Source organism: Oryza sativa, chromosome 2 (assembly GCF_034140825.1).
Source record: "Oryza sativa Japonica Group chromosome 2, ASM3414082v1".
Taxonomy (NCBI): Eukaryota; Viridiplantae; Streptophyta; class Magnoliopsida; order Poales; family Poaceae; genus Oryza; species Oryza sativa.
In genome coordinates, this window is record NC_089036.1 from 25,812,339 (window position 1) to 25,949,319 (window position 136,981).

The following is a 136,981-nucleotide window of genomic DNA, read 5'->3' on the forward strand; positions in this document are numbered from 1 at the left end:
GTTTCTGAGAGGAAAAGCCGAAAAAGGTTGTCGCAGAAGAAAGGAGAAGGAAAAAAGGCCGCTTGGAATTTTATTCACATCCCTCGAAGAAGACAGCTCCAAAGCAGGAGCTCCTCTTGTTACAGAAATATAAGGTCTGTCTGAAGCTCCAAATATTCATCATTATCATCAACCTATATTTCTATCTGATGACAGACGGTGGCCGAAGCAATTCGAATAGATGACTTCATCAATGAGCTAGGACATTGGACCCTAAGGCCTGCATTTTACAAAATAAATAACATTCTGTAGGGTCAACATATGCAAATCAAATCAAATGGATTCCTAGAGAAATGAACAAGGTTGCTGATGGTCCTGCGAGAGCAACTAGACAAACTTCAGAGCAAAATCAGATGGCCTTTGACTGTAGTAATAGTACTCATATTTGCCAACAAAGTGTATGTCCGATCAAGAAAAGGAGATGTAAGAATCACTCTTGCCTTGTGTTTTTAAAACTTTCAAACAAATAAAGTGCATGAGTTCTAAAAGAAAAACTAGAAAACAATGTTCCCAACTATCAAAATGTTATCGGATTCTTTAGGCTATGTTCGGTAGCTAGGTTTGGGAACTCTCTTCCCGTGCACGTAAAATGGAGCAACTTATTACCACATAGTTAATTAGGTTTTAGCTTTTTTTAAAAAAAATATAATTTTTAAAGCAACTTTTATATATATATATTTTAAAAACACATCGTTTAACCGCTCGAACAAGGTACGCACGGAGAATGAGGGGTAGACAATGAGTAGTTGCACGTTCATACACAGCCTACAAGTATGGCCCAATTAGTTTCGGGTTTGTTAGAGCAATAACTACACTTTGACTCCCTTAACTAGGGGCCAAATCTGATTCGTATCCCTAAACCACAATTCCGGATATCTCAACCCCCTAACTATTAAAACCGGTGGAATTTGACTCCCACGATGGTTTTGAAGGGTAGTTTCGCTAACATGGCGCTTACGTGGCGGTGTTGACTCGGTCTTCATTCCACGTGGCATTGATGTGGCAGTATAATTAAAATTATATGTGGGACCAATTTGTCATCCACACAAAAATATATGGTTAATTGGATCTATGCCACTGGAAATGTGATAAATTAGAAAAATGTCACTACTATTCGCGATAACGGCTAGGTGCCACTGGAATTTTGAGAAATTAGATCCATGCCACTCCATCACATTTTTCGTCCTTCCCGTCACTCTTTCCATCCTTCCCATCACTTTTTCGAGTACGGAGGCCAGCATCGTGGGCGGAAGGAAAACGAAATGCCGATGAAAAATGGGGAGCGGCGGAGCGGATGAAAAACGGGGAGCGGTGTCGTGGGCGGAAGGGAAGGGAAGTAGGCGGAGCGGCGGAGTTGCCGGAGCCGCTGCTTTCTCCGAGCCCCTGGTGTGGCAGGCGCGCCACTCCTCGGCGCAGCCTCCTCCCCGGCCTCTCTCCCTTTTCATCTTAGATCTGCCCGAAGGGAGGCCGTCGACAGCAATGGCGCCCCTCCCTGAAGGCACGGTAGCGGCGGCGCGACTCCCTCCCTCCCTCCCTCCCTCCCTCTTCCTCTCACCCTGGCCCTGAGGGGGGAGGGGACGAAGAAGGAGGACGATGGCGGCGGCGCGACTCTCTCCCTCAATCCTGGTGGTGGCTCGGCGACAAGTAAGGGCGACAGGAGCCCAGCTCCTCTCTCCCCTCTTCTCCTCTTCTCATCCCTGCTTCTCCCTTCTAATCGCGGTGGTGGAGCTAGTTTAGGGTCAGGGCAAGAGGCAGGCCTCACCGCGGTGCTCGCGGCGACCCGCGCCGCGGCCGACATGCGCGTCAAGCTCAGACGCCAGGTGCAGTACTCCGTCCCCCTCGACGACCGCTCCTCGGATGCCAACACGGTTATCAAGTACACCTCCGCGAGCTCGCCGCCGACCCACTCCTCACCTGCTACGGTGCAGTCCTGCTTCGGCTTCAGCAGGAGCTACAACCTTGTCGTCTTTGAGCTCTCACACAACTCACTTGATGGCCCCATACCGGACGCCCGCACACACGCCGTCGCTGCTATAGCACCTGCCGCCACCCCTCCGGCCCCCGCTCGCCGCCGCCACGACCGATTTGGCCCCCGTTCCCCGCGTACATCCGTAGGGGAATAGAAAGGAGGATAGAAAGGGAGGGAAGGGAGATAAAGGGAGGAGGAAGAAGGGAAGGAGAGAGGATGACATGTGGGCTTCACATATAAGTGGGTCCTACAATATTTTTTTTGGATGAAAAATGGGTCCCACATATTTTTTTTAATTCTACTGCCACATAAGTGCCACATCAACGCCACGTGGAACGAAGCCCAAGTCAACACCGCCACGTACGCATCACGTCAGCGAAACCGTCCTTCAAAACCATCGAGGGAATCAATTGCACCGGTTTTAATAGTCGGGGGTTGAGATATCCGGTATTGTGGTTTAGGGATAGGGATGGCAGTTTTGCCCATGGGTTCGGGTATCCGCGGATACCCGACCCAATGGGCACGGGCATGGGTGTAAAATTTTACCCGTGGGCTTGTCCGCCCAAGACCCGTAGACATCGTGGGCAACAGCCGGGCTTCATTTTTTACCTGTGGGTAACCCATGCCTGACCCGATACATTTGTATTAGCTAATTTCGATTTATCTCTTAATTATTATACCCCCTTCTCTTGGTTCATTTGTGATACTAACTAATAATAAGTTGCGATGTAATTCAAATTATTATTGATAATTGATAATTTGGTAAATTGTTGATTTTATTTTTCTTTGTTAAATTATATATCTTTCGAGTTATTATTCATGTGAGATCCATTGGGTACCCGACGGGCATACCCGTGCCCGTCGGGCATGGGTACGGGCATAGAGTTTTACCCACTAACCCTAGTGGGTAGGATTTGGGCGGGCGACGACGGGCATGGGGTCAGGCATGGTTTTGCTCTACCCGTGACCAACCCGACCCGTTGCCATCCCTATTTAGGGATACAAATCAGATTCGGTCACTAGTTAAAGGAGTCAAACTGAACTTATTCCTTCGTTAGAAACGCAGCCGGCCCAGCCGAGCCCGGAGCCCGTGCACCCCGGAACCGTGCAGGCTGCCTACGCGAAAGCGGAACAGCGCCACCGCGACAGACAGGCAGGCAGCAACTACCCGACCGATCGCCTCCTCTTCCTCCTCCTTCCCACCTCCCGCCCACGCCTCCAGATCTCCGCGAGCTTCGACCGCCACCGCGACCGCCGCCGCAGCAAGCAGCGTCATCCCCCGCGCGACGCCAGGCATGGCGGCCTTCACCAAGCTCGAGGACTCCCCCATGTTCCGCAAGCAGGTGCGCCGCCCCGCCGAACCCTCTCTTCTCTCCCTGCCCGCGGGAGGTGTCACCTTTTGATCCGGTCCTCTCAGGGTTCGTTGCTTTCGGGCGAGATCTCGCCTCCGGCTCCGCGTCGTTGGTATTTGGATCGTACGTGGTGGGGGATTTAGGGGGGGTGGAGCTGGAGGTTGGGGTGATTGTGGTAGCTTTGGGCTGGGATTTGGGAGGTTGGGCGCATTCTGTGTGGCGAGATCTCGACCTGATTGCATGCTTTATTGGCCGTTGATTGGTTCGGAAATGCGATTGTTCCTGAGTAGAATGGATATCAAATTCCGCTTTGGTTTCGACGAATACCGTAGGTTGGTTTTGATTTGCCGGCATGAGTGCATTGTAGGTTGCAAAAGGAATATTATTTTACATTTATTGTGTGTTCTCTGTTCCTTTCCCGATCGTTTTCATCTTTGAGCAGTGCTGCATTTCTGATTGTAATGGTGCCATTTTATTTTTATTGCTGCATCACACACTTGAACAATTTTTTAATTCATCGTCTAATTTCTCGAGATAAAATCCTGTAAAAACTTAGGGACGAAATAAGCTAGACGATTTTCTTTTCCAGTTCAAATGGCTGGTTTGGGTTATTAGAAGCCATAGAAAAAATAGTGACCTATTATTTAGGCCCTGTTTGTTTCAGCTTAAGTTTATTGTAATCTACATTATTGAGCCAGATTACTGTAAGCTGAATTATAATAAGCCGACATAGAATAAGCTGTGAGCTGTTTGTTTCTCTGGATTATAAGCTGTTCGTTAGCTGTTAGCCATCCAATAATCTAAAAAAACACCTTTAGAGTGGATTACTAGATTATAGTAATCTGGCTTATAGATTGTAATAATCTATCATAATAAGCTATCTGTTTGTTTCAGCTTATTCCTAATAATCCAGATTATAATAATTCTAAGCTGAATCAAACAGTGCCTTAGACTCGAAGGCTGTGTGTAGATTGGTTTTAGTAGTTTTAATATATAATTTGGACTGCAAGCTTCCTGCTTGTGCTATCAAGTTGAATCTTCTCTTTTTCCTGATAAATCCTTTTGTTTTCATCTTAAACAGACCTTTACATGCATATATGCTATTGATTGCGGCTTATTTCCATTGATTTGCAGGTCAATTCTATGGAACAGCTAAGCGATGAACTGAAACAACGGTGTTCAAATCTTCATAAAGGATGCAAAAGATTCATGTACATTAAGCTCCCAACTACTGTTTTTTTTGGGCGAGCTACTAACTTTGCAGCACAGGCGTACACTCGATGCAGAATGCGTAGCATGATTATTATTATTATTTTTGGTTTAAGAAAGACATCACTCTAGGTTTATGCCGATGTAAGTCAATATCAAGTTTCTGTAGCATACAACCTTTTACTGCAATGCACACAATTACACGATTTCAAAACTTGTTTCTGTTTCTATGGTCCAATATGAATTGTCTGCAAGTTTATATCGACAAAAATGTTTATTGGATAAAATTGTGTCAATAAATGACTTTGCATTCTTCTTTCTTACTTTTCTAGTTCAGGATTAATATTTTTTTGTTACCATGTTACATGTAATAATTTGTAGTTCCTATTGTTCCTAGGATAGACAACGATAATAAAAAACCATATGTTCGATATATTGTTTTGTTATAGTATTGCTGATAACCTTAGTTTCAGGGGATCACTTGATGAAGGATACGCGGGAGATCTAACATTTGCCGATGCTCTAGAAGCATTTGGTGCTGGTCAAGATGATCCTGTTAGTGTTGCCATTGGAGGTTAATTTCATCAAATCTCTGTTATATCTGTTGCTTAATTTTTCCTGGTTTCCCATCCATAGATAGCTAAACAACTGAGTCCATCCTTGCCAATTGCTAAACATCTTGCCACGTTGGTGTCCTTTTGTCTCCTATCGATTATGTACCACATCTTTAATTTTATGTCTGTTCCCTCTCTTAAGGAAAGATCACAGTAACAGATCATTAGAATATATATAAATGCAGACATAAGCAAGCACATACTATGTACTTCTTTTATTTTACTTATTAATATGTTGTAGGCTTGTAGTATGATAACACAATGTTTCTTAACTGTAATGGTTTAATGCAATGCCATTTCACTGAAATTATGGAATGCAAATTTGTTAATAAAGTGAAGTTCATGAACACATTCAGCTTTCAATGTGGAAGATCCAAATTCTGAATTCTGTTGCAGGGCCTGTAATGTCCAAGTTCACTACTGCTTTTAGGGAGCTTGGAACATACAAGGAACTCCTTCGTTCTCAGGTAAAATCTATTCTATGCCATTGAATTCTTTATGTACTACTCCCTCTGTCCCACAAAATATGGAATCCTGGATTCCCAATGCAAATTTAGTAATAACATAGAAAGACCAAAGTGCCCTCATTACTACATTCATTCATCCACCCATTAATTCACACAGCACATACTATAAGAAAAAAAAAGAGGCATCTGGCACAAAAATAAGCGCCAAAAATTTGAAATTTTCTAGTACCTGCAGAAAGAAAAGAGAACATCTCCCATCTGAAAAAAATAAATGCTGGCAAGAAATGCTCTTATTTAACCTGCAAAAATTAACAAGAACCAAGAACAGAGAAGAGAAAGGTTGTCCGCCTTCACCAAGGTGGCAGTCATCCACGGTGCGCCTAAGGGCAAGAAGAATTCAATACAGTTAACAAGGTCGAAGGGCAGAAAGAAACCTCGGTGGAAAAGAAGAATAGATGGAAAAAGAATACAAATGGGGTTCATTCTAATGGCACGCTTCTCGAACTCATTGACCACCTCAGTGCTGGGAGATCCACGGGCGCCTCCCTCTCCGCGGCGGCACCCGAGCTGCATTCCATCTAACGTCGTTGCCAGCATCGGATTTGCCTCTTGCGAATCTCCTCTGCACCGCATCCATCCGCCACCGATGCAGCCGTCACATCCAGGTTGCAGCATCAGGGTGGACGCATAAGGTCGTCGGGAGGAGCGAGAGGGGAGCGCGAGACAGTGGCGCAGTGGGCATGGGGATGGAGATGGAGATGGAGATCGTTGGAGCGCCGCATTGATGAACGGGCGAGACGATGGTGAATGAGAGAGACTCGAGCGAGATGGGTGTGTGCCTGGGAAGAGATAAGGTCCTTCTCGACCACCGATGTGAAGTAGTCAGTCATTGAATGTTTCACTTTTTTGTGTACAGATCGTTTTTTTTTCTGGGACCCTCCTCCAGAAATCCTTTTTGTGGGACGGAGGGAGTAATTGGCACCCTGTGCGCTGCAACACGCTGATCAATTGTTAATATGAAAAATTAGCTGGGTGATGGAACGAAAAAAAGAGCATAGCATAGTAACATTTTTCATTTTGATACATTCTGATTGCATTGGTGAAAGAATGTGCATTTAATTTTAGATAAAAAATGCTTCCTGTCCAAATTTGAACTGCAATAAATAGGACTCTACATAAAGATTGTCCAGTTTCATCATAACATAAATGTTCCATGAAATACAAATCGAAGTGAATGTACCTCCTTCAATTGCTTAATGCAAACACTTGGAAACAAGAAAAAAATAAGTAAGATATATTCAATTGTTTGTTTCCAAATCTGTAGTTTTGTGACAAGACTCAGTTGATTCTGACTCACCAAAGCATTCAACGGGAGGAAGCATAGGGGAGAGGAATGAGGTGGGTATTATGACCTGTGATTATTGTAGTATTTGATGGGATGATAAACTCAAGCATACGTGCGGTACTTCTCTGGTAGACCCATGGTGTTGGGTGTCAAGGTGTGGAGGACTTGTGGGCTACGCATTATGCCAGACATGGAGCACCAGAGTGAGGGCAGGTGTGCGCTGAGGAACGGAGGAAGGCATATAGTAGGGGATGGACGCTGAAGATGCAGATTAAATTCCTCACATCCTACCTTGTCTGCACCAGTGCGGTCCACTCAGATTCCTTGCCATTGCATCAGCGGTTACAGAAGAGGATGTGATGATGATTGATTAGTGAGAGGATGAGAGAATGGAGCATGTAAGGAAGCGTGGTAGTTGGGCCGGATCATTTGCAGGTTGATGACTTAATCAGGAATTTTTGGAACATGTAGGTTTTTTGCATGGCATATACAAATTGAGGTGACATGGCACGATGAGAGTAGAGGAAAATAGCTTTAATTGCAGTTAGTGGGAATGAACTTTATAGGTACATAGGATTCTCCTTCTCCATATGTTGTTTCATACGTCCATGTCACTCATCGGTAATGAAATTGAAAAGTAAGATTGCTGAATGGGACTAGGAGTTCCCTTTTGATGCAAATAACACTGTGACACTGTAAAAGGGTTATTTGCAAAGAAGAACCGTTTTTGTTCTTTTTATTTTTACTAGCTTAACAGATTGAATCTCTATCATTCTAATCAGTATGTGTCCTCAACCAGGTTGATCATATGCTTAGTGAACGTTTGATGCAATTCATTGATGTGGATTTGCATGGCGTGAAGGTGAGGGTGACAACCTCCTGCCCCAAAAAATTAAGCACACTACTGAGATCTGTATTTATGTAGGTAGTACCTCAGGTTTTGCTCTTCTTCATGGATACTTGCTTGCGTGCTTGACTTTTTGTTGGATCCGAATTTCAAGCCTTTTGCTTCTGACAATGAAAAAATTGCATGAAGTGATCTTAGAAATGTAGTTCGAGTTTCACTGACTTCCATTTTGGGTAATGGGAACAATATATGGATGTCCTTCTGTCTTAAATACAATACACCTGCCCTACTGTCTTGATGTTCATGTGGAAGTTTTTAACACATTAATTAGTTAATACTATAGGCTAACATCCTGCACTGTATATAGGATTGTCGTCAGCGTTTGGATAGGGCTACAGTGGGGTATGATCAGGTGATATCTTGCACTCTAGCTATGTGATTACCTAGTTTTCAATTTGCATATTTCTTCATTTTGGCATGTGGTGCCCTATAAGAATATATGTTGCTATCTTGCTTGTCAGGCACGTGAAAAATTTGTATCAGTACGGAAAGGGACTAGAGCAGAAGTAGTGACAGGACTTGAGGAGGTGAACAGGGACAACTTGTTTTTTTTTCCGTAAGTGATCATTTATTTAATTTCTATACAACATCTCTAATTCCAAATTTGCAGGATCTACACAATGCCAAGTCAGCTTTCGAACGATGCCGCTTTAACCTAGTATGTATGAACATTTTTTTATATAGTGTTGCTAATTTTATTGATTTTGCCAAGCCAATAATTCTCCTTGGCTGTAAGGAATTCAGGTGCACGCACTTTCAAATATTGAAGCAAAGAAGAAGTATGAGTTCTTGGAATCAATAAGTGCAGTGATGGATGCCCATTTGAGATATTTCAAGCAGGCATGGTCACTCTATAATTCGATTGATTATTATTGTTTGGTTTATTGGGTTCTTCTTGATTTTGTTCTTTATGATCTAGGGATATGAACTACTGAGTCAAATGGAACCATTCATTCACCAGGTTTAGTAATCTCTTATCTGACCTATTGGTCTTAAACCGATGAACATTTATTTCAATCAGCATGGATCCATTGACCATAAGTTAACCATTAATATGCTAACTGTAAGGTTTTGATACAGGTTCTAACATATGCACAGCAATCAAAAGAAATGGCTATCAATGAACAAGATAAACTTGCAAAGAGAATTCAAGAATATAGGACTCAAGAGGAAATTGCGAACTTGAGAATGGCTAGTAATGTGGACACATCTACCAGTGGTGATGGTATCCATGTTGTTGGTCTTCAATCCTATAAAAAGATTGAAGCCCTAATGCAGTCAACTGCCAATGGCGAGGTACTTCCATTATCCACTGTTGAGTAAACAATCATAAATAATAGGCTAGGATACCTGGACGGCTAAGCTTGCTGCATCACTGTTCAATGTTCTGCTTCAGAGGGATTGATGATGTTTAAGAGCGAAGCACCTTTTATTTCTAAGATGGTGATTGCTTCTTCATGTATTCCTAAATTAGGTATCTAGGCAAAGAGATCGATGGTGTTATCCCTTTGGTTCAAATTCTAGTATTATAATGCCCTGTTATTCCCATTTATAATTCACCAGACTACATTTTAATTATATATAACATGCAACCTTTTTTTTAGTTAAGCTTTGTTGCTTTCTTTCACTAATTTATTTTTCTGGCAGGTTCAAATAATCAAACAAGGTTATCTCTTTAAGCGTTCTGAAAATTCACGAGAATGGAAGAGAAGGTTCTTTGTTCTCGACAGTCACGGGACTCTTTTCTACTACGGGAATAAAGGACAATCGGTATGCAATAAAAGTTAGCGATTTGTGGGCTGTCATGGATTGTTTAAAATGTATTATTTGGGAATTTATACCTTAATTGTGTTACATAATATACCTGAAATATTGAACAATTGCATGTTGTTTGTTCTGTATTTTATATTTATCTCTTTGTTCATGTGGGAAGCAAGGAGCGGCATCACAGCAAACAGCTGGTGAAGGGACTGGTGTTTTTAGTCGTTTCAGATTCTTGAACCAAAAGGCTCCAACTCAGGGTGACAATGCACTTTCGTGCCACAAAATTGATCTAAGAACTTCAACAATTAAGATTGATGCAGAAGAAAATGACCTAAGATTTTGCTTCAGAGTAATCTCTCCCATGAAAGCATACACTTTACAGGTAATTGGAACACTTTTAGGGTGTGTTCGGACCCAAGGGTTCCCAACCCTTCTCCATCGTATTCCGCGCGCACGCTTTTCAAACTGCTAAACGGTGTGTTTTTTGTAAAAAATTTCTATATGAAAGTTGCTTAAAAAAATCAAATTAATCCGTTTTTGAAAAAAAATTAGCAAATACTTAATTAATCACGCGCTAATGGACCGTTCCGTTTTCCGTGATCACTGTTCCGGGGTGGGAACGTGTTCTAGCGAACACAGCCTTAGTCTGTTACTCGGATGTCACATTTTCTGTGACACCAAATTTCTAGTCTTTGATGATACATGCATTGTTTTATATATTAATACTATAGACTTTGTCAATCGCAGGCAGAATCTGGTGCTGACCAAAAGGATTGGATTGAGAAAGTTACTGGAGTTATTGCATCACTGCTTAATTTACCATTCCCAAGACAGGTTTCGATACTTCCTATGGCAACACTTCATTTCTAGTCTTTCGTGCTTTTTGAAGAAAAACTTTGATATGCTACACTGCTTGCAAGTTGCATCTCCATTGCATAATAATCATTTAATATAGTAATAGTGCTTGTTCTGCCCCTTAAAATTAGCTCCATTTTAGTGCATTTTAATCATATATTCGAGCTATCGATTGTTCAGGATAATTTAGTATAATCGTATGCTGATTCAGTTAATCCCAGGTGTCGTATGGAAATCTAGAGGCGGAACATCATGGTTCTGCAAATTCTGTTGATTCTCTCTCTCTTGAGGAGAACAAAAGTCCAGAGGGACATGATGATATATTCAATCATCTCAGGAATATTCCTGGAAATGACAGTTGTGCAGAATGTCGTTCACCGGATCCTGATTGGGCATCTCTAAATTTAGGAATTCTTATTTGTATAGAGTGTTCTGGGGCTCACAGGAATCTTGGAGTCCATATTTCGAAGGTGTGAACTCTGTCACTTGTTCTTTCTTTTTGAGTCTAATTTATGCTACTTCATTGAAAGTTACGTTTTTGGTGACCTGACCCTGTCTTTCACAGGAAAGCACTTCAAAATTTTAAACTCATAAAAGTTATAACTTAGCCACGGTAGTAGTATAAAACTGTAATATAATAGTGGAACCATTTAAAGTTTAATGCTTATGCTATTGCCATTAATCATTACTGAAATGATTGGGGCTTAATGTAATGTTGTAAACTTTGTCAATGTCCAAAACATCGAGTAAAAAGGAATGGTGGATTGGTGGTAATAAATCAAATTAGAAGCAGAAAGCTTGGATAAGATCATAAGAATATCGACTCCAACCTCTGTTAACCTTCGACTCTTAAAATGAGATCCAGGCTGTGGTACCAACCTAGGCAATTCACAGTATCTAATTCACATGTTTTATCATTATTTTCTGACTATATATTTATAGAAATATTAAAAACATAATTGTATGAAAGTGTTTTTTTTTTCATGAACAATCTACCAAAACCATTTTCACATATCCTGATACTTATGCATCTATTACCAACTCCATGTAGTTATCAGTCACAGTTTCTTGTGATAATGCTATATGTACTTGATATAATACCTTAATGATAATTTGATGGAAAGATTAACTATTTTATTTTAGATTTTTGCTCATTTGTGTTTCTTGTTGTACCTTTCAATTGTATTTTCTAATGCATATAAGATGGTCAGAGCTAAGAACATTAATTTTGCAATACACTCTCTTGTGACTTTGTGATTTGTAGATTTCAAATATCATTTGATTTTCAGATTTAGCAGTAGTGTGGTCCATATTTAAGGATTGCTTTTGATGTACTTATTTGATGTAGGTTCGATCCTTGCGATTAGATGTCAAGGTATGGGAGCCAGTGATAATGGACTTGTTCCATGAACTTGGAAATGACTACACTAATTCCATTTGGGAAGCTATGCTTCCGAAAGAAGATCAAGGGTATGTTGAAGTGTATGTAAATGTATATTTTCTTAACTATGTTTTGCCTTCATGCTTTAGACAATTTTCTTCCTAGTTACACCTCTCTTCTGAAATTTGTAAGTAGTGGTATATTGACTAATACAAACATCAGCCAATATGCTTTTTGCCAAACTGGACCATGTGTACCAACTAGTTTTGTACTTCTGCATGTATTGTTTAGTCATTTTATTTTCTTTTATTTTACTCATTGGATTATTGTCAATTTAAGGAGCATAATACTGCACTACCGCATTTGTAATGGACTATAGCATTCTTGACTTAACTCAGACTTGAAATTTCCAATGGGATATTCTGTCTTGCACTGAAATGGATCAGTTTCATTATGGTAGGTGAATATAATCAGTGTAGCTAAGGAAGGTGTTCTATCATTTAGAAATGTTAATGCTAATAATTTCATTCACACGTTCAAGATAGGTTAGCTTTATTATCTTCTACAGATGAGTTGGAAGATCTCTCTTTTAATCTGATAGTGCCAATGAATATATTTCATACATTAATGGCATTGGCATCAGACATGTTCATTGTGTGTGGAAAAACTAAGTTTGCTCCTTTCTCCTATCTATTTTCTTCTTGATGTGTATGCAGAATAAACGAGTTTAATGATGCTATTCTTTTCATTGAAAAGCCTAAACCTACTGATGCTTTTTCAATAAAGGAAAGGTACATACAGACAAAGGTAAATTATTCTGTCCATCCTTTTATATGCTGAACCTAGCAATGCTTTCTTGATATTGATGTATATCCTTGTTAGTCATGTGCTAGTTGAAGATTGAATTCCAATGTAACCCTTGCCTTTTATTTTATAAATGTGTTGTTTTGCTATCCAGCTTCAGTTCTGTAGCTACGACTCACATGACTGATATCACATAAATCTTTTGGGAGGCTGGGGATGTTCACATGCACATATATTATATATAGTTAGCAGCAGTTGTATGGATCATGGGAAATCTTTATGATGTAACCATTTTACACTTTACTAGCACAATAGCCATGCGTTGCAGCAGTTTATTTAATATAAAACATAATTATGAGTTCTCTTAGTAAAAGAATATCTTGCCTCTACTTGGGTGAAGCGATGTTCTTCATCTTAAAAGGCAAAATTAAAAGAGTGTAGCTTATGTCTTGCTCAAATTTCAAATGGATGGTAAACAGAAGAGAGCAATCAAATTGCTCGTGTGGGGTCCACCAATCTCATGGGCCCACATGTTAGTTGGTGGTGGCGGAGGCAAACTCACCACCACCACTATGGTCTTTTATAAGAGCATAGATATAATTGGAGCCAGAACTCAGTCTATGGATTGGTTCACAACCAGATTTGTAGTTTGATTTATCATTTTATTTTCTGACTGTACTGTTTTTTTGACTGAAAGTACTGCCAGGTCTTTGCCCAGCAGTGTGATTTTCAATTATTGAAAGAATAATTATAGGAAATAATTACAGGAAGAAACAAGAGAAAAAAACAAAAGACCCTATAAAGTTTGTAACCAATTAACAACAGATTGCTTCAGGAGATCCTTCATTCTGCAGAGATGCAGAAGAATCTCATTTGTAAAGAGAGACTTCCAAGAATGGAACTGTTGCGGTCAGGGTACAAATACTGAAGATAATTGATAGAACATGAATGAATTGCATACTTAACAATTAACCCTTGGTATTTCAACTCTAAAACTTGCATAATTGATCAATGGCTGGCCGGAAACCACAAGCTTTTGTAGTGTGATCCATATGCAACGAAGTGTCGAGTAATGCAGGCTGCAACAACCCTCAAGTTCTTTTTTGCTTCAAATAGTTTCTATTGCTAATTTTGATAGTATTAACTTCATGTATGAATGGAAGATTTAGAGCTCCCTGTTTTCTTGATTCTGATGACCTTCTGTTTGTTGTGCCATCATTAATTACTGTAAATGATCTATGCAGTATGTCGACAAGCTTCTTATTGCCAAAGATACCAATCAAATTACCATTGATATATTGGAGGCTGTAAGGACGAATGATGTGAGGGCAGCATATCGCATTCTTGTGTTGGCTGATGTGAGCCCTAACATGATATATGATGAGTTAAACAATGATGTTCATCATGATCCTTCAGTAACAGATGGGAAGTTATTTGATCCAGCATCTTGTGATGTAAAGGATGATTCTGGGAAACCAGAAGGTTGTCTACAAGGCTGTTCCCTGTTGCACATTGCTTGCCAATATGGCCATTCTATAATGGCAGAGCTTCTGCTTCTTTTTGGTGCGGATATTAATAAGCAAGACTTCCATGGACGGACACCGTTGCACCATTGTGTCCGAAGGAAAAATGATGCACTTACCAAGCATCTGCTAAAGAGGTAGGATTGAATTTCTAGCAGTATGGAATATAGATAATTACAGCTATCCTTCCACTGTTGCCAAGCTGAAGTATCGAACTCTTTACATAAAGGCTATTTTTTTTTTGTTTCATTCAGCATAAAAGTACAGAATGAGACACTGAGGCATATATGATATGTTCTGGGGTCCTGACAATGTCTTTAGTAATCTTATCAATATAACCAAAATTGTATAAAATCAATTGGATGACTTGTTCGCCAAACACTTGGATTCATACTAGTCATCTCATCCCATGTCTAAGGTCCACTGGTCTATGGAGGTTTGTCTCATTTTCAGTCTCATCATACCTATAGCGCCTATCAGGTGGCATTCAGTTGGTTGGCATACCACTTGTGCTGTGAGTTGTGCCTTTTCGAGATCATCAATGATGCATTTCAACAGTTTAGTAGGAACAGAGAGGGAAACAGCAACAAAAAAGCATTTTCCTTTCCTCAGGCTATTATTACAATCCCTTTAATCCTGTGTTTGTCCTCCCATTTTCCTCAGGACAACAAAAAAAACCAATTAGTCACTGTTAATTTTTGTTTGACTACATGGATAATGTTAAATGGATTTCTGTTCCATAGGGGTGCAAGAACAACCATTAAAGATGGTGGAGGGTTGACTGCTTTAGAGAGAAGAATGGAACTTGGAGCAATAACTGATGAAGATTTGTTCATTTTATTTGTAAGGTATGATCAAGATTAGTAAAATTGCTTTTCACAATATTATCTTGGCAATTACTAGCAAATGCCAGTTTTTCATTTCCTTTTCAACGCTTGAAACCTTCTCTTGTTTTCAAAATATGATATTGTCTTCATGTCTGAGAAATAAAAGTACATCTCATATGCTAAATATTTGATCAAGCATACCCTAAGTAAACCTTTTTAGGAGATATCGATCTTTGCAGTTTCCTGAAATTTCATGAAGTAGCTTGTTTATGCCTGTTTCTTGAAGCCTTATGTTATTTCTAGTCATGAAGAATTTTGTTACTTAGTGGTGTAATAGGAATACTTGTTAAGAAAAAGGGTCTCATTTGGGGATGGTGTCTTCCCGCTTATGTGGGTTCAATACTGACGTTTTCCTAGCATGAACATATTAGTGTATCTTGATATGTACCAGTAATTGATTGTAGTAATTAACTTTGTTGCAACTTCTGACATTATAACGGACATGCTTGTGCAGGTGAAATGTCAAGAACACAGGTTTGTAGTAAGCAAATGTCTGTATCTGATAGAGTTGTACCAGTTTTTTTAGTTTATATAGAATGAATACATTTGTATCTTATTACGGTGAGATAAAATCTCTGACGGTCTGACCTTTGCGCTTCTGTCGTGTACTCGTGTGATCTTGCCAGTCTTCTCAGATCACTCTTTGTACAACAGTTGTAGCATAGCATATAGCATACATCAATCATTCATATACCAAAGTTTGTATCATTTCCTCCATCATCAAACATGTAATAACACGTTCGAGCAATATACCCGCATGCCATTATCGTGCGATTTTGAAATCCACTTACTAATTGCTGCCATGAGTTGTTTGCAGTTGTTTGTTTCATCTGAACCTATCAATTATGTGTGTATCGTTAGCAACTTAGCATCGCCCTGCGGCACTGATGCCTAGGCCTGCTGGATTTTTCACATTTTGGTCTTTTTGAAAAACTTGTTTCGCAAGTAGACCCCTAGAAAAACTTATCCCAAAAATGGTCCTTTTTGGGGCGCCAGAGTGGCTGGCGCCAGCCTCTTTGGCGCCGTCCCCCTGCCGACGTGGCGGGGCGATGCTGAGGTGGCTAGGGGGAGTGCGCCAGAGTGGCTGGCGCCCCCCCCCCTCCCCGAAATTTTTTATTTTTGTTTTATTTGTTTGATATTTTTTTCACGCTTAGGGACACACAAGAACCAACCATAGAAAAATTGAACTTAAATGGACGTAATATGTGACATGTAGAATTTTTCCTCTCCTCTCTCCGAACTAGTGCAGAGGAGAGAGATGTGCAACTTTTTTATTTTTATTTTATTTTTTTGATATTTTTTTCACACTTAGGAACTCACAGGAACCAACCATGTAAAAAATAAACTCAAACGGACGAAATATGTGGCATGTGAAATTTTCCAAAGCTCTACCGAAAAACTTCTCTCCTCGAAAACACAATCTTGCAAGCGGAATTTGGAGGTTTTAATATCGCCGAACCCAGCAAAGCTGAGGAGAATCGGATGTAACTTTTTCTGTAGATGTCCATGCATATATTATTTGCCTGATTCCGAGTCCGTATGAGAAAGTTACGCCTATTTTAATAGATGACATATTTTGTCCGTTTCGGTAGAGTTTTGGAAAATTCTACATGTCACATATTTTGTCCGTTTGAGTTTATTTTTTATACGGTTGGTTCCTATGTTCTCCTAAGTGTGAAAAAAATATCAAAAAAATGAAACAAAAATAAAAAATTATATCTCTATGTACTGTTTAACTTATATATGTCATTTAATGTGGTTATATTTTGAATTAGATTAAGTAATTTCATATAGTGGTAGAGTGCATTATGTTTAACATGCTGATCAAAGGGTTTTACTAAAGGAGTTATGGTCTAATTTTAGTGAAGGTGCAAAGTAGACTAAGTGGGTATGCTAGATATTTTCAGACTTAGCTAAGTGGTAGTTCGAGTTTAAATTTTTTTTTTGTGGTTGGTTGTATCGTGATCCTGAGTGTGAAAAAACATCCGAAAAAATAAAATAAAAATGACACCGTTGTAACTCCATACAGAAAAACAGGATGGAGGCGGCGGCGCCAGCATGCTGGCGCCCTCCTCCCTGGGGCGGCGCCAGCCATGCTGGCGCCCTCCTCCTGCCACGTCGGTTCACGTGCGCCACGATGGCAGGAGGACGGCGCCAGAGAGGCTGGCGCCGTCCTGTTGGATGACGGCGCCAGCCACTCTGGCGCCCCAAAAAGGACCATTTCTAGGATAAGTTTTTTCAGGGGTCTATTTGCGAAATAAGTTTTTCAAAAGAACCAAAATGTGAAAAATCCAGCCTAAGCCTGCGAGGCTGCGACCGCCTCCTCGAGCAGCATGATGATATTGCTCGGCTCGCTGCCATCGCACGGCTTGTTCCCCTTACCGTTTTCGGCGTGGTTATCGGACCCCACGGTAAAGTGGTTACCTTGATAACCGCAAGATATACCGTGGTTTTAAAAAACTTTATGTATTGTAACCGCGATAACCGTTAAGTAACCGCACTGTTTTGTAAACCGAGGGAACGATAGCCGTACAGCGTGGACGAACGCAAGTATCTGTACAGAAACGCAAACAGAGATCGACGAAGGGAATGCCAAACGCCCAGATCTGGGAGGCTACGACCTGGAGCGCAGATGGTGTTTGTCTCTGAAACAGAGGAGAGGACGAGTCGGCTCAAAGCACCAGAGAGAAAAACTAACCACAGGATGGTGGCACGCTCGTGGTCGTGGGCGCCTGGGCGACGAACGTGCAAGCTGGAGTATGAGAGAGCGAGCCATGAAGGATGGGCAGGCCGCACTCACGGGCACACGGCGAGCTGCAAGCCTGCAATGCCTGCAAGGCTGCAAATCAGAGTCCACGGAGCTACAGCGTGTCGTTAGAGCAAGTTTAATAGTATAGCTTACTGCTAGCTCTAATTCATTATATCCAATCTAATAGGCAATTCATACAATAGTTGCTTACTATATTATTAATATATTGTTCCATCTATCATACACACATTGTGTTTTGGAGTCCGCGCTGTAGCTGGTTACAAATCTGTAGTCCGTTGCTCTTCTCTCTCATATTTTATCTCGTTAAAATATGTTTACAGCTGGCTAATAGATTGCTATTGTATCTGCTCTTATGCATGATCGCCATTGTTCCCAGATAAACAGAGGCATTACCCCCACGGCTCGGGATCTCTACTACACATTTCAGCATAGCAAAGCGCCAAAGCCCATTGGCCCCACCGGCCACCGCGCATAAGCCCTCGCAACAACAGCCAACTTGAAGCAGTGGAGCTCAAAATTCGTTCCGATTCTAGGGGGGATCGAGCAGCGAGCGGACTCCCCTCGCTTACCGCCGCGCTTGGCCGCCGCCGAGGGACGGTGGATCGCGGTGTCGGGGGACTCGGCGTGAGGGGAAGCGGGAGGCGTGGTCCACCTCGTTAGGCCGGTGCCTACTCCCAGCGACGGCACCGCCAGGACGACGCGCCGCCGTGATCTCGGCGGCTCCGGACCTCCGGTTGTCTTCTCGAACCGATATTGGTACGCTTCCTTCTCAAACATCAATCTCCATGCCTCGTTGATGTTTTAATCTGCTACTATTATTGAGTATTACCTCCGTTTCAGGTTATAAGACTTTCTAGCATTGTTCATATTAATATAAATATTAATAAATCTAGGCACATATATATATATATGTTTATATTCCCTAGCACAGTGCCTGTGCGTTGCCACGGGTGAAGTCAATTTTGATTTTACATATATATACTCTGTACATGCACGTTAGTAGATAAGGAATCGAAAGCGATGACATATCAACCGAAAGTGACTCCACTAAATCGAACCTTCTATTGTTGTGCAACGAATTGACACTCACTACACTCATACCTAATTGTTTGTTGTTTTAAATCTACTCGATTTATGATTATAAGAAAGATATTGATACCACCTTAAAATAAAATTGTTTTTTTACTGACTCCTATATTTATGGCTACAATAAATTATTTATTTTTTTAGGTCATGTAATATTGTCCATATCATGTATGCCCGCCGTCCTCCTCGTCATCGTCGTCGTTGCTGTCCTCGTCCTCGTCCTTGTCGTGGGGGGTAGTGGGCTAGGGGTGGCTGGGTCCACCAGCTCCCTTCACCATCGACGCGAGGGAGGGGGAGTTGAATCCGCTGCCCCCATGCTTCTTCATTACCGGATCCGTTGCTGCCGCGCATCCCCACTACCGGATCCGCTCGATTTATGATTATAAGAAAGATATTGATACCACCTTGAAATAAAATTGTTTTTTATTGACTCCTATATTTATGGCTACAATAAGTTATTTATTTTTTTAGGTCATGTAATATTGTCCATATCACGGATGCCCGCCGTCCTCCTCGTCATCATCGTCGTTGTAACCGTCGTCGTTGCTGTCCTCATCCTCATCCTCGTCCTTGTCGTGGGGCGTAGGGGGCTAGGGGTGGCCGGGTCCGCCCGCTCCCATCACTGTCGACGCGCGGGAGGGAGAGTTGAATCCGTTGCCCCCGTGCCTCTTCACCATCGGATCCGCTGTTGCCGCGCATCCCCACCACCGGATCCGCCGCAGTCGGATCCGCGCGGGTGATGGCCGCCGCACCTCCCCACCGTCGGATCCGCCGCCGGACGCCTCACCACCGCCAGATCTGTCGCCGCTGTCGCATCCCTCCTCCGCCCTCTCCCACTGCCCGAGCCCTCCACCGCGTCGGGAGGGGGGAGAGGGGAGAGAAGGAGTGGGGGAGAAGAGGAGGAAGCCATCGTCGTCGCCCTTGCCTACCGCTGGGAGGGAGGAGATGAATGGGGGTGATGGGAAAGAGAGAGGACTGGAGAATAAAAAAAGTGAGAATCTACGGGGGGGTATTTTTGCATGCCGGTGAGTTAAACACCACATTTTCACGTCCATATATTTTAAATGGTCCGTTTGGAAAAAATGATTCTTGCATACAAGTTTCTTAAGAAGCCGTATGGGAAAATGGGATAAATTTTTGTAGGCACAAACACTTATGGCCTGTCTGCAATCTATTCGGGTGGTCATCCAGAAAAATATTTTTTAAGTAGTGAATGGAAAGATGACATGATGAATCCAACCTCATTTTTTCGCTCTTGGCTACACTTAATGCTATGTATTTGTTGGTGAATTAATGTTATATATAAATAAATTAATAAGTTGTAAATGTATAATAAAATTTCCTAAATATAAAGCATGGATGGATTTAATTCTATGCGTGGTTAATTCTGCTCTCTGGAATTTTTCTCGGATTTTTCAAAGCTCAACTACTAATTTTAATAATACAAAGAACGTTTCAGTATTATTTAAATAATAAATTAATCATTAAATGATCTGGTTTTAATGTTGTTATCCAAGTATGTTCAAGAGTTTTCTTGATATTATTTGAGCATTTGAAATAATTTTAACAATTTAAAGATCATTTTATTGGTTAATTTATCTGGAGAAGTAATTAAAAATCCCCTCTCTTTCTTGGGCCTAATCCGTGAAGTCCACTTTAGCATCCTACTTCTTCCTGTTCGGCCTAGTAGCTGCACCGCTAAAAGTTTGTTTCACGTCCTTCCTTCTTTTTTTCTCGGGCTAGGCTTTTTTTCCCCAAAGTCCACATCTCATCCCTGTCGCTACAGTGTTGTCTTCAACCTCTGGCCGGAGACAGAACCCGACCCGGCGCCGCTTTCCACTCCAAATCCGGGCGCCCCTTTCTATTTTTTCCAAAATTGGTTGAGGGGAAATATTTCCCTTATCCTCCTCTTCCGTTTTCCCCAAGAATCGGACCTTATCCCGGAGAAATTAACGCGGAATCGAGCTCGGTTCGAGCTTATCTCTCCAAATAGAACCCTAGTTTTTGTGAACAAAGCTGAAGGCGACGGTGACGGACGAAAAACGTGGGTTAAGGATGTGACGACCGGAAAAATATGAATATTTATATTAGTTATAGATATAGATATATCTCCCATGCTGATTTTATTATTTGTGTGGCCGTGAGTCAACCTATGTGATTTGTATCAGTCTGGATTAGAGTCCGATCGATTTGCTGACATATCGATGCTTCGATCTTTTTTCCGGCTGGTGCGTGCGAACGACTCGTGAGGGAGGATGTGAACACGCGCAGGTATTAGGGGAGAAGTCGGACACTAACACGGACCCGATTCTGATGCGCACGAGGTCTGGATTAGAGTCCGATCGATTTGCTGACATATCGATGCTTCGATCTTTTTTCCGGCTGGTGCGTGCGAACGACTCGTGAGGGAGGATGTGAACACGCGCAGGTATTAGGGGAGAAGTCGGACACTAACACGGACCCGATTCTGATGCGCACGAGGTCTGGATTAGAGTCCGATCGATTTGCTGACATATCGATGCTTCGATCTTTTTTCCGGCTGGTGCGTGCGAACGACTCGTGAGGGAGGATGTGAACACGCGCAGGTATTAGGGGAGAAGTCGGACACTAACACGGACCCGATTCTGATACGCACAAGGTCTGGATTAGAGTCCGATCGATTTGCTGACATATCGATGCTTCGATCTTTTTTCCGGCTGGTGCGTGCGAACGACTCGTGATGGAGGATGTGAACACGCGCAGGTATTAGGGGAGAAGTCGGACACTAACACGGACCTGATTCTGATGCGCACGAGCGGGCGAGAGTGCGCAAGCCGAGTAGGAATCGAAGTCAGATGACGTACGAAACATCTGGCAAAAACATCTTAAACTTTTATAATAGGTAAAGATTAACATATACTTCCTCCATCCCAAAATGTTTGACGCCGTTGACTTTTTTAAAAATGTTTGACCGTTCGTCTTATTCAAAAAGTTTAAGTAATTATTAATTCTTTTCCTATCATTTGATTTATTGTTAAATATACTTTTATGCATATAGTTTTACACATTTCACAAAAGTTTTTAATAAGACGAACGGTCAAATATGTTTAAAAAAGTTAATAGTGTTAAATATTTAGAGAATGAGGGAGTATATGAATGTGATTCCGGTAAAAAAAAATAAATGTGAACAATGCTAGAAAGTCTTATAATATGAAACGGAGGAAGTACTGCGTAAGCAACTGGAAATGGAGTTATGAAATTATTACTGAATGGATCTGTTCATGATTATACAAATTTTTGTCTTTGCCACCTGGCCTTAATTAATCCCTTACAACCATATATTCCTCACAAATAATGATAGTAATATACAACAGGCGTGGGCTATCCATACGTACTGTAACCTAAAATTACACACAGGAAATAAAACAATACAGCATACCCTGTTCAGAACGGAACTACAAAGCATATCAGATATCACTTCACCGTGGTATACCTAATTAGCGTGGCAAACTAATTGAAGATGATAATTCTTGCTCCAGACTGTAGCAACCAGAACCTGGGATTCCTTCAGATGTTAAATCACCAGCATTTGTATAAATATTCTGTGCATAAGAGTTACTAGTATTTGGGCTTAAAAGGTGCTCGATTTCTCCATCATTTCCTGGGAGCAGTTGGAATTTTCTTAGCCTCTTAGTTTTCAGGAACTGCAGCCTCATCTCTACTTCTTTCATAGTAGGTCTATCTACTCCTTTAACTTTCAAGCATGCCATTGTAAGCGAGGCAATTCCATCGATCTCTTCCTTGTTTGCCTCTTCAACAACCTGAGGATCTATTATTTCCATTAGAGAGCCCTCTTGAAGTCCTTCAACGAAGTAATGAGACAAGCTTTGTTTTGCACCTGCCTCATTAATGAAAATTGGTTTCTTTCTTATTAGAAGTTCCACAAGTATCACTCCAAAACTATATACATCACTTTTTTCAGTTAGTTGTCCAGTATGATAATACTCTGGGTCTAGATAACCGAATGTGCCTTGGACAATAGTCACCACATGAGTTTCATCAAGTGAAACAGATCTTGAAGCACCAAAATCAGAGACCTTTGTAGTAAAGCTGCCATCTAAGAGAATATTGGAAGATTTCACGTCTCTATGAAAAATTGGTATTGCAGCAGCTGAATGCAGATAGGAAAGTGCCCCTGCTGCTTCTACAGCAATCCTAATGCGATCATCCCATGACAGCGAGCATCTAACACTAAGATCGGTATGAAGGTGGTCATGCAGTGTGCCATTCGATATGAATTCATAAACCAGCAGTGGCACCTCAGATTCAAGACAACAACCAAAAATCTTTACCACATTGCGGTGGATAATTTGAGATAAGATAACAACCTCGTTGATAAATTGATCTATCTCAGTTTGCTCAACGATTTTTGATTTTTTAATGGCCACCACACGCTGGTCAGATAGAATGCCTTTGTAAACTGTGCCATGTCCTCCACGTCCAAGAACACGAGTTCCATCAAAGTTGTTGGTTGCCTCCTCTAGTTCTTCCAAGGAAAATATCTTCGTTTTGTTTGTGGCGCTTTCATTTGAGATTAGTTGCTCCAAGAGTAGGCCTTGATTTTTCTTGAAATATGCTCTCCGTATTCTCTTTTGGATGCCTTTCCTCCACTTATTGGCAAGTATCATTGCCCCCAACACGATAACTATGGAGCCAAGACCACAACCAATTCCAATTGCAATACCTGCATCAATTCATTTTGTCATAATAAAATCATTTTGCATGTTGGCTATTACTTCTTACGGTCTTACCTAAAAGAAGATTGCGTTGCTTTGCTGATGTAACACACTTCTTTTTGATTGGATCAAACTCTTTTCTATGCGGGCAGCTTGTGCATGTATAATTTCCAAGTAAATTTTGACACGTGCCATTGCAATAGTTTGGCAGTAAGCATTCATTGATGTCTGCAAAAAACTATGATTAGTTTGTCGATTCTCCCAAGTTAAATTGATATAATTCAATTTCTAAACATTTGCAGGCATGAGCATTGCTGGTGCACACTGGAGGAGGTGTGAAGAGGAAATAACCTGTGCAGCCATCCTCGATGTATGGGTTTCCTTCAAAACCGGGAGAACACTTGCAACGATATCCCATGAACTCTTTCCTGTGGGTGACGTTCAGGCAGTAGCTGTGGCTACTGCGGCATGCGTATGTAGTGTTCTTCTGCACAGCTACTTCACAAGTTAAGTTGGTAACTGCCCATCTTATAACAATGGCGTATTCCATAGAGAGATCAAATCTATCTTCCACAGGGCCTGAGAATGAATAATCACGGCCAGTATCTGTGGTCTGAACAATTATCGCCTCTTTCTCGTAGTTTGTGTCATTCATCATGTTTCCGACAGTTAGAGTCCCATCATCCAAAGACACAGCAGTCACATGATATTGTGCTTCTCCTAATTCGCAAACAGTTAGGTTACCTTCTGTACAATTAAGTCTAAACCTTTCGTTAGCAAAACAACCTTCTTCGACTCCAAAAGGGAAAGGAATCTTCATGTCTCCACAGGATGTTGAACAGTGTTCTTTATATTTGGGGTTGTAATCTGTTCCACCATAGAAATTACAATATATAATAAGAATAAGAAGGAGGTTAGTGACAGTGCATTATATTTTGCTTCGTTTTGGGGGTAAAAAGGGGGCAGGCAGGAAGTACGTACCCGTGCATCCATCTAGAAGGTAAGGATTCCCCTGTTCATAACCAGAGCAGTAACAATGATAACCTCCAGATGACACATTCCGGCAATTGCTGCCAGGGCTACACGCATAACTTGTGTTGTTCATGCGCGCGCGTTCACAGCTTGGTTGATCTATGGTAGCAAAAGAAAGTACTGTGCCTTCAACATTACTTGTGTTTGTCCAACCTAAGAAAAGGTCACTTGTGTTTGATATATAATAGTCCGATGACATGAAAGCCATGATTCCAGGGTGCACTGGATCTGTTTGTGCTACAGGAATGCCATCCGACCGAAGAATTATGGTTGACTGAAAGCCCCGCAAGACCCTTGGTAACTCGATGAAACAGCATCCCATCCCATTACAAGGCCCTCCTATTGGTGCCTTTTCACCATCACATCTACTCATGCAAGAACCTATGAGGTCCTCCGTGCCATACTCGAACAAGGTAGCATCGAAATTACAACCGATAACGTAAAATGTGTTGTAATGATCAATAGTAATACCCTCTGTTGGGGCCACCCAGGATATGTTGTAGGTATCCGTACCTGGTCTCACCGTAATGTTGAAGTATATCTGGGCCAAAACATACCTATAACCCAAGTCTGTGATCTCAGTAGTACCATCACCCAGAAAGAGCTTAGGAGTTTTGGCGGTGTTGCGGCAGATGAGCTCGAAGCCTTCCCGGAAACAGCCCGGCGCTATCCCGAAGGGGTAGTCGATGCCAACATCTCCGCAACGAGAGGGGCAATGAGCCAGGGAATCATTAGAAGGGATAGACAAGAGCCCTCCGCCAACTCCGTAGACTGCAGCCGATGCTGGGGACGTAGCAGCCGAGCACAGCAGCACAAAAGAGACGGCGCAAGCTGCCACTAATAAGCTCGAGCTCATCTTTGCGCCGATCGGCTAGCTTGCCTAGCTTTGTGGGTGCAGATATGTATGCTAACTACGCGTGAGATCGATTTTGTATTCAGAGGCAACGTCTGTCGTCTCTTAATTTATACTGATCGTGCGCCTGCAGAGACTTAAGTAAACGCAAGATTAAGAGCGATTCCCCAAGCGCTATATAACATATGGAGACATTGATTGATCAGTATTTCGATCAGCAGCAAACAGTTTTGTTGCAATCTGCCAAGCCTGTATATTGTCCTCGTATATGAACGAATTCCAGGGGCACTAGTCCCATCAGATATCCCTGTCGTTGCTGGAGCCAACGACTCGCCCAACTGCCGGTCGCTGCTCACTGATCCTATACACATCTGATTATTTCCACACGTCCATGGCTATCTGACTATCTACCAGCTGGAAAGAATGGTACTGTCCGGATGCTATTAATCACAACACACAGTAACAAAGCAATACACATGCTACTAGATGACGAAAATAATGGCCTGCGGCGTTGCCAAACTAGAGACTGTAGAAGATTCAATAGTAGATTTTTGTAGGTTCTTTTCTAATGAATCCTTGAAAGGAAGTAACATGTCAAGTCGGTCGATCTACACTGCAGTTAGCAGTACTCTGATGTTTCTACAAACTGGCCAATTCGCCCACCATATTCTTATTGAAATAATTATTCGATAATCTTGTTATGCAAAAACAAAAAATGACAAGTAATGGGGTGGACTGTGGAGTGAAGATACGTACGTGTAGAAATTAAAGGTGATAACCACAGATGGAAGAAATATATATGTGGTTGAGAGATGAAATGAGGCTGTGTTTAGATCCAAAGTTTGGATCCAAACTTCAGTCATTTTCCATCACATCAACCTGTCATACACACACAACTTTTCAGTCACATCATTTTCAATTTAAACCAAAATCCAAACTTCGCGCTGAACTAAACACAACCTGAGTCTAATTTAGGTGTGAGTTTGTTTATTCGTGTATGTCTCAAACTCTTTTAGAGCTGTCAAATTTATTTCTAAGCATTTAAAAGCTCTGCATTAACTTTTGAACTAAGACTTCGAGGGAATGACTACGGCCGGCCGTGTTAGACCAGGTATATGCATGCCCGGGTGTTCACGGTAAGATGACCTCGCAAGTCGAAATCATTTCTACCAACATGTTCTTCGGCGGTGACTACGTACAGCTGACAAGTACGTGACATTTTCCTCCCCGACAAGCTAGCGAGATGATGATTGGAACGACCGGTGCACGTGCGAAACGTTTCTGGTAGATGACTGGGAATATAAATTATTCATACAAGTCAATTCCGATCTGAACGAAGGACAACCCACAAATTATGGAAGTGGTGTAATAAATCTGGATCAACTCTGAATTTATATTGCAATCAGTTCTGCGATCTACACTTATCTATATGATCTACACTTATCTATGTAGTACGATTTATTTTATCTACAATCTGAATGGCCTCGTAATTTCTGGTTCCCAATTTTAAGCCATTTTTGCCCGAAATCGCTAATAAGCGACTAGTCGCGCGTGTGAGCGCGCGCGGCGAGTTCACCCCTACTACTTCTAGCCTAACACTGTTTCTATAAACCCACGGGTCTCTGTTTTTTGGGCTTCTTCGTGTCGTGGGCTTTCCTGAAATGGGCTAATAGCCCTCCCGCGCGCGACACGACAGAGGAGGCGGCGGTCGGCGCGTATGGGCGTACGGTTTCCCTTTTTTTTGTTTTTTTTTCCGTATCTTTTCCGGTTTTATTTTTTTCCTTTTTTTTCTTCCCGTATATTTTTGTGTTTGTCCGTTTTTTAATAGTATATGTATGCTAAACTCTGTGTACGTATAAATACAAACTTTATATGCATGTATACAAACTTTGTATATACGTATGCAAACTTTTATATACGTATATACAAAGTTTGTATGTGTATTTTTTGGTTTTTATACATACGTATACCAACTCTGTATACATGTATATAAAGTTTGTATACACATATATATGTTTGTATACACTTATTTTTTAGGTTTTTTATACGTATACACACAAACTTTATATACATGTGTATATCTTTTTATACATTAAAAGTGCATACATATAAAAAATTATGTATATATACACACGTATGTATAATATATATGCGTATAAACTATATATATACATATGTATATACATATAGTACGTATACATATAGTACGTATAGTAGTATATATAGGATAACAGATCACACTAGAGGGGGGGCAGCTGATCGCGCGCGCGGGGCCTCGCGCGACTGGTCGCGGATCAGCGGCCCCCACTTTTGCCTACGTGCATAAGCAAGTATGGCGTGAATTCTCGATCTTCTTCCCGGCCTGTTAGTTTTTGGGCCTCAAGAAGCCCAACCACGTGCAACGGGAGCCCTCAACTCTGGACCTCAAGTCCAACATCGTCCAGGGCAGCAACATCCATCCCCTCGGCCTCATCGCGGCAGCGCCGCTCGTCGCCCTCCCCTCAGACCTCACCGCCGGTGCGCGGGCCACAGTTCATCGCAAGCAACTAAGCCACAGCCTCGGGAGGGAGTCGGGGGGAAGGGGGCGGCGCCGTCCACCTCAGCTTCCAGCACCTCCTCATGGCGGAGGCACCGGCAGAAGGCCAGGCCGACACGCCGCTGTAGCTCAGCGCCGATTAATTTCCTGTTCGAAATCGGTACGCTCCCTCGTCAAACTGCAATATTATTATTGCTCGATGCAATGGCTGCTTTTGTGTGCGTATATAACAAGCTCTGGTTCGAAACACACTCTGAAGTAGGAGTGGTCATTAGTAAAATTATATTTTGCGACCGGAGGCACGCTGAGGAGATGCCCTAAGAGTGATTAAATTGGGGTTGTTAGCTTAATTAATTAGAGGATATTTGCTGGATTTGTCACCGTATAGGGTCACTATGCTCGTCTTGTAAGCTATTACGAGCAGATTCGTAAATATAATCCCGCAGACTGCAGTTCCCTATGAAAACATTGGGGACTCATGATTTCAACATTTTTTGAGTGAAAATTGGGCTATTGTCATTAAAAGCAACATCTAAAATGACAAATTAATTTCATTAAATTTAGCATCGAGTATATTTTGATAATATGTTTCTTTTGTATTGAAAATACTACACTATTTTTCCATAAACTTAATCAAACTTAAATAAATTTGACTAGAAAAAAAATCAAACAACTTATAATATAAAACGGATGGAGTATATTGCAACTTCTAAGAATGTGGTACTACTATATATTATCCTTGCAAAATCTAAAGCCATTGCAGGGACCAATAAACTCGCCCGCCCATTCTTTCCACAAATCCAGTACCAGATGGAAAGAGTTGCAATGTGCAAATCCTAATCCCTGTACATATTTTTGATCTGTTTTTTCTTCATCTCTATAAATATATGAGGCAAAGCTTTTGCCCTCCTTTCAAAAAAAAAAAGTGCAAATCCTAATCACCATACACTAGCGTGATACAATTGCCACAGTCTTCTAATTCATATAGATGAACAAAAGAAGGCCGGCACCGTTGCCTAAGTAGGATTACTGTAGTACGATAACGCCGCATACACTTTTGTATACTCTTTGCTCTCTACGTACAGTTAGAAGCTCTGCCCTACAAGTTAATTAGCAGTGTGTTTCTTCTATGCAGGAGCAAGCCAACATTGGTGCTCTAATTTATGAGACGGCGGTGGCGCAACATGAGCAAAGAGCGACATGAAAATGACGGACACAATCACGACACAGCGGCACAAGTGCAAAGCCAAACAGAGACCGCGGTGGAGTTGCAGGGTGTTTGCCGACAGAGGCCCAGTGTCAGAGAGGTGTCGAGGTGTGGGGGCGAAGGGGAGGCCTGGTCCGCCCCGGCAGTAGGGCTCCTCCTCTTCCCCGGCGCGATCAGAAGGCTGGTGCCTCCCCCAAGCGCGGAGGCCGGCAGGCCGCCGCTCCCGGTTGTCTCGTCTGTTCGAACCGAATCTGGTGCGCTCCCTTGTCAAACGGCAATCTCCACTGTTTTGCTTGGTGTGTTTGTGGTTGTGTGCATAATCTAGGTTGGAGTTCTTTTTTTTAGTCTAATTGTACTGGTATGGTTAACTCCATACTCAAATTATCACCACTGGTAAACTAAACTGTCTTTTGCAAAGCTACAGAATTTGGAGCCATAGACAATAGCATTTCTGTTTGCAGCATAGGTACTTACTACTACTTGTGGTCCGGTTTGCTGGGATAGAGATTTTTTTTTTTAGAGAAGGGGAAATTCGCTCCATAGGAGATTTGAACTCAGGACCTTGGGGTACTACTCAGGTCACTGTAACCACTAGGCTACATGCCCTTTCGTTGCTGGGATAGAAATGGTGATGGGGTGTGGAGTGTGGACTGATTCTAACCCTTCACTTTTTTCCCCTGATCCTCAATCAAACCATAAATTAGATTTCCTCTATATATCCCTATTCCTGTGACCTTATCCCACCAAATCCAAACAATTTTACAGTTCCCATTATGAATGCAGGGTTTTTGGACAAGTGATGAAATAAAAAATTTGAACCGTGCCATTTATACTTTGTGTAAAGGCATTCGGAACGTTCTCTGAGTTCCAAGTTTTGACTTCCGACTAGCTCTATAATGGCTGTGTTTAGATCCAGACTTCCAACTTTTTCCATCACATCAACCTATCATACACACAACTTTTCAGTCACATCGTACCAATTTCAACCCAAACTTCCAACTTTGGAAGGAACTAAACACAGCCAATACTCCGTATTAACGATGTCACTGCTATGTGGAAAAAAAGATCCAGCATCTACAAACTGAGTTATCAGTCAGATACCTATTGGTGACCCTTACTGAGCAAGACATTGGCAATGGAGTAATAAAATTATTACTGAACTTGTTCACTTTGCCACTGTAGCTTAAATACAATATTACAATACCATGTCATTCCTTACAAGGATATTGATCACAAATAATTATAGTAGAATACAACTGTCATTCTATCAACTCACATGGGCTATGCATACATGCTGCAAGTATACAGGAAGTGAAGCATGCAAAAACCATTCTCTGGAGTGAACTACGTAACATAACACTTCGTAGAAAATATGTGATAACTCAACACTCCATGTTACATATATAGCTAGCGTGGCAAACTGACTGAGGATGATAATTCTTGCTCCAAACTGTAGCAACTGGAGATCCCTTCATATGATAAATCACCTGCACTGGTATAGTTGTTCTGTGCTTGGGATTTACCAGCATTTGGGCTTAAAAGGTGCTGAATCTCTCCACCACTTCCTGGGACTGGGAGAAATTGGAATTTTCTTAGCCTCTTAGTTCTCAGGAATTGCAGCCTCATCTCTACTTCTTTCATAGTAGGTCTATCTCCTCCTCTGAGTTTCAAGCATGCCTCTGTAAGTGAGGCAATATCATCAATGTCTTCCCTGTGAGCCTCTTCAAGAACCTGATAATCTATTATTTCGATAAGAGATCCCTCACGGAGTCTGTCAACGAAATAATGAGACAAACTTTGTTTTGTGCCTACATCGTTGATGAAAATTGGTTTCTTTCTTGTCAAAAGTTCCACCAGAATCACTCCAAAACTATATACATCACTCTTTTCAGTTAGTTGTCCAGTATGGTAATACTCTGGGTCTAAATAACCAAATGTGCCTTGGACAATAGTCACCACATGAGTCTCATCGAGTGAAACAGATCTTGAAGCACCAAAGTCAGAGACCTTTGTAGTAAAGCTGCCATCCAAGAGTATATTGGAAGATTTCACATCTCGATGGAAAATAGGTATTGCAGCAGCCGAATGCAGATAAGCAAGTGCCCCTGCTGCTTCTGAAGCAATCCTAATTCGATCATCCCATGATAATGAGGATTTAACACTAACATCAGTATGAAGACGATCATGCAATGTACCATTTGGTATGAACTCATATACCAGTAAGGGCACCTCAGATTCGAGACAGCAACCAAAAAGCTTCACCACATTGCGATGGATAATTTGAGATAAAATAGCAACCTCATTGATAAACTGATCTATCTCAGTTTGTTCCACAATTTTTGATTTTTTAATGGCCACCACACTCTGGTCAGATAGAATCCCTTTATAAACTGTGCCATGTCCTCCACGACCAAGAACACGAGTAGCATCAAAGTTGTTGGTTGCCTCTTCTAGTTCCTCCAAGGAAAATATCCTTGTTTAATTTGTGGCGCTTTCATCTGAGATTAGCTGTTCCAAGAGTAGGCCCTGATTTTTCTTGAAGTATGCTCTTCTAATTCTCTTTTGGATGCTTTTCTTCCACTTATTGGCTAGAATAATTGCACCTAATGCAATAATTATGGAACCAATGCCACAAGTAATACCAGTTGTAATACCTACAGCCATTCATTAATTTTCTGCCGTGAAGCCACTTTGCATTATCTTAAGGCAATAAGATTGACTAATCTGTCAGCTATGACTTACCTATAATAAGATTGTGTTGCTTAGCTGATGCAACACACTGTCTTGTAATTGGATTAAACTCTTTTCTGTGGGGGCAACTAGTGCATGTAAAACCTCCAGGAAAATTTTGGCATGTCCCATTGCAGTAGTTTGGCAGTGAGCATTCATCAATATCTGCAATTAACTCTTCAGTTTTTTTTGTTTTTATTGGTACAACGTATAGACATAGGCTAGGCACTAGTACAGCCTTGTTCGGTTAGAGAGGGATTGGAGGGGATTAATTCCAATCCCGCTTGATCCCCTTGTAGATGGGATTAACCGAACAAGGCTAAAGGGGAAATGCCATGGTTAAACTATCCACATAAAACTTCTCTAAAATTCTTAAACAATTGCAAATAGGAGGGGAATGAACAGGAACAAACCTTTACATCCATCTCGGATATATGGATTTCCTTGAAAACCAGGAAGACACTTGCAACGATATCCCATGAATATGTTTGCGTGGGTGACGTTTAGGCAATCGCTATGGATACTGCGTTATGCATATGTAGCATTCTTTTTTATATCGGTATCACAAGTTAAATTGGCTACGGCCCACTTTATAACAATGTTGTATTCTAAAGAGAAGTCAAATCGATCTTCAACAGGACCATAAATCACTGTATCACCATATTGGTCACCTTGAGTTATTAGTATCTCTCTCCCATATTCCGTATTATTCAACAAATTACTTATAGTCAGAGTCCCATCTTCAACAGACACATTAGTCACAATAAATTGTGCTTCACTTGTTTCCAAAACTGTGATATGATCTGATGTACAGTACAATTAAGCCGAAACCTTTTGTTTGCAAAACAACCTTCTTCCAGACCAAAAGGGAAGGGAATGATCATGGTTCCGCATGATGTCGGACAGTGTTCTTTATGCTTGGGGTTGTAATCTGTCCCACAAAGAGAGTGACAAGGGATGAAAGTTAGATATATATCGATATATGTGTCTTATTTTGCAGGAAATTAAAGGTGGTAGGAAGTACCTTGCATGTTGCATCCTCCCAAAATGTAAGGATTGCCTTGTAGATAACGATTGGTGCACTCACAGGTGTAACCTCCCGATGATATATTTTGGCAATTGCTGCCGGTGGTACAAGCATAACTTGATTTGTTTACCAGTGCACTTCCACAGCTTGGTTGGTCCGTGATGGCAAACTGAAGCTCGGCTCCCTCAACGTTGCTCACATTCGTCCAACTCAAGAAAAGATCACTCGCATTACGTACGTAATAATCCGTATATGACATGAAAGCCATGATCCCATGATGCAGCGGATCTGATATTTGTGCTGCAGCTTCAGCTTGAACAAGTGTTGACTGAAATCCCCGCATGTCCCTTGATAACTTGATGGAGCAACATCCGTTCCCATTACAAGGCTGTCCTATTGCTATTGGTGCCTTCTCAATGTCACATCTACTCATACAAGAACCAACGAAATCTCCCGTACCAAACTCGAACAAGGTGGCATCAAAATTACAACAGACAACATAGAAAGTGTTCTCATCTGAAATTTTAATACCCTTAGCTGGCGACACCCATGAAATGTTGTAGGTGTCCATACCTTGCCTTGTCGTAAAATTGAAGTACATAGGAGCCAAAGCCATGTCATATTCCATTGCTGTTATCTGGGTTGTACTATTGGCAACAAGGAGCTTGGGAGTTTTGGTGGCGGTGTTGCAGGTAAGCTCGAAGCCGTCCCGAAAGCAGCCTCCCCCAATCCCGAAGGGGTAGGAGATGCCATCGACTTCCCCGCAGCTAGAGGGGCAGTGAGCGAGGGAGTCATTAGAAGGGACAATCAAGAGCCCTCCACCAACTCCATAGACTGAAGCCAATACTCGTGGCGTAGCTGCCGAGCACACCAGCACAAAAGAAGTGGCACAAACTGCCAGAAAGCTCGAGCTCATCTTTGCGCCAGCCGGCTTGCCCTTCCTGGTGTACGTAGGCCGGTGCCTGTTAACTACCGATCAATTTATATTCAGAGGCAGCCATCTCTTTGTGCTCACGCTTTCGTGGACTTTATAAGTATAGATGCCAGATTAATACCAGCCACTCCCCAAGCGCTATGTATAAAACATATATGGAGGAATTGATTGGCTTATACTCGATCGGCAGAAAACAATTTTATCGCAATAATTTGCCATTGATCGACGAAGTCCAGGGGCACTAGTCGCATCAGATATCCCGGTCGTTGCTGGAGCCAACGACTCGTCCAACTGCCGGTCGCTGCTCGCTTCTACGTCCGATTTTCTCCTCGCGTCCAGTAGCTATCTTCCAATTGGAAAGATTGGTACTGCCCAGGAAGGCTAATTAATAATCATATATATACTCCATCTGTACTAAAATATACTATCTCCTTCCTTAAATGTTCGACACCATTGACTTTTTTAAACATGTTTGACCGTTTGTCTTCTTTAAAAACTTTTGTGAAATGTGTAAAACTATATGTATACATAAAAGTATATTTAACAATAAATCAAATAATAGGAAAAAAATTAATAATTACTTAATTTTTTTAATAAGATGAACGGTCAAACATTTTTAAAAAAGTCAACGGCGTCAAACATTTTTTTGATAGAGGGAGTAAGAGATTTTAATCGGATAAGGTATATCTTAGCTAGTACTCATACAGATGCTACCATCTTACTTCATTACAGATGACGAAAATAATTGCCGGCATTGTGAAACTAGAGAGGAAAAAAATATGAATTACCCCCTGAACTATTGCACTCGACCAAATTACCCACCCACCCACCCCCCCCCCCCCCAACCCGAAAACCAGACATTCGATCTTTCAATACCGCTCGAATTACCCCCACGACCCAATCTAGAGCGATTTTGACATACGTGACATACGCGTGGCATTCCAGTCAGTATTTTATTTATTTAAAAATATGGGACCCACCTGTCATACCTCCTCTTCCCCTCTTCCTCTCTCTCTCTTGCGCGCATGGCATGCACGGCGGCGCGAGGACAGGCGATGGGTGGGGACGAGGGAGTGGATGGGAGGGGGGAGGGGGAGTGGAGGTGGATGGGAAACGGGAGGAGATGGAGGTGGAAGGGGAGGTCAGCGCGCACGGCGGCGTCACCGGGATCCGCCATTGATGGGGTGGAAGGGGAGGGAGATCGGAGGGGAAGACGAGGTGGCCCCCGCCTCTGGCCGCCACCCGCCTCTCCGCCACGACCCTTCCTCACCACCGCCTCTGACCACCGTGCGCCTCTTCGCCACGGCCCTCACCGTGCACGCCGACCTCCCCTTCCACCTCCATCTCCACGCTGCTTCTGCCACTGTCCCGTAGCGCTCACCGCCAGCCGGAGCCACCCAGCTCAGGCCTCCACCTCCGCGTCTCGTGCCGCAGCCCACCTCCTGCCCCTGCGCGCCGCCTCGTGAGAGCGAGAGAGAGTGTGAAGAGAGAGAGAGGAAGAGGGGAAAATGATGTATGACATGTGGGTCCCACCATTTTTTAAAAAAAATGTTGATGGGATTGTCATGCGTACACCACGTAGGACAAAACCGCTCTGGAATGGGTTGAGGGTGTTAATTCGTCCGGTATTAAAGGTTTAGGGTAAGCAATGTCTGGCGGGTTCAGAGGGGTAATTCGATCGACCGCGATAGTTCAGGGATAATTCATCTTTTTTTCCAACTAGAGATTGTCCTACAAGACATGCCTATAGACTTTTGCACAGGCTCTTCTGATATCTTCCAAGTACTTCATCCGTTTTATATTATAAGACTTTCTAGCATTGCCCATATTCATATATATGTTAATGAATATTTCATATTATAAGAATTTCTAGCATTGCCCACATTCATATACTTCCTCCGTTTCACAATGTAAGTCATTCTAGCATTTCCCACATTCATATTGATGTTAATGAATCTAGACATATATATCTATCTAGATTCATTAACATCAATATGTATATAGAAAATGCTAGAATGACTTACATTGTGAAACGGAGGAAGTATATGTTAATGAATCTAGACATATATGTGTCTAGATTCAATAATATCTATATAAATATGAGCAATGTTTGAAAGTCTTATAATATAAAAAGAAGGGAGCATAATTCTTGAAAGAAAGCAACATGTTGAATCATTCTACACTTACTTAGCGCTCCTTTGCTTCTACCCAACTTTCCAATTCTCCCACTATATTCTTACTTAATTAGACTTTTCGCAATTCTTAATATGCAAAACAGGGACAAGTATGGTGTGGAATGAAAATAAGGCAACGTAGAAATTCAAGGTGATTGCCCCAGATAAAATTAATATATATGTGGCTGAGATGAAATGGGTCTAATCTAGGTGTGAACATGTTCAGAGTCTGGTTCTTCACGTGCATGTCTCGTTCTTTTAGGGCTGTCAAATTTATTTTTAAGCATACTTGTATATAGTTACTATTTCATCCACCAATATGGGGCTACTATTTCGACGTAACCAACTGGAATGTGCAGACAGAGATTTCATAGCTAAGCAAGTCCACGTAGATCGAAAGCATAAGCATATTTTTAGCTGAAAACCTTCAGGAGCTCTGCGTTAACTTTTGACTATGGTGGTGTTTAAATCTCCCAAAAATGGAGATGAGATAAAAATTAAGTGTTTCACGTAAAATGATGTGGTAATAATGTGTCTTTTAAAAAAAAGTGATAATAATGTGTGATTAATTGAGTTTTAATTTTTATAAACTTGAAAAATAATCTTATATTTTAAAATAACTTTCATATAGAAAGTTTTCACACAAAACATACCGTTTAGCAATTTAAAAAACGTACCATTTTTATCTAAAAGTTTATACAGTTTTTTTGAGAAAAGAACAGGACATAGATGCACGGCTCCACGCCGCCCGCAGCATGGCTTAAACAAAACAACGTTAAACACATGTTGGTCACTATTAACCAAATCTTCCTATCTAGCTTATTTTAGGTTATTATATCTACACATATCATAAATTAAAGCAACTGAAATGTACTGGAGTAGAAAGAGATTAGAAGCGGCCCTGTTTGGATCAGGGACTAAAACCCCTATCACATCGAATGTTTAAATACTAATTAGAAATATTAAACGTATACTAATGACAAAACCCATTCCATAACTTTAGACTAATTCGTTCGACGAATCTAAATTAATACTCCCTCCGGTTCCATATTAATTGACGTTTTGGACAAGGCTGAGGTCAAACTTTTATAACTTTGACCATTAATAACTTTAAAAATATTTAGTTTAAAGGAACTAGAACAACATATATAGATTTGTCTTTTAAAGTACTATAATAAAAGTAAACATGTATTTATTTATTATATATATTATAATAGAAAAATAAGGTCAAAGATATATCTTGTAGACCGTGTCATTGTCCAAAACGTCAATTAAAATGAAACCGGAGGGAGTATATGATTAGGCTATGTGATGCTAGAGTAAACATGTGCTAATTATGAATTAATTAGGCTTAAAAATTTATCTCACGAATTAGCTCTCATTTATGAAATTAATTTTATAATTAGTCTATGTTTAATACTCTAAATTAGCGTACACGTATCCGATGTGATATGAGTATCCGATGTGATAGGAATAAAGTTTAGTCATGGATCCGAACACCACCGCGTAGCTGAGTCAGTCCACATAAATCGAAATTAAAGCATGCACCTCTCGACCAGCTGGAATGACAGGAGAAACTTTTTTAGCCTAAAACATTTAGAAGCTCTGCATTAACTTTTGAATTAGGACTTCGAGGGAATGACTACGGCCGGCCGTGTTAGACCAGGTATATGCCCTGGTGTTCACGGTAAGATGACCTCGCAAGTCGCAATCATTTCTACCAACACGTTCTTCGGCACTCGGCAGTGACGACTACAGTTGACAAGTACTACGTGACAGTTTCCTCTCCGACAAGCTAGCGATCTGAACGAAGGACAACCCACAAATTATGGAAGTGGTGTAAATCTTGATCAACTCTGAATTTATATTGCAATCTAGTTCTGCGGTCTGCACTTCTCTATACAGTACTATTGTGAATACTTTTGCATTGGCGTGAATTCTCGATCTTTTTTCCCCGGCCTGTTAGAGTTTCTGGGCCTCAAGAAGCCCAACCACGCGCAACGGGAGCCCTCAACTCTTGACCTCAAGTCCAACATCGTCCGGGGGCAGCACATCCATTCCCTCGGCCTCGTAGCGGCAGCGCCGCTCGTCGCCTTCCCCCTCACCGCCAGCGCGCCGCAGTTCGAGAAAATAGACATTTAGCCACTTTCAAAAAGCGGTTTCGCTGGAATGCCATTCTGAAAATGCGTTTCGCTAAAATGCCAATACGAAGCGTGTACTCACCGCCACTTTGCCATTTTTACCATTTTGTGTATTTTCAATTGTATTTTCGGCTTGATGGTACCAAATTGCCCCTTGCTAGCTAGCTGAAAGGGATCGATCCAGTTCATGGGAGAAAGAGGACGAGCGTGGCGAGGTGGTCCATGACGGCGGCAGCGGCGGGCTTTGTCGCCCGCGTGTAGAGGAAGGTCCAGGGCTCCGGCGACTGGGATGACATGCTCGCCGCTGCACCCGTTGCTCCGCGGAGAGGTGGCGCGGTACGGCGAGCTCGTCGGTGCATGCTACGCGGCATTGGAGGACCCTTCGTCGCCGAGGTACATGAACTGCAAGTACGGCAAGCTCCGGATGCTGGAGGACGCCGGTGCCGGGTACGAGGTGACGAGGTACATCTACTCGTCGCCGGACGCCGCTGTGCCGGGCATGGAGGTGTCGACCAGCGGCCGCGCCAGCTGGGCCGGGTACGTCGCTGTGTCCACCGACGAGACGACGCGGCGGCTCGGGCGGTGCGACGTGCTTGTCTCATTCCGTGGCACCGTCACCCCCGCCGAGTGGATGGCCAACCACAGGAGCTCCCTCGTGCTGGCGCGCCTCGCCCCACGCCGCGGCGACGGCGGCGGCGGCTACGTGAAGGTCGAGTCGGGGTTGCTCAACATCTACACCTCCGCCGACGAGACATGCCGCTTCGGCTGCACCGACAGCTGCCGCAACCAGCTCCTTCGCGAGGTGTCCCGACTCGTCGCCTCCCGCTCCGGTGGTGAGGACGTGAGCGTCACGCTCGCCAACCACAGCATGGGCGGCGCGCTTGCGCTGCTCCTGGCATACGACCTCGCCGTCGCCAGCGTCTCGGCGGCGACGCCGCCGCCGCCCGGTCACCGTCTTCTCCTACGGCGGGCCGAGGATGGGCAACGCGGCGTTCAAGGCGCGGTGCAACGAGCTCGGCGTGAAGGTCCTCCGCATGGCAAAGGGGAAGGCGGCGGCTGTGGAGGAGGAGGTGAACGGGTTTTTTGTGGAGGAGGAGGGGACGGCGGTGTCGGACGTGTCGTTGATCGGGGTGGCATCGTCGGACAGCTCGACGGGAGAACTCGTCGTTGGAGAAGGAGGGGCATTCTCGTCTCTTCAAGCCGCTTTGCAGAGAAAATAATATCCAAAATAGTAAAAATGGAGAAAATGGCAAAGTGGCTGTGATGGCGCGCTCTATATTTGCATTTTAGCGAAACACGTTTTCGGAATAGCATTTCAGCGAAACCATGTTTTCAAAGTGGCAAAATGTCCATTTTCTCCTGCAGTTCGCCGCAAGCAGCTAGCCACAGCCTCGGGAGGGAGTGGGGGGGGGGGGGGGGAAGGGGGGCGGCGCCGTCCACTTCAGCTTCCAGCACCTCCTCATGGCAGAGGCACCGGTAGAAGGCCATGCCGACACGCCACTGTAGCTCAAGGCCGATTAATTTCCTGTTCGAAATTGGTACGCTCCCTTGTCAAACTGCAATATTATTATTGATCGATGCAATGGCTGCTTTTGTGTGCGTATATAACAAGCTCTGGTTCGAAACACACTCTGAAGTAGGAGTAGTCATTAGTAAAATTATATTTTGCGACTGGAGGCACGCTGAGGAGATGCCCTAAGAGTGATTAAATTGGGGTTGCTAGCTTAATTAATTAGAGGATATTTGCTGGATTTGTCACCGTATAGGGTCACTATGCTCGTCTTGTTAAGCTATTACGAGCAGATTCGTAAATATAGTCCCGCAGACTGCAGTTCCCCATGAAAACATTGGGAACTCATGATTTCAACATTTTCTGAGTGAAAATTGGGCTCTTGTCATTAAAAGAAACATCTAAAATAACAAATTAATTTCATTAAATCTAGCATTGAGTATATTTTGATAATATGTTTCTTTTGTATTGAAAATACTACAATATTTTTCTACTATAAACTTAATCAAACTTAAATAAGTTTGACTAGAAAAAAGTCAAACAACTTATAATATAAAACGGATGGAGTATATTGCAACTATTAAGAATGTGGTACTACTATATATTATCCTTGCAAAATCTACGTCCGTTGCAGAGGCCAATTAACTCGCCGATTCTTTCCACAAATCCAGTATCAGCTGGAAAGAAAGAGTGGCAAGGTGCAAATTGTTACCAACCCTGTCAAGACCAGGCCGAAGAGCTCAAGATAGCGACGGCCCAACACTCGTATAATTGGGCCGGACTGGGTTGCGTAAGAGAGTGGCTAGCCTGTGTATATAAAGGCCTAACCTTATGGGAATCGGTATCGAAAAACATTGTACTGAAACCTCTCTATAATTCAAATCCCATCATCCTCCTCCTAATCCTTTGTTCTTTCTATCCTGAACTCTTCCATTCTTCCTGTCTCCCTCTCTCGCTCTTGCTCACCAACTGTTCGACAGAAATCCCAGGAAGAGTTCGTAACAAATTTGGTATCAGAGCAGTCGAATCTGGATTATCTAGAGAAGCCACGGTATCATTCGCGAGCGCAACTCAAGGCGAACGAGATGGAGCAGCAACTTGGCGAGCTGATGACTACGATGACTTCAATTCAGAAGCAGAACGAGGCTATCATGATTTCGGTGGAATCCATCGAGGAAATCAAGCCGATGGTTGTGGAGCTAGCGGGATGGAAGCCGACGGTAGAGAAGGTGGTGGCGGAATTGCGGGACGAGGTGGGCGACATCCGCGCTCAGCTCGAGAAGATGGTGAAGCAGCCCGCGCCGTCCCCAAATCAAGTCAAGTCGGAGTCCGTCAAGCCGGATCCCGTCAAGCCGGAGGAAATGGCTCCACGTCTTCCGACGCCGCCTGGGGCAAAGCGGCTGCCGAAGAGGACGGTGGAAAACCGACCTTCCACGTCGGCGTTCGGCAAAGGAGCGCCTAGGCAATTTTGCCACCACGAGGCTTCGAATCACCGGGGGAAGGCTGTGTGGGGAAACAACTCCCCACGAACTCCCCCGGTCAAGGGTGCGTATAACTCTACTTCCCCTTTCCATTCAGTTCCTGAGTCGAGTGGGGGATGCCGTGGGTTTAGTTTTGGGGGTCAAATTTCTGCATCTAGAGTAGAGTGCCCAGAGTTTGCAGGGGAAAATCCTAAGGCCTGGAAACTGAAGTGTGAGACTTATTTTGGGCTGTGTGGAACTCCTTCTGATCACTGGATTGGTGTGGCGATACTCCAGTTCTCGGGTACTGCATTGACTTGGTTGCAGTCGACCCGAGCTCATGAAGTTAGTGGGAGTTGGGAGGAATTCGCTGCCTGGGTGTGTGGGAAATTTGGTAGAGAGGAGTTCCAAAGTTTGATTCGACAGTTCAATAGGTTAAGGCAAACTAGCACTGTGTGGGCATATGCAGAAAAGTTCAACGAGTTGATGCATGGGTTACATGCGCATCATCCCTCGTGGAATTCGGTTTTCTTTGTTACTCAGTTCATGGATGGGTTGAAGGCAGAAGTGAGATCTGCTGTTGTTTTACATTGCCCAACCGATTTGGATACTGCCGTGGAATTAGCTTGTTTGCAAGAGGAAGTACTGGAACAGAATCGCAAGGAGGGGCGTCGCTTTGAGCCGACTGGGGGAGCCCGAGGACCCTTGCACACTGGTGTTGGACCTTTTGTGCCAAAGGGAGATGATAAGCTAACTACTGAAGTTTCTGCTACTGATAAAGTTGCAGCTCTCAGGGCTTTCCATCGAGCGAAGGGGCTTTGTCACACTTGCGGGGAAAAGTGGAGTCGTGATCATCGTTGTGGCCCTACTGTGCAGCTGCATGTGATTGAAGAAGTGCTACAGCTTTTTTCTGATGAGGTTCCTGAGGAAGTGGAGTCATCTACTAGCCCCCTGCTGAATCAGATGATGGTGAGTTATTGGCCATTTCTCGAGAAGCTGTACTTGGTATTGAGTCTTCTCGTATGGTGCGTTTGTAAGGATTGATCCAACGACATGAGGTCTTGATGTTGGTTAATTCAGGAAGCTCTCACAGCTTTATCAGTGAGAAGTTAGCTAATAAACTGCAGGGTGTGCGCAGCTCGCTGACTCCTCTGAAGGTGAAAATCGCGGATGGTGGTATCTTGCAATGTTGTCAGGAGTTTCCTAATTGTCATTGGTGGGTACAAGGGGAGTCCTTCAGCACTAATCTTAAGGTGTTACCGTTGGGCTGTTATGAGGTCATTCTGGGCATGGATTGGTTAGAGAAACACAGTCCAATGCAAATTGATTGGAAGCTTAAGACCATACAATTTGTGTTGGACAGCAGGCAGGTTCTGTTACAGGGTGTGGTGCCGGATGTTAGCTGTTGCCCGGTTATTTCGGCTGATCAACTTAAGGGTCTCTTCCATCATAATGCAGTCCTACACACAGTTGAACTTTGTGCCAGTGAAGCTGTTGCAATCAGTCTTGTTCTGCCAAGAGAAGTGGAGGGATTGCTTCAGGAATTTGCCAAGGTTTTTGATGAACCCTCTGGCTTGCCACCACCAAGAGCTTTTGACCACTCTATTCCCTTGCTGCCTGGAGCCCAACCAGTAAATTTGAGACCGTATCGTTACAGTCCGGCACAAAAGGATGAGATTGAACGACAGGTTGCTGACATGCTCAAACAAGGAGTGATACAACGCAGTGCCAGTCCTTTCTCCTCTCCCGTGTTGCTTGTGCAGAAGAAGGATGGTACTTGGCGATTTTGCATTGATTATAGACATCTTAATGCTATCACTGTTAAGAATCGGTACCCTCTGCCTATTATAGATGAGTTACTTGATGAGTTGGCACGAGCTTGTTGGTTTACGAGTTTGGATTTGCGAGCCGGTTATCACCAGATTCGTATGAAGCCAGAAGACGAACATAAAACCGCTTTCAAGACACATAATGGCCATTACGAGTTCCGGGTTATGTCTTACGGATTGACCGGCGCACCAGCAACGTTTCAAGGTATAATGAATACAATCTTTGAGCCATTCTTGCGTAAAGGTGTGTTAGTCTTCATTGATGACATTTTGATCTATACTCGGACTTTGGAGGAACATGTGCGCTTGTTAAGGGCTGTATTTGATATTCTCTCTGCCAATCAGTTGCAAGTTAAGAGATCTAAGTGTGTGTTTGCTCGGTCATCTCTCACTTATTTGGGACATGTCATCAGTGCTGAAGGGGTGTCAACCGATGCTAAGAACATTCAGGCAGTACTGCAGTGGCCGGTGCCTTCTAATGTCAAGGAGGTCAGAGGATTTCTTGGGTTAGCGGGGTATTACCGCAAATTTGTTCGCCATTTTGGGATTCTGAGTCGCCCCCTGACTAATTTTCTCAAGAAGAATGTTATTTTCCATTGGACTGCTGAAACTCAAGCTTCTTTTGATGCCCTAAAGACTGCCTTGACTTCAGCTCCAGTTCTCGCATTGCCGGATTTCTCAAAGACATTTGAAATTGAGACAGATGCTTCAGCTGTGGGTGTTGGTGCTGTACTTATGCAGGAGGGACATCCTTTGGCATTTTTAAGCAAAGCGCTTGGTCCTCGCAATCGTGGCTTGTCGACTTATGAGAAGGAATGCTTGGCGATTCTCCTAGCAATTGATCATTGGCGCTCGTATCTGCAGGGTGCTGAGTTTGTGATTCGAACTGATCAACGTAGTCTCATTCATCTCGGAGATCAAAAATTAGCCACACCTTGGCAGCAAAAAGCCTTAACCAAGTTGATGGGACTGCAGTATCGTTTGGTTTACAAGAAAGGTAGTGAGAACAGCGCCGCTGATGCGTTGTCCCGACGAGTGGCCGATGATTCAACAGAAGTATTGTCTCTTTCAGTTTGTATTCCAGCTTGGCTTGAGGAAGTTCAAAAGGGGTATGATCAAGATCCTCATTCTTCTCAGCTGGTGGCTCAACTGACACTCAAATCTGACGCATTACCTCATTTTTCCTTGGAATCTGGTATTTTGCGCTATAAGGGGTGAGTTTGGATTGGTGCTAACCCGCACGTGCAGTCTCAAATCTTACAATCTTTACATGTTGGGGCAGTGGGTGGACATTCAGGGGTACAGGTTACCTACTCCCGTGTCAAGCGTTTGTTTGCTTGGACAGGGCTCAGGAAAGCAGTAAAGACATATGTGGCCAATTGCACTGTTTGTCAACAAGCGAAAACAGAACGGGTTCGCTACCCTGGCCTTTTGCAGTCGCTTCCTGTTCCGGATCATGCATGGCAAATGGTATCCTTGGATTTTATTGAAGGTCTGCCGACTTCCTCGGGTTTTGATTGCATTATGGTGGTCGTTGATAAGTTCTCTAAATATGCCCATTTTGTGCCTTTAGCTCATCCATTCTCAGCTTTTGATGTGGCACAAGCTTATCTCTCTAACATTTATAAGCTCCATGGACTGCCTCAGTCTTTGATCTCAGATCATGACCGGATCTTTACAAGCACTCTATGGACCACTTTGTTTAAATTGGCAGACACTCAGCTGTGTATGAGTACGGCCTATCATCCTCAGACTGACGGGCAGACTGTACGCGTCAATCAGTGTTTGGAAACATTCTTGCGGTGCTTTGTGCATGCTTGCCCTAAGAAATGGTCTCAATGGTTGGCTCTTGCGGAATTTTGGTATAACACCTCTCTGCACTCAGCTTTGGGAACTTCTCCTTTTGAGGTATTGTATGGCCATCCTCCTCGGCACTTTGGTATTGTTGATATCGCAGCCTGTGCAGTGCCGGATTTGCAAGAATGGTTGAAGGAATGCACTGTTATTACTTCGTTGTTGCATCAACATCTCCACCGCGCTCGCCAGCGCATGAAACATCAAGCAGACAAGAAGCGTTTGGAGCGGCAGTTTGCTGTCGGAGACTGGGTGTTTATGAAAGTGCAACCTCATGCGCAATCCTCGGTGGCGGTGCGAGTTAATCAGAAGTTGGCCTTTCGATTTTTTGGTCCCTTTCAGGTGACTGCTCGGGTGGGGGCGGTGGCTTATCGGTTGGCGCTGCCTGCTTCTTCTATGATTCACCCGGTGGTGCATGTGTCCCAACTTCGGAAGGCATCGGAACCAGCTTCTTCTACGGTAGCTACCCTACCTCCAGCGGTGGAAGAAGCAGATCCTGTTCCAGTGCGAGTGCTAGCACGCAGACTGATACGTCGGGGATCAGCGGCTGTTGATCAAGTCAAGGTTTGCTGGTCGGGCTGTCCAACATCGGAGGCAACCTGGGAAGATCTGGAGCGGCTCAAGGAGCGTTACCCTGCTGCTCCGGCTTGGGGACAAGCCGGATGTGAAGGAGGGGAGGATGTTACCAACCCTGTCAAGACCAGGCCGAAGAGCTCAAGACAGCGACAGCCCAACACTCGTATAATTGGGCCAGACTGGGTTGCGTAAGAGAGTGGCTAGCATGTGTATATAAAGGCCTAGCCTTATGGGAATCGGTATCGAAAAACATTGTACTGAAACCTCTCTATAATTCAAATCCCATCCTCCTCCTAATCCTTTGTTCTTTATGTCCTGAACTCTTCTATTCTTCCTGTCTCCCTCTCTCGCTCTTGCTCACCAATTGTTCGACAGAAATCCCAGGAAGAGTTCGTAACACAAATCCTAATCACGATACACTAGCGTTATACAATTACCACAATCTCCTACTAATTCATACAGATGAACAAAAGAAGGCCGACGCCGTTTGCCAAACTAGAATTACTTTAGTACGATAAAGCCACATACGCTTTTGTATACTCTTGCTTTTGTATACTCTTTGCTCCCGTAATTTTGACAAATTGACCCGTCTATAAAACTTATTTCCAAAATAAGCCGCGTCAAAAACTAATTTCAAAACTAGGCCGACCTCAGCGTTAACCCCAATGGTGCTGAGATAAAACGTACCAGCGCCACCCTAAGAGCAAGTACAATAATAGGCTATAAGTCAGCTGCAAACATATTTTAAGGAAATAAATGATGAGAGAGAAGAGCAGCGGGCTACAGATTTGTAGCCAGCTGTAGCACGGACTTCAATACACAATGTGTGTATGACAGGTGGGACCAGGTATTAATAGTATAATATATAACTATTATACGAATGAGCTATTAGATTGGCTATAGATGAATTGAAGCTAGTAGTTGGCTATACTATTAAACTTGCTCTAATTGGCACTAATATCACGTTCAACGTGGCACGGATTAGCCACAAAAGAGGAGCTCAGCGTCATGTGTGCTGGCGCTGATATTTACATGGTTTAAAAGAATGTGTGCTGGAAGTGTCATAACGCAGAAGCTAGCTCAGTGGTCAGGCCCCTCTACTCCAGCCCACAGGTTCACAGTTCGAACCGGGAAAGCCGGTTTTCAGGTTTTTTCTTACTTCCTCTTTGAATCTTGTTCTATTGAAATTTTTTTTCCAAACAATCACATATTTTGTTTGTAGATTTATTTTTATGTTACTTTTTAAGGGGATTATTTATTTTATTTTATGTTCAATCTGGAATAAATAAATTTGAAAACATTAATTAAAATGTTAAATACTTAGCTCAATTATTATAATTTTGTATTTTTAATTTTATGTTGTATGATTTAGGTTCTCAGTTCTTACCAAGAAACGAACCCTGGAACTCTGGCTTGCAGCCACACTGACCAACCGCTGAGCTAGATTTAACTTGTGTCAGTTATTGCCCACACTAATTTTAAACCTTCTAAGAGGTCAGCGCTAACTCATTTGGCGCTTAGCCCGTGGCTAATATGTTCCACGTCGGATATGACCTTAGCGCCAACAATGCTGGCGCTTGGACGTTTTAGCTTAGCTCAGCGCCAACCCTAATGGCGCTAAGGTCACGGCCTAGTATTGAAATTAATTTTTGACCCGACTTATTTTGAAACTAAGTTTTATAGAAGGGTCAATTTGTCAAAATTACGGCTCTTTGCTCTCTCTACTTACAGTCAGAAGTTCTGCCCTACAAGTTGATTAGCACTGTGTTTCTTATATGCAGGAGCAAGCCAACATTGGTCCTCTAATTTATGAGATGGCGGTGGCGCAGGCAGCATGAGCAAATAGCGACACGAAAATAACGGACACAATCACGACAAAGTGGCACAACTGCAAAGCCGAACAGAGGGAAAATGGAAAAAGAAAGAGAGAAAGAATACAAAGCCCATGAGCCCAAATAGCGTAGAGTGCTGCGGACGGCGGAGTGCGGAGAGCGGAGAGCCCTTGCGCCTCCACCACCGCGCCTCTTGCTCGGCCGTCAACTGGTGGCCGCGGTGTCGAGGTGCGGGGGGCGAAAGGGAGGCCTGGTCCGCCTCGGCGGTCGGGCTCCTCCTCTTCCCCGGCGCGATCAGAAGGCCGGTGCCTCCCCCAAGCGCGGAGGCCAGCAGGCCGCCACTCTGGTTGTCTCGTCTGTTCGAACCGAAATTGGTGCGCTCCCTTGTCAAACGGCAATCTCCATTGTTTTGCTTGGTGTGTTAGTGGTTGTGTGCATAATCTAGGTTTGAATTCTTTTTTTAAGTCTAATTGTACTGGTATGGTTAACTCCATAGTCAAATTATCACCATTGGTAAACTAAACTGTCTTTTGCAAAGCTAGAGAATTTGGAGCCAAAGACAATAGCATTTTTGTTTGCAGCATAGGTACTTACTACTACTTGTGGTCCGGTTTGCTATTGGGATAGAGATGGTGATGGGGTGTGGAGTGTGGACTGATTCTAACCCTTCACTTTTTTCCCTTATTCCTCAATCAAACCATAAATTAGATTTCCTCTATATATATCCCAATTCCTATGACCTTATCCCACCAAATCCAAACAATTTTACAGTTCCCATTATGAATGCAGGGTTTTTGGACAAGTGATGAAATAAAAAATTTCAACCGTGCCATTTATACTTTGTGTAAAGGCATTCGGAACGTTCTCTGAGTTCCAAGTTCTGACTTCCGACAAGCTCTATAATACTCCGTATTAACGATGTCACTGCTATGTGGAAAAAAAGATCCAGCATACTACAAACTGAGTTATTAGTCAGATACCTATTGGTGACCCTTACTGAGCAAGACATTGGCAATGGAGTAATAAAATTATTACTGAACTTGTTCACTTTGCCACCGTAGCTTAAATACAATATTACAATACCATGTCATTCCTTACAAGGATATTGATCACAAATAATTATAGTAGAATACAACTGTCATTCTATCAACTCACATGGGCTACACATACATGCTGCAAGTATACAGGAAGTGAAACATGCAAAAACTCTTCTCTGGACTGAACTACGTAACATAACACTTCGTAGAAAATATGTGATAACTCAACACTCCATGTTACATATATAGCTAGCGTGGCAAACTGACTGAGGATGATAATTCTTGCTCCAAACTGTAGCAACTGGAGATCCCTTCATATGATAAATCACCTGCACTGGTATAGTTGTTCTGTGCTTGGGATTTACCAGTATCTGGGCTTAAAAGGTGCTGAATCTCTCCACCAATTCCTGGGACGGGGAGAAATTGGAATTTTCTTAGCCTCTTAGTTCTCAGGAATTGCAGCCTCATCTCTACTTCTTTCATAGTAGGTCTATCTCCTCCTCTGAGTTTTAAACATGCCTCTGTAAGTGAGGCAATATCATCAATGTCTTCCCTGTGAGCCTCTTCAAGAACGTGAGAATCTATTATTTCGATAAGAGATCCCTCACGGAGTCTGTCAACGAAATAATGAGACAAACTTTGTTTTGTGCCTACATCATTGATGAAAATCGGTTTCTTTCTTGTCAAAAGTTCCACCAGAATCACTCCAAAACTATATACATCACTCTTTTCAGTTAGTTGTCCAGTGTGATAATACTCTGGGTCTAAATAACCAAATGTACCTTGGACAATAGTCACCACATGAGTCTCATCGAGTGAAACAGATCTTGAAGCACCAAAGTCAGAGACCTTTGTAGTAAAGTTGCCATCCAAGAGTATATTGGAAGATTTCACATCTCGATGGAAAATAGGTATTGCAGCAGCCGAATGCAGATAAGCAAGTGCCCCTGCTGCTTCTGAAGCAATCCTAATTCGATCATCCCATGACAATGAGGATTTAACACTAACATCAGTATGAAGACGATCGTGCAATGTACCATTTGGTATGAACTCATATACCAGTAAGGGCACCTCAGATTCGAGACAGCAACCAAAAAGCTTCACCACATTGCGATGGATAATTTGAGATAAAATAGCAACCTCATTGATAAACTGATCTATCTCAGTTTGTTCCACAATTTTTGATTTTTTAATGGCCACCACACTCTGGTCAGATAGAATCCCTTTATAAACTGTGCCATGTCCTCCACGACCAAGAACACGAGTAGCATCAAAGTTGTTGGTTGCCTCTTCTAGTTCCTCCAAGGAAAATATCCTTGTTTTATTAGTGGCGCTTTCATCTGAGATTAGTTGTTCCAAGAGTAGGCCCTGATTTTTCTTGAAGTATGCTCTTCTAATTCTCTTTTGGATGCTTTTCTTCCACTTATTGGCTAGAATAATCGCACCTAATGCAATAATTATGGAACCAATGCCACAACTAATACCAGTTGTAATACCTACAGCCATTCATTATTTTTGTGCCGTGAAGCCACTTTGCATTATCTTAATGCAATAAGATTGACTAATCTGTCAGCTATGACTTACCTATAATAAGATTGTGTTGCTTAGCTGATGCAACACACTGTCTTGTAATTGGATTAAACTCCTTTCTGCGGGGGCAACTAGTGCATGTAAAATTTCCAGGAAGATTTTGACATGTCCCGTTGCAATAGTTTGGCAGTAAGCATTCATCAATATCTGCAATTAACGCTTCAGTTTTTTTTTTGTTTATATTGGTACAATATAAATGCACAGGCACTACTACCTGCTTAAAGGGGAAATGCCGTGGTTAAACTATCCACATAAAATTTCTATAAAATTATTAAACATTTGCAAATTGGTGGGAATGAAGAGGAACAAACCTTCACATCCATCTTGGATATATGGATTCCCTCGAAAACCGGGAAGGCACTTGCAACGATATCCCATGAATATGTTCCCATGGGTGACGTTTAGGCAATTGCTGTGGATACTGCGGCATGCATATGTAGCATCTTTTTTTACTGCGGCATCACACGTTAAATTGGCTACTGCCCACTTTATTTCTGCACCACCATACACCTGGGATATTATGTCCTCTCCCCCATATTCTGTGTCGTTCAACAAGTTGCTAACCACCATTGTCCCCTCTTCAATTGACACATCAGTCACATTATAACGTGCGTCCCGTGGGTTGAAAAGTGTGATGTTACCTGTTGTACAATTAAGTTGGAACCTTTCACTTGCGAAACAACCTTCTTCAAGACCAAAAGGGAAGGGAATTGCCATGTTTCCGCATGATCTCCGACAGTGTTCTTTCCGCTTGGGGTTGTAATCTGCTCCACAGAGAGAGAAAAATGAACGAAAAACCGATACGGAAGACTTTTGTTTGCGCCTTAGAAAGAGAGAAGGAATGAAAATTCGATATGCAAATAAAGCTCTCTATATGTGTGTGCCTTAGTAGTATTTAAGTGGAGAAAGGTAGAGAGGAATCACCTCGGATGATGCATCCTTCCAAAAGGTAAGGACTTTGTTCTGCATAATAATAATAAAGATCATAATTGGCGCACTCACAGGTGTAACCTCCAGATGACATATTTAGGCAGTTGCTGCCGGTGCTACAAGCATAACTCGTATTTTTCATTCGAGCAATTTCACAACTTGGTTGGTCCATGATTGCAAACTGAACTAATGCTTCCTGGATATTGCTTGTGTTCGTCCAACTCAAGAAAAGATCAGTCGCATTATCTACATAATAGTCATTGTATGACATAAAAGCCATAACACCATGGCGCAGCTGCAGCTGATATGATTGTGCTGCAGTAGCATCAACTTGGACTAGTGTTGACCGAAATCCCCGCAGATCCCTTGATAACTTGATGGAGCAACATCCTTTCCCGTTACAAGGCCCTTCTGTTGGTACCTTTTCACCATCGCATCTACTCACGCAGTAACCAACAGCGTCTCTCGTACCATACTCGAACAAGGTGACATCAATATTACAACCAATAATGTAGAAGGTGTTACGCTGAGAAATAGTAACTCCCTTCCTGGGAGACACCCAGGATATGTTGTAGGTATCAGTACCTGGCTTCATTGTAATGTTGAAGTGCATGGGTGCCCAAAGATCATCGTCACCTACATATAAGATCTGGGTGGTGCCATCTTTCATATAGAGCTTAGGAGTTTTGGTGCTGGTGTTGCACTTAAGCTCGAAGCCTTCCCGGAAGCAGCCCGGCCCAATCCCAAAGGGATAGGCGATGTCGTCAACATCCCCGCAGCTAGAGGGGCAGTGAGCGAGGGAATCATTAGAAGGGATAGACAAGAGCCCTCCGCCATCTCCATAGACTGCAGCTAATGCTCGAGGCGTAGTAGCAGCCGAGCACACTAGCACTAAGGAAATGGCACAAGCTGCCACAAAGCTCGACCTCATCTTTGCGCCAGCCGAGACTTGCCTTTGTGGTGCAGGCCGGTGCCTGTTAACTACACGGTCAATTTATATTCAGACGCACCATCTCTTTGTGCTCGTCCGTGGACTTCGTAAGTAAACGCGAGATTGACATCAACTCCCACAAGCGGTCGGTTGATTAGTGCTCGATCGGCAGCAAACAATTTTCTTGCAATTTACCAAGTCTGTGTATTTGTTGACGCTGTATCGACGAAGTCCAGGGGCACTACTCCCATCAGATATCACGTCGTTGCTGGGGCCAACGACTCACCCAACTGTCGGTCTCTGCTCGACTCACCCAACGACTCACCCTATTCATCCGATTTTTTCCACGCGTTCAGTAGCTATCTACCGGCTGGAAAGACTGGTACTGCCCGAATGCTATTTTGATCATAATACACAAACGTGATACAGATGCTATTGCTACCATCTTGCTTCATATTAGATGATGAAAATAATGGCCGGCGTTGCGAAACTGACTGTACTACAACTACAAGACACGCACATAGACTTGTGGTTGTGGGAGGTTGTTCTGCTATCGTACAGGTTAGAATTCTTGAAAGAACGTAACATGTCAAGTCGTTCAAAACTGCAGTTAGCACTCCGTTGCTTCTACCCAACTTGCCAATTCGCCCACTATATTCTTACTTAAACTATTCGAAATTCTTAATATGCAAAACAAGGACAAGTAATGGGGTGGAGTATATCCACAGATAAAGAAATATATATGTGATTGGGATGAAATGAGTCCAATTTAGGTGGGAACATGTTCAAAGTCTGGTTCTTCGCGTGTATGTATCACTCTTTTAGAGCTGCCAAATTATTTCTAAGCATACTTGTGTATGGTTACTATTTCATCCACCGATGTGGGGCGTTGATTGATCCGAGTCCACGTGTGATCAATGTAACACACTGAAATGTACTGTAATAATCCCTTCGTCCCAAATAAGTTAACCTAGTACGAGATCTCTTTACATGGCAATAGGATATATTATATCTCGTACTGGGTTAATTTATTTTGAAATTGAGAGTAGAAAGAGATTACATAGCTAAGCAAGTCCACATAGATCGAAAGCGTGCACCTCAACCAGCTAGAATGACAGGAGAAAAATTTTTAGCTGAAAATCTTCCGAAGCTTTTCATTAACTTTCAGTTTGGACTTGAAGGGCATGACTACGGCATGCCATGTATGACCAGGTATATGTGCTTTGTGCTCATGCTAAGATAATATGTGCCTTGTGCCTTGTGCAGTTGTGTTCATGCTAAGATAATACTTCCTCCATCCAAAAATGTTATATAACCTAGGATTAGATGGAGACGGAGGTAGTACAGTACTTGCAAGCAATTAACCAGAACGTTCTTCGGCGATGACTACAGCTGACAGCTTCTCCGTATGTGACATTATTCATCTCCCGGACAACCGGGGCACCCAACGAGTCAATTTCGATGTGAACCGGGTCGTGCGTGTAGACTGGAGCAACCCTGACTTTAGTCAATTCCACACCTCTCGCTGTACTGGAATCTACTCCCTCCATTCGACCAAAAATAGATACCTCTGTAGGGTATCATATGCCTGTTTAGTTCTCTCGTATACGAACACGTATTTAAAGTATTAAACGTAGACTAATAATAAAACAAATTACAGATTCTGCCTGTAAACTGCGAGACGAATCTATTAAGCCTAATTAATTCGTTATTAGCAAATGTTTAATTAGGCTCAAAAATTCATCTCGCAATTTACATACAAACTGTGCAATTGGTTTTTTTTCTTCCACATTTAATGCTCCATGCATGTGTCCAAACATTTTATGTTACGGAAAAGTTAGAAGTTTGAAGGAAACTAAACACAGCCGTAGCTATGTTGATGGGCTTGTAGTAAATCTGATTACCAACAGCATAAACAGTCCTGTAATAACGAATCACAAAGTGTACAACTAGTCTGTAATATAAATCGTTTGAGAGTGACGATATGCACAAATCAACTAACACTAGAGAGCCTAGCGCATCTGTCTATAGCAGAAATGTACTCATTGGGTTAGCAAAGTAACGCTTGTTACACTTGGATGGTTCTTTACAGCGATCTTGCTTCAAAATACTCTGCAAAAGGGTAGGTGCCGAAGGGGCACGTTCATCAAACACCCGAGCATAAAGGTGTTTATCAAACATCAGCTTTTCCAACAAGGTCCGGCAGGTCTGCAGAAAGGAGAAAACAAACCATGAGTGGAATAATGTAAAATATTTATTTTTTTTAAGAAGGGTATTTTTCCCAGCCTCTACATCCAACCGGATATATACAGCCTTTTTGAATTCGCTCAAATAACCCAATCTGAGAATTTCGGCCCTCAAATAACCCAATCTGAAATTTGCTACTATGGATATTTGAACTCAAGACTGTCTTTTTAAATTAGGTACTTAACCTATCAAATAGGAAACTTAGCCATCAAATAACCCAATCTGAAATTCGCTCATATGGAAAATTGAACTCAGGACCTTGAGGTGCTACTCAGGTCACTGCAACCACTAGGCTACATGCCTTTTCACAAATATTTATTATTTAAACCACTATCATTTTAATATCGAATATACAGGTACAAAAGGAGAAAGTAGAGGGGTGACGCACCTGCGGGTTCAACACATCCATCCGATGGATGATATCCTCCTGGCATAATTAGAGCAGAACAATAGATCAGAACTTTTAAAATATTGTTGCTGATAATGGTAACTCCGTAACTGGAATCACCACTAAGTAGGGGAATCAAACGATCTTAGATCTGTACATTCAAAATAACTGCCTGATCAATTTAAGACAAACCAACTTTACCACGCAACCGGAGGGATTCAAATAACTTGAACAGTAAGAGATGAGAAAGTAAGTAAAAAGAAGAATATAAATGATATAGAGGAAGCAAACACGGGAGTCACATTCAGAAAGAAAACAGGACATGCTAAACCATAACATACACAAACGGAAATTTCCACAACACTTAAATTTAGACAATAGTTGAATTTTCCATTGTTCACTTGTACCGTATCGATGAATCTTTTAATATTGTAGTGCTAGCTATAACTAAGATTTAAGTATTCCATTCAGATATTTAGAAATAAAACTAAAATTACAATTGTCAAACTACCAAAATAACACGAATTTGAAAAGAAAAGGAATATTTTAAAATATGGAATTTCATGTCTCAACCTTGATTTTGAATTCTTGAATTTCCAAACCAAAAATAAGGGATCCGGGGAATTTAAAATTCAGATTTATGCTTGAAAAGTTAAGACTTCCAAAGTTTCAAATACTGAAGTTCTCGCATAAAATTTTCTTTTTAAAATGAGACATTTAAAGAAAACAAGGATTAATTAGTAAAGAATGCCATATAACATTAATGCAAAACTTTTGGAGATATAGATGGATAAACAAATCACAATTTCAGTGGCATACATGAAACTTTCCTAATTCAAAACAAAGAGCTACAAAAAATAAAACAAACACGCACCTCCACTACTCCTGGATATTGCATGGTATATCCAATAATACGACGACTTAGACCTTCGTAGACAGTGTTATTCATGCTTCCATCACCATTTATCCATGGCAATATTGGGTGATATATATGCCTTTCGCAAGCATGACAACAATCACTGCCCCTGTTGTCTTGTGCTGGAGTAAACGACCTTTTCTGACCTACAGGACTTTGATAGCGTATCTGAGGAGAGCTTGACTTGCTTTGGACATTAAGAACCGTCACAGTGTGCCCGTCACCAAGCATTTTTACACTCCCTTGCACATCACTAGACATTGCATGCTTCTCTCTCAGTAGATTTTCTGTATCTCCAGTCTCGGCCATCTCAAAAGCAGAAGCTCGCAAACAACTGCAATGACTTGAATCTGCAAGTGTAGTTATATGATATTTTGACTTATGTATAGAGTCAACAATCTGCACACCATCATATGCATTGACCTGTGAAGCAAGAAAATAGAGTGACACCTATATATGAGTAGGGAAATAAAAAAATGTGGACAAGAAAGCAGCAGTAAGTGTAGCATCTTATATGCAAGTATTCCACTCTTAATCAGTTTGACATAAATATTTAACTATCCCAATGATGTTTTAAATGTTTATATAAAATTCTACAAGTGCAGAAAAATATGTCAGTAATAACAAGATCTGTTTGTTAACAACAAAAAACCACTGGTAAATTTTGACAAGCAAAAGAATGAACAGTGCAAGTATTCATAATTAGGCAGATATGAAAAACAAAAGTGAATTAAGATAATTATATCGATAAACCAGTAACCAAATAGAACAAATAAGTAGGCTACTAATCTACCATATGCATGCTTGCTCACAGATTTACCTTAATGACCAGCTGAAATCTCTTGAGAGTATGAACAATCAGATCGACAAACTGGATGCCTGCAGGGGATAAGAATATAAAAATGAACTATACTTACAAAATAATTGATGCATAGTCTAACAATTCTAAGTTTAACATAAGTTACACAAATCTAAAGAATACCTAGAGGATCCAGTGCCTGTGACATCTCTCTCAAATTAACTCCTTGTTCGCCAGCTTTATGAACAACACAAAATGCATTTCTGAACAGGTCAGAAGACAATATGTCTGGTTCATTTTTGTTACAACATAATGATGGTGACTGTTCAGCATATGTTTTTATAGCATCCCAAGGCCACCCACTGTAAGAGTTCTCCAAATGAGATTCTGACAGTAAACGCCGACATGAACTGGAGTTGTTTAGATACAATGATGACATATTGTGGCTTTCTACCTGTGAATCAACATCCTTGCTCCCCATTTCCCAGGCTGAAGTAAAAATAAGGCATTCTTTATCATGTAACTCTTGTGTAAGATTACTTGTTTTAATTCTCTCTTGATTCAAAGCCACTTGAAGACCAGGGAAACCTTTCTCTCGGCGATAGCAAAAGTCGCTTTCTATCTTGGGCAAAGGTTTGTGTTTCTTAGTCTTACTGCTTTTAAGTTTAACCATATCAGCCTTGCGTTTGTGACTACTCTCATCCAATTCACTGTTATCATCAACAAACAAACTAGAGCTATTAGGCTCATCAGCCTCACCAACTCCTTCACTTGGCAATGAGGGTGAAATGAACGACTCTCCAGACAAAACAAGAGAAAAGAGCTGGACAATTTCCCCACATTGTAGATCTGGATACAAACAAACTCCATCATCCATGGTATTCTTTTGCTGCCCTACCCATTGAGAAAATTCAGAAGCTTTTTTCCCTGAACCAAATGGGAAGGGTGAATTCGAAGCATTAAAAAAGAATTTCCCAGAAAGAGTGTATGGCTTTGTTCCATCTCCAGTTACCTGTAAAATAGGAGGAAAGTAGATGAACAGTTGAAAAATGCTGCCTTAAATTGCAAGCACACTTTAAAAAAAAAACATAAAGCTTAACTATACTGACTAAGTACCAAAAATTGAGCATATAATATCATTCCCTTTGTCTTAGAGAGGTACAATATCATTCCTAATAGGGTTCAATGTATATATGCCACTAAGGCCAAATGATTCTTCCTAATATCAGCACAAACAGAATGACAGTAGAGATGCCAAATAACCACTTCAACCTTTGCAGCATTTAAATGTAAGAGATTATCACCATAGCTCCACTGCAAACTCAGATGCTTGTACTACAGGACAAGTAAAAGCTGAAAAATTTATACTCCCTCCGTTTCACAATGTAAGACTTTCTAGCATTGTACACATACATATAGATGTTAATGAATCTAAACACATGCATATGTCTAGATTCATTAACATCTAAATGAATGTGGGCAATGCTAGAAAGTCTTACATTGTGAAACGGAGGAAGTATTACACAACAAGCATAGATTATAGATATGTGTAGTTGCGAGCTCCGAGAACTGCACAAAGAAATCCGCGATGCAGGAATGCAGCCTCATCGCATTTATACTTCTTGGGTTCACAGCCAAAGAAATGGAGCAGTGCACATAGGATCTTAAAATTCACAGAATGTTGTTAATACATCTATTATTCTATTGTGTTTTCCAACAAATACAGATTCAAAAGCCTGAACTGGGGAGAGCATACTGAAGAAATAATCAAAAGAAATTTGATACATTGATGGGAAGATGAATTAGCAAACACTAACCATGAAATTTTTCTCTCTGAGAAAGGAAAAGGCAGTAAAAATTTCAGTCTCTGAATAAAGCTGGAGGGTTGCTGCTAACGAAGCTTGCACTTCTGGTCCTGATGAGGTGCTGAGAAAAGCCAGCTTCAGAAGCTCTAATGCATTTGCAACTGCCAATGATCTGCATACATCTCTTTTAGCAATATCATCTTTATTATGGTTAATGGCCTTTTCATGAGATCTGAAGGGAATGTCCATGTTTTTACTTGCATGGATTGCATTTGACAGCCTATAGGATTTTGCATGTTCACGGAGTCCACTTTCTTGAATTGCAGTGCTTGCACAGGTTGCACGTGCACCTAAAACCTGATTATTACAAGGTAAAACATCAGCGTTAAATAAAATATGTGTTTATTGAGATTAAATGTATCAGTACGTACTGGCTGTTTCTGCCCATTTGGAACTTCCTTGGTGGCATCATTATCATCATTGTTCCTTTCATTCTTAGACCCAACTCTCTTGGTCTGCTCCATTTTTTCTACTCGAATGAATTCAAGGACTTCATCAAGTGCACTCTTTATCTCTGGATCCTCGAAATTATCCCAAAAGAATTGCTCAGAATCTGGATCCACACAGTTGTCATGACTAGAATTTGAGATTTCGGAAGGTAATCCTCTCAATTTCCATCTCTTTTCCTTTTCAAGGTACCTAGCGTATCGTATCCCTAAAAGGTCACAGACTCGGCTCACAGCTGGTCTTATGTTTGTTTTTTTCCTCAAGTATGCTATCCTTCTACGGCATGCAGCTGGTGGAGCTGGAAGATCAGAAAGAGAGTTCCAATCTACGCGATGAGATACTGCTCCAAGTGTTGCACGGGATCTAGTGTATATCATCAGCAATTTTCTGTAGATAAAAATAACCAATCAGGTTCCCAGCATCATGGAAAACATTGTCTCCAGTAAAGTGCATTGAAACAAAATAATTGATGTACAACCAAGAAATACCTGTCAGAATCGTATGTCCACACAAATCGTTTCTCTCTCATGCAGCTTCCTCTTAAGATGGTAGATCGACTGATCCTTGGACTGCTTATCGTATCTTCATCCACCTGTGGGAGAGAATCAGTATGGAATGTGGATGGAGAGATTCTCTCAGATACCTCCTCATGTGGGATAGACTGTGCTGGTCTCGGTTCAGTGGATTCAATGGTTTCAACATTCCGTTTGATAAATTTCAGGGTAATCTCATCAGCAGACCTTTTCCTTTTTTTAGAGGTTGATCCTGAATTAACTTTTCGCCGTTTTCTTGCAGCAGGGACGGTGGGCTGTCCATGAAGCTGTCTATTCTGAGAGGACGATACACAGAGCACCTACATAAATCAGTCCATCCAGTCAGTGTTACTGGATAGAAACCATGTACATAACAGAAACATAAAGGGCCCCGAACATAAAAACAGAGTTGAAACGATAGCAAGAGTAAACAAAATCAGCCATAACAATGTTGCAACTAAGATGATGAAAATAAGGCTAACATTGCAACTAGATATGAGATACTATTATTATGTTTCTTGGCTATATTGTATTTATCACTTTGTTTCCTGCTATATAGTGTTTAAGCATTATTTCCCTTAAGAGCTGCCAGTGGAGCTTGTGCATTCTTCCAAACTTTGTAAATATTCCTCACAATATAATCCAAATAGCGTATGAGACTCTGTTACTGCTCCCCAGTCCAAAAAGAAAAACGAGTCCAGTTATTACTATTTTAACTGGTCCCCATAGGCCCAGATGCTATCGCATAAAATTATTGTCGATCAATTCAACTCAGAATAGTATGAGTACACCTCATCTATTTGAGATTTCACGAATTTGCTACCAGTTAGTCGATTACATGTCACCTTTCCCACACATGTTCTCGGTCACATGTCCACTTTACAACATGAGTTGGAATTCACAATACAGCCTATTTGCCACCTTGATTCACCACATTCAAGAAAAAGAAAGTAGGCATTAGGACAACCTCACGAACACACTTTGCATGGTATTTGCTGATACATTAAACATTCCCATCTTGTCTTGAAATTCCGTTGATCTGTTTCTGGTTTTGTGTTTACCCTTTACCCTTATTTTAATTTTAATACTTTGCATGGGATATAATTAATCTGTTATAGGGTTATCTTTCCACAATATAGAACTGAACCAGAAAAAGAATAGGGGTGCATTAGTTGGTATATAAGTTGAAGAAATATCAAATACAGAAGTAAGGTCAAATACTAATTCCTATAATGAGTGTTTTTATTTCAGTCCCCTCCATTATTTTAAAAAAAAAGGTCAAATAATAAAACAGAGTAGCTCTTCGTATCTCTAAGGAGCTTGGAGGGAAATATCGAGATCAGACACATACCTGCTGTACAGAGAGATTCAACTCCCTGGCAATTATACGACAATCTCTAAAAGGAAGTTTTCCATTCTCACTGGCATTCATAATGCGCTGTTGTAACTCCAGTCTTTGTTCAGTAGTCATTACTCTAAGTGAACTCCATGAACGAGGATGAGAAACCTACAAAATATAGGGTATCATATAGTTAATCTGTACAACAGTACAAGAGAAAATCACAACTGAGATCGAATGGTCTAACATTAGCAAAATAGCCAATGCCAGTCAATATTATTTACACTGGGTGTAATGGGCTTCAATAATAACTAAATGGATATTGAAACACATTTACAACTAGTAGCATGATTGCAGTTGACAATATACAGTTAAAAACAAAATAGAAACAAGAAAACGGTCACATATCAACATCAGGATTCAACAACGGTGAGCTCTTTGCACATGGTGTTGCAGTGTTCAATCATGAATAGTAATTTAACAGTAATGGTAGATCAGATGCCCTGAAAATACAAATAATATGGATACAGGCCAGCATTGGCCATTCAAAATAGAACTTCACCTTTTAAAATAATAGGCAGAGTCATTTTTTACTACAACCAGAAAAGAGAGAAGATATATCCATAAAGTGCAGAGTTATGTAAATAAAGGAACTAAGGTTAGCATAAAACATACAGGAGAGAGAGAGAGAGAGAGAGAGAACTAAGAAAGTATACATAAACACATTTTATTGGAGAGGTGAATAATGGGATAAAAAACGAAAATGACCATTAAAAATAGAACAGATAAATCAACAGTAATAAGTCATTATTATTAGGTAACAATGCAATAATGAATGTTGACAATGACAAACCTCTGGTACAGAACAGCCAGGAAAGGCACTTGATGGCTCAGCCAAGCCAGCTGTTAAATAACAGTACTCTAACGTTTCCCAGTAAGCATCAACAAACTCCTGCCTTGAAAGAACAAAATCATGCCGAATTTTTGGCCGATGGTTCACATTAACATGGGATGATGGAAGAATTCTTGGTGTAGGCTCTTCAATGTAAGGCCTCAGCTCTATTGAATGTGTAGGCAAAGCATCTGATGGCGCACCAGAATCATCTACAAGTTCCTTTGCAAGTTGGACAAGCTAGCAAACAAAACGAAAGAACTAATCATTTCAATTCTTCTCAAGCTGAATTACAATAAACATTAACCGGAATTCATAAGACAGATATGCAGCAGGCCAATATAGACCTAAAAAATGTTAAAGAGCATGCCTAAGGTTCAAGACTCTCACAACGTTAATTCCAACATCACAGACAAAACATTACCTTGAGCTTATCTAGAATATTTACCAAGCGTGAGAGTCGGCCTTTGGCATGAGTATCCATGAGTTGGTTGTATTCCTCGGTAGGAATTTCTGAAAGCGTTTTTCCAAGCCTACACTTAGTAATCATGTGATCAATCTTCTTTGCTGATCCCACAACTTGCAGAAAGAGTTCAAGAGGCATTTTTTTTGTAGCTCCCACCATAGAAAACAACACAGACGATTGACTAAGGTTCTTGTCATGATGCCCTTCTTTGTCATTATCAAATGGGTCACACCAATTTGGCAAACCACTAACATATACCCACAGAAATTTATGGAACAGCTTAGCTCGAATCATCTTTGCACCAATGAATCCATTGGCATGCATAGCTTCTAATATTAATGGTTTGTTATCTTTAACTCTGCGCGGAATCCTCAATCCAAGTATAGCAGTCGTGTGTTGATTTTGCTTCAATTTAGCTGCTGCACCTGAACGAGTTTCTGTATCAAAGTTCCTTTGTCTATTCCTAATTTGATCCACAAGTTCCGGTGACAAGTCTCCAACAGAAGAATGCAGTATTACATCAATGAGACGACTGCGGGTGTAGTCTGTAACCAGAGGGACACTAACTTTGATGCATTTACAGCTGCCCTCTTCCTGAAGCTTATTTAAAGTGCGAGTCAATGTCTTCCTATCCATTATTTTTCCATTTTCTTTTTCAAGTCCCTCTAACCATTTATGTAACTCCACCTTTAGTACAAATTTCTTTTTCTGCAAAGGGAAAAAGGAAAGGTGTTATATAACAATATGCAGTCCTACATGCAAGGATGCACTTACACCATGCATGCACATGATAATGAAATAAGGTATTTTGGCACATTATTCATATTAAAAACTTTTGAGTGTTGTATACTCAATTAGTAACCTTTAGCATGTGAAGAATCCTCCTATGCCGTCGATCATCAGAAGTCAATGGAGGGCAGCGACGCCTCTTCCTCTGACCCAAAGCAAGTTTCTCTAAAACAGAAATAAGGGGCTCACTTTGGTTAAGCTCATTGATTTTAATGGTGCTCATATATGTCAACATTCAAACTTTGTAATTCTTTTTTCAACATTTAATTACAACTATGTAGGTTCACTTGCAATGCAGCATAAAAGTTGTATCACAGATTCAGTTCAAAAGTACTTTCATATGATCGCCTTTTGTGGTGATAAGAAATCCTAAAAGAAATTTATGGTCAAAGTTCAACTTGGATATCGTGCTAACTCAAAGAATTCCTTAAGAAAAAGAAACACAGGGAGCACAGATGACAAGTACAAATAACTCGCAGAACTCAAAGTTAGTTCGCAAGAAGCTTGGCACATACAGTTCTCAAAAAATGCACTGTACTAACTGGATGAAATATAAATCACTAACTCAGCCGTATAAATCTCTCAAACTGTCAGAACTTGCCTTTACTTTTGATCTTTGGAATACTCGATAAAAAAAAAGGTGCAGGGTATGAAATAGATTACATACCTGGTTATGAGCCTATGAGCTTATTAAACAGAGCATATGACTGCACATTTACTTGGACGAAAATGTGAAGCCATTTGGATATATGCGACTAAGGGTGTTCAAAAGTAAGGTCAATAAGTGAAGTTTTAAGCAGCATAAAATACCACAAGCTCCTACAACAGCATGGCACTCCCCCAAAGAGGTACTAAGCACAATTTTTTGAAAGAATAAATAGAAACTACCAGGAACATAGATCACTGTACCTTGTTCAACAATTTGAGAAACCCCAACGCAAGCTTCATGGTTACTCTGGAGGGGATGTCCTGCTGGTTTATTGTGGCATTCTTCTTCCAACAAAAGCTTGTTATTATCAACAAATAAATCAACCCGTGAGATTGGAGATTCTGATCCTTTAGATGGAACTAATGACCACAAATCAGAACACTTCTCGTGGTCATCTGGGAGTGCCTCCAAATTATGCAGAGCAGCACCAGCTTTGTAGTGTGAAAAGTTTTTTGAAGTCCAAACTCGGTATTGTGATGTCTTGTCTTGAACTTCAGCTTCCCAAGTCAAATTGTATTTTTTAAGCATGGATGACACTCGCTTATGAAGCCTTTTTGAATTGTTGTGCCCAAGACGTTTGCCAAGCTACATGGAAGTTACATGAAAACATGAGTTGCTAACTTCAAGAAATACAGAACACTAACATGCTGCACTAATAAGGTATCATGCTTTGCAACAAGATATTGCATTAGGATGGGCTATTGGATGCTTTATAGGCCCATATGGCTGGGAATGGGCTGGGGGTGGGGTGACTGGGAAAAGGCTGGGCGTTGGGACAGAGTAAAAAGCACATGATTTTCTGGTTTCCTCAAGAGGGGCACGCAGCGCACAACATGGGGGAAGGGGAGGACAGATGACTGTGCTTTTAAGTAGTAAGAGACTAGATGACACTGACAATATTAGTCCATATCACACTGACAATAGCATGTGCATTGCCATGGAACTCAAATAAGTAAACGACAGCTTCTAACCTAAGCTTTAAAAATGCAAAAGCAATTATATTTAAATCCAGATAAACAAGTTGATCATAGTAGAGAGATAATGACACTTTACTGCACTATATAATCATCAATGCTAGTCTCATCATGACAGGACATTTTGCACATGAAGCTCTTTTTTTTTCATTAGGGATTTCAACCAGAAGAATAATGTATCAGAAAAGATTTTATATCATAAAGAAGCTCCAGTAAGTTAGTCAAAAATATAGATATGTTATAGGCCATGCTGCTAGAGACAAAATTTATGTATTTACGCTACTAGAAATGAACCAGTTACAACCCACAAGAAGCCGTACATATATGCCATTAAGACAACTATTCATATTCCTGTATACCAAAAGAATAGTTTGTAGGTTTGTAGAATATGTCATTGAAAAGCACAGATGTATAATTTAACTCCTGAAAAAGTTACAAGAAGTACCTCAACAAGGGTTATTCCTTTTGGCCCTTGAGCGTTGATCATATCGTATATACAGTTCTCTAATGGAAGCTCCATGACTTGATCAGTTGCCTGGCCTTTCTTGCCAAGTTTGTAGTTTGAGGTTGTACTTTTTGGCTGAAATTCATTTGGATCGAATTTCTTCAACAGACGTAAACAGCGAATAAACTGAACAAAAGGAATACCTTTATCACTTGTTGGCTCACAAAGTATATGACCAGGTGAAAGATAACAGCACAAGAGGGGTACATATGGACATGGTAAATTATAAAGTCTTTTCTAATTTCCAGTTCCTGACAGGAAGCACTGACAAGCCCAAAACTATTACTGAATAGAGCATACATTATTAATTGAAAATGCCAACAGAACAGGAGGAAAGATTAATGTCACCTTATCATCAACTTTGGCATCAAATTCTTCAATAAGTTGTGCGTCTCTTAGCCTATGCAGTACCTAAGCAAACAGTGTCTCAGTAATACCCTATAAGGAGGAAAACCAGAAGAGCAGAAACTAGAGAGCATATGCAGTAAGTGATTCTGAGCAAACTTACATTTCTCCATGCTCTGTGCCCATATGTCATCCTGTAATTGAGATCTACTTTTATATCCGAAACAACAAGAGTCTATCGATGAAATAATAGCAGAGAGTTAGAAAACTATAGAGAAAAAATAAAATCCAGGAGAATACCAAATGGAAAAGAAAAGAAGGAACAGTTGACCTTTCCACTAGCTTCTTCTAGTTTATCGCATATGGCTTTCATTGCTGGAAGATAATCATGAATAGATATATCATTTTTGTCATTTACACCAAAAGCCCCATCTTCTTGCAAAACATCTCCATTGCTCTCTTCATTGCTGCCCAGTAGTTCAGGCTTTATGATCTCAATTCTCTGTTGTGAATTCATATTCAGGTTTTTGGCATATCGCGAGAGATACAATGAGTTAGTATTGATGATTTGTTTATTCTGGGAAGCATCTTCGGCATCAGCTCCATGATCTTTAACCTTTATAATAGTTGACTGCCTAACGATTAACTTCTGCGACTGAAGGCTCTTTACAATAAAGTGGAAGTTGTTTCCTTTCATACGGAAAGTTTTGCATAGATCATTTTGCGTTACACCAGAAGTCCTATGAGAAACAAAGGAAAATAACATCACAGTGCAAATATTCAAAATCAATCATCTTCTCTGCCTATATATACATTACGGAACAATGTATATATGGCTAACAGAAAGATAATGCTATTCTATTTGACCATGCTTCTTATGTAATTTGCAAATGCATGCTAATTGCTAATGATCAGAATATATGCAGGTTCCTGCATTAAACTCACGAAATAATAAAGGTAAGACCAAAATACATCTAAGGAAATGGTGTTTATAACTATGCCAAATTGTGAGTAACCCCACCCAATTTTGGTTTGCCAAGACAATCATGCATAGTAGCTCAGCATTTGGGAAAAAACCTCCCAGTTCATAGAACCACCAGCTCATATGATGATTTGCTCAACGGTTACGCCAGAACGCACCTGCTTGCTCCGACCCGTTCAAGCGCCCCCTTCTGGACGGCGCTCAACTCCGATTTCGCGAACCTGCGGTCATACATCCCGAGGAAGTTGTCCCTGAGCGCGGCGCTAGCGACCAACCGCACCCCCCGCCGCTCGGCCTCCTCCACGTCCTTCTCCACCGGGTCGACGGGCGCCCCGTCCCCCTCTCCCACAACGAGGCTGATGATGGGGAGCGCGATGAGGCGGGCCCAGAGGACGCGCTTGGCATCGAGGCCGGGAGAGAGGCCGGCCGCCTCGAGCGCGCCGCGGAGCGCCGGCCAGAGGTCGGTGACCGGGAGGCCGGGCGAGAGGCGGGCGCACACCTCCTCCAGCGCCGCCGAGACGAGCGCGTCCATGCCCCCGCGGCTCGTGTAGGGTGGTGCGCCCCGGTGTTTCGGGAGGTTTAGGGTTTTGGCTACGGTCGCATCTGCCTCTGCGCTCGAGGAGGGCTCTGTGGTCGGAGGAAGAGGAGGATTACTCGCCACGCGAAGCGGAGCTCGCCGCGCTTGCCGGCGGTGTGGCCGCGGTGGGGAGTAGTGGATCGCCGGCTTTGGTCCGGTGATGAGGCTTGCCGATGATACAGAAAGAGTACGGGTTAGATTGCACGGCCCAATAGGCCCATTAACGTTAGAAATGCTCGGCTCAATAGGCCCAGTAATGGCCGCTCCCTAGTCCACAAAACCTAGTGACGCGGCGAAACCCAAAAACCCTTCTGCACTCGCCGCCGCCTCCGCAACGAAAATGGCAGCGCTCGCCTCCCTCCTCCTACTCCGCCGCCGCGGCGGGAGCCACGCCGCCGACGCTCTCCTCCGCGCGCTCACTACCGCCGCTGGAGAGCAGCCACTCACGGCGTCGGCGGCCAAGACCCGCCTCCGCCGGGAGCACGACCCCGACCGCGTCGTCTCCCTCTTCGAGGCCATCGACGACGCCTCCCTCTCGGCCTCCTCCACCCGCCACGCGCTCTCCCTCGCCGCACGCAGGCTCTCCCGCTCCCGCCGCTTCGCCGACGCCGAGGCCCTCCTCTCCTCCCACATCCCGGCCTCCCCCACCGAGCCGCAGCTCGCCGCTGTCCTCTGCTCCTACGCCGCCGCGTCCCTCCCCGAGAAGGCTCTCGCCGCCTTCCGCTCCGCCGCGCCGTCCCTCCCGTCCCCGATCTCCCCGCTCCCCTTCAACGCCGTCCTCTCCGTGTTCCTCCGGTGCCGCCGCCACCGCCGCGTCCCGGTCCTCTTCGACGAGCTCTCCAAGGAGTTCTCCATCACACCTGACGCCTCCTCCTACGGCATCCTGGTCAAGGCATACTGCATGCTGAGCAAAGACGCCAAGGCACACGAGGTGTTAGATCAAATGCGTGGGCAGGGTTTCACGCCGACCAATAGTATCTACACCACAATGATCGATTCCATGTATAAGCAGAAGAAGATGGAGCAGGCAGAGCGCTTGTGGAAGCAGATGTTGGAGAGCGGACGCAAGCCTGACCAAGCTGTATATAATACAAAGATCATGCACCATAGCCTTCACGGCAAGACGGAAGATGTGCTTGAGGTGATAGCAGAAATGGAGGAAGCTGGAGTGAAGCCGGATACCATCACTTACAATTTCCTCATGACTAGCTACTGCAAGCATGGTAAGATGGAGACTGCCAAGGAGCTGTACAGATCACTAGGCGAGAAGGGGTGCTCAGCAAACGCTGCCACGTACAAGCATATGATGGCACAGCTGTGTGCCCATGGAGATTTGGACGGTGCATTGGTGATCTTCAAGGAAAGCTATAGGAGCAACAAGGTGCCAGATTTTAGGACAATGAGTGGATTGGTTGAGGGATTGACAAAGGCTGGCAGGGTGGCTGAGGCAAAGAATATTGTTGCCAAGATGAAGAAGAAGTTCCCAGAGCAATTGCTGTCAGGGTGGATGAAACTCGAGAAGGAGCTTGGGTTGAACTCAGATAGCGGAGATGCAGGTACTCGGGCAGAATGTATATCTGAAGAAACTCCTTCTGAGGCCGAGGCTGCTATGCCAAAGACACTTGAGCTGGAAGATCCTTCTTCTGATGAAACAGAATGTATGGCAGAGGCGTCCACTAGTGAGGAAATGCCACGGGATTCTGCTTAATCAGATGTTATTTATGTATTTCAAGTTTAATTTGGTTAGGATGTTTTTACATTGTGCATTCTCTACAAAGGAAGAATTTCTAATGCTCCCAAGTACAGAGGTAAACATTAGTTTCTAGATGTGGACTCCTGAGCCACTAAGAGTTATATTGGGCTGACAATGCTTATAATTTCGTTGTTATGGATTTATTGTGGTGTTCACCTTCAGTAATAATTGTTACAATAATGTGATGGCTGATCTATTTGGCGTGGAAGTGAATTTCACAATGAAACACATCACTGCCGGAAGTTCAGCTATCCTGGAGCTTTCGTCATGTTCTGTACTAACTGTTACAAACTTACAGTAAGTTGATGCCTGGATTATTCGGCATTGAAGTGAATTTCACAAGGAAACACATCACTGCCTAAACTTCAGCTATCCTGGAGTTCTCATTTCAGTTCCTGCTTTGGTTTTTTTGAGCAATAGTTCCTGGTTGATTCCATGCATGCCTATGCAAGTAAAGCATTGAAAGAAAATATGCTGCTGGTGATGCTTGTGGTTTCGGAGGTTGTGCTGCTGTCATATTGTTTATCCTATTTCCCAATACATCCCACTGAAATTGCTCATAAATCATGTTGACGAGGTTGTAATCTTGTATGAGTATAACCCTTGTTTGCAGATTTCAGACGAAGGTTTGCAGTGCATCAGCAACAAGGAAGACATGGCAAAAGGCCAAAAGCAATGAAACAAGTTGCCGGTGCCACCTCCATGCTGCGGGAACACTCGTTGATCCCCGGTGATTGATCGAAACATTACTGTTGCATTGCAAGTCTGAACTCTGAAGTCACTGAAATTTCACTTTGTCATTTCCTGGCAACCTTCATCCCAGTATCAACTATCCACAGGCTGCTGCTATTTGGTTGAGACTTGAGACTGGGGTTTTGTGAAATACTACAACAAGAAAGCATGGAGGAATTAAGTGCAACTAAGATGCGTCTCACCCGTTTGGGAGTAGTATATTTTGGAACGGAGGGAGTAGTGTTTAGGATGTATACAAACATTATGAAACGGCACACCATAATGCATACATACATCCTATATGAAGCTCATGGTGACCCTCGGTTTGCGGGGATCATCGTCCCCAGGATCCGCTAGACTAGCTGGCCGCAGTTTGCACAAAACGAGAAGCTAAGTAGGAGTAATCCCCTTTCGGCGATGCTTGGGAGAGCTCACAGTTTCCTGCATAAATGCAGCACGCAAGTTGAAACTAACTTTACCTCTATTCCGTGAAAGACATAAACAGTGTTGCAAGTCGCAACCCCGGTTCATGAAATGTGCATGGTGCTGGGATCCTGTTGATAACGGGATTTTGGACTATTTGCCATCTTCCCCAATGCCACACTCCTAAATGCCATCTTCCCAAAAAACTTGAATAAATTGCCATTGGTCCCCCTACATTAGTTGATTTTCTACCATTTTGGTCCATTCTTGACGCCACATCAGCAGCCACCTCATGACACCATCAAGAAAATGACATTAATACCCCTGCCCTTTCAGTCCAAATTTAACATAGTCCACGGCAAATAATACACAACCAACATAACTAATAGATGCACAATAATTTCACAAGCAAACACAGCTTGGAACATACAGACAAAACCTGCAAACGCTAGACAGACCAATCTAAAAAAAGAATATCAGGAAAAAATTTGATGCCAAACCAAAGAGAGGGAAAGATGAAGGATCTATTGTTCTTTTACCTGGGATTGTGTCATCGTTTGGCCACTGCCGGCGGAATCGATGAAGCAAGGAGCGATGCGAAGTCGAACGAGGAGTAGAGACGCAAATCCTGGGGCAGGAAGCGATGCAAATATTGGAGTTTTTCTCCTACTCCCAGTGCAAAGGGCAAAATAGGGATTTCGCCCCATCCAAAGCTGACGTGGCATCAAAAAGAAATAAAATGGCTAGGAATCAACTAATATATGGATCCAGTGGCAATTTATCTAAACTTTTTGGGAAGATGGCATTTGGGAGTGTTGCATTGGGGAAGATGGCAAATAGTCAAAAATCCCGTTGATAACACAGTGCAATCAGACACTCTCACATCGCAGGTTTCTCTTAATACTGAACTCTACTAGCAGAGGGCCACATCTTTTAACCTACAACATGTATGCTAATGCTAAAATTTAAATTTTAAAATTTAATTTTGGAGTTAACTTTGATACTTTCATCGTAGTTTTTTTAACATTGACGTCATCAAGACCACATGTATGAAAATTTCAACCCTAAATTACATTTTTATCGCTAATATGTTGTTTGGAGTATTATCAGCAATCGGTCAACCGATGGCAGCCAAAATTTTCGCTGAATCCTGCACTCTACTAGAGTACTGGTAACTCTGCACTCTACTAAACTTGCCCTGTCTCTCTAGAGCCAGCAAGAGAGAACAAATTTCCTTCTACAAACAGGGTTTCTAGATAGAGAGAACAGACATACTAGTATTACTTCCATGTAAAACGGTTGTTCCTATGACAGGTATCGGTCTTTCAGATCTGCCATGAACGGTTGCTTTCAGCAGATCAGATGCGTGAAAGCAACCAAGATCCGTGTGGAACGGAGGATGCATGCGCCTCAGCATGACACGATACTTCTACACTATTCATGGTTTAGTGCTTGAGACGTATCGCTTCAGCTGATTCAGACGTCCCGTTTCCTGTAGTACAAATTGTCCACCATTATAATACTACTACCATAGTCCACAGCATATGCTGTCATGGGGATATGCGGTCATGGATTCCTAACTTGAGTTTAACATGAAAGGTCCATTTAAAATAGCATAATGACAACTTCTCGATAAACTAGAGTTAGACCACCGTTTTGTTGCCGTCATTCTTATCTGAGATTAAGCAGATGTTGTCAGCACGCCAATAACATAATTGAGACAGTGGGTTTCTTTTGTAGCAACCTCTGTAAAAAGGCTCCATATTTCATTTGTTGATGTGAGTCATGTTTGTCCACTATCCCGTGATGCTGGTACAAATTCTGTGCACATGTTAAACCTGAAATTTATGCTTCCAAGTTTCAACGTCGCAGAGGCTGAAGAACCAAGTTTGTCCTAAAGGAAATTCAGTTCTCTCAGAAACAAGGGAATTTCAACGTCGCAGCCCCGTTCGTTTCTACTAAAAACAGTGGATGAAATTTTAAATATTCGTGGCACGCTTTTTAAACTACTAAACGGTGCGTTTCATGCGAAAACTTATTATATAAAAGTTCCTCTAAAATATCAGATTAATATATTTTCCAAGTTTGTAATAATGAAAATTCAATTAATCACACGTTATTATCATCTCATTTTACGAGGAACACTTGATTTTTATCTTTATCTTTATCTTCAAAAGATTCAAATACTAAATCTAGCTAAACAAAGCGAATCCTTAGCAAAAGAATCTTCTTTTAAGCCAGCGTGGCCGGCAATTTATCATGCATTAGCCATCCACTCATCCATAGTACTACTGATACAGCAGTATTCTGTCACTCTTCGTGAGAGATCACGATCATGGACAGCGTAGCGTTAGCACCCCGTGCCTAACTAGGATCCAACCGCTGCTGCTTGATCGCATTCACATGCCAAGCTAGCCGCTACTAAACGATCCAATAAAACGGAGAATTCAAGAGCGAAACACCTCACTCGTGATGGACACGGGCTACTCATATATAAATAATTTGTAATATGTTCTAATTCAGCTAAATAAATTAAATTTTATTTTTCTTTCGCCGACTACCAATGTATCATGCCTCTGTCAATACTCCAATACCGGAGATTATTGTTGTGTTCGTTCGTACTGAAGATGAAAATGAAGGAAAAAAACTATTACCATATAATTAATTGAGTTTTAATTATTATAAGTTTGTAAAAAGATTTACCTAATATTTTTAAGCTTTATCTATATACAAAGTTCTTGTACGAAATACATCGTTTAGCAGTTTAAAATGTGCTAATGGAAACAACATAAAAGATATACTCCCTACATTTCAGGTTACAAGATGTTTTGACTTTGGTCAAAGTCAAACTACTTTAAGTTTAACTAAATTTATAGACAAATATAGTAATATTTACGTTACCAAATTAGATTTATTAAATTAATAATTAAATATATTTTTATAATAAATTTATCTTGGGTCGAAAATATTACTATTTTTTTCTATAAACTTAGCTAAACTTAAAGCAGTTTAACTTTGATGAAAGTTAAAATATCTTATAACCTGAATTATAATATCTCAAGCAGCGATCAATGATTCGATGGCAATTGCGTGGCAAAGAAACTGAGAAATCACACAAAGTTGTGGTCACTCACGCTTGGTGCTAGTGCTAGCTGCGGAATGGGGCAGCAGAAATGCGACGAGCTAGCTGGATAGCGGCGCCTGCCAAGAGCTAGCGCGTGGTGGTCCATGCCAAGTGATCGATACAGCGAGCCACGCGCGCCGAAACTCGGAAAAAGGCGGAGAGATATCACGAGCTTCGTTTCGCGCGGCAATCCACCATGCCACCTCGCCTCGCACAAGCGATCTCGCTAAGAGAAGTACAATAACACAACGTACTGTAAACTAGCTATAAACAGATAAAAGAAGAGAGAGAAAAGCAGCGGGCTACATATCTGTAGCCAGCTGCAGCACGATCTCTAAGACGTAATGTGTGTATGATAAATAGGACTAGATATTAATAGTATAGGAATCAATTATTATATGAATTAGCTAGTATTATATTAGCAATAGATGATTTATAGCTACTAGTTGGCTATTTGCTCTAATAATCCTCGGCGAGAAAATGACGTGGTTTTTATATAATTGTTTCGAGCCCAATCACACAACGATGGAGACCTGGGAGCAATAAGAGGGAGAAAGACTGCCACTTGATAGACGGAAACAAAAATCCATGTAATGCAATTTGCTAGTACCATCGCCTCATCAGAGCAACTTATCCGTAACGAGGGATCATCATTTTTTTAAAAAGGACAAGTTGCTAAGCACGACCGATCGATTCTGATTGGGTTAAGATTCCGTTTCTGTCCATATCAGTGAATCATCTAAAAACAACTTTGAAATACTCTTTTGAAAATGTAATCCCAATAAATTCATCCAGTACAACTCCTGCCGTTACGGTTTGGTCAACAGTTCAAAACCGCACACCGGATCCTGCTCCTGCGCCGTTCGATCTCATCTCGACGGATACCAGCAGCTTTGGCGGTGGGGACCCCACGGCTCAGTAGCAGCACACCGCGTCCGACTGATCCCGAGCCGTCCGATCCCATCTCGACGGCTACCAAAGAAGGTGACGGAGGTGGGCCCCACGGGTCAGTGTCACAGCACCCGGTTTCTCTGACACCCGCACGGAAGTGGGGCCCAGCCAAAGCCCCCACAATAAATTTCGCACAGCGCACAGGCCTCTCCCATCACCCAGCAAATTTTTTTCTCGCCCACCATTTCGAACGAAAAAAAATCAATCACCAACCGGGAGGCCGAAGCAGCCAACCCAATGGCGCAGCACACCGCCGCGGCGGCGGGCGGGGACGAGGAGGTGGCGGAGGCTGAGGCGGCGGCGGCGGCGGCGGCGGGGAGCACGCTCCGGCACCGCCACGCGGGCAAGGGCGCGGAAGAGCACGAGGCGGCGGGCGGAGGCGGCGGCGGGCGCAATGGCGGCGCCGACGACCCGGACGCGACGTCGGTGGAGCGGGTGTTCGCGGACAAGGCGGTGCCGTCGTGGAGGGAGCAGCTGACGCTGCGGGCGTTCGTGGTGAGCGCGCTGCTCGCCGTCATGTTCAGCGTGATCGTCATGAAGCTGAACCTCACCACGGGGATCATCCCGTCGCTCAACGTCTCCGCGGGCTTGCTTGGCTTCTTCTTCGTCCGCCTCTGGACCTCCGCCGTCGAGCGGATTGGCCTCCTCAAGCAGCCGTTCACGCGCCAGGAGAACACCGTCATCCAGACCTGCGTCGTCTCCGCCTACGGCATCGCCTTCAGCGGTAAACGTCTTCGACGCTTTCGGCTTTACTCTGACTTCTACTGCACCACCTTTGTTGGATTGGGACTCCTCGTTGCAGCGAGTGTACTGTGTGTGCTTATGTCTACCTCCGAATTGAATGGAGCGAGTATTAGAGGAATCCATTTGGTTAGTGCGTCAGCGTGTTACAACGTTACTCTTACTGGTGGTTGCGATTTTGGGTTGTGGTTATGTGGGAGTATGATGCAGCAGATCTGATCTGGATGTGGGAGAGTCGCTGGGGAAGTGTAGCATTTCGCGGTAGTGGGTAGCTGGGAGACATCACGGAATCGGTTGTTCTTGTGCCCCTGAAGAAAAAAACAACAACTACTACAACATCGGTCTCAAAAGCGGTTTCTGATAAGAGAACTGTACTGGAAAACTTGAAGAATTGTCATTCTTGGATTCGGACTTGTCAACTTGATGCTGCTTTGTCGCAGTTGAGTGGACTCTGCTGTTTCTACCTTTTCTGATTTCACGAAACAGCTGCTTGACTTCAGTGCACCTGATTTGAATTGTGTAGCAACGGGACGAATCTTTAGAAGATTTTGGTTTTGGAAGTTGGTTTATTAGGTGAGCTAAGTTGTGGATATAGATAGTCAACACTATATTTTTCCCTGTGCTGGTAAGAAAATCGCTGCATTGCTCTCATTTGATGGGAAAAGCCATTTGCGTTTAGGATGCGACGTTTGCAGGAGTAAGGACAAGCTGAAGTGGACCAGCTTGCTTGGTTTGACTCCTCACCTTAAAATAAATGCATGGCGCATGCTTCTTCTTTTTTTCTTTGCTTAGGCAGACATGACACATGCATGTGAAAGCATTTGGATCGGCATAAACAATTATAATGGTCTGCAGGATTATTTGAGAACCATGCTACGTGGTACACTGATGATCATTCGAATAATTTCATGTGGCAAGGCATGATGTTTACTTGCAGATGCCTAGTATATGAGGAATTTCGTAAGGATGTCCCATGTGCATCAGATGGATATAAGTTATTCTTAACACCAGAATTAAGTTTGTTTACTGTTTTCTATTCCAAAACAGCAAAGAAAATCAAGTAAGTGTTTCCAAGAAAGTGGTGAACCAATGATTAACTAGTTATCTACTATGTTTTTAAGTGGTAATAATATGTCAATGCACCATGCATGAGATAGTTGCTTGATTCCTTGCCTCATTTGCCCAAAGCATCTCATATTTTCTTTTGATGTCTGTTTACCTTTATGAAACTGTATCCCTTGCTAGAATGTCATAATGTATGAACAAAAATTTGTGCCAATTGACATATTTTTGTACCTGTTTATTCCAAATTCCAATGATCAGGTGGGTTTGGCAGTTATTTATTTGGAATGAGTGAAACAATAGCCAAGCAAGCAACAGAGGCTAAAGATGCTCAAAATATCAAGGATCCTCACCTTGGATGGATGATTGGTTTTCTTTTCCTTGTCAGTTTTATTGGGCTATTTGCACTTGTGCCCCTAAGAAAAGTATGCCTTAAACCTGTTACCTTCTAGTTTTACTGAATTGCTGTATATAGGGAAAACTTATCCATCCTAACTTAATTGTTGTTTCAGATTATGATTGTTGATTACAAGCTCACCTATCCAAGTGGCACAGCAACTGCTTATCTCATCAATGGTTTTCACACACCAGAGGGTGCCAAACTAGCAAAGTATATCTATAAAATGCTACTTTCATGAGTGCCAATTATTAGCCCAGTATATCCGTAAATGTTATGCAATTCAACTGACAAATAACCATCTTTTTCAGGAAACAAGTAAAGACATTGGGCAAGTACTTTCTGTTTAGCTTCTTCTGGGGTTTTTTCCAGTGGTTCTACACTGCTGGTGATGACTGTGGATTCAAGAACTTCCCAACATTGGGCCTTGAAGCTTACAACAACAGGTCAGAACTCAGAAGTATAGCATAACATTGGTTTTAACAACAGTGTTGACTATGATGTCCGTTGCCTCAGCTTAACCTATAGCTAATATCTGGTGAAACACTACCTCTGTCGTCTTTGGCTGTGGTAAAAACTGTAGTTACTAATGTCTAGTGTCTGACCATCTGGATAATAGTTAATTCTTAGTTCCAAGCCATTGGTCTCCCATATTTGACTTGACCTGTTACCTTTCAGGTTTTTCTTTGATTTCTCTCCTACATATGTTGGAGTTGGCATGATCTGCCCATATATCGTGAATGTGTCGGTTCTTCTTGGCGGTATCCTCTCATGGGGTGTGATGTGGCCTCTCATTGCCAAGAAGAAAGGAAGTTGGTACCCTGCTGATATCTCAGACAACAGTCTCCATGGGCTGCAGGCTTACAGGGTTAGCATCCACCTTTCCGCTGATTCCCCTTTATGAAGCTAAATCATACAATACAGAATTCAAAAGGCTAGAGAGCGCTTTGAGTAATGTTTTAACTGTAAGTTCATTACCTTTGCAGGTTTTCATATCCATTGCTTTGATCCTTGGGGATGGTTTATACAACTTCCTCAAGGTGCTTATCCGCACAATTGCAGGCTTTATATCAATGGTTCAGAACAATTCAAAAGGCATGCTTCCTGTTTCAGACAATGGCATGTCCATGTCCACTGCTGAAGAGGTATCCTTCGATGATGAGCGTCGCACTGAAATCTTCCTGAAAGATCAAATTCCTAAGTCAGTTGCATATGGAGGCTACGTCGTAGTTGCTGCTCTATCGATTGGCACCCTTCCTGAGATCTTCCCGCAGCTCAAGTGGTACTACATTTTGGTTGCCTACATCGTTGCACCTGTGCTGGCCTTCTGCAATGCCTACGGAAGTGGTCTCACTGATTGGTCTCTTGCCTCCACCTATGGCAAGCTTGCTATCTTCGTGTTCGGAGCGTGGGCGGGCCTTTCTCACGGTGGTGTGCTCGTAGGACTTGCCGCTTGCGGTGTCATGATGAGCATCGTGTCGACTGCCTCTGACCTGATGCAAGACTTCAAGACTGGATACTTGACTCTGGCATCACCGAGGTCCATGTTTATCAGCCAGGTGATCGGCACCGGGATGGGCTGTGTCATAGCTCCCTGTGTCTTCTGGCTCTTCTACAAGGCCTTCAGCAATATTGGCACAAGCGGCACCGAGTACCCGGCGCCATATGCCATCGTGTACCGCAACATGGCCATCCTGGGTGTCGATGGCTTCAACTCGCTTCCGGAGAACTGCCTCACTCTCTGCTACATCTTCTTCGCCGCGGCGATCGCCATCAACCTGATCAGAGACCTGGCGCCGCACAAGGTCTCCAGGTTCATCCCGCTCCCCATGGCAATGGCGATCCCTTTCTACATTGGATCGTACTTCGCGATCGATATGTTCCTGGGCAGCGTGATCCTCTTTGTGTGGGAGAAGCTGAACAAGGCCAAGGCGGATGCGTTTGGACCTGCGGTGGCGTCAGGGTTGATCTGCGGTGATGGGATCTGGACTCTTCCCCAGTCCATTCTTGCCCTTGCCAAGGTGAAGCCCCCCATTTGCATGAAATTTTTGTCGAGGGCAGCCAATGCCAAAGTGGATAGCTTCCTTGCCGGTTAGTCGTGCCATCGTGATCAATTGATCTTTGAAGAGAACATTTGCAAGGAGTGCGCGCCATCCTGTAATTATCTCCTCCAAATGTATTTCCAGATCACTTGTTTTGTAGAAAAGCCAAATCTGGGTTTCCCGTAGGAAAGAAGCATCCCACAATCCAAATGTAAAAACGAGGAAAAATACAGCTGCAACCAACAACCGTTTTATCATTTGCTCGACACGGATTCCTGTAGAGATTATCCTTTTTAACGAAAATGGCATGTTGAACTGAGAATCCGTGAGGTCTAGCAGGTCAGGTTTCAAAACTGAGCTGACTTGGAAACTGCCTTTTGAGCTTATGAGTGCATCTGACAGGTTTGCCAATCAAAACTACAAGCGAGCTCATTTTACTTGATCTTCTCTTGAGCTAATTTACCATCCTATCCTATTGTTGGTTTATTACCAGCATAAGTGCAACGAGCATTGAAAATTTTGAAAATACAAGGCATGGCCAATTGTAGATCAAGACCGACAAACAGCGGGATGAGTAACTTTGCCTGTACTGTCATAAGAAAATAAGATGCTTCAATTGCAAACACGTTCATAGTTGTTTGAAACACAAAAGAAGCTCCTAAAGATCTAACATGCTATCAAGCTACTCGCCTGACTGCCAAGGGAGTAGTTATTTAGATAAACAACTTAATTGAACAGTTAAGCTGATTGCCTGGTGATCTCCTGTAGAAAAATCACGCGAGGCACTCTGCAGTAACTACTCTCGCGGAGTGCACACATTTCTTGGCTCCATGCGACCTTGAAGCTGTGAAGCATACGTATAATATTGAATACGATCAACCATTCATTGTGGACTTGTAATGGTGGTCATCGATAGTGGCATACAAATGTCCCAGATCAACTTGGTCTATAATGATTTTCCTGTGAAAGAAAGTAGGATTATGTAAATAAGCAAAATATATTTCAGACAGTGTGATGGGGAGGGATATACCCGACTGTTTCCTCTGGTAGATTAAGACGACGGCTCACATAATCTACGCCTACTCCATGGTCATCATTCCTGTATAGCACAAATTCAGTATTATCTAAAGCAGAGAAACTACAGACCATGTTAAAACATTGACAGTACCAAACTTGTATTTGGTATTAGCATGGCGTTATTTTTAGAAGGAAAGAGGTGGCCCTCTCCCAGATTACGTAAAAGTTACTGCATAGATATTGTAGATTATGTGTGCCGTAAAATTATGAAGAAAATTTAAGGTATTGCAGACCTTAAAATTAAGCCCTTTGATGTGTGTGACATGGAGGGTGGAGAACCATCGGTACAAAACTTTGAAACATGTAAAAGTTACTGGCAAACATCTATATGAAAGACTGACCACTGAATCATGGGAACTTCTATATTGCAGAGAACGTAATTTTAAGGTCTGGTGGTATGAAGGAACCAAATGTCAATTCATTATTCATGTCTACAACTTATTTATCTGACCTTTTTTTTATCATAAGAAGTAATGAAAGCGTACTGCATATCTAATTAACAATTCCACACTAGACAGAAACGGCTGAGTGTTAAGGACAAAAACATGGAATATTGTTAGCTATTCTATAGCAAAGAAAAAAAGTCAGCAGAGTTTATGCGTGTGAATTATAATAGATCAAAGAGAGAAAACTGGCTAGTCAAGTGACATCTATGGGCAGAATTATCAACAATTAACTTACATAACTGCTGGGTCATGAAAAACATTCAAGACCAAGTCGATCATATTTGTTCCAGTACCAGTATTTTGTGGTGCAGAAAATGTTGAGGCCTGAGTAGATATGAATGAAAAATTTCAGACAGAAAAGTTGGCATGTCTTTCTTGGTAAAATAAGAAGAAATGTCCAAAACTACCTGATTAGTAAGTGGACTTTGGTTATACGCCATGCTATCCCTAGGCATAGTTTGGTTAGGAGTTCCTGTTGCTGTATTAGCATTTACTTGGGACTGTCAAGTATTAAAATAACTCAGAAACATGACATCACCGTAAAGCTCAATAGATATTGTATGGCACAAGTTAAACACCAACAAATGAAACCTTTAGGATCTCACTACCTTCGGCCTGGTAAGCTCCAAGTGCACATGAACGCAGTGAAGAAAGTGATGTGTTACATCATTGAAGTTGGTTATACGCCTGACAAGAAACCATGAACAAAAGCATAAATTAAGAAAAAATGCAGAAAAGTATTTATCTGGTCTGGATAAGCCTGTCTCTAAAGCAATATAGTATTGAGCTATCCTGATTCATGAGTTTATCTTTGCTATTGCTTTTACACACGTCATATGACAGACTTCCAATCTAATATAGTGGTGTGCTTGTAGGAACAACAAAGAATGTTACACATTAATTAACACCAATTAAATAGCCGTTAGTGATTAGTTGTAGTTCTGTTCAGCACTCACAAACTTCTGCATGAATACTACCCCGTTTCTAAATACAGGGCACTTTTGACCACTGTTTTGTACCTATAATACTTGGAACTTAACAAATCCCAATGCAATTTGTACTAAATTCCTCTATTAGATATATTCACCTCAACCCATCTCCATACTCCATTCCCGTGCCTTAATTGTTAATAAGGTGCATTTTTGCCACTTTTTGCACAAAATATGATTGCTTTAGCAAGCATGTTTTAATCAAAAGCGTCAAGTACTTAGAAACAGAAGGAGTATTCTACTTACAAATCATTGTAGCTAAGGGATCACATCAGCATTAGCTGTTTTATTACGGTACTCCCTCCATCCCAAAATATAAGCATTTCCGGTTTTGTCCTAAGTCAAACTATCCTAAGTGTATATAAAAGTATTTACAGTATCAAATGAGCATCATTAGATTCATCATGAAATATATTTTCATAGTTTACTTGTTTGACGTGGTAAATATTAATACTCTTCTGATCTTCTTGTTCATCTCTAGTTTGACTTAGGACAAACTAGAGATGCTTATATTTTGGGACGGACGGAGTACCACAGGGTGACATTATTCAATATAATGGGCCAAACAAATTGCAGACAATTCGCTATGCTCCAAAGCAGGCATCAGTTTTTGGAAATCCACGTTGCAGGTTATTATCTATGGAAGACCAAAGTATTCACCTCACAGAGTAAGCAACCACCTGACGCTTCCCTTGAAAACCTTTTAGACCACCATTGACAATAACATAGTCACCATTCCTTGCAAATAGAACAAAGCAAACCTATCAATTTTGGGGCGTAGCAATTTAAATTTCAAGACAAGTCAAATACTATGTAACCCTTACTGAATGTCAGCCATCTCCTTAGTATCAGTGCTATCGTTTTCCCTGAGAAAAAAATAGAAGTCAGTACAAAGCCAAGAAATTATCCAAAGTTTGTTAAGCACAATAAAGCGGTACATGGCATCCCACCAGCGATTCACAGGTACCCTGCCTGTACCATCATCAAGAGTGAATGATACATCCGTAACCCGATCAAGCTTATTTAACATGCGTCCTACAAGCCTAACCTGCAATCCAGGGTGATAAAAATTCAATACACAACATACGATATTTGCCAACATGTACAGAAAGCAAACTGACCGAAGCAAAACCAATTCAAACCAAGAGAATTTAGATTCTAAAAAAGGCAAAATACAATTACATAATTACGCTAAACAAAATCATAAAGAAGATAGCATCGTATTTTGAAAGGACCATATACATATTTAATATTTTCAAGGAGCTAGTTTCAGCTCCAAGGAGTTTTTTTTTTTTTTGCCCAACTATATTTTCTCTACCACTCCGATAGGCAACCTTTGGCCCAACCAGCGCAAGTACAATGCATACAAGAACTGTTTGTAATTTCCCAAAAAAAAATGGAGTCTAATCACCACCCAATCAATGTTCATTTCCGAACACCAATCACCACACAGAAGTAGGCAAGATCGATACCGTGGACACCTCCATGCCATTGACAGCAAAATTCGACTTGTCGTCGTTGGTCTGGGACGCGTCCATGATCTGCTTCACGGTGAGCGGGAGCAGCGCCTGGGCGTTCCGACTCTGACCACACCCGCGAGCCCCACAAGGCGTCAGTCCGAGGGGAGCGCAAGAGATATCCAAAAAAAACAAACAAACGAGAAATTTGGGTAGGATTAGGAGGGGAAGGACCTTGGGGAAGCCGCCGCCGCCGCCGCTGGTCCCCTCCGCGGCGTTGGTCGCCTGCGAGGGCATGAATCCGCCGCCGCCGAAGAGGGAGCTGGCGTTCCCTCCCCCGCCATCGTAGTTCCCGCCGCCGCCGCCGCCGACGCCGACGCCGTACATCGGGGATTCGGGAGGGCCCCGCGCCTAAACCCTAGCTGCCCGCCAAAGCAACCGGAACAGACGACAGACGAACGGATGAGCGCGGGAGAGGAGTGCGGCTGCGGCGGTTCAGTTTTTCGGCGGAAAAAACCCTCGCCAACTTCGCGTTGGTATTTGTTCCCCGTGTTGCGTGGCCAAAGGCAGGGGGGGTGCAGTGCACCGTGCGCGCGACGCGAGCCAGGTTAAACGTTGACGTGGGTGAGCGGCCGTGCAGTGGTGCGTGCGTCGTGTGGTTTCCACTGGGGTTTGACGGATCGGGCGGGCCGTGCGCTGAGCGGGGCGCTGCGGCTGCAGCCTGCACGGCTGCGCGTACCGGTGGATCGGATTGTAGCGCGATAGCCGGTAGCCGGGCTAAGGCGGCTAGTGGTGGCGACTAGCGAACGCGAGCGGCTCGTGCACGGCACGAGTGGGTTGGGAGTTTGGGACTTGGGACTTGGGGGAGTTGGGTGGATGAACCGGCCCCGGGTGGGATCGGTCGCAGCGCGAGTCCGCGACTGGGGAAGGTGCCGCACGGGCCGATTTGCAGGTTGGGCTACGCGATAGCAGCCGAAGTCTTCTCGCTTGGTTTGGGGCACTTGGGAATCGTTGGCATCCGCGTAGCAGCCGAAGTACTCTTTTCGATATGTATGTGTAGCTAATTGCTCCACTAGACATTTGAAAGCAAGCAATCAGTGGGCCGTTACACCTGATCACGTTCTTACTATGGCACCCCTCGTTTCGGCTCAAGAAGCAGCATGTGGAAAATAAGAGGATTCAGATTCGGTGACATTGCTATAGCATGGCACGGTGTGATATTGGATCGATCTGGGGCGTTGAAAACTAATCCAACGGTCCGCTGCACTGGCCTACCTGCAGGACTCCGTTTTCACCCCACGCGCCTACCCTTCCTGCCAGACGACGTCTCCTTCAATCTCGCCCCAATCTCGCGTGCTCGCATCGCCGTTTCCCCACGCCAGGCCGAAGAGGCGCCAGGCCACCGCGCCGCAGCGAGTGGGGAGGGGACCGGGCGGCTGCCTCGTCGCTTCGCCTCCCCTTGCCCGCGTCAGGCCACCGCCGCGAGCTAGCTGGGAGCCGCCGCCGCGCCAGGCCGGAGAGGCGCCCACCACCGCGCCGCTGCGACTGGGGAGGGGACCGGGCGGCCGCTTCGCCTCCCCTCGCCCGCGTTAGGCCGCTGCGCCAGGCCGGAGAGGCGCCAGGCCGCCGCGCCGCCGCGAGTGTGGAGGGGACCGGGCGGCGGCTGCGCGAGGACCCTGATGTATCTGAACTCTGTGTTGTTTTTGGCATGTGTTTGATATTTGGAGTTCCATCTCGCCAATTCTACTGAACATATGCTAGCTAATCCAACAGCTAGCACTAATCGAGCAACAGAGCCAAAGCACCCAACTAAAAGGGGAACACACAGCAAAATTGATGAAGCACAGGGGCGCGCAGGCACCTCTTCCGCACCGGGAGGCGGCTGGACCTCGTCGATGTCAGGCCCGGCGGCCAGCCACCTCCACGCGCGGCCTGCCGCGGCGGCACGGCAGGGCCCCGGCCCCGGCCTCACGTGGCGGCCGCCCGACCCCCTCCACACTCGCGGCGACCTCGTCGGCCTGTCACCTTTCCGGTCACGGTGGCGACGACTCTCCCGGATTCAGTGGCGACACTCCCCGCTGGCTCGCGGACGCGCGCAATGAGAAATTGGGGGCATCGTCTCCCGCCAGTAGTGGGGATGAAAACGGCGGTTTTTTTGCCTGCGTGCGGGCCCAACTAAAGCAGACGTTGGATTCGTTTTGGATGGCTCAGATGCACGGTATGTCATCCGGTGACTTGCCATAGCAATGTCACCGAAGCTGAATCGAGGATCATGGCATGCGCAATCAGCGGAATTCCTGACACCAAATAGGCCGGTGCAAACTGCAAAACTCCAAACCGCTACCCATTTTAAGAACCCACTAGACAGAACCCGGAAAAGCTAATTCATCAGTCGACAGGGCAAACTTTAAATCCTGACAAAAACCTTTTCTTTATACCACCACCCCATCCCATGTGCTCCACACTTATCTGCATTTCCCTCCAGCCTATTTGTCCCTTTGCTCTTGCTTACTCTAGTATACTCCTACTTCCCAGCCTTTATAGCCTTCTGCCTTCTTCCTCACCTCACATATTTTTTTTCTTGGACTTCTTGGCGATGGATCCCCCACCGGCTCAGGCGATGAACACCGACGACTTCACGGACAAGACCATGGATGAATGGTAAGGAGGGTGCCTGCGCCATTTAGTTCTCCCTGATCTTCTCATCTTGCTCTGTTTTCTCCTTGATTGATTGGTTGTTTTTTTTGTGTACGCAGTTGTTCTTGCTGCTACGATTGCTGCTCCAGCATCCTGGATTTCCTCTGCTGTTCTTGATGCTGCCCCTCGTCAACCTTGCAGAAACTTCATGGGTGCTGACGATGAGTGAATCAGAAGTCTCGGTGATATATTTTGGGCTGTACAAGTTATTGAATTCTTAGATTAATTCTTCCTCCCTTGCGTTGTAACTGAGATTTGTGCGTCACTTTATGGATGATTTTGGGAGGAAATTTGTGCACTATCAAGTTCTGAAACATCGATTTGTCTTCCAGCCTTTTGCGGTATCCCTGAAGTGTTGTATATGGTATGAAAATCTCTTGAGTTCCCCTGATGATAGTTGATGCTTCGTGCCATCAGCAAAGTGTAACTCGAGCCAAGAAAATTCATGCACGACGATGGTGTTTGAGGCTAGTTGATGGTGTCTGATTGAATGTTGAATCGGAGCATCATGGGCTAGCCTTTTTTTTTAGTGGCGTTCTCTCTTTTGCTAAGATGACATCGTGACAACTGACTGGCTGGCTGGCTGACAGCCTGACCTGAAGAGAGTCCCACTTTTCTGTCCATTGTTAGCGATGATGTCAACAGGGCCGTTTAGGCCTTATTCGGAATACATGAAAAACGTAGAAAAATTTCCTCCACTTTTCCTATATCCCAATCCTCCATTTTTAATGATTTAGTAGTGTTAATTCCTAAGGAATTTGAATCCTCCAATATTTTCTCCAAATACCCTTCAAACCGAATGAGCCCTAAACGGCCTGCTCGATCGGTTGCTCTGTTATGCGCCCTAACTAGTAATAGAATTTACTTACATAAACGGGGTATTAATATTCATCCAAACATCAACCATGGTGTGATGGTGATCGAAAACCGAGCAAACAAAAGAGAGAATTGTCATGAATCCGACGAGACGATGCACGCGACGACGACGGTGATGTCGTCCACCTTCCCGCCGTAAAAGTGCCCCTCCTCGTTCTCGTGCTGCTTCCGCCACTCGACGGCGAACGGCGAGTCCTTCAGCAAGCAGCGCGACATCTCGTAGGCGGTGCCGCCGATGATGTCTGCCATGTTCTTGGGCGAGAAGCCCAGCGCCGTCCCGATCTGCACGACCTTCTCGAGCTCCGCGTCGGACATGTTGTCGAACAGGCCGTCCGTCCCGGCCACCACGACGTCGCCGCGCCTCACCTTCATCTCGCCCACCATCCCCACCGTCATGCCTTCGTCGCCCCGCCGGCCGCCGAGGTAGTAGGGGGCGTTGAAGTACCTCTGCTGCTGCACCGAGCGCACCACGACCCTGCCGTCCCGGAGCACGGCGAAGGCGCTGTCGCCGATGTACGCCCACCTGAGGACGTTGCCGTCGGCGAGCGAGAGGATGACCGCCGTGGACCCGCCCTGCGCGCCGGACTCCAGCGTCTCCTCGTAGGCGCGCTCCAGCAGCGTGTAGGGGCAGACGGGCGTGCCGGGCTCCGCCGTCACGAGCTGCGCGAAGGCGCTCGTCATGAGCCCGCGCGAGAACGCGCCGGCGTCCACGCCGACCCTGCGGCGGTACCCGCCGACGACGCCGGCCGCGTCGTGCACGAAGTGCGCGTCCTCGTCGTGGTCGGGCACGTAGCACGACGCCGACTCCATCCTCACTGCCTGCTGGACCTCGCCGTCGCCATGCGCCTGCTCCTGCGCCTGCGGCCGCAAGAAGGCCGCGGCGAAGCTTTTGACGCAGCCGTCGTCGTGGGGGAGCTCGACTGTCTGGTAATGGTGCTCGAGGCCGACCGCGGCGCGGACAATGTCGGGGACTAGCTTGCTGGTCTCGCGCAGGGTCTCTTTGATCTGCTCCAACGTCTCCATACGTTTCTCCATCTTTGGTTAAGAGTTTTTGGGGAACGCGTGCCAGGCTACGTAGACAGTGATCCATTAATAAATAGCGCGGCAAACGGTATACGAGTCCTATTCGCACTGCAGGCGATATGCTGTCCGATATGCAGTTGGAGTCGGAGATCGAGACGGATTACGGCTAAGGGCACTTTTAATGGCAGAGGCGAGTATGTTCTTTTAAACAAGATTATTTAGAGACGTGTCTTTATAATAGTTGAGACGATAAAGACTCTAATCATTAACTAAAAAAGTATTCATTTTACATATTATAGTGATTAAGAGTCGTTGTTAAGCTGTTGTTATGCATAACAACGATGTTTTGTCTCTCATCTTTCTCTTTCTTCCATATCAACAAATATTTCTAATTAGCAATGCTAAGAGACCACTATTGATAACCATTGTATATGCCCTAACAATCAACACAACATGAAACTTGGGAAACTATCTGAACTATCAAGGAAATACACACTCACTATTTTACATATCATTTACTGATTTACATGGTTATAAAATAACTAAAACAAAAAATAAGATAAATTAATATGCGATAGAATTACTCCAAGTAGAAAAAAATAAATTTGACTAAAAATATAAGTTAACTGGCTATAATTTAATTTATTCTTTTTCTACAACTTGATGAACTCGAATTTTAACTTGCACTATTTTAATTGATATATCATGTATTAATCTATCTTTTTTTTTCTAAAAAAAAAGCATATTTCACACACCTAAACTCTTACGTTTGTCTAAAATACACCGCCAAACTACAAAACTAGATATAATACACCACCCAACTATCAACACAATACATGACACTTTACCCAGAGATGTTAAGGTGGGTTTTGGTGCATGTGGACGCTACATTGGCCAAGCCCATATGTGAGGAATAATTAACTATTTGCCACTCTTTACAAGTGGTTCTAAATAATTAGATTAGTTTGTCTAGCTGTTGGCATGGAGAAAGCAGCGGAGACTGCGGCTCAGCAGTCGCTACGGTGAAGGTGCGGGGGTGAGCTGCAATAGCACGTCCTTGAGCGGAGGAGAAAGAAGAGGATGTGCACGATGATGGCAAAATCTCTACTTCGTGCTTGGGTTGTCAAAGTTTGTCGTCACTATCCATTCGCCTTGAGCTAAGAACGTCAACTCGGGCTCCAGCACCCGCTCCTCCTCCATGAGCTTCACCTCTACATCAAGCTTGGGCTCCGCTGCCATCGCCACTCTCGCTTCCTCCCCATCTGTCTTTCACCGCCACTCACACACACGCACACACACACACATCGTCGTCAAAAACGTCTTATCTGAGCTTAGTCGATGGGGCTGGCCCCGTCATCCTCGCCAGCGGAGGGAGAGGAGAGGGAGTAAGGAGAGGGGCGGTGCATCGGCGGTGGCCGGTTAGCACGACGGCAAAACGGGTAGGGGACTGGGAACAAATCGAAGAGATTGTCGTCAATGGCGTCCTCGCCGCGATACTTCTGAGGATGCCGAACAGCCGAAGACACAGGAAGGTGGAGAAAGATAGGGGAGAGGTAGGTCTGACATCTAGGGCCTTCTGGCTTTTTAATACGTGCATCCTACGTGGTGTCCCCGATATCATACTAAACAATAAGACCTTGTTCGGTTAATCCCCATGAGGGATGGATTGGAAGGGATTTATTCCACACCTATTGTGGTGTGGAATTATTCCCCCTCAATCCCCTCCAATCCTTTTCAATCACCTCCAAACCGAACAAGGCCTAAGACGGAGTAATGAGCACGGTATTGATAGTTAGAGGGTAATACCTTATTTTAAAGTTCGAGGGTGTATTTTAGACAAAAAAAAAAGTTGATGCTGTATTTTAAAATCATGATTATGTGGATAACATGCAAACAATAAAATATGTTCCCCTGAAATTCTTGTATTATGTATTTCTCATATTAAAGCGCAGTGGACGAATTATAAAAGTAGTATCGGTAATTATCTTAGATCATCCAATTGAATTCTCATAATAAAACAGAACGAACAACGAACAACAGAATTATCCTGGAATTGATCATTATGTATATACACCGTAAGACTTAATACAAATCTTAATAAAGCCTTTAACAACCGCATAATACAAGGATTTTGCTCGAGAGACATCGATCGACAAGACGACAAGCTGATCGATCGTGCAATTTAGTATGCTACAGCCTACAGATCGTACGTACACCCGTGTAGATCATAGAATGTACACCAATGACCCTATGATCAGACAATGTAGGCGACGACGACGGTGATGTCGTCCCTCTTCCCTCGCCGGAAAATCGTCCCTTGCTTCTTCCGGCTCTCGAGGCTGAAGGGCGTGTCTCTGCCCATCGTCGTCGACGCCTCGTAGGCGAAGCCGGCGACGACGTCCGCCGTCTGCTTGGGCGACAGCCCCAGCGCCCTGCCCATCGCGACGATCCGCTGGAGCTCCTCGCTGGTCACGTTGTCGAACAGCCCGTCCGTCCCGGCCACCACGACGTCGCCCTCCTTCACCTCGACGCCGCCGCGCGCCGCCGAGGTGACGCTGTTCCCGTTCTTGACGCTGAGCTGGAACGGGTAGTTGAAGGAGTGGACCTGGGCCTCGGAACGGAAGAAGAGCTTGCCGTCGCGGAACACCGCGAACGCGCTGTCGCCGATGTAGGCGTATTTCAGGGTCGCGCCGGCGAGCGACAGGATCACCGCCGTGGATGCCCCCTGCGTCCGCGCCGATACCGCCTGCTCGTACGCCCACCCCAGCAGCGCGTAGGGGCAGATGCCCCCCGCGCCGCCGGGCGTCGTGGCCACGACCATCTCGAAGGCGTTGTACATGAGGGCGCGCGCGAACGCGGCGGCGTCGACGCCCGGCGCGCGGTACCCGCCGACGCCGTCCGCCAGGGCGACGACGCCTGCCTCGGGGCGAACGAAGTGCGTGTCCTCGTCGTGGTCGGGCAGGAAGCACGACGCGGCCTCCATCCGCAGCGCCCGCGCCGGCGCCGCCTCGTCGCACTCCATGGGGTCGTCGCCGCCCTCCGGGCAAGGCCGAGGCAGGCAGGACGCGGCGATCCTCGTGACTTCCTCCAGCGCGGCGCCGGCGGTGGGCCGCAAGCGGAGGCCCATCGCGACGCGGAGGGCGTCGGGGATGCGGCGGTCGATCTCGCTGAGGGTTTGCCGTATCTGCGGCAGAGCCTCCATGTCGCAGGATCGGGTTGGGTTGATCGCGTCGCGAGCGTGCGTACGTAGTACTGATCTGAGTGCGTGCACTCGTTGCCCCGTGGTTATATAGCCCGTTGTCTCGTCCCGTTTCTGCTTCGGAATCGGCGCTTAACTTGTGATCCGATTCGGCTTCGGAAACACTAAACACCGGGGGTCCCGAATTTTCCATCTACACCGAACGCCCGCCGTGTCCGCCGCTTAGGCGCTGACCACCGTCTTGCCACCCTCTTTTGCACGGGTGGCATCGTTGGAGGCCGTCGCCTGGACCCCTGCCACCTCCGTCCGGACCACCATGTCATCGTCGCGAGGGGAGTACGTCGTCGACTGTGGTTGTGGCGGAAAGAGGCACGTCGAGGAGCCGCGGGTGGGGGAGGCTGTCGAGCCGGCGACCGCCTCGGGCCAGCCTCGTTGGTTTAACCATTTTAAGTAAGTTCATTTATCCATGGTTTAATAGAGTCAATTCATCATAAGTCTATTATATCAATAGGATATACATGGATATCCAAATTGATCATCTATGTTACTAGTAGACAAAACAAATTCTTATTACATGTATGCAAAACTTGGGCCTAAAAACTTTTAAACTTGCGTTCACATTTTAAAAACTTATCAAATTTAGTTGAATTTTGTAGAGATGATTTATTATATGGAGAAGCAACTTTGTACAAATTTTAAGCCATTTAGACATGCCCCCCTATATATGCCGCATTACTAAGATTCAAAAATTATAGTTACATGTGTGTAAAATTCGGACCCAAAATTTTTAAACTCGCGTTCACACTATAAAAACTTGTTAAATTTAGTTGAATTTTGTAGGAATGATTTATTATATAGAGAAGTAACTTTGTACAAATTCTTGAAACATTTATACATGTGAAGTCATTTTAGGTCGAACCCCTTAAATCTAGGTTCTAATGGTTTAAGCCATTTGATCCATTTATAATTTTGGAGCGACCCTAAAAATCCGTTATGACAAATTTACGGATAGGTTTAGTGAATAAATGGATCGACCATACCCATTCCCATCCTGACTAATCCCAACCCTGGATTTGCCATGGTGCCTTATAGGATCGGTGTTGATTATATAGCCGATAGAAATAACGAAGATAAAGTAAGCTAATTGTGGTTATATCGATCATAATTTTATAACCCTCCCACCATGTGGGTTTATGTTTTCGACAAAATTAAGCAGACTGAAATCTGTGAAATTTTGAGGTTTTTGGCATGGGACGGAAGTAGATTCCAAGTGAAATTTTGACTGGTTTTTGTAACGCCCCGACATTTGTTAGCCATAAACACAGCTAACTCACACCGGGGTGTTATGCATTACCTGTGATATAGTACCAGTCCCAGGATACACTAGCTGGTACTCACAGAATAAATATGGAATCAAAGTAAACTGCTTTATTACATCACTGGGTAGTAGTCCTTACAAACGTTGCTATCATGGACATGCCCATAGATGAACAACACAACATTACAGAAAAACACAAAAGCGATGGCGCAGAAACGAACAGCGTGGAGTACTAAGCAACTAAGTGACTACGCACTAGGCAAAGAACCTAGGCAACTAACTTATTCCACAGGCGAGGCTTGGGGCTAGGCACGAAACATCTAAAAGTCTTCATACTCGGCTTGCTCCTGGAGATACTTCTCGGCGGTCGGGTCGACGTCTTCATCTTCAAACTCTATAGATTATTATAAGGGGCAAGGATGAGTACTTAACGTGCTCAGCAAGCCAGGTGTCACGCCCCGAACTAGTACCGACCGGAACTAGCCCGTGACGCTCCAAATTAACCTGTTATTCGATACCAGTCCCAGGAAACAGTGCTGGTATCACAGGAAGACAGATTATCACAGCAACAGAGGTCTCTTTATTATAGAGTAGAGGTACAGTCATGTTGGGCTGCGGACAGACCCCGAGCTCACAACTGCATTACAAAAGGAAAGCGGAAGCCAGGACTAGGACCAAACATCACAGGCGCGACTTGGGAACTAGGCCGAAACCCTAAAACTCATCGTAGCCGGCTTGCTCCTGGAAGAACTCTTCATCAGCAGGATCCGCTTCATCTTCTTCAGCAACTGGGGGGATTATTTATATAGAGCAAGGGTGAGTACGGGAGTACTCAGCAAGCCAGGGGAAATAAGTGTTTAATGCAGGCTTCAAGGAGAGACTGTTGTTTTTACAATTGATTTTATTTGAACTCTTTTCTGAAACAACTAAGTGAGTGCTTCTCAAACGACACGGATGAGACAGTGCATCTCGTCCGGTCGGAGTATGTGCAATGTATCAGTCTTTAGAATTGAAACAAGGTTGGCACCCGGCCAACAGCTTTTCAACGGCCACCCGGGCCAACAGCTTTTCAAACGGCCACCCGGGCCAACAACTTTTCAAACGGCCACCCGGGCCTAGCTGATACCATTAGCTACAGATTTTTCAAACATCGAACCCCTTTTCACAACAGCAATTTCACAAGCAGTAGTTAAACAAAACTACGCTAGGAATCACCTCACATCCGCCCATGACTGTGGGCACGGCTGTTCGAACAGTTTGTTAACCTCTGCAGAGGGGGTACACTTTACCCACACGACATTACTAACCCGGATCACCCAGCCCGTGGGGATCAGCCACGTCGGGAGACCTCCAAGCTTTCATGACAAGGCATTTCCAAAGCCGACACAGGTTTACCATATGCCGACGAGAGGGGTCCCAGACCAACAACAGGTTAGGTCCCAGACCATACTGTGCCAGGAAGCCCAGGGGTCCTCCCCGACACCACCCCGGCGAATCCACATGTCTCTCGGCATCAAGGCTCCCCTGATAAGCTAGTTACTCAGCCAGGGGTGTCCCATTCCACCCATGTGGTCGTACTTGTCTTATGTTTGGATGAAATTCCAAGGAAACGGTCCTTAAGTGCAAGAGCGGGAAACCGTACACCCGGTACGTTCCCCGGTCCGCGGTTTTGGAAATTCATTTAGTTCGCAAGCACCGACCCAGGTGTCGGGTTTTCCAAGTCTTTTGTAAAACCCAAGTTTTACCCAAGTTGTTTTTCAGATTTTAAGTTTGAAGGCGTCCGTCGATACTCGCGCAGGGTGCACGAATATCGAGACGCAACTGGATGGTTACAAGGGGACATGGTATCACAATTAACAAAGGAAGGATCAAATGCAACAAATTAGGTAGGTCTGCCAATCTGCCTTGCAGACGGGACAACAGATTAAGTGCGATCCTATCAATGCATAATATTTTTCAAGCAACATAATTAAATTTCAAATATAGGCTCAAGATGTTCAAAGGTGGCTTGCCTTGCTCGAGATCTGGAGCTTGATCCTCGAAATCCTCGCACTGCGGGTCTTCGGGCTCCGAAACTACACGCGAAACGGGGCAACTCAACAAACGGCGAAAATAAAGCCCTATTAATGACCTCTAAGCGTGCCATTAGATAGATCTCGAGATTTGAGGAATTTTGGAAGTTGAACGGAGTCAAACGGGTTTACGGTTGGGAAGATATTGAATTTCTAAGATTATTGGATTTTTGGTCTAAAGGAAAAATGATTTAATTAAATCCTTTTTGAAAAAGAAAAGAAAAGGAAAGGAAAGAGGGAGGGATAATAGACTTTTCCTCGGGCGGCTAGGGCGCGGCCCGAGAGAAATGGAGCGGTCCGACCGAGCTAAATGGGCCGGCCGGCCCAAGGCGCGCGCACGCGGGAGGGGAGGAGAGAGAGAGCCGGTTGACCGGGCTCACCACGCGTGGTCCCGGGTGGGACCCGCTTGTCAGCGGCTCGGCTCACCGTGCGGAGGGAGCACGCGGCGCGGCGCTAGGGTGAGGGAGGGACGTGGTGCACGCGCGCGGCGCGCGGTGGACGCGGATGCGGCGGGCCCACGCGCAGCCTCACGGCTCGCGGTGGAACGCGCGCACGGGGAAGGACTGACCGAGATCGGCTCGACCCGGTCTTTGGCTGAGCTGGCGCCGACGTGGCGCCTACGTGGCTGCCACGCGGGCCGGCGGGAGGTAGACGACGACGCCGGCCGGAACGGACGGCGGACGACAGCGGCGAGCGGCGGAGCGAACCACGGCGATACAGGCGAAGGCAAGCACACCGGGTAGCTGCACAGGATGAGAGGAGATGAGCCAATGGCTCGGATTCGCCGGAGGATGCCCGACGGCGGCGAATTGCGGCGGCGGCATCCGGCGGCGGAAGAAGGGGGAAACGGCGACGAGGTCACGAGGGGCCGATTCCCGGCGGCGAGAGCATCTACGCGGCTACGGGAATCCGATGCTAGCGTCGGATTGGGCGGAGCTACGCCGAGCGAGGCCGGCGACGAGCGGGTGCTACGGAGCTCGGGCGGTTACGGCGGCGAGCACACGGCGAGCGACGGCAACGGTCGGGGCGGCGCCGGCTAGATACGGGGAGGCTACACAAGCTACTACCGAAAACTAAGGGGGGAGATGGAGCGAGGAGGGAGAACGGGGAGATGCTCTACCGTGCGGGCGGGCGCAGTGACGAGAGGCCGACGGCGCGGGAGTAATCTCTCCGGCCTCGGGCCGGGGAAGAGGAAGGAGAGGGCGCGCCCGGAGTCCTCTTCCGCGTCCTTGCTCGTGCCGGCTCCTCCGACACGCGCAATGACGAACGGCGACGGCGAACAGAGCACGGGGGTGGCGGCAATGGAGTGGAGGCGATGGAAGGAGAAGAGAGGGAGGGCGCCCGGGGCTTTAAGGGCGGCAATGGCGGTTTGGGAACCGACTTAGGGCGGTCAAGGCGCGAGCTGGCGCTCGGCGCTCGCGTCCAAATCGGCGACAGGGCGGAGGGAGGAGGATGACGCCGGCGGTGACGGAAAAAGGAGAAAAGAGGGAGAGAAAAGGGGCTTGCCTCCTTGCCGCTTTGGGAAAAAGGAGGAGGGGAGCGGGGGCGTGGCGGCAGAGGGAGGAGGGGCTCTGCCTCCGTCCCTTGGCGGCTTGCGTGCGGAGAGACGGGGCCGAGGCGATGACGGCGGGGCGGTTTGGAGTGGCGCGACGACACGGGCGGCAGGCGCGGCAGAGGCTGACGGCGGCGGCGACCAGGCGGTCGGCCACCACGACACGCGCGCGGGCGGGAAGCAACGGGCGGCGCGGCGATTTGAGCGGCGCGGCTCGGGCACGCGCGCTGGCTCGCGGGGCCGAGCGGCTGCGCGGCTGCAGGCGCGGTAGGGCAGCGGGGCCGGGCGGCGTGGACGGCGTGGCACGGGCGGCAACCACGCGGGCGCGCGCGCGAACGACGCGCGGGGAGCGGCAGCGAGGGAGCGGAGGGGAGGGCTCGGCTCGGCGCGGGCGGCTCACGCGCACGCGCGCGCGGCGCGCGGGCGGAGCGGAGGGGGAGAGGGAGAGAGAGAGAGAGAGAGAGCGCCGGGGAGAGAGGGGGAGATGGGCCGAGAGAGATTCGGCCCATCGAACCCGGGGGAGGCAAAATAGACTTTTGCGGAGGGATTTGATTTGAGAGATTTGGATTCTGGATTGAACTCGACGATAGATCGGGGATTTGAGATCTGAGATGGCACGGACACTAGACAACAAGCAAGGAAACAAATTTCGCAACTAGGGTTTTTAAGAGATAATTTTCCCGCTAGGCGCCACGACGGAACGGGCGCTACATCAGGGAAAAGAATGACATGTCGGTTTAACAAGGAGGCTACGGTTTTATTTGTGAAGGCTGCCATTTTGGCAAAATGATTTATTTCACAAAACTCCTAGTGAGTGAGTCAAGTTTTAGTTGTCGGGAGGAGGCTCACGCCTCGACCCATTCCACAAGTTGCTTTGCAACAACTTGTCACAATTAACGAACAACAATTAAATTGTTTTCTCTATTAGTTCCTTTTTCACAACAACACAGTTCACACAAATCTCCTGGTTATCCCAGCACATCAACGCCATCATGGCCCTAACAACACCTCGGTGTCGGACGACACCTCAGGTCACACAGACCCGTTCCTAACCACAAAGGTTAGCTGTCTGCCACACAGGCGGACTCTGGTAACGTTCCCTTTTCAGTAACCACTTTTCCACAAACCTTTGTCAAACAAATCTACGCTATGAGAAACACCTTACACTCGCCCTTGACCGTGGGTATGGCTGTTAAAACAGTTCATTAATCTCTGCAGAGATTGCACGCTTTACCCACACGACACGAAACTTACACCGGTACTGGCCGGTACCGGAAGTTCGTGATAAGGCCTTTCCAAAGCTAACCCATGAAAATCGCATACCACCTAGTTGGGCAAAGATCCATAGCCGAGTATCAGGCAATGACAGCCGTCATCCACTCAGGAAATACCGAGGATGCCTCCTACTCCTACTGGTACCACGCCACAATAGAGGCAAAAAGACACCCATGATGGGCAATAAATGTGTAACACTTCGTCTCCTCATCCTCGGTATTGCACAACCATTGGCACACCAACTCCCATGTGAAAACAATTTACTCAGCCAGAGGCATCCCATAAATACCCGTGTGGTCACACTGTAATGTGTTCGGATGGATTTCCCAAAGGAATCAGTCCTTAACGACAATACGTGGCCAAACCACAAAGGCTTGACTCCGCATCATCACCACTTTCACAACACATTTTATTTCACAACTACTTTAATCAGGTAATTTGGAATAACCCAAGTTTCCCACACGGCAACAACGTAAGCATGGCTAAGCGAAACTACCTCGGTAATCGTGTAACAATACCGGCACAAACATTTGTGGAGCTATCAAAGGTATAGAAACATCAACCTATGTAATATAAGTGTGACTACTAGGTTGGTCCGTCGGTTGTATAAACAATCCGAGGCCTAAACATGTTAATCGTGTATGCTAAGTAATGCACTTTTCAAACAACATATCTTTGCAAATATAGGGGCAAAGTGATCAAAGAGGCTTGCCTTGCATAGGGTTGGGGTCTTCTCCTTCGAAAGCGGCGTCCGGAGCTTCCTCGAACTCGGGCTCTTAACGCGAAAACAAAGCTAATAAACAAAAGGCAATAAAACAAGCTCAAACCAGAGAAACAATAGCGACGGGATAGATGGAGTGGACGGCGACGGGACGGGGTGACGCGAGGCGACGTGGCTCCGTGTCTCCCGGAGAGAAACCGGAGCGAGGTCGGGCTTGGCGCGACGCGATTTTGGCGTGGCGCGGCCTCGGCCTGGTGCGGAGGCGGTGCGGCGCGGGTGTTGGCACGACGCGCGGCGCACGGGAGGGTGTTTTGGTGCAACACACGGCTCGGCACGACTTGGCGTCCGGGCGGAACATTTCGTCGAACACCTTGTGTGCACGTGGCTAGCTGCCTCAAGGAAGAAGAGGTGAATAGGAGCTGGGCTGGGCTGGCCGACTGGGGAGGAGAGGAGTTGGGCCGAGGGGAAAAGAAAGAGAGGATGAGGCCCGAACTGAACAGTACTGCTTCACAATTTCTCAAGGATTTGTAGAGTTTGAATTTTGAGGAGATTTCAAAGGATTTGAATTTGAATTTGACCTAGGATGTCACAGAAATTTTAAAGGCAATTCTAAGAGAGGATTTGAGATCTATTTGGCACAAAATCAATTAAGAACCAAATTAACTCCAAAATTTTAAATGACAAGATTTTTAAATAAAAGCAAATAAAATACGGGTGCTACAGTTTTCGAGAATTCAAATTTGAAACGTAAAAATTGATCCAAGTTCAACTAGAATTTGATTGAAATTTGTGAAAAATGTCATACCGCTAGCCGCTAGGGTATAGACTCTCAGTATCACAATACAAAAGACATAAACAAACATAAATTTGTAGAACAATATAATAGAGCACCACATGTATGAAGCATGCATGATTTAGGATTAATGTACATCTTCGCTCTTAGGCAACAAAATGTTTACACGAACGAGTCAGCGGCATGACACATTTTTTTATGACTCATTAAGCGCTTCGGTTAATTCCTTAAGATGCTTCATATTGATCAAACTATCCTTTTTCTTTCACGGCAATTAATAACGTTCACGATCAAATTAACAAGCCCCTATTGTAATCTCTGTCCACTAATCCCACGAATGAATTCCTCAATGTTCCTCTTTGCTACGCACAATGCCTCACCCGCCATAACCCTCTCCCTCAGCTCATCCAGCTTCTCCCGCAAGCGCCTCCCGTCCTCGCCTTCCATGATCCTCCCGACGCAATCCACCACCTCGCCACGGTCGGCACTGCGCAGCCTGATCCCTATCCCCCACGCCCTGACGATGTACGCGCAGTTGATGAACTGGTCGCCGGCCACCGGGTAGCACAGCATGCGAACCCCGTGCCGTATCGCCTCCAGCGTCGAGTTCCAGCCGCAGTGCGTGAGGTAGCACCCGACGGCGCCGTGCGCGAGGACGTCCTCCTGCGGCGCCCACGCGACGATCTTGCCGCGGCCGGAGTACTGATCCGTGTATCCGGCGGGGAGGCCGGCTCGCCACGACGGGTCGTCCTTGAGGACCCACAGGAACGGCCGGCCGGTGGCCTCCAGGCCGACGGCGAGCTCGGTGATCTCGCCCGGCGCGATCGGCGCGACCCATGTCCCGAACGAGACGTACGCCACCGAACCTGGACGCTGCTGGTCGAGCCATTCCATGCAGCTGGTTCTGTCGTCTGCCTGACACGTGCTGGTGTCGTTCTTCGTCGTCTTCATTGGCGAACACCGCAAGTTGCTGTTGCCTTTTGCTCGATCAGTGACGATGGTGGCTAGCAATGGTCCAACTTGGAGGATTTGCTGGTCCTGCGGCAATGGCTGTTGCTGGTCGGCGCCGGCGGCGATGGCCTCGCCGGGGAAGGAGTTGACGAGGATGCAGCGGAGGGTCTTCACGCGCTCCATTGTCCGGAGCCAGAAGGCGAATCTTGATTTCTGGGTCGCCGCGTCGCCGACGAGCCATGGCAAATCTGTGGTGCTTAGCTCTAGTTCTTCGGGGAATAAGCTGATGATTTCAGCCTGGAGGTTTGCTTTTACTTGGCCCTGGTTTTTGTTGAATCCGTTTGCCAATATGGGAATACCTGTTTCCAAAAAGAAAGGGGAAAAAATTAAAGGTATTGATCTGTAAAACCCTAATCGCAGCTGTAAACTGAACATTGGCACATGACTGGGGGAAATTATTCTTGAAAAATTTAAAAATTGAGAGTGGATGTAAATATGTAATAATAGGTTTGGTTAGACCACTATTCAACGTGCTACTTCTTAAAAGAAAGACACGGGTATACAAATTGCTAAATAAGGATACTAAATTAATTGCTATAGTGAATAAATACAGTAAGATGCTTCTCAAGTTCCCAACGGCCTGTCCTACTTGTATTCTTCCATGCTTGAATTGCATCCGTATGTCAATGCAATTTTTAAGACTTTCGATCTGTCTATTTTAAAGTCTTTTATGGTACATCATTAATTGTTATTATATACATGTGTGAGCGGGTAGTACCATTAAATAAGTCATGGTAACAATTTGATGTCATACTATTAGTTATTTTAAAACATGCCATTTTAGATGTGTTTCATATGCAAAGCTTTTAAAAACACCATTATTTAAAATTTTTAGATTAGATGTACATTGTCTGTCCAAAAATATAAGCAATTGAAGCATTTAAATATTATCCAATAATATATAAATTACTACACTAGTATTTCTCGCATCAACCACTTCTTAATTACTAAAATTTCTTCCCTTTTTGCCCCAATTATTCTCAAACCCCCCATTCATCCTAAATGAGCACTATTTTTTTTCTCCTCGACCTTAAATATCCTTAATCCATGATAAATAACCTAGAAATATTTACTTGTTTAGTTGGTCTTTGCATCAGGAACAATTATGCCTTCTATTGAGAAATGTTGGGAGTATATTGTTAGATGAAGGGAGTATAAAATTGTATGCGTGATATATTACCTCAAAAACTACCTTGATATGTATAGGATTATAAGTTTGTTGGATTTTTTTTACTATTTTAAAAAATAACATTCAAAGTTGCAACCTGAAGATAATTTCGATGTTCAAAACATTTTTTTTTTACTAAAGAGTACTAGCCATCTATAGAATTAACGTAGTACAGTATTTTGTGATGTGCTTATGACAATTCAAAAGTCATTTGCACCAGATCGAGAATTGTAGTTAAAATAGAAGAAAAAAAAGCAGAAAGCCAGAAATGGGATGCATGGACGTTGCAGCAGCGCATACCGTATTCCGAGACGAGCCCCCTGTCGATGAGCTCGGGTATGGCCGCCACGACGCGGTAGCTCGCCAGCATCGCCGGCCAGAACCCCACGGCCGCCACGCCGCACCTCGTGGCCACCGGGACGGCCCACGACGCCAGTACGTCGACGACGACGGTTAGGCACGCTGCCCTCCGTCCAGCAGCTGCAAGGCGGTCGTCGTCGTCGTCGCGCATGAGCATGAGCACGCGCTCCAGGTGCGCGGGCATGCGGTTCTCCATGGCGTGCACGATGCTGGCGAAGCCCGGATCGCCGTCTCCGTCGTCGCCGCCCGGGATGCCGCTGGGGAAGGAGGCGAGCGCCACGCCGCCTCCGCCGCCGTTCCCGCCGGCCCGCACGACGCGGCGGTGGATGAAATCGGGCAGGACGACGGTGGGCGCGACGTCGCCGCGCGCGGCGAGGGCGCGCGCCAGGTGGAGCATCGGGGTTACGTGGCCCTGCGCCGGGAACGGCACGAGGAAGACGACGGCTGATGCAGCGCCGTCGCCATCGCCGTCGACAGGCTTGCGTCCGGTGCCCATGCCGGGCGGCGGCCGGCGATCGCGTGGCGGATCGAAGACCGGAAGCGATGAACTCGATCGCGTGGCGCAACGTGATGTGTCTGGGAGTTAAAAGATCGAGGCCGAGGGCGCGGCGCGCGGCGCGCCTGGGGAGCTCGGCTTTGATTTTAGCCAGCTAGCGATCTCTCCTCCTTGGTCACGTTCCTTTCAAGACCCATTTTGACATTCGCTTAATTAAAACATTGTTCGCTTGTCATTTCTTAACGCAAAGTAAACGCTCCATTCCTTATCAGCGGCACCTGACGACACGGTTATCCATCTGCTGATACAGAGGTCTCGTCGAAACTGTGTGCTAATCCTACACCTGATGACAGAGTGGGCGAGGATGTCCGCTGTTTATACTCGTATTTTTTTTAAATAATGGAATGAACATTTATACTCGTATTTAAACAGACGGTTTAATATACCACTTATTAAGTGACATTTAAATTACCATATACCTTTGTACATAATGTATTGTATCAAATTTTTAACTACCCAAATCTGCTACATATAATTAAACAAATAACCCACTAGAAAATAAATATAGCTAATAAATATAGCTAGTAGACATCTTATGAGAACACTGCGCCTGCCACTTTCAACCTTAAAAATTTTTTAAATTATATTACAAGTAAATTGCACTGGTTGTACACGAATTTACAGGTAGGTGCATGCCACCTAATGCACAAGCTTACAAACTGCCTATTTAGTGTATGAAGTTGTCCAGTACGTGCGAAACAATACTGGAGCGACACGTCATGACTAATAATTGTGAGTTGAAACCTACTTACAATGGCATGCGCACGCATCAAAAGGTCATAAAAGGCATACCACATTTGTGAATGACCTCTACTTAGTATTTATTTGTGTTTTTTATTGTTTACAATTCATTTTATCCTTCATACTTCTATATATTATTCCCCTGTATAATCAACATCTACTATTATATATTTAACTGAGCACATGCATGTTTCTAGATGGCATCATCCTGATATGTGTACATATGTTGCATCCTAATAAAGGTTCAACTCAGTAAGATTAACCATGCATGCTTAGCCTTGGTTCACACAGACCATGCAAGTCTGTGCACTGAAATAAGCATCTTGCAAGTTTGTGTATTAGATTACATCCGCCTATAAAATTTATATACCACTAATATAATTTACTCTTAAATCATCAAATTTTTGTAGGGTAAGAAACTAAACATAATATTACCATTATTATCCTACCAAACTTTAGTAATTCCGGAAGTTTCCTCTCATAAAAACACAATCAAAAGTTAGTAAGACAAACCAAACAACATCTAAATTTGGTAATGTAAAATATGTCAAATTTTAGGTAAGGTTCGTTTGGGCAACTAGCCAAACAAGCCCATATATCACCTAGTAGATGTAGTGGAATGATGGACTACATTTTGCTTAGTGAAAGGTGTAATTTACTATTATTAATTAGTTTTTACACGAGCAATGAAGGTAACCTAAACAGTTACATAAGTACTCATTATTTTGAAATTCTTTTACAAGTACTATCTCCGTATCTAATTAAAAAAATACAAGTATCATATAGTAAGTATGTAACACATGTTAGAAACTCTTAACCAGAACAATACAATAATGAATAAAGTATATATGCACCAATCTTCCAGTATCGTGAAAATTAGTTCTGCCAGGTCTGACTTTCATCTGTAATGAAAGTGACCAGAGGAGTCTCGTACTGTCCGATTTGGATATGAACACATATTTGAGTTGCATGTTTTAAACATTGTGTCAAAAGACATTGCGATCTGTCAAACTGTGTGGAGGTCAAACTGTCTCCAGAACCCTAAAAAAATGGGCCTCTGTATGTTAAGAAAGAAGATCACAGTAGTGTGGTCCACAGAGGATAAGCCGCAGTAGCTGAAAGGAATAAGTTCACTTTGTGACCCTCAAAGTGATCGAAATCTAATTCGTAACCCTAAACCACAAAACCGGATATCTCGACCCTCCAACTCTTAAAACCGGTGCAATTTGACTCCCTCAGTGGTTTTGGAGAGCGGTTTCGCTGACGTGGCGCCTATGTGGCACTTAGGTGGCATTAGAAATAAAAAATATGTGTGAGACCCATTTGTCATCCACCAAAGTATGGGTGGGACCCACATAAACCATGCTTCCTCATCCTCCCTCTCTCTCTTTCTCTTCGGCAAGCGGCGGCGGCAGTCGGCGGGCGGCAGTGGTGGGTGGCGGCGGGAGGGCAGGCGGGCGGGCGAGGGCGGCGGCAACTCGTGGCAGTGGGAGGACGAGGGGAACGGTGGCGGGCGGGAGAAGCACGCCGCGGCGGCGACTTCGACTTTGACTCCTGCAATGGCGATGGCGATGGCGGCGTGGTCGGCGGCGAAGCGGCCGAAGAGGAACTTGGATACCTCGGTGACCAGCCCCTTTCTCGCATAGCACGTGCCTGGAAAAGGCGTGGTCGCGGACGACGACGAAACCGCGCGGCCCCACGGCGAGGCCGAACCGCGGAACCACTCGAGGAGAGGGAGGAGGGAGAGCGCGCCGCTGAGGAGGTCGCCTCACGCCATCACCCCGCTACGCGGCTGTCCACCGAGAGGAGAAGCGCCATGATCCGGTCGCCGCGGCCGCCGCTTCCCCTCGTCCTCCCTCTGCCACGAGCAGCCGCCGCCGGCTCCCCACATCCTCCCACTACCACAAGCCGCCGCCGCCAGTTCCCGCCCACCGGCCCCGGCCCGTCCCTCAGCCACTACTCGCACCGCCGCCGGCTCCCCTCGTCCTCCCACTGCCACGAGCCACCGCCGCCCTCACCCGCCCACCCTCCCGCCGCCGCCGGCTCCCCATGTCCTCCCACTGCCACAAGCCGTCGCCGCCCTCATCCGCCCGCCCTCCCGCCGTCGCCACCGGCTCCCGCCTGCCGGTCCCCGTCCCTCAGCCGCCGCTCGCACCGCCACCGACTCCCCTCGTCCTCCCATTGCGACGAGCTGCCGCCGCCCTCACCCGCCCGCCCTCCCGCCGCCGCCGCTGGTTGCCGCCACCGCCAGCCCCCATCCCTCAGCCGCCGCTCGCCGAAGAGTATGAGAGAGAGGGAGGATGAGGAGAGCATGGTTTTATGTGGGCCCCACATGTCAATGGGTCCCACCCATACTTTTGGTGGATGACAAATAGGTCCCACACATATTTTTTATTTCTAATGCCACCTAAGCGCCACGTCAACGCCACATGGAAAGAAGACCGAGTCAATACTGCCACGTAGGCGCCACGTCAGCGAAATCGCCCTCCAAAACCGCCGAGGGAGTCAAATGACACCGGTTTTAAGAGTTGAGGGGTCGAGATATCCGGTTTTGCGGTTTAGGGTCACGGATTAGATTTCGATCACTTTTGAGGGTCACAAAGTGAACTTATTCCTAGCTGAAAACCCATAAATTGGTGGTACTAGCAAGGCCCATGTAGGGTCTTGGAGATGGAAAATGAAACATGACATGGCCAGAAAAAAAGAGTATTGCCAACAAGTGCCAAAATTTTGACATATCCTTTTGAAAAAAGAACTTACATCGTATCAAAACATTGATGCTAAGATTCTGTTCCAAAACGTAAAGAAACAAAAAGGATAAATATTATGTAAGGTAAGTTTAACTTCGAAGTTTAAAAATACAATAAAATTGATAACATATGATTCTTTAAAACTTGAACTAGATGAGGACCACGCTACTACGTTAGTGAAAAAAAAAGGGAGACAGGAGATTCAAGTCTTGAACCTTTGGGTAGAAACAAAAGGTCTCTACAGCCGGGCTATGCATGTGACGCTGAGTTTAGATTACATGGCAAATAGGTGCCACCTTAGTTTGGCGCTAATGGTCTTTACAATTAATTTTCGATACGATCTATTTTATAAATATGTTTTGAGGATCAATTTGTCAAAAATTTCGGCAACAAACGTGCAAAAAAGAAAGTTTCCGAGCTTAGCTTTCACCTAGAAAGAGGAAAGAAGAAATGAAACGGCAGTTTGCCCTCTTTGTCTGTTCTGGTTTCTGAAAAAAATATCGAAGTGAAAAAAATCTAACCGGTTTCTCTGGCTGTAAACCAAGCCACTGATTACTGAAAAGTAGCTGCATAACTAACCGGACATCGCCGTAGCAGACTAGCAGCAGCCAGGAGCCCAGGAGGCCAGGAGTGTGCGTGGGACGGCGATTGTCACCCGCACGCGCGCCAAGTCGGAGAGAAAGCCAAAGTGAGAGGAGCCTTCTTTCACGCATCAGCTTCGCGCCGTACAGCCGCCGCCGCATGCCACATCGCACGCTCCGGCGCCACGAGGTTGCTGCGCTTTCTCGGCCAATTGGACCCCCTGCCGACTTGGACCCGTCTCGGCCGTCGATCTCTCTTGGCGACGGAAGATAAAGGAGTGGATTTCATCGGGTTAACGTGCTTGTTTTTACCACCGTGTCACTGACTCACTTTGCCTGTGTGTACGCCGAACTGAACAATCTCATCTTTTGGCTCCTGCCGCTCCACAACAAGCTCGGTAACTCAGTTCAAACTGCACAGGTTGCGCTGCACTAGTAGTACACTACTAGCTACAAGGTCTGAACTTGTGAGCTTTCCATCATTTGTTGCAGAAACGCCACAAAATTCAGTCAAATCCGACCAAAATCCAGCGAAACTGACAGAAGAAAACAAAACAGAGGGGAAAGGCCACGAACATAAGAAGGAATATACTACTACTATTCTTATATGGGCCAAATTCTTTCTTGCCACACAAGCAAGGCCCAAGACGACAGGCACCGCAGGAAAGAGCCCCAAGCCCCCAACCAAACAAAAAGATCCAAGCCGAAGCGCACCGTCTCGCCTTCTCTCCTCGCCTCGCCCTATCCGTTCCTCGTTATAACTCACCTTCCTCCCCATCTCATATCCCCAAATTTCACTTCGCTCGAAATCCCCGAATCCAATCCGAACCGGCAGCGGCAGCCATGACGCCCTCCGCCCTCGCCCACCTAGCCTCCGCCTCGCCGCTCCCCGCCTTCTCCCCCAAGCCCAGGGCGAGGCCCGGCTCGGCGGCGGGGCCCGCGCTGCGGCGGCTGGCGGTGGCGGCGCCGGCGCCGCGGGCGTACTTCTCGTCGTCGCCCATGCCGTACCAGCCGCAGCCGCAGCAGCCGGCGGGGTACTCGTCGCACCAGGCGTTCGGCCTGGTGCCGATGGTCATCGAGACCACCTCGCGCGGGGAGAGGGCGTACGACATCTTCTCGCGCCTGCTCAAGGAGCGGATCGTGCTCATCCACGGGCCAATCGCCGACGAGACCGCCTCGCTCGTCGTCGCGCAGCTGCTCTTCCTCGAGTCGGAGAACCCGCTCAAGCCGGTCCACCTCTACATCAACTCCCCGGGCGGGGTCGTCACCGCGGGGCTCGCGATCTACGACACCATGCAGTACATCCGCTGCCCCGTCACCACGCTCTGCATCGGCCAGGCCGCGTCCATGGGCTCCCTCCTGCTCGCCGCCGGCGCGCGCGGGGAGCGCCGGGCGCTGCCCAACGCGCGGGTCATGATTCACCAGCCATCCGGGGGCGCGCAGGGCCAGGCCACCGACATCGCCATCCAGGCCAAGGAGATTCTCAAGCTGCGCGACCGCCTCAACAAGATCTACCAGAAGCACACCGGCCAGGAGATCGACAAGATCGAGCAGTGCATGGAGCGCGACCTCTTCATGGACCCCGAGGAGGCGCGCGATTGGGGGCTCATCGACGAGGTAATTGAGAACCGCCCCGCGTCCCTGATACCCGAGGGCGCCACTGGCGTTGACCTGCCGCACCACAGCGCCGCTGGCGTCGGCGGAAGGGGCAGAGATGTCGAGGAGCCCTCCGCGGTGTGAGCTGTGGCCGCAAAGGTGAAACCTTTTCGTGTCCCATGGCCATGTTGTTGTTGTTATTAGATCCAAGGTTCAGTTCTTATACTACATAAACTTAACTTGTTATTATTCAGGTTGCCACTTGTTATTCAGGTTGCCGATGTGTTCGGCTCCTTACATGTTGTCTTGATTGCCTGAATTGAGCTACTGCTGATATTTATTGCAAATCTAAGGAAATTTTATTCCTTCCATACTGATAACTTCGTAAGGTCCTTTGTATTGTTGTATCTCAACTGCAAATTCCTCCTTGCCAAGGCATAGTTTTGCGTTCTGCCTAACATTAGGGGTTAGAGCGTATATGTTCATTCGGTTGTCTCAGTGACCAATTAGTTTTCATTAAGATGTCCATGTTGATCATTCAGTGTGGTCTTGTTTGATTTAAGGGAGTTGATTGTCTCTTACTTTGCCCTGGTGGTTTAGGCCTTCTATCAAAACAATATGAATTTGTGTGCTATCTAAAAATTATGATTGATACTGTGATGTTCTGATTCACTAAAAGGTATTTTCAGTTTCCTGACTACACAGGAAGCCTCAGAAGTTACTTTTTTTTTTAAACCTAAGCCAGCCGAGCTGGTTTTATATTTCAGAAGGGGAGCACTGTACAGGGCCTCAGAAGTTACTTACTTGAGACTTGTTTGTTAGGCTGTCAGAATGGAGCACAGTGTTCATTTTTTAGATAATGGAGCACAGTGTTCATAGATGGCTGGAGTAATCGACTAATAAGAAAAGGGTTTATGATGTAAACTAGCTGAAAGGTTTGACCATCTTTTGGTCACCAGACATATAGTAGATAATCAATTTAGATCTGGATAAGTTTTGAGCTGGAACTCCATGTCAGCCATACTAGTGTTTTGACATTCATCATTGCAGTTCTGGGCATTGTAGCGGAAGGAGTCATTTGACTTTTGATTCTTATGAAGCTAGGAAAGATGATCTGAATCTTAAAGTAGTTAAACATGACAAGTTTGGTATATTACAAACTTGCATAATTTTGTTTAATATTCACTATTCTGTGATCAAAATTGTTGCATTTATGTAGTACTCCATAAACTATGATCTGCATATGAACTAGACCAAGTTACAGAAGTGGATTGTTTTTAATGAATTGATGCTTGGGGCTTAACAGGCATGGAGCCTGATGCTTTTTATAACTTCAGAGCATCATCGTATGAATCGGGAAAGCAGAGGTTCCACGATCACTTGTTCATCCCAACCTGGATGGGTGGATCATTGAATTATACCTGCACATACTTGGTTTAGTCCAAATGCAGGTAATCGATTTGTATATGAACACAATTGGATGAGACGGAGATTCTGTAAGGTCCTTCAAATTGAGGATTCACCAATTCACCATATCCACCTATTCTGATGTAAATGGATACCTTCTTACCGGTATATTCCATAGTGACATGTTTGAAATTCCATTCTTGTGTATTTATCTGATGCCATTTTGGTTAGGCCTTTCGCCCTGGTAAAATGACTTTTTTTTAATCCAATGTCTGGTTACTTTAGCCTTTTGCACTGAACACCTAGTTTTTTTTTAATGAGGACATTACGTCCTTCAGAGCAGTTTCATCATCGGAGCATACCCAGGGTTTCCCTGAACATACCACACACTTAACCGATTACAGAGGTTCGCTTGGCTTGATGAACTACGAGGAGTTCCCAACTTGACTATCATGCCGTCGCGGCTTTGCTTCAGTGAAGAGCAAGTTTCATTATCCAGACTAATTTAAAATAAGTGAAGCACGAATAGGAAACTGAGAATAATAGAACATCGGTTAGGTGAAGAACAATGTCGTATCAAACGAGCAGGAAATAGCACTGTTGCTGGTGATGCTTAACTAATTTAGGAAGAGATTATGCAGGGCTCAAGAAAAGTATATGGATACAAATACCATTGTCCGAAACATGGAACTTCTTCCTTTCGGTACTGGAATCTAAGCATCAGGGCATGTAGAAAATGCGCCATGCCCTCTCATAGCATCTTCATGCAAGGTGCTACTCCCTCTATTCCAAAATATAACAACTTTTAGCACTTAGAATTTATCCAAAATATAACAATTTTTCCACCAATAAAATTACAATCCTCCACCATTTACTTTTCCCACCTACCTCCATTACTCATTCAATCACAACTCTCCACCACTCACTTTACCTACTTTCTTAGTAACCGTGTCCAACCTACTTTCTTAGTAACCGTGTCCAACGCTAAAATTTCTTATATTCTGGAACGGAGGAAGTATTACATAATAAAAGTATCCTTATAAATATCCTCTTCTCCAATTTAGAAGTTCGTTCATATACCTTACGGATTTCCTACTAAAGCAGCATATGTCTACGAGCCCCATCGTTTACCCTAAAAAGAATAACCCAAAATCAAAATTTAAATTTGAAAACTTAATTTTAAGATATTCTCAACGTAATTTCTCTTTCCATATTGGTTTTTATATTGCTAAGAATACATATAAAAATCTTACACATAAATTATTATCTTTTTCTAATAATCTATTACAACCTATAATAAGCTTTTAGGTAACCGATGAGACCCGAAATGTTAAAATCAGGTAATTGTTCGTTCTGGAAAAAGATCAGCTAATTGCAAAAAGTAAAAATAAAATAAAATGCAGAGCCGACCCAAACAGTAACGGGCTAAAGTCCACGAAGATGTGGGGGCGGCCCAATTCCCGACGCCAAAACCCTTCTTCTCACCCACCACCAGTAGACTGATCGCCGCCTCCTGATTCCCGAAGCTCTCAACCTCACCGCTACGCCGGCCGCTGGCGTCGTCGCGCTCTTCTCGCCCCGGCCCGCGCGACCAGACAAGCACAGCGGCCAGCGGCCGCCACCGCCAGCCAAGCCAAGCCAAAGCAGGCATGGGCTCCCTCTTCATCAGGTTCCAAGAGGTACACACGCTTTCTCTCTTCGCCGTCTACATCCCCCCGCAAACCATCACCTCCGGATCCCGATCTGCTCCTTGCGCGAGCGAGAGAAGCGCCGTGGATCCGGTTAACACGCGGATTTCTTTTTTGTTTATGCTTGTGGAATCTGGTGGCATTTTGATTGTAACTAGGCTGTGGGCAATCTAGTTTGTATAGTTGCAAGTCATTGTTTTACCTCTGTTGCGCTCTCCGTCGTCCCTGCCTTTCTTTCGTAGAATTTCTTCACTTTCTTGTGTTGATTCGGTTGATGTGTGCTTGACTTCGGCACACTCTTTCTAATGCCGACTCAAATGACTAAATGAATGCAGTGCTTGTCCCATCGAACAACATTATGATATTCATTTTGTCGGTACTTTTTTTTTGTTCCAATTCATTAACTGATGCATTTCCAGGCTGTCAAAACACTGGCTAAGAATCCGATGTTTGCTAACAATCGATTGTTTGCTCGAGATCCAAGGCATCTCCAATTCGAAGCTGACGTAAATCGCCTGTTTCTCTACACCAGGTTTGCCAATATCTGAAGAAAAATACCAGTTCCTTTTCACTGTAATATGCCGCAGATGGATATCCAGTTATGTGTATGCAGCATGTAGTTTTTGTGTTTCCGTAAATAACGAACACCTGAAACCACTATTTCAAATTTAGTTTAAATAATGTAAACCTCTAATAAGCAATAAAAGCAATTAAGGTAGTCGTTGGATTCTCATAGTTTAGATGCTACACACACTTGATCTTCTTGAAACCCTTTGGTTAGACATGTGCATCTTTCAAACTCTTCTGTTATCAGCAACTGGCGGATCATCCCACTAAAATATATGATTTATTATTACTATGTTCAAAATGTTAATTCACCACAGCCTTTCAACTGCATTATGAAGATGACTATTTTCCTAACCTGAGTTCTTTTCGATGTGTGCTCAGCTATTACCGTTTGGGGGCTAATGCTGAAGAGAAGGACGCAGAGGAGATTATTGACATGGCTAGCAAAGCTTCTGTTTCTGAGCAGCAGAAGCAAGTACAGGAGAATGTTCACTATCAACTTACAAATATGTGTCAAGCAATGGATAGCATTCTTCTTCCTGATACAAAAAATGGTGCTTCAGAAGCTAATAATTATCCTCGGCGTAGTGGGTTGAGTTTCGCTGTTGGCACAGGAGTTGCATCTGCAAACAAGCCAGGTAATTTGTTCTAACTAAATGCATTGAATTAGTACATCCGCAGTTCTCCACTTGCATACAGTATCAGTCAAAATTGGTTAGTACATTATGTGTTTGCATAAGTACCATTAGTAACTGATACTTTTGACTTTTTTTTTGCACCAAAGCATACTTCTGAGTTCAAATATGACAATCACAGTACAGTGCCTGTGTTTTCATTTCAAATCTTGATCATTCGTTGGAAAGGGACGAAGTATAATATTGTTCATCAGATATGACAAGTACTTGCTTGGCTAGCAAACTGCCTATTTTTGTGTACTTCGCTTATGCTTCAGTTTTACGTACCATGATTTAACATCCTTAATCAATTTTGTGCTGCTGAAGTAGGCTAAACAGAAATAAGTATATGCATTATGTTAACCCCATATCTCTGTTTGCAGCGAAATTTTTGTGTTCATCATGTTTGTTACATTTGGAGACACAGTTACACTTACATATTTCCTTTTATGAGTTGAATCCTGAGAAGCTTAGTTCTGATCCATTTACTCTGCAGTGCAGATGTCCCTTCTACTAGGCCTTTAAATCGCGCTGAATTGTCAAATAAATTTAGGGATCACTTTCAATACACCCTTGACATCAGGCCGTCACAAATCCCTCACAAAGATGCAGGGCAAGGTCTGTTCTTATCTGGAGAAACTAATGCTGGTGCTGTCCTAGCCATCTACCCTGGAGTTGTATATTCACCTGCTTATTATCGATATATCCCTGGATACCCAAAAATCGACGCGTGCAACAACTATCTGATCACAAGGTATGATGGAACAATAATTGATGCCAAACCATGGCAATTAGGTGGTGATAGCAGAGAAATATGGGATGGCTCAGATTTGGTGGATTACAATGCAGTGCCATCCAAAAGCCAAGAGAGCAACTCTGATAGGGCATGGAGGATGCTCAGCAAGCCTCTGAAGAAGGGTCACACTGAAAATTTTGGGGAAGTGCTTGAACGACGAAACCCACTCGCTTTTGGTCACTTTGCAAACCATCCACCAAAAGGGTCAACTCCCAATGTCATGATCTGCCCATATGATTTTCCATTGACAGAGAAGGACATGAGAGTCTACATCCCTAACATTACTTTTGGTGGTGAAGAAGAGCCCGTTACAATGAAACGATTTGGTTCATTCTGGTTCAAGTCTGGACGTTCTGGTAATCAGGAAGGGGAGTCTCCAGTTCTGAAGACTCTAGTGCTGGTGAGTACAAGGTCCATATGTGATGAAGAGCTCTTCCTGAACTACCGGTACAGCAACTCGAAGAAGCGACCAGAGTGGTATATCCCAGTTGATGAAGAAGAGGATAAGAGACGATGGAGCTAGTTTTGCACATCTTAGCTGTGAGCCTGTAACAATTCTTCCTGCATTGCTTTCTAACAATTATTTTTGTCCCGGTGTCGATCGGCAAATTGCAACTGGGAGTGATTTAGCTTCTGAAGTGAGATGGCAATTTTATTATGCTCATCTGGAGTCCTTGATCTTAATTACCATTTTGGTAGAGTGCCTGTTCTATACTCTTCTCACAAGGCTTTTGTAATGCATAAAAAATATGAGTACCAAACTACCAGTTACATGGTCATTAGTCCTGGGAACTATGTGTTCTTAATCCCAATATTCTTACGGGGAAATAATTCATCAATGGTTATGGATATATCATTACGGTTGCTAAATAAGTACTATCATATGGTTGTGCATAGAAAAGGGAATCCTGACATTTTTGCTGCCTGCCTTTCGTTGTTTTCTTATATGTAACAAGTACAAAACTTATTTCCTTATTGAATTGATTTACCTTTTAATCTGACTGTCAAGTACTAGAGTTGTCCTAGAATGTTCGCCAGCTAGTTTTGGCATTTCAAGATTAGAATATCATGGCATAGAGTCCAATAGTAGTTTGATAGTTTGATTTTCTTGATCATTTGCCAAGCAAATATTAGTTCATTGGTGCAGTGGTGCTATAGCCATCCATACATCTGAAACATGAAAGATGAGCAAATACAGCTTTTATTTCTTATCTAGTGATTTCCTTTGAGATGATCGTCATATAGAGTAGTAGTAGTAGTAGTAGTGCTGGTAGGGCTGCTTCAAGTTGCTCAATATCATGATGGGTATCCAGTATTGTGGTGCTCATCTGTCCTGAACTGAACTCATGCTATAGTGCATGGCCAAAGTTTATCTAATTGTGCCTTCTTTGCCGCATTACCCGTTCTTCCGTGAAATTCCCGCTTCACTGAATGTCATGTATGCAAGTTGACTGCTGACTATGCACTCCATTGAACCATGCTGTATTGCTGTCTGCAGATGGACGTGTTTCTGCTCATCTCCTTGGAATATGCTTGCCTGGTGACTGGTGCTATCTCAATCGATTCTGAAAGAACACACTGTTCTTTGCTAAGATGATAAGAAATGTACTTTGGTCAAATGGTTACTCCGGGAAGCCTTAAGATTTTGATTTTGCTCGGAGGAAGACTATCCACCAAGTTAGCTGGCCAATGTATTTTATGATCTCCAGGATTAAATCTTGTGTTGTTCCCCGGTATTTTGGGGTTGCAATTGTGCCTTCGCTTTCACATCGAGCATCACTTGTTCAGATTGGTGGCAACATGCTGAATAGTGAATATTCATTTTCTGTTGGAGCTGAATATTCAATTGATGAAGAGCATCAAATCAAGTTTATCATTACAGGAAGTATCTATCCTCCTGCGAGTTAATTAAGTTGCCAACTCATTTGGGAATGGAACAAAAAACCAAATTATTGAGAGAACAAGCAAGCTTGCTGTCAGTTTGTCGCAACGTGTTGACATAAAATAGGTTAGCAACAGCACAACGAGACACATTATTGTACTAAAGCTAGTGTTTGGGGATTAGTTTCGGTCGGAGTTTGTCTCCACCTGATCAAAGCTTGATATTGCAATATACTGACAACAACTAATGAGATTTCTTGAGGGGATGACGATCATGATTGATTCAGGCCTTGTTTAATTCGCGAAAAAAAAATTTTTAGATGTCACATCGGATGTTTGACCGGATGTTGGAAGGGGTTTTTGACACGAATGAAAAAACTAATTTCATAACTCGCCTGGAAACCGCGAGACGAATCTTTTGAGCCTAATTAAACCATCATTAGCACATATGGGTTACTATAGCACTTATAGCTAATGATGAACTAATTAGACTTAAAAGATTCGTCTCACGATTTCCATACAAACTATGCAATTAGTTTTTGTTTATATCTATATTTAATGCTACATGCATGTGTTCAAAGATTTAATGTAACGTTTTTGGAAAAAAAATTGGGAATTAAACCAGGCCTAAATGGTCCGGCATATGAGATGAGCTGTTGACTTGTTAGTTTAACGTGCCTTCTCTTCCTTGAATATCTAATTTCTTACTTGAACTTTTCTTTAAAACATACTAAAGAATCCTGATGCTTCGAGCATAAGGGATGTTTTTAATTGCTGAACTTCACCTGTTACAAATAATAGGATGTTTTAGATTTTTGTCGAAGTTTTAGAAGTACAATTTATAATAGCATATTAAGGTATATAAGTATTACTCAAGAAAAAAAATGATGGCCAATACTATTTCTATGTAACCAAATTACATGTTTTCCACGTGTATTAATTGTCAAATATAAAAAGTAGACTTGTACCGCCTACATTTTGAGATATAGTATTGAATTTAACCATCTAGAACAAACATATTCAGGCCAAATCACATTTTGCTTCATTATTAAGTTTAAGAATGGTTTGGTTTGTGCCCACAAGTCACAACTGAAACTGCTACATTTTCAGTGATGATGTCGCTATATGTGCAATTCTTAGGTTATCATCGTGGAGTTTTTTTTTTTTTGAAGTACAAACATTGTGAAGAAATATTTATTTGCAGTATCTTAAGAAATCTAGAATTATAGTACTTCTCTCTTTTTTAAAAAAAATAATATCATCATCCTTTGCACGGAATACGAGAGAGAGAGATGTATTCAATCTAATCACATAGAATAAAAACACATTCTGTTGACCAAATCAGAATTTGCTTCCTGCTTGAATCTTGATAGCCCATCTTTCTGGTGATAACTTAGGAATTTTTTTTTATATGCGGCCCTACTCTTCCCAATACAAGTTTGACAGTTAACAGCTCCATCGTTTTCTATCAGCCGTCACACTTATTAATGGAAAAAAATGACTTATCAATGTAACTTATATATATATATATATATATATATATATATATATATATATATATATATATATATATATATATATATATATATATATATATATATATATATATATATATATATATATATATATATATGTTTTTAGCGACTTATTAAAAACCAATAAAAAAAGTAAATTAAACATCAAAATTAACTCTAAAATTAAGCATCCTGACTTGCTTGTCTTAGTACAAGATTTACCAAATTGCCTAAATTGCAGGGAGCGAATTTTCTGTAAAAAAAAAGTTTTGGCAAAACAAAAACATTCAGGAAAGACATGTGCCGGCCGAAATGCCGAATCGATTCCTGGAGCTTGGAAGTGCATTCTCTGTAATTTCCAAACGGACAAAACGATGTAGTAGCATACTGCGCACACGCACACCTTCTTACTGTAATTTAGCTTAAAATTTAAGTTGAAACAAAAAGCGAAGCCAAGACCAAAGTTTTTTTTTGAACGACGAAGCCAAGACCAAAGTTGTCCGGCAAAGCTCTGTCAGGCCGGCGCAAAGTTCATCCAGAACTTCGAATCTCAAAATAATACTGTTCTTTCCGTCATCCATGCAATGTTTTGGCATGTTGTACACAGAAAAAAAAAACACTGATCTCAGTTCTTACTCGTTAGCTGCACACGCTAAATCCACCCACAAAACGTCAAGTTCAGAGACTGCTTTTATGATCTCCTGAAGTTAGTAAACAAGCACGGAAGATATCTGCATGACAGCTTCGAATATGTACTGCCCTCAAAACAAGTTATGAACAATTTTTGCTTGCCACTCAATAGTTGCTTTGCAGTACGAGATAAAAAAAATGCTGTGATATCTCAAATTACTGAAAAAGCACTGCATGTGATTCTCTCTGGAGAAAAAAAAAGCGTATCAGCAACGAATTTAGTATGTGATTAACTGCAGCGAGCATCATACGTAGAGTACAATAACAACATGAAACAGAGTATTTGACAATCAAAGCAAATAATGATATGTACTCATTAAAGGGCTTTAACTAGTGACAATCAAAGCAAAAAAAAGACACTCCAGTGTGACATAAATAAAATATGACCTCGCAAAAAAAGAATTAAAATGTATGAAAATCAAGTATAAAACTTGTTATTTTATAAGTAGTATAGATAGCACCAACAAATATTTAGTATGAACATTCAATAACAACCTTAAACCATTTATTTAGTTTTTAAATTTAAGCATGTGAGAAATTATTGGTGTTCGGAATTTTAAAGGTATGAGCGAACTTTGTTATAAACACTAAATATTTATAACCAGAGTGAGCACAAGAGTACATAAAACCAAACATAGGGGTATTTTTAATTATAGCAACTAAAAATCTTCTAAAATTCCTGCTCGGTCAAACCAAACACAATTTTGAATTGAGTTTCAGGAAGTCCAAGCATTGGGATATTTTTAATTTGAGTATTAGACTAAAGTTTAAATAAACCAAACACATAGTATGTATTTCGATCCGTTGTCCTCAATAAACCAACTTTTGTATTTTTTTCTGATTGGGAGCAATTTCATTCGATTAGTATTTTTAGATACGGCACCATTTACGTGTATATGTGTCGTACATGCATACCCAGGCCTTAATTTTTAGATTTGCTTTCTCGTTTTCTCCCAAATTCTGTTGGTGTGTCAGACAAACATCCTGTACTACTCCCTCCGTTCTATTTTAAATGTAAATATGAGTTTCCGTGTTCAACTTGATCGTCCGTCTTATTTAAAAAATATTATAATCAGTATTTTTTATGAGATGATAAAAATCAATAGTATTTTACTCGTAACTTATGTTTTAATTTTTTTTTAAAAAAAATAAGATAAACAATTAAAATTAGACGCAGAAAACAATAGTTATATTTAAGATGGGACGAATGGAGTATCATATATCCTAGGATTGAGGAATGGTCATTTATAATTTAGAAGCGCTCCACTTATCACCTCGGCTATGTAAACTCTACTGGAGTAGCCGTAAGCAGGATACGGTTGCAATATTATTCCAATTACAGTATATTAAATATTTGGTCATATACCTCCGTTAGAATTGAGGATTTTTCCTATGTCGTCAATGCGATCACAAAGAGGTTATTTGATCAAATTTTGTCGATAGTAAACAATGTATTTAGTAAATTTTGTCATTATCAAACTGTGCTCACTGCTCCTGCTCTCTCTATATATAATCCGCCGAGGACGATGCACCGGCAGCAGCTAGCGCGCGGTACGGTAGGCACCAGCTATACAGCGCGCCACACACAACAATGGCCGGCGCTACCGCTGCCGCCGTCTCCTCCTCCTTCCTCGCGCTCGCGTTGCTCTCGCTCTGCGCCGCGGCCGCTGGCGGCTCGCCTCAGCTGGACGCGGAGGCCGCGCGGCAGCAGGAGGCCGACCGCGTGACGAGGCTGCCGGGGCAACCCGCCGTGCGGTTCGCGCAGTACGCCGGGTACGTGACGGTGAACGAGACGCACGGCCGCGCGCTCTTCTACTGGTTCTTCGAGGCCACCGCCGCCGCCGACAAGAAGCCCCTCGTCCTCTGGCTCAACGGCGGTACGTAATACTAGCACTCGACACACAATTAACCACTTCTACCACCAACTGCCATTTGCCTTTGCTCCACAAAATTTGTGTGCGCATTAACTCGGTATTAATCACTCCCTCTGTTTCACAATTTAAGTCATTCTAACATTTCTTATATTTATATTGATGTTAATTACGAATGAAGATAGAATGGCGATCTCACTTTTTTCTAACGGAGTGTTTTAAGGAAAATTCGAAGTTCCGAAATGTTCTAAAATTATTTTTAGTGCGAAATTTTGTGTGCCAGGTATCTTTAATATTAAAAAGTATGATACCTTTTTACCTTACGTAAGAGAGAATTTTTTTACTTCTTGAGAAAGTATCTGGAGGTACGAAGATTTTACAGCAAATTTTATACTAAAAAGAGTAGTACGTCTAGTATCTTTTTAAGGATGATAAAATTACCCTAAGAACTTAAAATCGCTGGGTGTTAAAGGTTTTCTGGAGCACAAAAATGATACTGGGTTTTCTATAAAAATGTTGCTGGGAATGATCTAATCGACTAATCCTAAGATGTGATCTTCTCGTTACCTCTAAAACTCAAACTAGACATTTCTTCTTTAATGTTTTGAAGTATATATACATTGATGATATCGTAGTGATTAAGAGGCTCGGGTAGAGATGACAATATCAGTATGTGTGAATTGTGACATGTCGTAAGTGAATGCATGTTTCAAGTGTCTATCATAGTACAATCACCATGCCCAACTAACCAATCAATTAATCAGCATTTCAAGCGAAAAGAGGAGCCATCTGCTATCCCATCAAATGGTTGTCCTCCAGCTAGCATAATTCACTATTGGCAGTTTCATGGAGTAATAGTCTGTATGCTATTATAACTAACTCAAGTGAAGTACCTACTTTAGTCACATACTCCTACTCCCTCCATCTTAAAATATATAAAAGATTTTGGTTGGATGAGACACATGATAATATTATGAATATGGACAGAGAGCCTATTCAGATTCGTAATACTAGAATATATCTTATTCACCCAAAATCTCTTATATTTTAGAACGAAAAGAGTACACCTTAATTGCGTAGAGTCTCTTTCAATGGCTAATGTACAGTCGACTTATCACATTTATTTGACCAACTTGCATAACATTGCCAAACAATATTCAGCCACACGCGTAACCCAGCTCCGGCCGTAGCTTTGAGCCAGGTACGCCATTGTCAGTGATCACCGGATTCAGAATTGGCTATTGCTCACAAAAACTGGCCAGAATATTCCTGTGCAAATTGAAGCCTACGTAACAAAAAGAAATATTAGTTAGTTAGTCTACAACTCGTCGCCTTCAATTGGCTGTGTATCTTAGTTGCAGAGGCTGGTGATGTAATTCATCTTTTTTATCCTTTTTTTAAAAAAATGTAAATTGTCTCAAAAAATTTATTGTCTAAAACTCTTCAAAAATAAAATTACTATCAGAAAATCTGAAAAGAAAATCATTGTCTGCACCATAACGGTTCAGATGCTAAAACTAGTTTAGGAGGCCAAAACCGGGCGTTCCCCTGAACGGCTTCCAAAAACCTGTGATTGAGGCAGCGTTCGTTCTGGGAGATTGGAGATAGAATGCACATTTTTTTCCGCGTCACGCTTCTTAAACTATTAAACGGTGTATTTTTTATAAAAATTTTCTATAGGAAAGTTGCTTTAAAAAATTATATTAGTCCATTTTTGAAATTGAAATAATTAATACTCAATTAATCATGCACTAATAGCTCACCTCGTTTTACGTATCTTCCCAATCTTCTCTATCTCCTCTTTCTCAAACTCAGCCTGAAACCCTCCAATGTTCACTCTATCCGAATGAATCTCATCCAACAGCGCATATTGTAATTATTCGTTGCATATGTCAACATCTCATCTCCGTGTTTCTCTTTAGAAAAAAATCAGAACGAGAGTAACAAAACACAACTAGAGGACACATACATATGTAGCTGCTCTGAGGCGCCGTCCCAGTCGAAAGCGCCGGAGACGAAGAGTTGGAAAATTGAAGGGTTGGAAAGTAACTAGCTAGTTTGTTCTCTTTAGGAGAAAGTTTGCACGGTCCAGAGTATAATTTGTGGTGCCTCAGTTTTTTGCTATATGAGATAAGTTAATCTACTAGATAGAGAAGGCAGGATTAAGTTTTGAATTGAGTTCAGTGTTTGTCCCAGTTCAATTATACTACAGACCGAGCCCCATTCACCTCCAATTTGAAAAATTAGCCAAATACACGTTCAAGTTAGCACAGAACAAGTCTGACGAGGTCCACCACTGTCACTGTGGCCTGCTCATCCTCACGAACGTACCGGTGAATCCATCCGCTTGATCGATGAGCTAGCTCGCTAGCCAGACGGATTTGCTGTCCAGCCAAGAGCATATCGTACTCTCCTAGCAGCTGGTCCAAGACAAGCCGCCCGGGGACCCCCCACGATATGGACTGCATGAATACCCCCGTTCGATCGAGAAGGATGGGCGCGATCCATGCGAGCTAGCTGCAGCAGCAGCTAGAGAACGAAATGCTGCTGGATTTCTGCATTTGGACTGGTTGCTGGTAGCAACCAGAGGGATAGCCAATCCTGCTTGGCATGGTCAACACGAGCCAGGCTAGCAGCTAGCTTGCTCCGGGAACAAAGGGAGATCCACGCAGCCAATGGGGCCTCGCGGGTGTCCGTTTCCCGGCGATAAGCTGATCTTCCGGCACAATTCACATCCTCATCGGGATCTGAATTAAGCCGCGCGGTTTTTGCCAGCATCTGAAGCAAAGTGGCAGAGGTGGTCTGGGGGCTTATATCATTTTGCTTGCTTGCATCAGTTGAGTTTTTTGGTTGCACTCAATCAGAAGGCGTCGAAGCATCTGTGATATGTCAGTCAGAACCTAGTAACGTTGAAAATTCTATGTAGTTATGGTTGTTAGTTGGGATTTGTTAGGAAAGAACAATTACACACCATCCGACAAAGTCCGATTAGTGGTTAGGAGAGACACTTACTGTTCTTGCGCTCTCTTCTTCTTGTTGTTGTTGTTCTTTTTTTTAAAGGAAACTTGGCCCTGTTGTGTGCAGTATTAACCTATTATTTAATATTTTTAGAGGAGACCAAAACAAGCTTGTTTAGGTCTTGTTTTAGGAATTTATGGTAGCTACGGTTTCTTTCAAAACTAAAACTTTTCATAAATAGTCTAATTTTTATCTAGGTTTTAAAAATATGTAGTTATATAATTTAGAAAATAAATAGATAGAATTTATAGCTTTTCTAGATTCTCACCAGCTAAATTTTTTTACCAATTACTTCTTAAAATTCTAAAGGTCAACAAAGAGGTTGGCTGTGTTTAGAGGTGAAGGTTGGGGCAACCTCCATCTCTTCGCACGTAATATGAAACGATCCATTAGCGTATAATAATTAAGGATTAGTTAAAACAAACTTAACAAATGAATTAACGTAATTTTTTTAAATAACTTTTCTACAGAAAATATTTTTAAAAATGTACATATAGTTTGGAAACGTACACGTGAAAAACGAACAACCGTCAGCTGTTGGTGCCGCCGATTCCCTTTTACCCACATATATAGCTCAGAGCAAGCTTCCAGAGACTAAAAGAGTAAAAGGGTAGAAAAGTTCACTCGTCGTCGCCTTCTGTTTCTGCCTATATGGAAGTTGGAACCGCACTACGCGTACGTACCCATCGACCCGGAAAGGCATACGGAGCACGACTGCACGGGGGTGCTCGCTAGCGCACGGCCGCACGCACGCACGCACGCACCGTATCACCAACGGTCCACGTAGTATCATGTACATGGAGACAAGAAACAAAGCGGGTCGGTCGGTATGGCGCCGCTTTCACGCGCGACCGAGGAGGACGGACGCGCACACCGGGCCACCGGCCACCAATCATCGCTACTTCTATAGCGAGCAGTGGCGCGCTGAGGCGGAGGCGTACGCTACTACACACCGCTGGCCACTGCTGCATGCTACACGGGCGGGGACCAGCTAAGCAAAAGCATGCGCCACCACCGGCCGCGCGTCGTGACACGGCCACCACCTCGCGTGCCCGATCGAGCCCAACCCGCGGGCGCGCCCCACCACGGAACGGATCGAAGCTACTACTGCCGCTGCCTGCCTTCCCTGCCTGCCTTGCCGGCCGGGGAAAATATCTGAAACGACGGTACGCGAGCGCCCACGGGGGCCACGGCTGTGCGCGCCTGTGCCGGTGGCCCGGTGCTGGATCTCACCGGGCGCGCGCGTGGCTGCGTACTGTGCCGCGCGCGGAGTCACCCATGCACGCCGTGAACTGGTCGAATGAGATGGATCACGTTCACGTGCAGGCAGGCAGGACGCCGGAAAGGGATCGGGAGCGCGAAAGTGAGCTGTGTCTAAGCTCGGTTTCTCGTTAGAAATGCGCGAATAATTCGGTCCATTAGCTAAGCTAGCTGGCTGCTGCTGCTTCCGCTGTGGTGTGGCCTATGACTGGATGGCGACCCGTGCCGTGTCGTACTCGTGCTCGTGATCGCGTCGTTGTCTCTCGCGCGGGATGGACACGACTGATCTACTGGTCTCTGCAACGTTTTAACGGTCGACGTTCACCATGCATGTGAAGTTTCTTTTTTTTTTCTCTCTTTTCGTTCGTGATTATGAGCTAGTAGCTTAAAAACCCTGTGTGTAATTCTTCGTCAGGAGTGTGTACTGAGTGTTTGAGTTAGGATGACAAATGTTGCTGTTTTTGCTGCAGGGCCTGGGTGTTCGTCTGTTGGGTATGGAGAAGCGGAGGAGCTCGGTCCATTCTTGGTGCAGAAGGGCAAGCCGGAGCTAAAATGGAACAAGTACTCGTGGAACAAAGGCACGTACTGCTTGTTCATGCCAAACCCTGCATTCTGTTAGTCTGTCACTGACTCCTCGCAATGAACAGGGGTTCAGAGTTTTTTTTTTTGGCACAACTGAATGTTCACTGTTAAAAATCTGCAGAGGCCAATCTGATGTTCCTGGAGTCCCCTGTGGGTGTCGGCTTCTCATACACTAACACAAGCTCCGATCTGCAGCAGCTTGGCGACAAGATCACCGGTAAATTAACCTCTACATCAACAACAGAATACTCTGATAAAAAAAAGGGGTCAATTTTGGATGATCCAAACAGTATCTGAACTCGGATTGCCATGCACGCAGCTGATGATGCTTACATCTTCCTGCTCAACTGGTTCAAGCGCTTCCCTCAGTACAAATCTCACGACTTCTACATCGCTGGAGAGAGCTACGCTGGTAACTGAACTGATACACATACACACTTCAGCATCTAGCTTCTGAAAAAATCGTGATGCGAGCTCATTATTCCCGGATTGCGTTATTGTCAGGGCATTACGTTCCACAGCTTTCGGAGAAGATTTTCGACGGCAACAAGCAAGGCCCCAAGGAGAACTACATCAACTTCAAGGGTTTCATGGTAGCTACACAATTCTGCCTCGAACTAATACTGATCTCATACAATTTTATTTCTTCGATCACGTCGTCTCATTACTCTGACGCAGATAGGGAATGCCCTGATGGACGACGAGACGGACCAGACGGGCATGATCGACTACGCCTGGGACCACGCCGTCATCTCGGACCGGGTGTACGCCGACGTCAAGAAGTACTGCAACTTCAGCATGGAGAACGTGACCGACGCGTGCGACAGCGCGCTCACCGAGTACTTCGCCGTGTACCGCCTCATCGACATGTACAGCCTCTACACCCCCGTCTGCACCGAGGTCTCGTCGTCGGCGGCGTTCGGCCAGCGCCAGGTCGCCGTCCACGGCGCCGCCCCAAAAATCTTCTCCAAATACGTGCGTAGGCAACTCATCGGCACACAGAACGATCACATTTTTTCAGAGAGAAGAAACAACATGATTTTTTTTTGGTGTCATTTTGTAACAGCATGGGTGGTACATGAGGCCGGCGGGGTACGATCCGTGCACGTCGGATCACGCCGAGGTGTACTTCAACCGGGCTGACGTGCAGGAGGCGCTGCACGCCAACGTGACCAATATCGGCTACAACTGGACGCACTGCAGGTGCAAACAATAAGCGTTTGCAACCTCTGTTCTCTTTTGAGTCTTTGAAGCTTTGAGTTGACAGAATCGTTTTGTGACGGTGTGTTTGTTGCAGCGACGTGATCGGCAAGTGGAGAGATGCTCCCTTCTCGACTCTCCCCATCATCCGTAAGCTCGTCGCCGGCGGCATCAGGGTCTGGGTTTTCAGGTGAAAAAAACATCCTTGTAGTATACTTCAGCATGTCTGAACAACGTGTACACAGCAATAGATGCATGGCGTTTGAATTGAGCTGACAATGAGTTTCACTGGGTGCAGCGGTGACACCGATGGAAGGATCCCCGTGACGTCGACGAGGCTCACCCTGAACAAGCTTGGGCTGAAGACGGTGCAGGAGTGGACGCCGTGGTACGACCATCAGCAGGTAATTAAACCATCCTACAACAAAGAAATATTCAGAAACAGGTCGTTGTGAGCATCAAACTGAACCATTTATGCAGGTTGGAGGATGGACGATCCTCTACGAGGGCCTGACGTTCGTGACGATCCGCGGCGCCGGGCACGAGGTTCCCCTGCACGCGCCGAGGCAGGCGCTCAGCCTCTTCAGCCACTTCTTGGCTGACAAGAAGATGCCTCCGACGGCGTTCCCCTAGTCGCTCGCATGCAGTCTGCCTTCTTCAACGATGGCGAGGAACGGGCGTCGTGCGCCCACTAGGTTGTTTTCCAGCGATACCAACTGATCAGGAAATTTTCTTTTCTTTGGTCCAAGACTCCAAGTCATGTAACACAGTGGAAATTCGATTGGAACAATCGATAACAATAAAATCATATATAGTGTTGATTGATTTCGATGCTCGCAATACAACAACGGGTGATCTGTATGTGTGCGGCGTTAATTAAACTGAACACCAGCAAATATGAAAGGAATTCTCGGCGTGACAGCATCATAGAAGATTAGAGTAGTGCGGCTCTAACCTGGCGTTTTATAGGAGCCGTATGGCGATTTCAGAAACATACAGGACAAGTATTCTTCTTTTATCCGGACAGGAAAAAGAGGAGAAGTAATTGAACAATGGACAGTGCATTAGAAGTACCGAACCCAGTTATATTTATGACATCATATAGACCAAGCATTACAATGCATGTTTTTCTTCTCTTCACTCCAGGGCATACATCCATAAGAGTGAGGTAAGAAAATAAGTACCAGATGTTCACATGGTGACAGTAAGAGTTACACTTAACAGAGCAAATCACATGAATCAGCCATGCCTTCGCTTGGCGCATATTTCCTTTTGCACCCTGGAGTTAACCTTTCTTTGGCATGGCAGCCAACCTAGTATACATTCTTGCCATGGATTGATAGCCTCTGATGTCGCCTGAGCGCAGGAGGTTGCCTATATTTACGGAAGAAAATTAGCAGAAACTAAGATAAGGATTAAAATATCACAGCAGGCCTCTTTTCAAACAACCAAGTAAAAAGTATGAAAAAGTAATTTAAACCGCTATATAATCAATCAGAAATCGGACTTGCAAAATGCTTGAAGCGACAAACTGTATATGATCATCAGATGATGAAATTACACAAGAGCTCCCTAAGTTATCAAATACAGTAATTCATAATTTTGACCTATGATAATCATATTTTGGATGCAATGTGACCAAAGTGCCATCTGAAAAAATCTCAAACATAAACCGTGAGGCGGTGAATGGGACCAATACAAATTTACTGGGAAAATTACATTCTAATTCATAATGAGGAACTATACAATATAAGTGACACTGCACATCTTAGCTCATTAGTATAAATGCTAATAACCAACAATGAAATATTTACAAGGCAATTATTCAATCCATATTGCGTAAAATGGATCAGCAGGAATGGTTTCTCTGACCGCCTCAAAATTAAATATTGTAACTACATAAATCAGTTTCTTCTGTTGTGTGCGGAAGATTAGGACATGTGGATGATGAGGCTTCCCAGGAGAGTAGGCGGCATGGAACTATGAGGCATAAAAAGAATGAGGACAAGGAACTTGAAACTCGCGATGATGTAGCAAACACCTTTTAATGGCCCTTACAAGTTGGACTCTAACTGGGAAGAGATAACAATTGGAAAGATATACTATTTCAATGTAACGAACTAATCTAATCAGCATCCCAAGCACACCCGCCACCCGAGGTGGACTCAGCCTCGTCCTGGGACTCATTGGCCCTCGCCTAGGACAACGGTGATACTGGAGTCTGACCATATCAATTATCACGTAATTCCTTTGGTTATATAGAGGGGCTCCATTAGAGTAAATAGCCAAGTTTTTCTCCATATTTTTTAACTGGCTAATGTACCATGTGACAATAATTAGAACCAAATATTTTCATGTCTCAAACTACTCCAAAAAGATCACATCATGGAGTGGTTGAGGCCTCGAAGATGGAAATCTTCATGCACCATAGCTTGATTCAGTGAGAGCATGAACATCTATTACTTTCACATTACAAAATAATGGCTGAACTATATGTGGCAGAATTAGTAGGAAGGTGGAGCTACCTGAGTCACAGTTAAGTGGACTGTCTGGTTCAGGATGGGCCATCAATGCAATTATGGCTCTACAAACGGATTGTAGTGTCCATGCTGGGCTCCACGCATTCTTCAAGATATCCAGGCAAATCTCACCTGTCTGGAAACACAAACAAGGTAAAAAGAATGATAACTGAAATTACTCCTTCAATTCTGTTAATTCAGATGTAACAATATAGAAGCGACTTGACAAAAACAATAACAGGAAGAGCACAGTTGAGTCTACACAGTAAATTCTGTCATGTTAGTACATTCAGATTGTTACAGGAAAACCTGATAAAATGAAGAAGATGACAGCAACTTCATATTTACATTCTCACCAACACTTGAAAGAGACAAATGCCTTCAAATAGGTCAAATTTCCTAAAGTAAAATGTACGCAGAGAAGGCAATGCAGAAGTAACCTTGAAATGCACATTCGGGTGGAAAATTTTGGTCAAGAAGCGAACTTGCGGAGGAAGGAGAGGGTATTGCTCAGGAATAGAGAATGCAAGTTGAAATACACCACCTTCAAAAGGTGTCTCCGAAGGGCCCTAACAACATATACAATCAGAAAAGGCATTAGTTAAAAACTTATATTGCTGTTTCTAGCATCACCTTGCAAGTTGCAATATAAAAACCACCTTGATAAGAGCAGTCCACTTGAATATGTTTGAATCATCGCAGATTAACTGGATATCTGGATCAGCTGACTTTTCTCGCTGCACCTCCTTATACTCCTTAAAGAGCCTAGCTCTAGATGCCTTTCGATAGAAAATATTTTGAAGACATTCAGATAGCATGTTAGGAACCAAACTAAAGGAGCAATTCACATACTTCCTCCGTTTCACAATGTAAGTCATTCTAGCATTTCCCACATTCATATTAATGTTAATGAATCTAGATAGATAGATATGCCTAGATTCATTAACATCAATATAAATGTGGGAAATGCTAGAATGACTTATATTGTGAAACGGAGGGAGTAGTAGTTAAGCTCATTCCAGTTAACAATAATACTGAAAGTCTCTTGGACATGATCTTCCAAACATTTATAAGTTTTATTGTAGTGAAGTAAATCAAGTTATATAATTGAGCCATTAGTAAAAGTAAGGGATGTACACAAACTTTTGCTAGTGTATGACGACAAGAAAGTATGGGTGTACAAAAACCAGTACTGGTCACATTGGTAACCGTCGGCAAAGCTCTCCAACTACCGAGTGCCAACTCTTCCATGCAAACACGCGAGCCCTATACTAGGCGCCAAACCGTTTACTAAAGGAAAAGATGAGTACAGTTATTGCTGCCAAATGTGGATTGTCCTATTAAATGTTACCACCTTAGCATGGACGTCTCAGTGAGACCAGTAAAACATAACCCGAATAATTAGTTGATTAAGAGTTGGCCATCACATTACATACCTAACTAACTATACAAGAAATGTGCAACCAAAGATGAATTAGAACTGACCTGCATCTGGTCTCCTCTCTACTGTTGACTGATATGACAAAGTGTTTCTGTCAAAATGTAACCAAGAGCATAAATAGAAAAAGTTAGAACGGTTTGATTGAGGAACCTTGATTAGCTAAATTGAAATAATCATCATTCACAACTGAAAAGCTAAACAGATAGTAATCGTAATTCCCTGTCCGCTCCATCAATAAATTCATAACAGACTCAATTTCTAGTTATCGCAAACCCAATCTGGTTCTCTAAATGTAATAATAGCCTAATCCAATGTCTTCGAGATACATTCCCTGCGATACACCATCCATACGTTAAAGCTGCTGTGTGCTGTCTACATGTAGAGCGCTCTAAATATAATAAACGAAACCCCGTGTATACACTACTAATCCAAATGGTTCCTACCCCCCATCTCCCCCAATCTGGAGATTTTGCCGACGGGGATCATGGCAGCAGTCGGCGAGCCGCACTGCCCTCCGGGCTCCCGATAACCCAACAACTCCCGGAAGGCACTGGGCCTCCGACCATGGCTTCCACCGCAAATCCACACCAGATATCAGCTTCGAGAGTCTAATACAACAATTCCCCCCACCCGGCAGCCATCGCTTTCCTCAACGCCGCCAAATCCCTAGCCGATCTACCCATGAACGACACATCACGGATACATCGGAATATCGCGGTGGCAAGGGAAGAAATCAAGCGTACGTACCAGCTCGCAGCTCCCCTCCCCGGAGCTCGATCCCGGCGTGGGGAAAGTCGCGTCGTCAGAGGGACTCGGACCGGACAGGAGGACGAACGGGAAGACGCGCAGCCGTTGGCCCGTGGGGAAGAAGTTATGAGGAGGAAGACGACGTGACGGGGAGGTGGGTGAGTCATGGGCTGACCCAATAACAGATGGGCCAGATTTCCGGCCCAAGACCCACCACCTTCTTGCGGAGCAATCCATCCATCCAGTCTCTTTCTCTCTCTCCTCTTCTTCCTTGGCGAGTTGTGCTCTGCCTCCCTCTCCCTTCCCACGCCGTCTCGCCGCAATCGCTCGCTCGGTCGCCTCCTCTTCCGCCGCGAGACACGAAGAGCAGCAGCTCACAGGTAGGCCTGCGCGTCGGCGGCCATGGGAGACAGCCAGTACTCCTTCTCCCTCACCACCTTCAGGTATGTGCTGCCTTGCGCCTCCCTCGCCCGGAGATCGGGCGTGATCTGGTGCGGTTTCGGTTTCGTCATCTGTGGTTTTTGTGGCGATTTCGTTTGCAGCCCGTCGGGGAAGCTGGTGCAGATCGAGCACGCGCTCACCGCGGTCGGATCCGGCCAGACGTCCCTCGGGATCAAAGGTGCGTCCCGTGAAGCAATCCCTTCTCTATACTTCTATTGCGTTATGAGAATCGAGAAGGGGAGGGGAGGTTTGAGATTTTGGCTGGTTCGGTTCACATGACGAAGTGGCGCTTGTTGGGGATTTTGCACTTTTCGCATAACTTTAGGTCGTTGCAGAGCTTTTATTTGTTCTGGAGACCTGGAGTGTGAAGTTTGCTACGGCTTAGGTTACTAATAGGTGCCATGTTACTTGCATCTGCTATTCTGCTTTAGTGATACTTGGGAATTTTGTAATGTTTGCTTCGTTTTCGCTTACAAATGCTTGTGGATTCCATGGAAAATCATTATTAATCTACATAAATGTATGTCTTGTAACAGCAATGGCAAGTGCTCCCCTTTATAACCACATAAGAAATACAAGCTGCTTGGTTTCATCTGTGATGATGAAGTTTTCTATGCCAATTTACGGCGTTGAATGTATATGCTGACCTAGTTTTCCCATTAGTAGTTGTATGTGTGTGCAGTCTGATCTAGTGCCTATTAGGGTTTGGAAGCCCATTTTAGTATCAGTGCAAAATTCTAATTTGTTTGCCCTGTCAACGTCCACCTTACTGGTAGGTTTACATACCCTTAAAATCAGCTTTTGTTGCCACTTGTCAGTATTTATGCAATTTAAAGTCTTGGGGTTTTAGCCCATGAATTTTGTTTTGGTGTATGAAAAATTGAAAGAAACTATTTGACATGCGTTCTTCACGCTGATAGATGTAATTGTTGTATGTAATAAATTTGTGGTGTAGAACATACTGCATATGTTTTTACCAGATTGTTCTATCATATGTTTTTGTGTAGTTACTGCTCAGAGACTACAGTCTGTTGATTCTCTTCAGTTCCCTTTTAGCCTAGTTTATTGATTCTGAGGTATATTTGTTATGTTTGCAGCTGCTAATGGTGTAGTTATCGCCACTGAGAAGAAATTGCCTTCTATTTTAGTCGATGAAACATCTGTAAGTCTAACATCACTCTTAATGCTGAATTCCTCTTTTAGTGAGTTGCGACATGCTATTCGTTGTTTGTTTCTCAGAAGCACTAATACATAGTTATATGCAAATTCAGGTGCAAAAGATTCAGTCATTGACTCCGAACATTGGAGTTGTCTACAGGTAACCTTTTACATTGGCTTCATTGTTGGAATACATTTCTATTTTGTATATATTATGGTTGTCATGTACATGCTATTGTGAGTTATTCCAACTTGTTATTCTATTAGTTATGTTCTTGATCCTTTATATGAGCACTAGCTGTGCTGTAAGCTTCTACAATTTTAGCAGTACATAGTTCACAGATGAGCTATTGTGTAAGAATATAATGGTAATATAAATAATTGGTTTGAACCGCCTGGTTTTAGTGAACAAGTGACACAGTTCGCCCTGAGAAATTTGCACATATTAATCTTCCCTAAAAAGGCACAAATTAAAAATATCTATCTTGCTCTCCAAACTTTGCAAGAGGATAAGTGCATTGGTATTTTACTGTGTCTTATAGTTATATGCACATCAGATTGCAGTAACTTTGGAAATCCATATCTAGACATTTGAGGCAACTTGGTGAATGAGCATGCAGATCTCTGGATTTTTGTTGATTAGCTTGTAAGGTATTTATAGTTTATCTATTCACTGGACTAAAGCATAAAAAATAGTTCTTCAATCCATCTGCAGCCTTGTACAGTGGTCTGAGAGAACAGCTGCATTCTGTCTTTAAATTATTTGTTAGTTTGTTACATCTCTCAGCTTGCTGCTGTTAATATCAGTTGCAATTCAATAATACATGTTTACTTACCTGTGCACTTCTTTCAGTGGGATGGGTCCCGATTTCCGTGTTCTTGTGAGAAAAAGTCGGAAACAAGCACAGCAGTATTATCGGTTGTACAAGGTGGTTTTTTACAGTTCATTTGATTTATACTTCAGATAACTATTGTATGTTTTGTAAAGACATATATTTTTCAATAAATTGCTATTTCGGATAGCATGCAATTTTTCATGTACGACAGTCATGATCTTTTCCATCATTTACTTATTTCTCATGATTGTTCTTCCTTTTTCTAATGCAGGAAACTATCCCTGTTACTCAGCTTGTCCGAGAAACTGCTGCTGTTATGCAGGAGTTCACACAGTCTGGGTATGCTACTTCAGAGTTTTCCATTTCTATCAATGATATTGTTAAATAATATATTCTTGCACTTGTTCGACCTAATTAATTTGTATGGATATATTTGTGGGATATTTTTACTATAACTTAACAGTACCATTCATTCAATATTGTATTCGATAATTCAGATGTTCAGTACCGAAAACTTTCAACATGTACATCACATTGATGTGTGTTGATGCAGAAGCTTGTTAATTGACCTGCTGGGAAGAATATATATGATCTGCTGTGTGAACTTCCACTTGGATTTTCACTGGATGGATAAAATTTTATTGAAATTGGGCCATTGAGAATTAAATTGCTAATGTAACCAAGCAAGTTGGGTAGTTTCATACCTGTAACACATAGGATTTTCCAGTCATTTGCATTTTATAATTCACTTTGACATCATTGAAACAAAAAAGAAAAAAAAACATCAGAGGAATAATTAAGACATACATCTTGTTATAAATCACATTACATGCTATGTGGTAGTTGGTTCTTATGTTGATTGGTGAATCCTGAAGTACAGTTCACTCCTTAAAGATATGAATATATGATGTAACCGAATTTCTGAGGCATGACTCACGGCCAACTTGTTTGTTGCAGTGGTGTAAGACCATTTGGAGTATCATTATTGATTGCCGGGTACGATGACAATGGCCCACAGCTGTATCAGGTATGCAGATAGCTGCGTGATAGGGGCTCTTTTTTGTTGCAACTGTTTCAAAATTAATGTGTACGTTGACCCTTGTCTCAATAATAAGCTGCAAAGTGTTGTTTGCACAAAGCATCTAATAGCAGATCACCACTATTAGTTGTGCTAGTTTTGTTCTTCTGGACTGAAATTTTACCTGTCAATTTGTCATATTTTGTTATGGTGTAAAATTGGTATAATGCCAGATGTGCTGTATTATTTCTACAGGTTGATCCCTCAGGATCATACTTCTCCTGGAAAGCATCAGCTATGGGGAAAAATGTCTCCAATGCAAAGACATTTCTTGAAAAAAGGTACATAGCATACCACTAATATTGTATTGTACTACACTCTGTTTTCCTCAATCTGATCAGAAATAAAGTGGATTTGTTTACGAGGATATCTTCTTTCCAAAGTTGTATGACTGCACTTGTACTGTTGTTCAACCTCTTTATGTCCTCATTTCAGATACACAGAAGACATGGAGCTTGATGATGCCATCCATACTGCCATTTTGACTCTGAAAGAAGGGTATGTCTTGTAGGTGCTTCTGTTTCTATTTCCGGAACATCCTTACTGAGTTACTGACTGATTCGGGGGTTGCAGATATGAGGGTCAAATCTCAGCCAACAATATTGAAATTGGAGTTATTCGATCTGACCGTGAATTCAAGTATGTCATACAGACTTGATCAAGCTGTTTTTTACTGCCACGTATATGCAATGCAACTTCTGTCTTGTGAACATGCCATAACAAGTTACTGACAAGTTACTTTCTGTACAAAATGCAGAGTTCTAACCCCGGCAGAGATCAAGGATTTCTTGGAAGAGGTGGAGTAAATTGTCTGTTGACATTTGATAGTTTACTGTTCTAAGTGACACTCTTGAGCCGTAGTCATGAGGCTTCTTGTCTCTTACCATTTGTCACTTAAACCTATTGTAAACTGATTTGCTTCAGTGATATGCATGAGATGAAGTGGTGGACCTACTTTTGAATCCCCATCGTAAACAAGATATTGTTGGGTGAATGTTGTATTTGGTTCTCTTCTAAGGAGGTATTTGGCGCATATATTGTGTCTCCTCCCGACATATCATTTGCCCTGACAGTACTTGTGAAACAGTCAAAACAGATCACGAAGGAATATCTTGGTTGAGTTTGCATCCGTAAAACATGTGCATGTCTGCGTTACTGCGTAGATGCAAAATAATATGAGCTGTTAAAACATATACAGGAAATAGCTCAGGCCCCATCGTAGTTTCCTCTGTACAGCATTTCAAATTTCAAATTTTAAAATTTGATTTTAAAGTTTTTCATAGAGGTTTATTTTTTTACATTAGCATTTATGCCACTAAGAACACGTATCCATAAATTATTATTATTTTGTTAATATGTCGTATTATCTGAATTTAGCTAAACGATGGGTAGAATTTCTTTAACGTGTACTCTAGTATTTCTTTAAAAAATTCGGTGTAAGGGTATAAAGGCTGATGTGTGAGTGTGCATGTATACATGTGCAAACTTCTCCCCTGGCCCCTACTCCCTCCGTCCCAAAAAAAAGGCAAACTGTGGGTTTCCGTGCCAACGTTTGACCGTCCGTCTTATTTGAAAAAATTATAAAAAAAATTAAAAAGATAAGTCACGCATAAAGCATTAATCATGTTTTATCATCTAACAACAATGAAAATACTAATTATAAAAATTTTTCATATAAGATAGACAGTTAAACGTTGGCACGGAAACCCACGGTTTATCTTTTTTTTTGGGATGGAGGGAATATACTATAAGCAAATGGTTATCACTCCACTGAAAAAATACAGATAAAAATCTCCTGTAAAGTATGGAAAATATACAGAGTTAAAATCTCCTATATGCTAATAATTATAAAGTATACAAAATTAAAAGAAATTGTTAGTCAAGAAACATACGTAGGTGGAGGATCGAAAGAGCAGCCGGTACTCGGGTCGTCCACTCGTCCTCTTCCAATCAGTCGCGGCTGCCGCCGCCGCCGCCGTCGCCGTCGCATTCACCTTTTACAATCCGGTCCCCCCACCAAAAACACTCCTCGCGGATGGGGTTGTGCTCCCCGTCCACTCCTCGTCAGCTCCTCTCCACCGTCGCTCTCTTCGCCTTCGGCGCAGGCCTCCTCGCCTACGGCGTCCACCTCTCCTACGCCCACGTCGAGCCCCAGCGGGCGCGCACGCTCGCCCGCGACCAGTTCGTCCGCGATTACCTCAAAAGGAAGTACGACAAGTAGCACACGGCCTCCCCCCCTCCCCCCAACGAGATCCCCTTCCCGCTCAATTTCTTGGGAGGGGTGGGGGAGCGATGGCTTTGGCCCCCGCGAGCTCGGGCAGTGGGCCGGTGGTTACGGAGGTGGAGATGAACGCCGGCGCCGACCAGGGTGCCACCGGCACCGTGCGTGCCACCGTCGTGCAGGCCTGCACCGTGTTCTACGACACCCCTGCGACTCTCGGTGCGTTCTGCCATCTTCGTTTATGCTGTTGCTGCTGCTGCTGCTGCAGCTAGTATCACCCGCGAGGTGTTCGATTGTTTGTCTCGCCCGTGTGGCTGTTTGGATTAGGTGGTGCGCGCAAGGTGCTTGCTTATTTGTCTCGCCCGCACAGCGACACTAATTTACCCACACGCAAAACACCGGGAGTGAACTGAAACTGGGCAGGAAGTAGGATATCTCCGTGTGCGCCAATATTTTTATTTTTAGAAATAAGGTCTTACGACCCGGCTTATATTGAAAGCCAAACGGCTGTCTTACTGGGGTTACCTATCCAATCCCTCCCTCTAGTGGATTAACCGAACATGGCCTTAATGAGGTAATTAATGATTTATCTGCAATGATCCTATCTACCTAATCTAGTGGAGAATGAAACAAGTAAATAGTTCAATGGAATTAAAACTGTAAATGTATGATCATATGACATGTTACTTTTTATGAATAAAATCCTAAATAAACGGGGTAACGATATTATGCTAATTTCTTTAACTGCTTTGCACTGCAGATAAAGCAGAGAAACTGGTAGCTGAAGCAGCTGGATATGGTTCACAGATAGTTCTATTTCCAGAAGTCTTTGTTGGTGGTTACCCTCATGGATCTACCTTTGGACTGACTATTGGCAATCGATCTGCCAAGGGAAAGGAAGACTTCCATAAATATCATGCAGCTGCTATAGATGTGCCTGGTATTCTGAAATAGTTTAGTAATTAATATATCGTTGTCGTACGCTATGTTTATCGAGTGTTTCCAAACCAAGGTCTTTTGCTTTATCATTTTCATTTTTTTTTTAAAGTTCAGTGCTTTATTTTATTTAGGTTATCAATCTATTAGAAAAGACACTGCTATTATCTAAAAAAAAAAGAAAATACACTGCTAAATGTGAAGTATAAACCCTGAAATATCAATTTCAACCATGTTCCCTAAATTGTGAAAGGTAAAACAGAAAAAAAAATGATAAGGAGACCTAACTCGTGATGCAGATCCCAAGCTGATAATCATATATGATAGCTATGCATTAATGAATAAAAGCATTAGTAACCGCCCTTTTTTTTTTCTGTAGTAATGTTCAGAATTCGTGTTGATCATATCCATCTTAACTTTTTTTTTCCGTCAATTAATTCAGTTAAAATACGTCTTACATCATTTTTTAGCTATTCTCCGGTTCTCCCCACTTAATATCTAGCTTTCCTTGCTACAGAGGATATGCACTATGCAGTGCCCCTGCAAGACATTTTACCGACTTCTGTTGAATGCAGGTCCAGAGGTGACCCGCTTAGCTGCATTGGCTGGAAAATACAAGATTTTCTTGGTGATGGGGGTGGTTGAAAGGGTAGGGTACACACTATATAATACAGTGCTCTTCTTTGATCCTCTGGGGAAATACCTCGGGAAACACCGCAAGGTCATGCCTACTGGACTGGAACGAGTGTTTTGGGGGTTTGGGGATGGATCTACTATACCTGTTTATGATACTCCAATAGGGAAGATTGGTGCCGTCATTTGCTGGGAAAACAGAATGCCACTTCTCAGGACAGCAATGTACGCTAAAGGTATTCCTAGTTCTAGCAATATGATATGTTTCTCGACCTGAGCAAGTACTCTGGGTTAAAGTTATATCGATTGGTAATGCAAAGAAGTTAAGAGTTAAGACACCACAAAAGGGATACTAGGGTTGTTCATTTGTTAGACACTACTACCTTGAAAAAAAAAAGGAGAAATGTACTTTGAGTGACTCTGAAGATGCACCATGTATCATGTGCTTGAGTTTATATTTTACCTGAAGTATCTTCTACATTCATGCAGGTGTTCAGATATACTGTGCTCCAACTGCTGATTTCTCGCCTAGTTGGCAGGCCTCCATGACGCATATTGCCGTTGAAGGGGGATGCTTTGTACTTTCTGCAAACCAGTTTTGTCGCAGAAAGAACTATCCACCAGCGCCTGAATATACTTTTGGTGGCCTTGATGAAGAGCCATCCCCAGAATCTGTTATTTGGCCTGGAGGAAGTTCCATCGTCTCACCATCTGGAACAGTTCTGGCAGGTCCAAACTATGAAGGCGAGGGCCTCCTCACAGCTGACTTGGGTAAGAAACGTGGAACCTTCAAGTAAATTCCATGCTCACTTGTTGACTACTACATCCCAGCCCTTTTTTCATATGTAGTAGCAGTTGGTGTAGATGTATCCAGCTGTATTTGTGCAATTATTTCTACAGATATCAGATTATAACCCTCTGCCCAAAGAACAGTATTGTAACCGTGAAACACCACAAGAACACTAAAGAGAAATTGCATGGTATGTTTTGCAGACCTTGGAGAAATTGCTCGAGCTAAGTTTGATTTCGACGTCGTGGGACACTATGCACGACCCGAGGTGCTGAGCCTGACCGTGAAAACCGAATCAAAGCTGCCCGTTTCTTTTACTTCTGCTGCAGAGAAAAATTCTGCTGCAAAGAGTGACGGTATCTCTAGGACCTGATGGCCATTAATCTTCCATCGCGGTGTGCAATAAAATTGTCAGCTGGCCAGTGTTGGTATCACATGAATAATCTGTCTTTAGTTTCTTGTAAAGATTTGGAGACGATGCTTCCCTGATAAACAATTGGTGCCTATAGTGCTGTAATACTCGTCTGAAAATCGTGTCATGTTTCTTCCTCTTATTCGTTAGTGAAGACGTCCCAACTCCCAAATGTAGATTGCGATAACACAGTACTCAGTATTCAATTTCCAACAAATCATACAGTATTCTACATTCCATTTCTACCATCAGTTTCGCTGTGGCTAACAATTGTTCCAAATCTTATAATACGAATTCCATGCAAAAAATTGAAAGAACAATGTGCTACGTGGCAACACCGGTTTCGCGGGACGGCTTGATCCTGTTTGCGCACGTGCAGCGTGAAACGCTCGTGTGCGTGCGTGCAGCGGTTGTCCAGAAGGTCGTCCAGAAGTTTCTATTGATCGAGCTATTGATTGAGCAATTAGGGGCCTATTTGGATTGCTACCAAAAACA

The 136,981-nt window shown here is 43.8% G+C and overlaps 17 protein-coding genes, 3 long non-coding RNA genes and 2 pseudogenes across 28 annotated transcripts; 12 read left to right on the forward strand and 10 right to left on the reverse strand.

The window, feature by feature from the left end:
• Positions 1-3,159: 3,159 nt before the first annotated feature.
• On the forward strand, positions 3,160-15,919 carry LOC4330061 (ADP-ribosylation factor GTPase-activating protein AGD2). 2 transcript variants are annotated; one of them, XM_015770436.3, is made up of 20 exons: positions 3,160-3,351; positions 4,495-4,571; positions 5,043-5,143; positions 5,580-5,650; positions 7,795-7,857; positions 8,210-8,254; positions 8,364-8,429; positions 8,513-8,560; positions 8,647-8,742; positions 8,822-8,863; positions 8,983-9,198; positions 9,550-9,672; positions 9,836-10,048; positions 10,414-10,500; positions 10,743-10,991; positions 11,870-11,991; positions 12,619-12,709; positions 13,951-14,366; positions 14,973-15,077; positions 15,571-15,919. In XM_015770436.3, the coding sequence occupies exons 1-20, from the start codon at positions 3,304-3,306 to the stop codon at positions 15,572-15,574; spliced, it is 2,283 nt and encodes a 760-aa protein (XP_015625922.1). In that variant the 5' UTR covers positions 3,160-3,303; the 3' UTR covers positions 15,575-15,919. The 2 variants fall into 2 exon arrangements, with proteins under 2 accessions (XP_015625922.1, XP_066163268.1); XM_066307171.1 differs by lacking the exon at positions 7,795-7,857.
• A 2,323-nt stretch (positions 15,920-18,242) lies between these two features.
• LOC9267447 (uncharacterized) lies at positions 18,243-24,615 on the forward strand. The gene is made up of 3 exons (XR_003240457.2): positions 18,243-18,642; positions 19,117-19,997; positions 23,990-24,615. It is a non-coding gene; the product is annotated as an uncharacterized lncRNA (long non-coding RNA).
• LOC4330063 (wall-associated receptor kinase 5) lies at positions 22,184-25,794 on the reverse strand. The gene is made up of 4 exons (XM_015770437.3): positions 24,669-25,794; positions 24,039-24,554; positions 23,763-23,915; positions 22,184-23,695 (listed from the first exon to the last, which is right to left on the reverse strand). The coding sequence occupies exons 1-4, from the start codon at positions 25,573-25,575 to the stop codon at positions 22,449-22,451; spliced, it is 2,823 nt and encodes a 940-aa protein (XP_015625923.1). The 5' UTR covers positions 25,576-25,794; the 3' UTR covers positions 22,184-22,448.
• Positions 25,795-28,014: 2,220 nt separating this feature from the next.
• Positions 28,015-29,778, forward strand: LOC107280143 (uncharacterized). Its single transcript, XR_001543486.3, has 2 exons — positions 28,015-28,268; positions 29,244-29,778. It is a non-coding gene; the product is annotated as an uncharacterized lncRNA (long non-coding RNA).
• Positions 29,779-30,444: 666 nt separating this feature from the next.
• LOC136355057 (wall-associated receptor kinase 3-like) lies at positions 30,445-31,979 on the reverse strand (annotated as a pseudogene).
• Positions 30,445-34,103, reverse strand: LOC9271506 (wall-associated receptor kinase 4). Of its 2 annotated transcripts, XR_010739106.1 has the most exons (4): positions 33,070-34,103; positions 32,459-32,976; positions 32,058-32,210; positions 30,445-31,969 (listed from the first exon to the last, which is right to left on the reverse strand). XR_010739106.1 is itself a non-coding variant. In XM_066307172.1 (2 exons), the coding sequence occupies exons 1-2, from the start codon at positions 33,986-33,988 to the stop codon at positions 32,804-32,806; spliced, it is 1,092 nt and encodes a 363-aa protein (XP_066163269.1). In that variant the 5' UTR covers positions 33,989-34,103; the 3' UTR covers positions 30,445-32,803. The 2 variants fall into 2 exon arrangements, 1 of the variants encoding a protein (XP_066163269.1); XM_066307172.1 differs by having other exon boundaries at positions 30,445-32,976.
• A 1,082-nt stretch (positions 34,104-35,185) lies between these two features.
• Positions 35,186-39,709, forward strand: LOC107278084 (phospholipase A1 EG1, chloroplastic/mitochondrial-like; annotated as a pseudogene).
• A 7,811-nt stretch (positions 39,710-47,520) lies between these two features.
• On the forward strand, positions 47,521-48,433 carry LOC136355058 (uncharacterized). Its single transcript, XR_010739107.1, has 2 exons — positions 47,521-47,756; positions 48,172-48,433. It is a non-coding gene; the product is annotated as an uncharacterized lncRNA (long non-coding RNA).
• LOC9267263 (wall-associated receptor kinase 5) lies at positions 48,392-51,906 on the reverse strand. Of its 2 annotated transcripts, XM_015767671.3 has the most exons (4): positions 50,934-51,906; positions 50,321-50,773; positions 50,004-50,156; positions 48,392-49,915 (listed from the first exon to the last, which is right to left on the reverse strand). In XM_015767671.3, the coding sequence occupies exons 1-4, from the start codon at positions 51,868-51,870 to the stop codon at positions 48,669-48,671; spliced, it is 2,790 nt and encodes a 929-aa protein (XP_015623157.1). In that variant the 5' UTR covers positions 51,871-51,906; the 3' UTR covers positions 48,392-48,668. The 2 variants fall into 2 exon arrangements, with proteins under 2 accessions (XP_015623157.1, XP_015623158.1); XM_015767672.3 differs by having other exon boundaries at positions 49,858-50,156.
• Positions 51,907-53,767: 1,861 nt separating this feature from the next.
• Positions 53,768-66,788, reverse strand: LOC4330065 (uncharacterized). 2 transcript variants are annotated; one of them, XM_066307173.1, is made up of 18 exons: positions 66,225-66,788; positions 65,416-65,824; positions 65,248-65,319; positions 65,088-65,150; positions 64,680-64,814; positions 63,461-63,845; positions 62,625-62,716; positions 61,721-62,470; positions 61,258-61,536; positions 60,417-60,572; positions 59,021-59,385; positions 58,457-58,919; positions 58,038-58,382; positions 56,404-57,232; positions 56,242-56,300; positions 55,380-55,844; positions 54,506-54,544; positions 53,768-54,078 (listed from the first exon to the last, which is right to left on the reverse strand). In XM_066307173.1, the coding sequence occupies exons 1-18, from the start codon at positions 66,596-66,598 to the stop codon at positions 53,896-53,898; spliced, it is 5,463 nt and encodes a 1,820-aa protein (XP_066163270.1). In that variant the 5' UTR covers positions 66,599-66,788; the 3' UTR covers positions 53,768-53,895. The 2 variants fall into 2 exon arrangements, with proteins under 2 accessions (XP_066163270.1, XP_015625518.1); XM_015770032.3 differs by having other exon boundaries at positions 64,680-64,865.
• A 188-nt stretch (positions 66,789-66,976) lies between these two features.
• On the forward strand, positions 66,977-68,539 carry LOC4330066 (small ribosomal subunit protein mL103 (rPPR7)). The gene has a single exon (XM_015770035.3). It carries the CDS (start codon positions 66,984-66,986, stop codon positions 68,349-68,351), a length of 1,368 nt encoding a protein of 455 aa, XP_015625521.1. The 5' UTR covers positions 66,977-66,983; the 3' UTR covers positions 68,352-68,539.
• Positions 68,540-73,773: 5,234 nt separating this feature from the next.
• Positions 73,774-78,310, forward strand: LOC9267947 (probable metal-nicotianamine transporter YSL14). The gene is made up of 6 exons (NM_001416753.1): positions 73,774-74,350; positions 75,691-75,854; positions 75,942-76,039; positions 76,138-76,272; positions 76,505-76,694; positions 76,813-78,310. The coding sequence occupies exons 1-6, from the start codon at positions 73,864-73,866 to the stop codon at positions 77,920-77,922; spliced, it is 2,184 nt and encodes a 727-aa protein (NP_001403682.1). The 5' UTR covers positions 73,774-73,863; the 3' UTR covers positions 77,923-78,310.
• Positions 78,311-78,412: 102 nt separating this feature from the next.
• LOC4330068 (replication protein A 32 kDa subunit B-like) lies at positions 78,413-82,345 on the reverse strand. The gene is made up of 10 exons (NM_001416752.1): positions 82,072-82,345; positions 81,853-81,963; positions 81,331-81,428; positions 81,205-81,246; positions 81,041-81,118; positions 80,000-80,078; positions 79,799-79,891; positions 79,627-79,715; positions 78,899-78,967; positions 78,413-78,828 (listed from the first exon to the last, which is right to left on the reverse strand). Exons 1-10 carry the CDS (start codon positions 82,222-82,224, stop codon positions 78,744-78,746), a joined length of 897 nt encoding a protein of 298 aa, NP_001403681.1. The 5' UTR covers positions 82,225-82,345; the 3' UTR covers positions 78,413-78,743.
• A 2,881-nt stretch (positions 82,346-85,226) lies between these two features.
• On the reverse strand, positions 85,227-86,460 carry LOC107275989 (putative protein phosphatase 2C 23). The gene has a single exon (XM_015769022.3). The coding sequence runs from the start codon at positions 86,443-86,445 to the stop codon at positions 85,486-85,488; it is 960 nt and encodes a 319-aa protein (XP_015624508.1). The 5' UTR covers positions 86,446-86,460; the 3' UTR covers positions 85,227-85,485.
• A 2,028-nt stretch (positions 86,461-88,488) lies between these two features.
• LOC112937915 (putative protein phosphatase 2C 24) lies at positions 88,489-89,258 on the reverse strand. The gene has a single exon (XM_026023094.2). The coding sequence runs from the start codon at positions 89,252-89,254 to the stop codon at positions 88,688-88,690; it is 567 nt and encodes a 188-aa protein (XP_025878879.2). The 5' UTR covers positions 89,255-89,258; the 3' UTR covers positions 88,489-88,687.
• Positions 89,259-97,467: 8,209 nt separating this feature from the next.
• Positions 97,468-100,544, reverse strand: LOC107276804 (UDP-glycosyltransferase 82A1). Its single transcript, XM_015769023.3, has 2 exons — positions 99,843-100,544; positions 97,468-98,673 (listed from the first exon to the last, which is right to left on the reverse strand). Exons 1-2 carry the CDS (start codon positions 100,396-100,398, stop codon positions 97,670-97,672), a joined length of 1,560 nt encoding a protein of 519 aa, XP_015624509.1. The 5' UTR covers positions 100,399-100,544; the 3' UTR covers positions 97,468-97,669.
• A 4,706-nt stretch (positions 100,545-105,250) lies between these two features.
• Positions 105,251-107,730, forward strand: LOC4330071 (uncharacterized). 2 transcript variants are annotated; one of them, XM_015771389.3, is made up of 2 exons: positions 105,251-106,285; positions 107,433-107,730. In XM_015771389.3, the coding sequence occupies exon 1, from the start codon at positions 105,374-105,376 to the stop codon at positions 106,268-106,270; it is 897 nt and encodes a 298-aa protein (XP_015626875.1). In that variant the 5' UTR covers positions 105,251-105,373; the 3' UTR covers positions 106,271-106,285; positions 107,433-107,730. The 2 variants fall into 2 exon arrangements, with proteins under 2 accessions (XP_015626875.1, XP_015626876.1); XM_015771390.3 differs by having other exon boundaries at positions 107,464-107,730.
• A 1,299-nt stretch (positions 107,731-109,029) lies between these two features.
• On the forward strand, positions 109,030-113,426 carry LOC4330072 (uncharacterized). Of its 4 annotated transcripts, none has more exons than XR_001543364.3 (5): positions 109,030-109,212; positions 109,641-109,753; positions 110,170-110,426; positions 110,964-111,953; positions 112,757-113,426. XR_001543364.3 is itself a non-coding variant. In XM_015769889.3 (5 exons), exons 1-4 carry the CDS (start codon positions 109,183-109,185, stop codon positions 111,779-111,781), a joined length of 1,218 nt encoding a protein of 405 aa, XP_015625375.1. In that variant the 5' UTR covers positions 109,030-109,182; the 3' UTR covers positions 111,782-111,806; positions 112,757-113,426. The 4 variants fall into 4 exon arrangements, 3 of the variants coding, with proteins under 3 accessions (XP_015625375.1, XP_015625376.1, XP_015625374.1); XM_015769889.3 differs by having other exon boundaries at positions 110,964-111,806; XM_015769890.3 differs by having other exon boundaries at positions 110,964-111,798.
• Positions 113,427-116,855: 3,429 nt separating this feature from the next.
• On the forward strand, positions 116,856-124,099 carry LOC4330073 (serine carboxypeptidase-like 34). Its single transcript, XM_015769887.3, has 10 exons — positions 116,856-117,220; positions 121,963-122,070; positions 122,196-122,291; positions 122,394-122,486; positions 122,579-122,667; positions 122,753-123,049; positions 123,141-123,277; positions 123,372-123,464; positions 123,573-123,678; positions 123,755-124,099. Exons 1-10 carry the CDS (start codon positions 116,935-116,937, stop codon positions 123,905-123,907), a joined length of 1,458 nt encoding a protein of 485 aa, XP_015625373.1. The 5' UTR covers positions 116,856-116,934; the 3' UTR covers positions 123,908-124,099.
• A 239-nt stretch (positions 124,100-124,338) lies between these two features.
• On the reverse strand, positions 124,339-128,079 carry LOC4330074 (protein PEROXIN-4). The gene is made up of 6 exons (XM_015769893.3): positions 127,982-128,079; positions 127,279-127,325; positions 126,453-126,572; positions 126,234-126,362; positions 125,800-125,929; positions 124,339-124,648 (listed from the first exon to the last, which is right to left on the reverse strand). The coding sequence occupies exons 2-6, from the start codon at positions 127,282-127,284 to the stop codon at positions 124,560-124,562; spliced, it is 474 nt and encodes a 157-aa protein (XP_015625379.1). The 5' UTR covers positions 127,285-127,325; positions 127,982-128,079; the 3' UTR covers positions 124,339-124,559.
• A 183-nt stretch (positions 128,080-128,262) lies between these two features.
• Positions 128,263-132,527, forward strand: LOC4330075 (proteasome subunit alpha type-2). The gene is made up of 11 exons (XM_015769891.3): positions 128,263-128,424; positions 128,524-128,600; positions 129,520-129,584; positions 129,694-129,740; positions 130,434-130,509; positions 130,688-130,755; positions 131,374-131,443; positions 131,690-131,775; positions 131,930-131,992; positions 132,068-132,133; positions 132,252-132,527. Exons 1-11 carry the CDS (start codon positions 128,384-128,386, stop codon positions 132,298-132,300), a joined length of 708 nt encoding a protein of 235 aa, XP_015625377.1. The 5' UTR covers positions 128,263-128,383; the 3' UTR covers positions 132,301-132,527.
• A 998-nt stretch (positions 132,528-133,525) lies between these two features.
• On the forward strand, positions 133,526-136,605 carry LOC4330076 (bifunctional nitrilase/nitrile hydratase NIT4-like). The gene is made up of 5 exons (XM_015767164.3): positions 133,526-133,934; positions 134,476-134,655; positions 135,227-135,520; positions 135,774-136,055; positions 136,278-136,605. The coding sequence occupies exons 1-5, from the start codon at positions 133,787-133,789 to the stop codon at positions 136,445-136,447; spliced, it is 1,074 nt and encodes a 357-aa protein (XP_015622650.1). The 5' UTR covers positions 133,526-133,786; the 3' UTR covers positions 136,448-136,605.
• The last annotated feature ends 376 nt before the right edge of the window (positions 136,606-136,981 follow it).

What these genes read in the sequence shown, in the direction of transcription:
- LOC4330061 (XM_015770436.3), top strand. Translation starts at nt 3,304, where the DNA reads ATGGCGGCCTTCACCAAGCTCGAGGACTCCCCCATGTTCCGCAAGCAG. An exon ending in ATTTGAGATATTTCAAGCAG is followed by an intron (nt 8,743 to 8,821) that starts GCATGGTCACTC and finishes TTTATGATCTAG; the next exon opens with GGATATGAACTACTGAGTCA. An exon ending in ATTTACCATTCCCAAGACAG is followed by an intron (nt 10,501 to 10,742) that starts GTTTCGATACTT and finishes AGTTAATCCCAG; the next exon opens with GTGTCGTATGGAAATCTAGA.
- LOC4330063 (XM_015770437.3), bottom strand. Translation starts at nt 25,575, where the DNA reads ATGAGCTCGAGCTTATTAGTGGCAGCTTGCGCCGTCTCTTTTGTGCTG. An exon ending in CCTTCTAGATGGATGCACGG is followed by an intron (nt 24,555 to 24,668) that starts GTACGTACTTCC and finishes ATGGTGGAACAG; the next exon opens with ATTACAACCCCAAATATAAA. An exon ending in CATCGAGGATGGCTGCACAG is followed by an intron (nt 23,916 to 24,038) that starts GTTATTTCCTCT and finishes AGTTTTTTGCAG; the next exon opens with ACATCAATGAATGCTTACTG.
- LOC9271506 (XM_066307172.1), bottom strand. Translation starts at nt 33,988, where the DNA reads ATGAGCTCGAGCTTTCTGGCAGTTTGTGCCACTTCTTTTGTGCTGGTG. An exon ending in GGGAGGATGCAACATGCAAG is followed by an intron (nt 32,977 to 33,069) that starts GTACTTCCTACC and finishes TTTGTGGGACAG; the next exon opens with ATTACAACCCCAAGCATAAA.
- LOC9267263 (XM_015767671.3), bottom strand. Translation starts at nt 51,870, where the DNA reads ATGAGGTCGAGCTTTGTGGCAGCTTGTGCCATTTCCTTAGTGCTAGTG. An exon ending in TATCCAAGATGGATGTGAAG is followed by an intron (nt 50,157 to 50,320) that starts GTTTGTTCCTCT and finishes CGTTAATTGCAG; the next exon opens with ATATTGATGAATGCTTACTG. An exon ending in GCAACACAATCTTATTATAG is followed by an intron (nt 49,916 to 50,003) that starts GTAAGTCATAGC and finishes GAATGGCTGTAG; the next exon opens with GTATTACAACTGGTATTAGT.
- LOC4330065 (XM_015770032.3), bottom strand. Translation starts at nt 66,598, where the DNA reads ATGGACGCGCTCGTCTCGGCGGCGCTGGAGGAGGTGTGCGCCCGCCTC. An exon ending in AAGGAATAACCCTTGTTGAG is followed by an intron (nt 63,846 to 64,679) that starts GTACTTCTTGTA and finishes ACTTCCATGTAG; the next exon opens with CTTGGCAAACGTCTTGGGCA. An exon ending in GGATTCTTCACATGCTAAAG is followed by an intron (nt 62,471 to 62,624) that starts GTTACTAATTGA and finishes TTCCCTTTGCAG; the next exon opens with AAAAAGAAATTTGTACTAAA.
- LOC4330066 (XM_015770035.3), top strand. Translation starts at nt 66,984, where the DNA reads ATGGCAGCGCTCGCCTCCCTCCTCCTACTCCGCCGCCGCGGCGGGAGC.
- LOC9267947 (NM_001416753.1), top strand. Translation starts at nt 73,864, where the DNA reads ATGGCGCAGCACACCGCCGCGGCGGCGGGCGGGGACGAGGAGGTGGCG. An exon ending in CTACGGCATCGCCTTCAGCG is followed by an intron (nt 74,351 to 75,690) that starts GTAAACGTCTTC and finishes TCCAATGATCAG; the next exon opens with GTGGGTTTGGCAGTTATTTA. An exon ending in ATGGGCTGCAGGCTTACAGG is followed by an intron (nt 76,695 to 76,812) that starts GTTAGCATCCAC and finishes TTACCTTTGCAG; the next exon opens with GTTTTCATATCCATTGCTTT.
- LOC4330068 (NM_001416752.1), bottom strand. Translation starts at nt 82,224, where the DNA reads ATGTACGGCGTCGGCGTCGGCGGCGGCGGCGGCGGGAACTACGATGGC. An exon ending in GTGGTTGCTTACTCTGTGAG is followed by an intron (nt 80,079 to 81,040) that starts GTGAATACTTTG and finishes GTTTCTTGTCAG; the next exon opens with GCGTATAACCAACTTCAATG. An exon ending in AAAGTCCACTTACTAATCAG is followed by an intron (nt 79,716 to 79,798) that starts GTAGTTTTGGAC and finishes ATATCTACTCAG; the next exon opens with GCCTCAACATTTTCTGCACC.
- LOC107275989 (XM_015769022.3), bottom strand. Translation starts at nt 86,445, where the DNA reads ATGGAGAAACGTATGGAGACGTTGGAGCAGATCAAAGAGACCCTGCGC.
- LOC112937915 (XM_026023094.2), bottom strand. Translation starts at nt 89,254, where the DNA reads ATGGTCGTGGCCACGACGCCCGGCGGCGCGGGGGGCATCTGCCCCTAC.
- LOC107276804 (XM_015769023.3), bottom strand. Translation starts at nt 100,398, where the DNA reads ATGGGCACCGGACGCAAGCCTGTCGACGGCGATGGCGACGGCGCTGCA. An exon ending in GGGGCTCGTCTCGGAATACG is followed by an intron (nt 98,674 to 99,842) that starts GTATGCGCTGCT and finishes TTTTGGAAACAG; the next exon opens with GTATTCCCATATTGGCAAAC.
- LOC4330071 (XM_015771389.3), top strand. Translation starts at nt 105,374, where the DNA reads ATGACGCCCTCCGCCCTCGCCCACCTAGCCTCCGCCTCGCCGCTCCCC.
- LOC4330072 (XM_015769889.3), top strand. Translation starts at nt 109,183, where the DNA reads ATGGGCTCCCTCTTCATCAGGTTCCAAGAG. An exon ending in CGCCTGTTTCTCTACACCAG is followed by an intron (nt 109,754 to 110,169) that starts GTTTGCCAATAT and finishes ATGTGTGCTCAG; the next exon opens with CTATTACCGTTTGGGGGCTA. An exon ending in TGCATCTGCAAACAAGCCAG is followed by an intron (nt 110,427 to 110,963) that starts GTAATTTGTTCT and finishes TCTGCAGTGCAG; the next exon opens with ATGTCCCTTCTACTAGGCCT.
- LOC4330073 (XM_015769887.3), top strand. Translation starts at nt 116,935, where the DNA reads ATGGCCGGCGCTACCGCTGCCGCCGTCTCCTCCTCCTTCCTCGCGCTC. An exon ending in CAAGTACTCGTGGAACAAAG is followed by an intron (nt 122,071 to 122,195) that starts GCACGTACTGCT and finishes AAAAATCTGCAG; the next exon opens with AGGCCAATCTGATGTTCCTG. An exon ending in GCTTGGCGACAAGATCACCG is followed by an intron (nt 122,292 to 122,393) that starts GTAAATTAACCT and finishes CCATGCACGCAG; the next exon opens with CTGATGATGCTTACATCTTC.
- LOC4330074 (XM_015769893.3), bottom strand. An exon ending in AGTGGACTGCTCTTATCAAG is followed by an intron (nt 126,363 to 126,452) that starts GTGGTTTTTATA and finishes ATATGTTGTTAG; the next exon opens with GGCCCTTCGGAGACACCTTT. An exon ending in ACCCGAATGTGCATTTCAAG is followed by an intron (nt 125,930 to 126,233) that starts GTTACTTCTGCA and finishes TTGTGTTTCCAG; the next exon opens with ACAGGTGAGATTTGCCTGGA.
- LOC4330075 (XM_015769891.3), top strand. Translation starts at nt 128,384, where the DNA reads ATGGGAGACAGCCAGTACTCCTTCTCCCTCACCACCTTCAG. An exon ending in TTCTCCCTCACCACCTTCAG is followed by an intron (nt 128,425 to 128,523) that starts GTATGTGCTGCC and finishes TTTCGTTTGCAG; the next exon opens with CCCGTCGGGGAAGCTGGTGC. An exon ending in GACGTCCCTCGGGATCAAAG is followed by an intron (nt 128,601 to 129,519) that starts GTGCGTCCCGTG and finishes TTATGTTTGCAG; the next exon opens with CTGCTAATGGTGTAGTTATC.
- LOC4330076 (XM_015767164.3), top strand. Translation starts at nt 133,787, where the DNA reads ATGGCTTTGGCCCCCGCGAGCTCGGGCAGTGGGCCGGTGGTTACGGAG. An exon ending in CGACACCCCTGCGACTCTCG is followed by an intron (nt 133,935 to 134,475) that starts GTGCGTTCTGCC and finishes TTTGCACTGCAG; the next exon opens with ATAAAGCAGAGAAACTGGTA. An exon ending in GACAGCAATGTACGCTAAAG is followed by an intron (nt 135,521 to 135,773) that starts GTATTCCTAGTT and finishes ACATTCATGCAG; the next exon opens with GTGTTCAGATATACTGTGCT.